The sequence below is a fragment of the Pollicipes pollicipes genome, unplaced genomic scaffold (genome assembly GCF_011947565.3).
Source record: "Pollicipes pollicipes isolate AB1234 unplaced genomic scaffold, Ppol_2.1 Scaffold_2555;HRSCAF=2994_pilon_pilon_pilon, whole genome shotgun sequence".
NCBI classification, from domain to species: domain Eukaryota; kingdom Metazoa; phylum Arthropoda; class Thecostraca; order Pollicipedomorpha; family Pollicipedidae; genus Pollicipes; species Pollicipes pollicipes.
This window is the reverse complement of record NW_023596136.1, coordinates 46,863,563-47,006,115: the sequence shown is the minus strand read 5'-3', so window position 1 is coordinate 47,006,115 and position 142,553 is coordinate 46,863,563. Positions and strand designations below refer to the sequence as shown.

The 142,553-nt window shown below is 54.8% G+C and overlaps 5 protein-coding genes across 8 annotated transcripts in view; 3 read left to right on the top strand and 2 right to left on the bottom strand.

Moving 5' to 3' along the window:
- LOC119113107 (serine/threonine-protein phosphatase 2A regulatory subunit B'' subunit gamma) overlaps window positions 1-4,100 on the top strand; it is a 7,486-nt gene extending 3,386 nt beyond the window's left edge. The window contains exons 5-9 of the mRNA XM_037237443.1: window positions 1-118; window positions 835-971; window positions 1,392-1,605; window positions 2,105-2,232; window positions 3,333-4,100. The exon at window positions 1-118 is cut by the window's left edge and continues 71 nt beyond it. Coding sequence (XP_037093338.1) covers window positions 1-118; window positions 835-971; window positions 1,392-1,605; window positions 2,105-2,232; window positions 3,333-3,456 — 721 coding nt within the window. The 3' untranslated portion in view covers window positions 3,457-4,100. The remainder of the gene's footprint in view (window positions 119-834; window positions 972-1,391; window positions 1,606-2,104; window positions 2,233-3,332) is intronic.
- A 1,121-nt stretch (window positions 4,101-5,221) lies between these two features.
- On the top strand, window positions 5,222-19,339 carry LOC119108892 (zinc finger protein 501). Of its 4 annotated transcripts, none has more exons than XM_037232437.1 (3): window positions 5,222-5,280; window positions 9,809-9,910; window positions 18,086-19,339. In XM_037232437.1, the coding sequence occupies exons 2-3, from the start codon at window positions 9,817-9,819 to the stop codon at window positions 19,138-19,140; spliced, it is 1,149 nt and encodes a 382-aa protein (XP_037088332.1). In that variant the 5' UTR covers window positions 5,222-5,280; window positions 9,809-9,816; the 3' UTR covers window positions 19,141-19,339. The 4 variants fall into 4 exon arrangements, with proteins under 4 accessions (XP_037088332.1, XP_037088348.1, XP_037088355.1 ...); XM_037232453.1 differs by having other exon boundaries at window positions 5,226-5,300; XM_037232460.1 differs by lacking the exon at window positions 5,222-5,280 and adding an exon at window positions 5,307-5,361.
- Window positions 19,340-45,040: 25,701 nt separating this feature from the next.
- On the bottom strand, window positions 45,041-63,019 carry LOC119102153 (molybdenum cofactor biosynthesis protein 1). The gene is made up of 11 exons (XM_037225506.1): window positions 62,947-63,019; window positions 60,851-60,990; window positions 59,360-59,483; window positions 59,001-59,168; window positions 58,233-58,459; window positions 57,573-57,797; window positions 54,644-54,789; window positions 51,129-51,214; window positions 50,339-50,386; window positions 46,724-47,247; window positions 45,041-46,690 (listed from the first exon to the last, which is right to left on the bottom strand). Exons 2-11 carry the CDS (start codon window positions 60,980-60,982, stop codon window positions 46,220-46,222), a joined length of 2,151 nt encoding a protein of 716 aa, XP_037081401.1. The 5' UTR covers window positions 60,983-60,990; window positions 62,947-63,019; the 3' UTR covers window positions 45,041-46,219.
- An 11,815-nt stretch (window positions 63,020-74,834) lies between these two features.
- LOC119102748 (E3 ubiquitin-protein ligase CBL-B-B-like) lies at window positions 74,835-87,674 on the top strand. The gene is made up of 7 exons (XM_037226209.1): window positions 74,835-75,582; window positions 77,657-77,803; window positions 83,419-83,550; window positions 83,929-84,066; window positions 84,534-84,612; window positions 85,297-85,437; window positions 86,889-87,674. The coding sequence occupies exons 1-7, from the start codon at window positions 74,966-74,968 to the stop codon at window positions 87,078-87,080; spliced, it is 1,446 nt and encodes a 481-aa protein (XP_037082104.1). The 5' UTR covers window positions 74,835-74,965; the 3' UTR covers window positions 87,081-87,674.
- Window positions 87,675-89,481: 1,807 nt separating this feature from the next.
- Window positions 89,482-130,178, bottom strand: LOC119102738 (vang-like protein 2-B). The gene is made up of 5 exons (XM_037226199.1): window positions 130,136-130,178; window positions 110,904-111,061; window positions 107,922-108,831; window positions 99,472-99,637; window positions 89,482-90,387 (listed from the first exon to the last, which is right to left on the bottom strand). The coding sequence occupies exons 2-5, from the start codon at window positions 111,038-111,040 to the stop codon at window positions 89,960-89,962; spliced, it is 1,641 nt and encodes a 546-aa protein (XP_037082094.1). The 5' UTR covers window positions 111,041-111,061; window positions 130,136-130,178; the 3' UTR covers window positions 89,482-89,959.
- Between the last annotated feature and the right edge of the window lie 12,375 nt (window positions 130,179-142,553).

Genomic DNA, 142,553 nt, shown 5'->3' with positions numbered 1-142,553 from the left:
CAACTTCTACGTCTGCACGGCGGTCAGGAAGTTCTTCTTTTTTCTCGACCCGCTGCGCACGGGGAAGATTAAGATCCAGGATGTGTTGGCGTGCAGCTTTCTCGACGAGCTCCTTGAGGTACAGCCGCCAGGCCAGCTTAGGCCGCTTCAAAGGCTTGTTTTGCTGTGGCTTGTCAGCTGCTGGCGTCACTTGTCGGCCCAGCAACGGAATATGCGTTTTGATGTTTACGGCACAAATTCTGGAACCTTCGGGAAACAGTGGCGCTGAAAGTTACATAGTTTGGTCGCAGTCGCTCAAAATAGGTCGTGCAACATTCCCAAGAGTCTGCTACCTCTTGGGCATCTAGATCCTAACCCACCGTGCGATGTATCGACATCTCATCCTGCTCATGCTCTGTCATGTTTTGCAGCCGTCTACGTCGGTGCAGTTTGTGTGTGACCCTTTTAATGTTGCGATGTGCGTGCTGGTGATTGGCTTCTTCCCACGCGCCTGCTACGAGCTCGTCCCGGCTGCGCGCTCACGGCCGCCGGTCCGCCTGTCAACCCGCCTGTTCACCGTGTGTCGCCGACCAGCTGTTCACCCATGTGTTGCTGGCCGGGCGTTCACCCGTGTGGCGCTGACCAGCTGTTTCACTCGCGTGTCGCGACCGGCTGTTCACCCCGTTTGTTGCTGGCCGGCTGTTCACCTGCGTGTCGCTGGCCGGCTGTTCGCCCCGTGTGTTGCTGGCCGGCCGTTCACCCGTGTTGTCGCTGACCAGCTGTTCACCCGTGTTGCTGGCCGGCCGTTCACCTGTGTGTCGCTGACCAGCTGTTCACCCGCGTGTCGCTGACCAGTTGCGTGACGAGGAGCTCAGCAAGGAGGCGCAGGAGTCCAACTGGTTCTCGGCGCCGTCAGCGCTGCGCGTGTACGGCCAGTACCTGAACCTCGACCGCGACCATAACGGCATGCTCAGCAAGGCTGAGCTGGCCCGGTGAGCTCTTGGACTGGTGTCAGCAGCATGCCCAGCAGGGCGTGCTGCTGGCATGACATCGCAGCGAGTGTACATATGCTATGCGTCGCTGTATGCGTGAGAATACAATGGTTCCTTTGTGACAATTTTTTGTAAAAGAGGATGCGTTTTTCACTGGATATGTGTGTAAATTGTATGATAAATTGTATGCTGTGTTGGCCACTCCATTTCGTGCTGTAAGTTCATCCCAACAAACAAACCCATACCGATTCGTGTTTTCATGAGCCTAATTTCATAAACGCTAAGCGCCCGAAATTGTGTGTGTCTTGGACTGTCCCGAGCGTGGGTTAAAAACTACGCCAGTGTGTGTGAGACATCGCCTCCAAAGATGCCCTCCCACATGTAACACCGTGACCACCAACACCGCCTCCCCGGCGGCAGGTACGGCACCGGCACGCTGACGTCGGTGTTCATCGACCAGGTGTTCCAAGTGTGTCTGACCTACGACGGCGAGATGGACTACAAGACGTACCTGGACTTCGTCCTGGCACTGGAGAACCGCCGCGAGCCGCAGGCGCTGCAGTACCTCTTCCGCATCCTGGACGTGCAGCAGAGCGCCTCACTCAACATATTCGCCCTCAACTACTTCTTCAGGGTGCGGCGCCAGCCCGACGCGGCCCGTTCCCCCGGGAAAGGGCTGTACGGCTGGGGGCGTGTGTGTTGTGGCGCGGTGCAACAAAATGGCTCATCGCGTGCGTGTTTGTGTGTTTTTGGTGTCCATGGCGTATTATTTTCTTACTTTGTTCTCTTCTCCTTTTGTGTTTTTATGCAGGGATGAATTTTGCTTTGTGTGATGAGTTTCAGCAAAGTTCGTGACCCTACACGTGGCCTTTACAGTATCAGAGCATTGTGTTTTTGTCATCACGTCTTAACGAATCAGCTAAAATGTGTCAAAAAATAAAATTAAAGCATGTGTCTTGTCCGCCAGACCCCTACGTCTTTTGAAAAGGACACGCATCACACAGCACCTGTCAATGGGTGTGAAGGTAACTGTCTTCAACTCGGTGTCATGCACTCGGTTTTAAACGTTTAAACCGTGTAAAGCTCGCCCTGCAGCCCCTTGCTCCACCTACTATGCGTGGCTGTGTGTGCAGGCCATCCAGGAGCAGCTGAAGGCGCACGGCCAGGAGCCAGTGCCGTTCGAGGACATCAAGGACGAGGTGTTCGACATGGTGAAGCCGGCCGACCCGCTCAAGATCACCCTGCAGGACCTGATCAACTGGTGAGCCGCTGGCCGCGGACCGCGCGCCGCGTCGCTGGTCGGGGCGGCCGAGTGTCGGGGCGGCGCGGCGCTGGGCGTGCGGCGGATTCGCATGCGAGCGGCTGTTCGGGACACGCGCGTCGGCGCTCGCGGACGGTTGGTGACGCTGGCGCGCTCATCTCAGGAGTCGGCAAGGCGTGGCGGTACGTGAGTGCTGGGGGGCTCTGTGTCACTGTGTTGCGATAGGGCGTGGTGACATAAACGCATCAAACAAGCTACCTTTAAGTGTGGATGTGCCTGGAATTTAAGGACATTAGCCCTGCTATGTGATGTAATATCCGATCGTGAACTTGCAGGTCAGCGGCATAATTTGGTGTCGACAGCGTGCCGCACTGCTCTTTATGCAATATTCTAAGTTGTATTTTAATAGTTGCCATTTGCATAAAGTATAAGTTGACAGCAGAATCAGTCGCGATTGTGCTGTCACGCTCATGAACAAGATTTGTCTGTGATTAACGTGAGAAATGCAACATTTTGCATCGTGAAAAAAATATTTTGTGTACGGGTCGAAACGAGGCCTCTGGACGCCGACGACCAGATGTTGCAGCGGCACGAAAACAGCACGGAAAGACTGAGAGAACGGGCCGCCATACTGGCGAAATGATGGGCCGTTATGTGCAGCCGAGTGCGCGCGCTCGAGCGCACGGTTCCCTTTTTTACCGATCGAGCTTATGGGTTGGTGTCAGGTCCCGACATGAAGCTCTTGTGTACGGACTTCCAAAGGCGCGTGGTCTTATCCGCTGAAGTCGTGTTGTGGACAGCAGGGCCATACTGATAGCGTTTGTGGTCATCACGCTCGTCCGATGCCGCACGAGACGTTTTATTGTATCCTCATGGGCCTGCTGCTCCACATTGAGGGTGGCGAATGCGCAACAAATTTCTGGGCGGGTCGGTCGCATTTTCGGCAAGCTGAGCTTGATTTGTGTCGGTTCAAGGCTGCGGTAAGCGTTATTCGCCACGCCTCGCGTGTGAACCTCAGCGCAGCCTTCGCGTGAGCTTGCCACCTTTCCAACGTCCATGTTTCGGCGTCCGTCCAGTGCTGATGTGGGCGGTCGTTTCAGCGGCCAGGGAGACACCGTGGTCAGCATCCTCATCGACCTCAACGGCTTCTGGACCCACGAGAACCGCGAGGTGCTGGTCGCGGAGGGTGAAGACCCGACCGCAGCGCTGCTCGCCGACAAGTGACCGCGCAGCGAAGCTGCAGTACGGCGATGACCGATAGATGGCTGTGCTTTGTCGTAGGCGGTTGAAGAGGGCTGGGATTCACGTCTAATGATGTTAAATTTCAAACCTGGCGCTGTTTTGTTGCTCTTCCAGACTCTCGAGGACGTCACCGTATCGCATGGTCATATGCGCGCATAACTTGAACTTGGTTACGTTATTAGTTGATGGCGTGTGGGTTTGACTGCGTACCTGTGCCGCCGGCTAGCGATTGCCTCCCTGACATCCATTATTCATGCCTTGTGGCCTCTGAGAAGTTGTGAGATACAAGATCTTCCATGTGATAGCTCTCCGCTCCGTCCGTCGTAAGGTTTTCATTGCGTGCCGAACATGTGTACCACTTTGTGGTGTCATTTGTCTGTTATGTCTACCATTGGTGAGAATTATACTGGCTAAGCGCAGGCATATCACATGATCTCAGATTTGATGCGGTTGTCGCTTGTAAACTATGTGGTATCGGATCTATACATCACTGCATCGCCAAGTTGAGAAAGGAAAGTAACCGTTGGCACTGATGTTGGGCAGGCATAGGGCGAGTCCTCTGCAGGCATTAGTGGGGCGCCTGTGTACATTTGTCAGAGTGTTGTCTGGCGTTCAGATTTGTTAAATGCAGGTCAAGTAGCAGCTGTTGAGGCGTTTGTCCAGAACAGGCACAGGCACTACTATTTCATTTGGTACATACTAAGAGGCATGTGTATACTAAGAGGCATGTCCATTCGTCGGCGAGACGGAACTCGTCAGTACTGCCATCCGATAGCCCTTCTATGAACCTGCCACTGGGCGCCTTCCAAGTAAGGCTGTCCACCGTTGGTTTTCGCTCACCTTCGCTGTATGAGAGAAATGGGGCGAGGTGATTAATCGGGATCTAACCGCGGACACAAGCCTCCTGGCTGCCGCTGGACGCTCGCACGGTGGGCGCCTGGTGGGAGGGGGGCCCGGGCGCCTCCCCGGGCCAAATGACATTGCTAGGAGCGCAACACGCTGGCATGACAGGACCGTACTTTGGTCTGTGACGGGCAAGACGCATGTATATTTTGGACATCCAATGATGGACCATGTCGGGGTAGGCCAGCGTCGGCGCACAGGGCTGAAGACCTCGGAGCACGAGGAAGGTTCAGACCCCATCCACGAAGACAGCACCCGTGTCTCCAGTCCTGGTAGAAGACGATGTCCGCATGGCCGCTGTCGGGGCCATGTGGACGCACGCCTGTGCGACTGCAGTACGGGTGGCATCAGGTCTGCCGTCGATGGCACGTGAACTGCGGGACAACGGCGCAGGGGGCTGAGCATTGGCGTTGGCTAGAAACAAATGAACCAGAAAGGATAGCACACCCCCTCTCACAGCATCGAATGACTTCTATTCACCCCCCGCGAATTGTTGGTCACCGGGCTCGGCTAGCCAATTTTGAGTCGGTCGCCCCCCTACATGGATTGCATTCCCGAGCGGTCCATAAAGGATTAAAAAGGCACGGTTATTTCATTTCTTTACACGTTATTGATGATTTGTTTTGTCTGCGCCGTGCGCTTTGTCTCTGTTTATTTCAGCTCAGATTGGAGAGAGTCAAGTGTTTTTGGACGATTTGCCGATATGTCCTCCCCTGGACTTGTTGCTGGAACCATCCTTGGCCTCTGTCACCGTCCCGCCCCCCTAGCGGCGTCTTCGGCGCCAATTGGAGGTGTCCTTGAAACTGGCGCAGCGGCCCGTGTACGCCAGCCACGGCCCGGGTTGCGCGGGTCGTGATGAATAGTCCGCACGGGTCGAGGCGCGGAGTTCTTGGATTGGGAAAGGTCAGCGATCCCCTTATCAGGTTTGCTGTGATCATCGCGGCTGCGGCTCAGTCTCGTGTCGTCACGTGGCGTAGCTATTAGGTGGGGAGTGAGTCACCTGGTTGAGCGTCTATAGTTGAGTAGTCTGAATAATCGAGCTCTGAGCCCGGTGATTAGATATTTATCCTGCGCATGATATTGATGCTGTTAGTCTGATGTGTTGCTTGCTGGTGTGTAACAGTATGGTTTCAGTTAGCTATCTAGGCTGTTAAGTTATATATGCATGAGTAAAGTAACTGAATTTTCTAAGGGCCATGGCCCTGCATTGCTGCATTTTCCCCCTCACAAGCATGTATGCATGCATGCATGCACGTGCGCACGCACGCACATGCACACATGCACACAACACACACACACACACCTATAATAATGCTAGAGATAGGGGACAGATGGTCCAAGAGAAATACTGGGGTTGCTCTTGTCATGGATGGTGTTGCATTGCCGCCCCCCCCCCCCCTCCCTCCAATAACCTATGAAGTTTCACCCTTGGATGCATAACCTCTCCATCATGCTGATTTTGCTCCAGCTGTATGCTGTCATGAAAGTTAATTGGCAATGCTATGATTTTTCACTGTAATATCAACAGATAATGCTCAGTGCTATGAAAAGGCATCACTGTTTAAACAAACATATGGATTATCTTGTGATACACAGAGATATGGTCTTGCATGTCAGACATGTAACTTTGACTAATAACAATTTATATTGTTATGGGTTAGTAATTTGCCTGCATAGGCTTGGTAGTCTCATGGCATTCGTTGAGTATGCTTCTTTCGACCAGTACTGATTCAAAATTCAGACTTTTCTGAAAGATAAAAAAGCTCTTTAAAAAATTACTTGTGTATGCTCAGCTCAAGTCAACACTGACAGGCACTGGTAGTGCAGTGGTTAAGGTCTGCATCTGGGAAGCTGAAATGACAAGGTGTGGTTCACCGTGAGGATCGGTTCATTGCATTTGGATGTTATTCCTGCGGGTGTGGCAGGCAGGTGGAGCTCTTGCATGTAGTCTGAATGGCCAGGTACATGGTAAAGCCCTGTTTATGACATCAAAAACAAGTTTACATGGAATTTGTTGTGCCTCAAAAATAAGGCCTAGAATTTGATTTTTTAAAAGTCTGAAATCAGTACTTCATTCAAAAGCATTGCTCCAAATTTCTACTCTAATGACACTGCTCATCCTGTTTATGTACTGCCAGCATTTTTTATGTCCATCCCAGTTGACAGTTGAGTTCCCAGCAACTGGCCTGCATCTTAGTATGCCTTGTTTTGGAATGATGCTTTTGTCACTGGATGTGATGTAAACTGTAAGATGAATGCTTTGCAAGATGATGTTATGCAACATTAGCTGTTTGATGCATTGGGCATGCTGAGTGGTGGGTGAAATAAACATATGACTGTCCAACTGGCTGTCAAAAGTGCTAAGCCACATCACAGACTCAGCAAACATGACCACATGGGTTTGGTCATCTGAGTGATGACATCACCAAAATGTGAATCAGATGGTTATGATGTTGCTGAGGGTCAGGGACAGCACTGAGCATGGGACACAGAGTATGATGCACAGGGCATAGAGGGGACTGGGCATAGAGAGGACCCAGAGGCGGATTACATTACATGGAGCGCAGGGCTCGGAGCACGGTGCTCGGAGCATGGGATGCAGAATACTGGGCATAGGGCACAAGATGCAATGTGGAGTGGGCTGGAATGAACTGCAGTGGACCATAGAGCGCTGAAATCACTGGGGTTTCAGAGATCAACAGAATTACTTGGAATGGCTTGAGTGTCGCGTTCACGGAACCCTGCTGAGCCTGCCTGAACCAAACGGGGAACGGATATGGCCGGAGAGCACCGAACAGGTGACCGGAGAGGATCAGACAGGTGACCTGAGAAGACTGGGCAGATGACTTGAGAGAAACGGACAGATGACCAGGGAGGACTGATCAGGTGACTGGAGAGGACCGGTCAGATGACCGGACAGATGACCAGAGGGCACCGGACAGATGACCGGAGAGGACCGGTCAGGTGACTGGAGAGGACCGGTCAGATCGCCGGACAGATGACCAGGGGGCACCGGACAGATGACCGGAGAGGACCGGACAGGTGACCGGAGAGGACCGGTCAGGTGACTGGAGAGGACCGGTCAGATGACCGGAGAGAACCGGACAGATGACTGTTGATGACTGGGCAGGTGACCGAGGAGGACCGGTCAGATGATCGGAGGGCCCCGGACAGGTGACAGGAGAGTACCGAACAGATGACCGGAGAGGGCCGGACAGGTAACCAGAGAGGACTGGACAGATGACTGGAGAGGACCGGACAGGTGATCAGACAGGTGACCTGAGAGAACCGGACAGGTGCCCGGAGAGGGCTGGACTGGTGACTGGAGGTGATCGGAGAGGACCGGACAGATGACCAGAGAGCAGCTGCTGACCAGGGGGCAGCTGACCAGGGGGCACCAGACAGATGACCGGAGAGGACTGGGCAGTTGACTGGAGAGGACTGGACGGGTGACCGGACAGGTGATCAGAGAGGACCGGAGAGTACCGGACAGGTGACCAGAGAGCACCGGACATTGACCATAGGGCACGGGACATGTGACCAGAGGACACCGGACAGGTGACTAGAGAGCACCGGACAGGTGACCAGAAGCGGCTACAGCAGCCACGTAAGTGTCAGCACCAGAATGAACCTACCTGACTGAAATGTTTTCAGCTGGACTGGACCAGGCCGAAACATCGCTGCTGGTCCTGTACGGGTCGTAGGGGACTGTGGTCATAGAAACGACCACGGAGACAGTAGGATTCAGGGGTGTATTGTCCTATGCAGATGGGTAGCTTTAACCTCCCCTCTTCCCACCGACTTCGGCCCCATCCCCCTACCAACTTGCACTACAGCCCCCCTCCCCCCCCCCCTCCTAATTCTTAGAGGGAAGTGGACCAAATCCAAGGAAAACTTTTCTGGCGTGTTTTGGAGGGAAGTTGAGTAATTGATCACTGGTCAGCTCCCCCTCCCCCCCCCCCTCCTCCAATTCATTTTGAGAAACTGCACCCCCAAGAGGCTTAGAAATGACTGGAAAAGACCAGACGAGTTTCAAGACGGTGGAGCACTTCACAACTCACGGAAGCTGACCGGACCAAGCTGGAAATGACTTGACGGGTACACACCGGGGGACTGGACCAGGGCTTAGGCCTTGATCCGAGCTGTAGCCAGTTTCATGAAGAGAAGTTACTACTTACTGCGAGCTGGCAGAAGTAATTTTGGCGTTAATCCCTACTTCCTACGCCGGTTTCATGGGCCTGGCATCACTTCTCCGAAATAAAAAGTAAAATCCCAAGGCTGAAGTAATTTCCATAGCCATGCAAGCGGTTATGTTCATGGCAACGATGTTTTCGGTTTGGACCTGAGAGATCGAGATGCCTGTAATGCATCCAGAAATACTGATAAGGTTACGTGAAGTGTGGTCATTTATAGATTAGCGTGGTGATGGATTTGGGCTTTGACTATTAATTCCTGCACCAAGTGCGATCAATTTTTTATTCGCTGAAATACAGACATCTTATATTTATCGGTATTGTTCCGCTACTCGCAGAAGTAAACAGTGCTGTTCGGTTCGTGTGTTCATACCCTGGTTCCTAGGGAAGCTGTACTATGTGTGAAGGCAATATGTACGACAACGAAAGGTCCTTGAAATAGCTGACTTTATCCTTACCCAAGGTTGTGCATTTTGTGAACTTAAGTCATGTCTGTCCGTGCCATAGCAAAAAATAAAACAAAATCTCGTGAAATCCGCGACTTGTGAGAAAGAGGTTGGTTTTCATAACGGTCTGCCAGCTTGATCCACCACCGTTCTTCTGTTTGTGACGCCCACAAAGCTGCTATACGAACCGCAGTTGCATTGATTTTCTCACATATGCGTACTCGTCCGCCCCTGACATCTTGAGATCGCTTCATAGTTCAACAATCTCCCACTGCAGGTTGATTCTCGATCTGAATAGCGTGTTCCTCCGCTCCCGTATGGCCATGCTCCGGCTCCTCTATGATCACCATTGATTATTTTACGACGGGCCGGAGCATCTTTTTATTTAACTTTAGTTTCGAAGTAAATGTCTACCCCATGGTCAAACCATTTGCGTGTATGGAACCCGATGGATGCCTGGTGAAGTACAGAATAACTCCTTACTCTAGATCTCCCCATAGATGTATAATTTTACGAGCGTTGAAGTAAACAGTCACTATTTACTCCATGCAACCGGATTCGAGGTAAAAGGTTGTCGAGTTACTCCCTACACCACATGTACACGCCATTGTGTCTATGAAACTGGCTAGTGGGCTTGATCGTGCTCGGTTAAACTAGACGGAGCTGGACAGGAAAGGACCGACAATGAACAGCAAATCAAGAGCAGAGTTCACGTGTATCAGACCGATATCCCACTGGGTAAAAATGTAATGTTATATTGTTGTTTACAGCCGTTTTCACCGTTCATTTCAGGCGCGGCCATGTGTGACCAAACATCTTCTATCTTAAAGCGAGAGCCCAACATCCAACACGAAGACCTTCCGGACCGTGTGACGTCATCACTGGGAGATATCAGTAAGTACAGCCAGAGCTGCAACAGATGAGGAATTTTAACGTTTGAGCCTTACCGGAGACCTTAGTGTGGAGTGCTTCAGCTGGTTGGGGAGGGGGCTATTGGCTGTACCGCATTAAGGAATTGCGGCTGGAGGATGTAATCTTCGTCAGCGGACTTTTTAAACTAGTGGATCCCTGGAAGTTTACAAAAATAGGTTGCGGGCAAAAGTACGGATGGCATTTGTTCGTAGCCCCAAAGTACGTATGCCTAATGTTTGTCAGGTTTAAGTACGTAGAGTTCGTAATGGCAAAGGTTCGTACCGGCGAACGAACTTATAGATCAGATCCCATGATGAAATGTTCGTCAGGAGAACATTTGTAGTGAAAATGTTCGTACGTTCAAAAGTTCGTACGTTCAAAAGTTCGTACGTAAAAAGGTCTACAAGCGGGCACCCCACTCGTTCTCACGTCGTGTTACATCCGACGCGTACGATTTGATCAGTGATACCAGTTTTTCGAAATCCTTCTGAAAAGCTTAGAATTTCGATTTAAAGCAGCCGACCCTGCGAGAGAAATGTCATTAGACTCCCTGCTCACCACTACGAAAGTAGTACATTTCATTTGCGTTACTTTGCCAACGTATGTGTTCTCTAATATTTGCCACACCCTTGTGTTTTAAAACGTTGCGTAATGAATGCTGCGAAAGCGTGAAACATTGTTTAAACAAAAATGTATTCGACTATGAAGTTTTTATCCAGGGAACTCAACGAAACATTGTGCTATGACTGATTTCTCTTCTATAGCGTTTGCCACAGTGGCTCTTTTCGAGGCGCACTTTGGCTTTTGGAATGCGAGTATCACATGGTCCATGTGAGGCACTGGTGCAAATTTCAGCCAACGAACTTCTCAGCGACAGGCCCTTGCGCGCTGAGCATTCACAAACGTTCCTGTATTCGCGCCAGTAGAGGTGTGCACGGTAGTTGCCACGACTGCGGTGTTCGTGACGGCAGGAAAGAAGCGTGATTCTGTTACATAGTTTTGGCAGCGTAATTCGAACTCGAAAATTATTAAAGGTTATATCCTTATTGTGCATAGACTGTGCTGCAGTGACCCTACGCAACGTTATTATTACACGTAGCTAGTCGTGAGGTTTCACTAGAGTATGTTTTTGAAATATACCTCCAGGGTGGGACGCTTCCTTCAAGCAATTGTTTGCACCCAAATATTTGAGCGCTGATGTAAGTTAGGGAGAGTACTTGTTGCACAGAAGAACGCAAGCTGAGGTTCGTGCTTCAACAGCTGATGTAAGCACATAGGTTTTGTACAACAATTTCCTCAATGATGAAGTGCGTTTGACGACAGTAAAACGTACTTCTCTGCCTAACTCCGTGTGGAGATGTGTGCTGAACATTGGCATGTAGATATTCGTCTCGGTGTCAGGTGCTGGGCTGGTAGCCACTATGGGGCCATTACACTCTCGACTGGGGAGAGGAGGGAGGTGGGGATGACGATGAACGGCGACGGTTTCAAAGGTCAGGTCAAGTACTATGGCTCACCAAACTCTTCATGACATGAACTTTACACTCTGAGACGACCTGGAAATGAGTTCGAATCAGTTGGGAGTATGCAAGACGACACTGAGATGGAGAGGGCTGGAGGTTTAAACAGCAATATAAGACAGGTCTACCGCGGATCACCCGCCGAGTTTGTTACGCTCCCCCACTATCCCTCACCCTGACGACGCCTCTGTCGACTCTTCGCCTGACGCCCCCTGAGCGCGCCACTGGCGCCAGCTGACGAACGCGGCGTGTCAGCTCGCTTGTGGAATGCGGCGGGTAGAGGCGCCTAAGACACCTGGTATGCGACTGCCGATGTAACGTAAATCGGAGACCAAAGGGACTGACGCACCAGCTAGACCTGCTTTGATACACCCCCTTTGATAAGAACCCTGTTTGCACCCGAGCCATCTGAGGTAGCCCGGAGCAGCGGTTGGTGGGGCGTGCCCACATGAGAATGAATGAGCCCGGGCTTTTCATCAGTTCATCACATCGCTCCGGTTGGTGCGGTCTGGAAGGAGGTTTCTGTCGGACAGTAAAGGGATTCTCCGGCTGCTTCTAAGCAGGCCCCTCATGGCTTGCGAACACCGACCCGCTTTCCCCGAGGGCGCTACCAGCATGTGAAGAATACCACCCGTGACTGTAAAGGCAATTTGGCAGTAAAGCCCCAGTCAGAAATACCAAGGTCGGTACAGCGCTGGTGTTAACACGAAACTAACGAAAAGAGAAACAAGTTCGCAATGGTGGAACGGATCACCCCAACGAAACGTGGTCAGGCTGTACTGTGTACTAAAACTCGTGTCAGCTCGATGTTTTTTTTTTGTTGTTGTTGTTTTTTTGTATTAGAGCTCTTTCGACCAGAAATGAGCATTTCAGGGCTATGGGATGAAGGAGAATGGCTAACGATAGGGTAGACTCGCATGCGCCTGGGGGGGGGGGGGCTAACCGCCGGGCTTTAACTCGCGCATGAGCGCTGGGTACCCGGTTGGGGTCCCCCTTCCCACGGGGCTCTCGGCCCACTCGTGGCTGTTGCATGCAGCCCGCCCCGGACAAGCGGGGTGTCGCGAGGATGCAGGATGAAGCGAGGTAGAGGATAAGAGGTACGGATGCTCGATGGTTTTGTGCAGGTATACAACCTGGCGAGATTCATAGGTTGAATGTTTTTGCTCTCTCATCAATCACAGAGAAATATACCTACCACCAGCGAATACCAGCCAGTAGGTAATTAACCATAAATTGATCCATCATAAACGTAGCAACTAAAACTAACAAACACGAGCAGTGTCAACAGAATACGATATCATGTCCAGCACTTAGCTTGACCAAATGGCGCCATCCAGCAGCAACGAGCTGGCCTCGGTGCGCACATCGCACCGGTACAGAAGCTCACTAGCTCGCTAGATTGCGTACCTCGCGCCGCGACTGGAGCTCACTGGCTCTTTAGTTTGCACACCTCACACCGCTACTGGACCTTACTAGCTCGCTAGATGTGCGTACCTCGCACCGCTACAGGGGCTTGCCAGCTCGCTAAATGTGCGCACCTCGCACCGCTATTGGAGCTCACTAGCTCGCTATATTACGTACCTCGCATCGCTACAGGAGCTCACTAGCTCGCTAGATGTGCGCGCCTCGCACCGCTATTGGAGCTCACTAGCTCGCTATATTACGTACCTCGCACCATTACAGGAGCTCACCAGCTCTCTAGGTGTGCGCACCTCGCACTGCTTCGGGAGCTCACCAGCTTGCCAGAGTGGAGCCACGGCAAACCCGTCGTCTGTCTATCATTTATGGCGTGATCCCATAAATAGTGACTGATGGACACTCAGCGGGCATTCGACTGGCGTGCGCTTAAGGCAAAAGCCTGCGTGATGGGAAGAGCTAGCACGTACGCGGTCCGAAGCCGAATGGTCAGGATCTTCGTGGACGCCTGCGACACGACACTAAGTCGTCTTATGCGTCACAGATCGAGCAAAACGAGGGTGCCGGTAGTGTAGTGGTTACCGCGTCTGCGTTAACCGCTGCGCGTCTGGGAAACAGAGGTACGGGTTCGATTCCCCGGGGTGCCCGCATTTCCTGGCAGGGTGAGAGGCAGGCGATGTCATATGGCCTCAACAGTTGCTTGCGTCGTTAGGCCCCGATGACACACAGCGAGCAAAGCTATGAATTTTGTGAATGTCATCAGCTGTTACGTAGATGATGTCAAAGGGAAAGGTAATGAAATTAGACACCCTGGGCAACTGACACAGCAGCTTGGGTCAATCCTTTGGTTGAAGACCATTGTATTTGAACGAACAGATAACTCCAAAAAAGCAGAATCATCGCCAAAAAAAACACCTAAATTGGAAGCAGATAGTGGTCACCATAAGCGGGGTTGCGCGCCCATGTGCATTCCGTGGCCGTATCCGTTTAGGCTGCTGCATCTTATATTCCATGTTGGTTCCGGGAGTGCGGCCATGTTCGCTCTCCCGTCGGTTATGGTTCCCATGGCAACCCTGCGGCTCGGACAGTTTCGAGCGGGCTGCAGCCGGTGCTTCCGCTTTCACCCTGCAGTGGATTCACGTCCTCATCGGTGTTCCAGTTGCTAAGATCCGGCATAAATCCTTGAAAACGCCCGAGAACAAGTCGACCCGTGGTTTTGGCATGACAGCTCGTGACCGTGGGAACACATCGATTCCCGATTCCGTGCATTCGATCGTCCGTGTTGTTCCCCGTCACAAACGGCCAGTTCCGTGTCGCTGGCGATGGGTCGCTCACTGCTTGACCCGGTTTCTCTTCATGTTCTTTAGGTCTTCCGCAGTTATGCAATTTTGCGTTGTTCGTGTTGAGCCAGTGGGGTAGTGGAGTCGTGGTAATATTATATTTTTCCAGAAGATGCCCCTGATCAGAGACCTTACATGTAGATGACGAGCAATCTATGCTGCATAATCTTTAAAGAACGCAACTTCCTGCGGTTGAAAACTGCATGAGCCTGCGACCAGGGGTTGTTAAGATATGTAACGCTTAGAAAGCCCCCCCCCCCTCCCCCCCAGCCGAGCATGGTCCGGGCGCTCAAGTTTAAGCTTTACCGTAGTTCGAGGACGATTCGCTGTGCCTGCGGTCTCGCTGGTAAGCAGGTTATTCAACTTGGTTCTCTTCCAGACACCGAGCTGGAGACATCCGATCTGCAGCAACAGCAGACGGATTCCGCACAAGATCTCCGTGGGCTAGACATGGGTACTAACTTGAGTGAATTGGTACGCTCTTGAGCCTGTGTTGCCGGTAGTTTGTGTCTGTCTTCCACCGGGAGGATTTGCTGAGGGTTAGCCTGTCTTCCCTTTCTCCTGGTTTGCTCACTGGCGTATCGAAGATAATTTTTTTTTTTTTTTCAATTCAACAATTCAAATTCGGTAGGGTATTGGGACAACGATATCGTCCGTAGTTGAAAGAAGAAATGAATTATTGTATGATCACGGTAGAATCGGGTTCGACGAAAATCATCAGCTACGTAATCGTAGGCCGCTCGTTGAAACCGTCTGAAGAGGTCTGCAATTGGCCGTAAGCGAAGATGATGTCCCACTTAGCATCCGGTAAAATCCACGGTAGCTTCATGGAGTGAATTTCGAATGAACTATGTGCAGAGGTCTAAGTCAAACAAAACAGATCAATGCAATACAAATCAATAAAATACAAATGAAATCAGTTCAAATCAAACAAAGCAAATCAGTCAAACTTTTCCGTCAAATACGGTGGAACTTCATTTCATCCAAAGGTTGCCGGCAAAGTTCGGATTTTTAGGCGTCGAATTTGGTGCATACAATGGCGTTAGTGGGAAAATCCTCATCTCTCTAGGTGTACCTTCAAAGTGAAATTGAAGACCAAATGACGGCAGACTCATTTCCGCCTAAATGTATCCACCTATATCGGATTGTTAGCATCGAAACTTTATCCAGCACATAAACTATCGTCCGTCAAATGTCCTTGCCTCTTAACTTAAAGTCATTCTTAGTTGTCACTATGACGAGGAAATGCCGGGAACTCTATCAAACCCGAAAGTTAACCCGGTTGAATGCGGGAGCTACAAGTGCTAGATTCTTATTTAGCGTCATATATACAGCCGTGAAGCGGTCCTTACCACCCAAGTTTCAGGCACCCGTCATTTGACCTTAATTTTACCTTCAAGGTTAATTTTCGGAAGTCAGGACCTTTTTTATGCGAGAATCGTTTCAAATTTTATGAGCATGTATATTCCAAAATAATGTGCTCGATTGTCTAATGCTCCGCGACCGTGGGTGACTCAAACTTTGAAGAGACACTTGAAGCCTGATGACTCAGCGCATAGCGCGTTTAGTACGTAAGCGTCGTTTGAATTAGGATCGGCAAACACATTTATGGGCACTACATGACTGCTGCATTCGACGAAGCGATAAAACCTCAAATGCCACTATTTTTTTCGAAATTACCATTCAATGGACCGAAGAAGGTGAAAGGTGAAGTTAAAGAAGGGCAAGAGTGATATGAACTTCTCATTTCTCTTATACTTTTATCTGTAGAATTGACTTTGAGAGGTCGTAACTCATCGACGAACGTTAGTAGATGCGCAAGATCCTGACGCCTAGGAATCCGAAATATTCTGAAGACCCCTCGGTATTGCTTAGTCTACTTGTTTTTGCCTTGAACTCTAGCTTTCATGTCGCATGATGTTGAAAAGTAAAGATCAGATTCCTGTCATGCCGTAATGGACCATTTCATGCGTTTTCGTCCAAATCGGATTTCGGCACTAAATGACTTTGTAAATAGACTGGTAATTTCATGGACATAGGGCATGCGGCAAACGTGACTGAGCCCTCCAGCTTCCTGAAAATTTAGCGTTGGTCCTACCGCCATTGACTTGAAAAGAACCAAGAATGGCTACTACCCCTTAACATAGAGACCTTCCGTTGCTCACGCGGTGTTTTGTATTTGAGATCAGTTTCAGAAAATGGCGTTGGCCGCTTCCTAACTGGTGCGCCGATGGGCGCACAACTGTGGAATCTGCTTGCAAGGTGCAGCCGCTAAGTTGACCAGCACAGTGCACTTGACATTTGGCTACGCAGCACGTCGTTATTTCCACTTATTGCTAAGATCTGACATCCGTATTTATTACGCGCTCGGGCAAGGGTCAATTTGCCCCCCCCCCCCCCCTCGGAAGGTCCTTCCAGGATGATTTCCGACCGACGCGGCGTAGCCGCACCGAACTGCATGGATGTAGATCATTTAATGACGGATCTTCTGGTCTGCAAGATCTGACGTGCATTGTATGGTTGATCACCTATAACGGGTCATAGGTGTCATATCACCTCTTATGTCATATTATAGGTCACAGGTCATAGGTCATATTACTCAGGTCATGGCTTTTAGCGAGTGCAAATGAGAAATCATTCAGAAATTTGCAGCGATGGAGTGTTAGACGAAGCCAAACATCTCTTAGACATACTCTTAGACGATGAGTCGATTTAATTTAGGAATTCGACTTAATTCATAGACCTTGGGTCAGCTATGAAGGTAAGGCGGAGGTCAAAACCGAGTTGTTTATTGACTGGAGAACTTGCTTCTTGGGTTCATATTTGATGCTTATTTCGAGTGTGTTGGTCACACGGACGTCAACAGATATATTGGTTGGACGGATTGAAGGTTAGGTTTCCTTGACCCAAAATGACCCTGATCCACCTTCTGTTTTTAGAACATACCACCTAACGAAATCCTTCATGCCTATCTCAATTCAGCAGTCAAGTGAATCTCACAGGTTTCTGGTCACCGTGACCTTCTAAACATCAAATAAGGGCACTGGCCGGACAGGAACGCCGATGAGTTTTTGCTTAGAACAGGTACTTGGGTGAAAGCGGCTGCATGATGATGTCTAGAATCAATGGACACCGATTTGGAGTTTGACTTTGCTCGACCTTATTTGACCCGGATGTCATGACCAAGAGATTTTAAAGTTTGGTAAAAGATGGTTTAAATTTGTCATAATTTTTGGTTTTTATGTCTTTAATTTTAAAATTACCAGTCCCCCACAGCCAGGCGCGTCGTATTCAACCGGTCGGCCGCGCGCGTGTGCGGCCATCTGTCGGATCGGGGGCTCTGTGGGTTGTGCTCGAGAGCGTGCGACCGTCACACACTGGCCCATGTCTTTGCCACCGTCATTGCTCGTTCTCTCGGCCATGAGAATCTCTTTGTATCGGGACTAGGCTTCGACCCGGCCTCTCCCCCCCCCCCCCCCCATTTGCACGCAATGTGGAAATTTTGTATTTACCTTGTGATCTGAACGGGGAGGTGAATGTGGTGATGTTGCATTGTTGCAGGAAAGCCCTCCTGATCGCTGTGTGTGCACATGGCTGACAATTTACGCAGCGTCATATGATCAGAATTCCAATTTTTCTGTTTATAAATGCATGAACCAGTAATCTGGCTGCAAAGAGAAGTGTGACGTATGGGCTGGGCCGGACCGGGCTGCTCAAGCTAAAATGTTCCCGTGTATGTCTTACGTTCTCGGCCTGTGGTCTCATTCATAATCCTGCGATACTCATTTTGCTCTCGGTGGTTATGTGGTTGTCAGGTTTTTGTGCGAAAATGTTGAACAATTTCTTTTAGACATGTGTCTTAAGAACTTCCATGTTCACAGGGCTGTTGGAACAGGACTCGGTGAAACAGCAGGGCGCAAGTATCAGGACTCGAGATATCATTGGGAAAAACGGAAAATATAAAGGCTCACTCTTTTCGAGACGAATCGGAAAGTGCATGAATAATTCGTTTGGACCGGGGAGTCAAATGGTTAGCGACCTGATGGACGCTGACAAAGAACAAACAGAACCTGTCACTAGCACTGCATCTGCCGGAAAAAAGACCGCATGTTCTACTGGTCGTGAAGACGAGAACCTGATTCTAGCACCAAAATCCCGCAGGAGGCGCTACCACTGTGAAGTTTGTGGAAAATCATTCATGAGTGACGCTTCTTTGAAGGTTCATAAGAAAGCCCACGCCGACGGCGTCACAGAGGGTCAGCGATGTGAATTCTGTGGGAAAAACATCCGTTCAAATATACCAGCGGTACTGCGGGTACATTACCGAACTCACAGCGGCGAGAAGCCGTACAGCTGCGGGACGTGCGGAAGGTCGTTCGCGCAGAAATGTGATCTGAGTGCCCACCACCGTATTCACACTGGTGAGAAGCCCTATCGGTGCGGGTTGTGTGGCGCAGCTTTCACGCAGCAAAGCTCACTCACTAGACACAACCGTATTCATACGGGTGATAAACCGTACCACTGTGATGTCTGTGGGAAGTCGTTCACCCGGAAATCGTCGCTGGTTGTTCACTCTTGTCTTGACACGAAAGAGAAAACCCACCGGTGCGACAGCTGCGGGGAGTGGTTTTCTCATCTGCGCGCTTTCAGGCACCACACACGCACCAAGCACGGTGAGGGACCGTATTCGTGCGGCGTCTGTGGAAAACAGTTCACTCTTAAAGACAGCCTCATAGTGCACGGACGTCTTCACACAGGAGAACGAGCGCATTGCTGCGACATCTGTGGGAAACGGTTCACAGTAAAGGGGGAGCTCACGAGACACTACCGGAGGCACACGGGCGAAAAGCCATATGGGTGTAAGGTGTGCGGTAAATCTTTCACGCAGAACACCATCCTCGTCAGGCACAGACGAACTCATGCTGAGCGTGAATAATGCGTACGAGTAGGACCCGTCGACCTTGGCCAAGGATTTTACATTCCTTGCGGTCTAAATCAATCAGTTTGATATATGTTAGGTATTAATCATCAACTTTTTTGCGATATTCCTTTTGTGCACTGCAGTGATTCCAAAACACGGGACAATTGCTTGGATGCTGCAAGTGTTTGCACGCTTGCTTCGTTCGCTCTCTTAAACGTAGAGCATTTGATTTATCTGTATTGCAGGTGGATGCCGATAGGTATATGTCATGCTGCGAGATATGTAGTCCTTTTCGCCCTCGGAAGAGACCGTCGAAAGCTGTCACGTTTGGGCTGTACATCTTGCAATGCTTAGGCCATGACGACCCTGTGTCGCGCTTTATTTGCCTTCTGTTCTAGGGCCTTGAGTTGCCTTTTGTGCGACTTCGTGCGTGGGATGTCGCAGGCATTCGAGCATTTCGGGTGACGAAGCTGAATTCTTCTGTGGGTCTCTGAGATGAAGGCTGGAAGTGGCTGCCGTACGTCCGGAACGTTTCATGCCATTTACTGGGATCATGTGATGCGGAAGTAAAGTATTATCAGTGCAGCACCAAGTTTATATCACGTCACTATCCAGCTGTAGTGTACTGTTTTTTTATGTTTTTCTTTTTGTCGAATGCAACTATTTGTTAGAGCAGCGTTCGTGGCAAAATATTGCCTGTTTCCAGACTGCAAAGAATGGAATGTTACAACATTACTCTGCTAAACTGAAGTTAATGTCGCATGCGTTTTTGCTTACGATCTCAAAGGAGACTTATGATCAGAATTCAGGAAATGCGACGAAAGCTTGAGAGAGAGACGATAGAGAGAGAGAGAGAGAGAGAGAGATGAAGAGGAGAGAGCGAGAGGAGAGAGATGACGAAGAGAGAGGGAGACAGGAGAGCGAGAGAGAGAGGGAGAGGGAGAGGAGAGGGAGAGGGGAGTGAGAGGGAGATGGGAGAGGGAGAGGGAGAGGGAGAGGGTGAGAGGAGAGGGAGAGGGAGAGGGAGAGGAGAGCGGAGAGGGAGGGAGGGCGAGGGAGAGGGAGAGGGAGAGGGAGAGGGAGAGGGAGAGGGAGAGGGGAGAGGGAGAGGGAGAGGGAGAGGGAGAGGAGAGGGAGAGGGAGAGAGAGAGGATATATATATTATATATATATATATATATATGTATATATATTTCTAACCCTCGTGAATTTGAAAAAAATTACTTGTTTAGTACATGCATTACCAAAGAAATGATGAATCACGCGCTCTGTTCGTGTCTCCCAGTTCGATTCGGTGTGTGCATCGCATTCTAGCGCGTACACACCAGAAATATCTTATCTCCCTGGCGCTTTTCCGTTCCTGGTCAACAAAATTATAAGGTAGAATCAATCGGGCTTGCCGCCGGAACTCTGTATAATACCACGCACCGGGCTCAAACAAAATAAGCGGTCTTCTTTGTACTTTGTTGGCAGTCAGTCAAAAAGGCCAGATAGGGCTCGCGATCTCTTTCCTACATCCTCCGTTCAACATTAAGAACTGTGAGCAAAGGACGTGCCGCGCCTCTGGGCATCCACTACAGACCGCTTGGATCAACAGAAACAGCAAAAAGACAGCATCTACGAAGACACTATTCACCCCCTCTCTGCACCAGGCAGGCGGGTGGGTATTTGGGGCGTGCGAAGCCCGCCTCGGGCATACTTTTATCAAATATGTGGTGTGCGAGTTAGAATGCAAGTTGTGGGGGAGGTGTGCCGGGGAACAGGACGTCCTGTGGGGTTATCACGGCTCGACGAATGTCTGCAGTGCAAAGGCAGCAAGTTGTCTGTCACACGTATCAGTGATTGCGCAGGTTGTGATTTGTTACGGCTTGTATTGTATGTTTTGCGCCTGATGGAGCGGACTGCTGGCCTCATGGATTGAGATTATTGGTCGCGACGGTGAAAGCTGTACCCCTCCGCCCAATGGGAGATGGTCGGCGCCGGCACCTGTATATTGTGGCCGCTCATGGTGTGTACCTTGCCGTCCGTGTGCATGTAGAGTGGAAATCAAATAAAATATTGCGCTGGAGCACCAGATAGGTGCGTCCCTGACGGGGCAGGACTCCGGTGGGTATAGGGTGGTAGGTATAGTGTGTGGCCACCTGTTGATGAAAGGTGCACCGGTGTATGGGGTAATGTTTGCGATGTTTTGGATGGCATGGCAGGTCACGACACTGTTTTCTATATGTTGGTCACTGAGGCAATATTCCGGGTAAGCGAAGAGGAAGAGATTGATTAAGTAGCGGGGTTTGTGCGATCTAGTCGCATCTGTATTGCTCTTTCGCCTTTCTGTTGGGAGGAAAGCAAGTGAATTTTGAACACGGATAGGGTGCGGGGTGCGTAGTTGAATGATAATGTGATGACCATGACGTACTTGTGCTTCTTTTGTTTTCAAGCTGATGAGGGCAAGTGGCCGAATATATTTTGTACGTTTTCGTCGCTTTCCGTGGATCTCGCGCACAAGGAAACGTCTCAATTTCAACGGCGTTATATGATGGTGTTCATATTGGCTCTCGGCGTTACCTTCACGTTGAGAACACGTTTTCGTCTGCTCTGCTTGATGTGAACGCAGCGGCTTTCATTACCCTGAACGTAGCGGTTGCGTGCGTACTACGAAGGAACGTTGCGAAAAACAACACGTGAATCATCAGTATGTAAACCGTGTAAACCTATCAGAAGAAGAAGAGTTATGTCAATAACATGAATTCGTTCTTCTGATTCTGACAGTTATCAACCTTCAATGTGCCAGGAAGTGCTGTTAAAGCAACGATATCAAGCTGACTGGTGGTATCGTCGATACCCCACGTTCAAGCATTGCTTGCATAGCTCGAATTGTCGAATATTGACGACTTAACTATTTTTTTCTCTACAATATAGGGGAAAGCGGGGTAAGACGGACACCTTAACGGCTTTTTGAATATGGCAAGTTCATAAGTCTGTCCAGAAAGTCTTTAGCAGGTGGATACTGAAGGCTGATCAATTCTCTATCTCTTATAAAAGCGCTGGCTTGATACCTCTTCATGTTAAAGTGTGATCCTCCTAAATATCAGGCAATGTTTTTTCCTCATTTTGCCCCTGGCTTGGGGCAAAACGAAGCAGTATTCGGAGCAAAGCGGACAAGTGATGAGATTGAATAAGCGAAATAAATATTTTCAAAGTTATCACTTTTTTAATGAGAACGCATCAATAAATGCATTGATCGGTGAGTAGGTATTTATCTGGACATCCAATAGCTATATTGCTTAAGTTTGGGCTCTCATATTTTGTTTGAACCATCCCACTCCATACTCCTTTCCTCAATATGATCCCACGAATAAAAGTTATAATGGCCAGCAAATATGTATTACAGCTTAGTATGAAGCGACAGCCACTTGCCGCATGGCTTAGACACAGAATTAGAGGACCACAGCGTGATGGTTTGACAATGAGACGAAAACAATGAAGTCTCAAACACACAAGTCATCGAGCAAAGTTCGCTCAGGAACACTCACTCGTTCTTCTCATCAATCCACTTCTTAGCCACTGTGAACGCAAAACACGAAAAGAGCACAGCCTGGTGGACCCGTCAGCAGGTATGACCAATGGCAAAACTAGACAAGACATCAGCCTGCCTAGTCATCCTGGCACAGTTCGCACACGAACACGCACTCATCCTCTTCATCAATCCCTGCACAGGGCATCGTGCGCCCATTTATCGCAGAGAGCACATCTCGACCAAGACTCGCTCGATTTGGACATGGAGAAGAGAGATCCACAGTACAGACAAGCTACATCTTCTTCGTCCGAGGACTCCCCAAAGGTAAGCTTTCGCGGCGTACGCTTCTTTTGTTTGCGTTGCGCTTTCTGAGTTTGCTACACTCTTCCTTTTTCGTCCCTTACACTGACTTCTGCCGTCATTTTTATTTCCTCCCTGTCTACCTTCTTTTCCTTCGATTCTTTTCTCGAGTTCCTCCTTGTATGGTGTGCCAGTCAAGGACTCACGTTTTACCGTTTCTTTCGTCCTTTACCTCTCGCCTCCCTTGAGCGCACTTTTGGCACAAGGAGGATTTCGCGGAGGGACACATAGAAGCTTGCGGGTGTATTGTTCGACCTTGGGAAGCATGGCTCGGTCCAGCTGAGCATGACACTTCCAGAACGTCATCTTCGTCATCACTAGAGCTTGAGAAATCTGGCAGTGCCCCAGCGGTGAGCAACCTCGCCGGAGTTTCGGCATTAGTCGAGCTTCCCTGCCTCGATATTCCAAGCCTGCGTTGCGTCTCCTGGCGACAGTTTCCGAGGACTCCCGAACGTTCGTGCTCACCGAGACATCATCGTCAGAGGGCCCAGGCATGGGCAGAGGAGCTGCTGCTGAGTTGAGACCCACTGGTGCGTCTGCGGTGCCGGCCAGCGAGATGTTCGTTGTTTCTGCCGCTGCGTAGTCTTCTTCGCCAAACACATGGCGGTTTGTGGGAAAGATCCCCGTGACTTCGGAGCACTTCAACGCCGTCTTCACACTTGCCGCCTGCACGTAGGCTGACCCGATCAGCTCCCCCATCTCATACAGTGTGGTGACTTTACCAGGGTTGTTTCGGAGCCACGTTCTCTGACCTTGGAAGAAGAAGGTGCTGACGGGAAGCATGAACGTCCGGTCCAGTGGTTGAAGGCGGTGTAAGGTGTGCGGAGGAATGGTGAGCATCACCACACCTGCTTCCCTGCACAGCAGGATGGCTGCGAGGCTCTTGGTGTGGCTGGCATGTCCATCCAGTATGAGAAGGACTGGATCCTGTTTCGAGGGCTTCGCGTGCTGTATGAAATGGTCAAGCCATTTCACGAACAGCTCCTTCTGCATCCGACCAGACTCATGGTACAGCACCAGGCTACCTGGGGGAAGACCCTTCTCCAGCTGCTGGTTGGCCCTCTTTCTTGGGAATATCGCGCCTAGAGGTATGTAGCTCCCCGCAGCGTTAATACACATCACCCCGGTAACCAGCGTGCCTCGTTCCGCAGATGTCAGTTGGCCGACCTGCTTGCACCCTTTCCTCGCCAGCACCTTCTCTTGTTTTGTTGCGGCCGTGTCGAATCCCGTTTCATCCATGTTGTAGATGCGTGTGGGACCGAGCTGGGCAGAATCCAGCTGCGACTCAAGGTTGTCGAAGAACGCGTTGACACTGACTGAGTTGGACGCCGCGGCGCGAGCAACGCTTGTGGCCTGTTGTGTCCTTAGTGAGACCGTGCGGTTCCTCTTGCGGAAGCATCGCATCCACGCCTCCCCTGCCATCTTCGTCACCGTGTTGAATGGGTGAGTGATTTTGTTTCTGTCTGCGAACTCATATGCGAGCTTCTTGAGGTCAGTCAGCGTTATTCCGAACATCCGGTTTTGGAGCTCCATTATGTGCTGTACCAAATCTCGCTCCTGAGCTTCCGTGAAAACAGGTTCGTGTCGACCCAGGACCTTCTCTGTGGCCTCTGTTATTGACATTGCCCGTGCTTTTTTCAGCCGTCTGTCGAGAGTCGACTTCGGGACCAGAAAGCGACCTGCCGCTTCTTTGGTGGACACTTTTCCCACCTGGACTGTTTTGATGGCCTTCGCCATCGTATCCTGCTTCCAGGATTGCTGATCGGCTTTTCTCTTCGGTCATTTGCCCCTTAAGCCCCTCCCCCCTTCCCATCCCTCCCTGGACCCGCCAGTGTACCTATATTCCTTTTTATAAACTAGGAAAACGTTTACCTGCTATGAAAAATTAAGTACAATTATCAAAGCAAAACACCTAACTGCATGCTTATAACTAGTTGGTTATAGGGCATTTCATTCCTTGTGTTAAATTAGTTACGTTTAATATTAAGGGCGATATGATAAAACACCTTCTATGTAATACTATACAATAAGTCAGTCCTGATGTTTAAGGAACAAGAAACCGTTGAACTATTTAATAATTTAAAAACAAAACATTAAATCGTATATGTTTAAAGGGAATGTAAGGCTTTTTCCCACTTTATTGGAGCTGGCAGCGTTTCTGGGCACAACATGATAAATAAACATGAAAACTTAATACAATTTGCTGGGTCTTGCCCACAAGCAGAGAAAAGAAAACTTAAATTTATTTTTTTACGCCAGTTCTGTCAGACAGAATACCTGTGCGTTAGTACTTACGCCAGTGCCTGTGCATGCAGAGAAATACACCATTTAAATGTACGGAAAAGTACGAATTACACTGTGAGTTGTATGCGATAATGACCAAAAGCGATAATGACCAAAAATGTATTAACTTTTCACCTTTTTCACAGCCTAAGCTACTTTTTAGGATACTTTTTTCATAACGGGTCGGCCGAAAGTCGTTGCTTGTTTGCTGACTAACAAGTAAGTTATAGAGGCTATCAAAGAGATCGGCAAATGTGTGATACTGAATCGTCATCAAAGGTAGGTACTTACAGTTCTTATGTTCACAATTAAGCTTTGTTAAACAACATAATTACAATAAATTAGGCCTAAAAGGAACGATAAATATAGAGCTATCACATGCGCGCCTTCAATAACTTATAAACGACAAATAGCAAGGCCGCACATTTGCAGTTTGACGCAGTAGTTCGACCACTATTTAATCATAGGACTGAAACAGGATCGATTCACTTGTTTCGGGCTTTACTCATGTGCCTGCTACTGCCATTGAAACATTGTGTTCATGGCTTGTTTAAGCCAAACTTTCCTTGCGACAGTCATATTTCAGGTGGGGCAAAACGGGAGCTTTTGTATCCTATTTTCCCCCCGAGAGCCCATTTTGCCCCAACCATTCTGCCCATGGACGCCAAGAACACAACATGATTCGACACGCAACGAAAACTGGCCCGAAAAATTCACAATTGCTCACAAGGAATCTGCATGCATACACCACCAAAGTGCAGCAACTTTGAATTCACGATTCATTATACTCGTAGAATAAACAACGTTCAAATCACCATAAAAATAATAACAAAAAATGGAAAGCCAAAACTCACGTCCTCCTCCAACGATGGCCGCCGACAGAAAGGCCCAGTGCACGTCATTTCCGTCCCCTGTCAGAGAAGCTTTAGCTTAAACCATTGATTTCCGATGACGCCACCTCTAACAGCCGAAATCGCGGGGTGCCCGTTTTACCAGGGTGCCTCATTTTGCCCCACTTGCCCCTAACCCATTGGAATCATCTTCAGGACAATAGTAGCGCTTGTTGTTAGAAAGTCCTGACCTTTCCAGGTCAAATGACGGGGAACTTAGCCTCCCCTACGTATCTTTATCCCTTCCTGGCTCCTTATCGTAGTCCTAGTTCCTTTCCTAGTTCCTTACCCCAGGTCTGACCAGAGTCCCTTATCGTTCTGCACACTCCCTAATGTTCGTATTATGTCATGCATGTCAGCCGCATAACAGTTACTTAAATGCGCAATCGATGTGTCTGAAAGTACAAATACAAATGCAAGTGACCAAAAGCCCGATCTCTTTGCTCGCTGGATTCGTAGAACAGGTCTTCGGTACATGAGCGGTAGCAATGCTTGCTGAGGGTCCATCAGAAAATGTAAGTCATGCTACTTATGTCGCAGAATGCTGTGTGGTTGATGTATAAATAATTAGGTAGAACACTTTTGAAATGACACTCTAAGAGATCATACTTTTCAGGTTGAATGTCGCCTTGAGCGTGAGAAAGCCCACTACCCGGATGTAGACCAATGTCGAACCTTTGCAGAAAGCACTAAACCGCTTTTGTTTTGGTGTCAACCCAGAAGAGTGCCTTTGAACTGGAGGTACTGAGAGAACATTTCATAGTCAATATTCTTTTTTCCACCGTTTAATGCAGACGTCCTGTTCCATCAAAATCTTAAGTTTTGGAGGAAGTACCAACGCTGTGAATGATATGTATTTAGTGCAAGAACATATTTAGTTTGTCGTTTATACGTGACGAAAATCTAGGTACTCCACTCAGTGAGGCTGTTCTAAGATGGCCCTCGGCCATGTCTTTAATACAGTGCACACGAAATGGTACCTCGGCTAGAGCTTATTGGTGGCGGTCAAGGTGCGAGTGAGAGCTGATTGGTGGCGGTCAGGGTGCGAGTGAGAGCTGATTGGTGGCGGTCAGGGTGCGAGTGAGAGCTGATTGGTGGCGGTCAGGGTGCGATTGAGAGCTGATTGGAGGCGGTCAGGGTACGAGCGGGCTCTGAGCGCACATTGGAATGACCAATCTGTGCCTGCGTTAACCCCAATAAGTTTTTGGTAGTTGGAACTTCTCGCATTGTTTGACTACTTGTCGATGCATCTGCCTGCCTTTTGAAAAAGTTGGTCTCGTTATTGATCTTGCTATTGTTAGACTATTGTTAGACTCTATTGTTAGACTCGACCAAGCAGCAGCAAACCGACCTCTCGGTCCCAAGTCCTGGGCCCCGCTTTGCTCATCCGGTGATCGACCCTCCCCCCCCCTCATCCCCCACCTCAACTCTATTTGTATTCTCTCAACGTTTGTACGCTATGTAAATGTTATTGGAAGAGCTCAAAGTGTAAACGCACTGTGGCTTCGGTGCTCACAACTGCACCTGACGGCCGACTGTGCGTGCCACGCTGGAGGACTAGTGCGATCTTCTACGCAATCATTCATCTAGGGCTGGCATATGTTGTTGAAGCATCCTTTAGAGTATTGGATCGCAGTTCCCAGAGGAAGTCAGATGAAAGAGCGCTGCGGCGAGAAGCAAGTCGTTAAGAGGCCTGCCAACCCATCGGTCTCGTATCTTTTAAGGGGTGGCCGTCTTGACAACCAAGATAAAGACGTACCTGCAGGCGCATGGTACATTGCCAGCTTGCTCTCAGAAATGGCCTCGTGGAAATGGATGTTGGGAGAGCGTCAAGGAGTTGTTTTTGGGATGCAGCTCATGCGGGCTGGGCATGCATCATAGTTCACGTCATTTGCGCCGGGGACTCCGCCTCGTCCGTTCGCACCAAGCTCCACTTGAAAGCAAGCACACCGCGGTGTATATCTATTGAGCTGCTGTAATGGCGTCGCTTGGCACTGGCTCACGATCCCTAGAATGGCACAACAAGAACAAGACCGAGAACACGCACGACAGCAACAGGTATAGAAATAGTCAGGATTCTCTGGACAGGAGCTGACATGAGCACATGGTCGAGAACGACACAGGATAGGTACATACAGGGGTGTAGTTTCGTTTATAAGTTGGTGGCGGGCTGAGCAGTGGAAATGATGAGACTCATCTTCAAAACAGCCAACAAAGCGGTTTATCTCTTCATCTCACCCATTGCTTTTCAAAGTTTGGGGGAGACGGGGGGCTGGAGCCCCCAACTGAACAGGAAACTACACCCCTGGGTACATAAATGGCCCTGGGCTGACGTGGAGGGCATTGGCCCGATCCCGCGACAGCCGCGAACAGTTGCCCACGCGATGACACTCCGGCCTTCCTCGACGGGTCCGTACCCATCGGCAGCCGATAGAGGACGAGGTGACCCATCGACTCCTCGCGGACTCCCGAGCCACACTCCGCTCTAAACGCCCCACCTCCGACAGCGCGCCCGTACAGCGCCTCCCTGGTGCAGCGCAGTCCTTACGATGCCCTCGGTGCCCCGTGCGACGCCCTTGGTCGGCGGGCTCCCTCATCGACTGTGCTCGACGCGGCTGCCGCCCGAGCAGGGCCCGGCCCGGCGTCACTTCTCCGCGCCCGCGTGGGCGCCGAACACGTACGCCTGAGAGCTGGACGGACGAGTGTTGGCGCGCCGCTGCTGCCGGCATCTCGTCGTCGAAGCTGTAAGTACGCCGGCGCGTTCTCCCGCACGGAGGCAGAAGCCCTGTAACGGACGTGACCGCAGGAAGGAGCGTGAGGACTCTCGGCGGGCTGCTGCGGGGAGTCACAGGCGACACACATGCGCTGGGGATTGGGGGTAGTTTTGCGAGACGTTCTCCCGCACGGAGGCGGCCCCTGTAACGGATCTTGGAGCGGGGGGAGGGGGAAGGGCGTGAGCTCTCGGCAGCTGCGGGCTGGAGTCGCAGGCGACACAGCGCTGGGGAGGGGTAGGTGAGTTTGCCGAGACGTTCTTCCCGCACGGGGTTGGGCCTGTAACGGGACTTGACGCGGGGGAGGGGAAGGGCGGAGTGACTGCTTCCTGAGCGGCTGCGGCTGGAAGTCGCAGGTCGACCACAGCGTGCTGGGGATGGGGGGTAGTTTTGCGAGGCACCTTTGCTACTGCCCGGGCGCGGCTTCGCAGCATGGGCTGTCAGAGATGTGCGGTCGTACCTCCGTGCGTATGTCATGAGCTCCCGCGGGAGCGACCCTAGAATGGATGATGACTAGAAGCACTATTTCTGGTGCAGCGTATTGTCCGCCGGCACCAACTCTGTTGCAAACGCTACGTTTAGGGGTGACCTGAGACGCAGTTGCCAGGTGTGCCGCAATAGTGGAGTCGGGTCTGTTGTGTCCAGCACAACTCTCCCACGGCATGCGGGTATTTATGAAAACTGCGTGAAAGTGTCTGACTGCGTGAAAAAAACTAGTGTCTCCGCCAGCACTAGCACCGGGGACGCTTACCAGCCCAATACCGCCAGCATTGGAGGGCGCTCTTGCAGACTGCCGACCCGATGCTAGGTTGTGCGGCGTGGCAAAAGTCTGTGGCGGAGTGTTGAAAGTGCATTTTTGCATGTTCTAAAGCGACCGAGCCGCGGCCTAGTTTTGGCGCGAATCGACCGGTTGACTGCTGTGTATTGTGTGCAGGTGCATCAACAAATGATGATCCGGGCAGCCAACTGAAGTTCCGTGTTCGTAGGTCAGGTGCGCGCCTTGGGTGTCGCGTGCGTGGCGTAGCCACAGGCTGCTGGTTGTTCCACTCCGAAAGTACCGAAGTACGTTCGCACGTTCGTACGAAGTACGCACGTTCAATGCACATCACACTTACACTACGGCTTCAACGCAGGTGCGTGCCTGCGTGTCGACGCACCTTTTGTTCAACATCGTTCCGTAGAGCCGCACTCCGAATAAAGTTTCTCGTATTGTTGCCACCATGGCTCGAAGACCCGGCAGTTTGCGACTCCTTCAGTCATTCTACCGCTCGCGACGGCTCGGCATGCGACCTCAGCACACGTCCACGAAACGAGCGCAGCCAATTCCCTGGCCATGTGTAATTCATGTTGCCAAGGCCCGCCACGCTTCGGCCGCAGTACACAGTCCGGCCCGGGTCGCTCGATAGGTTCTGTGACCTCTGACCTGCTGACTATCGATAGAGCCGGGTCTGCTGCGGCCAGGGTCGCGCGTGGTGCTTCTGTGGGTCGCTGATCAGGTGATCAGGATTGGGGGCTGCTCTCGGCCGCGCGCTGTGCATCAGGAGGGGGGGGGGGGGGGGGCGCGTTTTGTCGTGGGCCAGTTTTCCGCGAATGTACCTTCTGGCTCTTGGTATGAACGACTGGCAAATGTGTGTTTAACAGACGAAATCTAGCACATACTGTCATCAGGATGGTGTTACTGCTTAGTTCCGGAAAGAGACTGGTTAGTTGCGGTCTTGTAGCGTTAAAGCGCCCCTGATGCGCAAGTGATTGAAAAGCTCCGCAGCCATAAATAGGTACAGAGCTCCCACTTGACACAACGTTTGGTTTCTGCGGAAGACCTTAGTTCTAGGACGTCGTGTATAGTTAAGTGTCTAATCTCATGTCGTTTTACGGAAATAGCCGAGGCAATGAACGGTCTTTGTCCTCCAACTCCGCAGGGGGCCGGCGTGACCGGCTGGCGGCCACAGAGGGCTTGGCGTAACCGACTGGTGGCCACAGAGGGCCTGACGGGACCGGCTGTGTGAGCAGCTCAATGAGGTTTCAACACACCAAATAATCAAAAAACAACGCAAGCAAGTACTCCCCATCGGTTCCAGGGTGGCAGGTGATTCTCCTCCAGAACACGTAGCGCGAAAGAGTTGAGTAAACCCGCGCGTCACCACCAGGGGCGGATCCAGAGCGTGGGGGGGGGGGGGCACGTGGCCATGGTCCGCTCCACTTGGGTCCCAGAGGGGCCCATAGCCCGACGAACAAATGTTTTTTTTTTACACAGAACGCAACAAAATTGGATGTCTTTGTGCTTTCAGGCCACCAATAACAGCCGCAAGCGAAAGGAAAGAGCCCACGAAGAGACAAAATGTATTCCTCACTGATTAAGAGGGTGGTCATAGGGAACCTTTAAGGATCGTTACGTTGTCCAGAGGTCCTACGCTGTTCTCCGGGCCCTATACGTCTACTTGCAAGGTCAATCCGATCGCAAAAGAGTCATCTACTTTGCACATGCTTTCTTTGCATTTGCTTGGAATACCCTGAGCTCTTACTGGGGCTCTTCCTGCTGGTGTGTCGGGCCGCTCTTGTCAACCAGGGGCCTTCGACGGACTCTTTTTATTCGCCCGAAAGGCTCTATATGCTATTACCGGCTCTATATGCTATATCTATATCTATATGCCCCATATGTTACCTTGTCGGGGTATTCTCGGTTGTTCAGGGGTCTTTCGCGTTGGTCTCGGTTAACCACCGACACATCGACGATGTGCTTATGAGCCTTGTACATTGGTCTAGGTCCCTTCCAATCCTCTGTCACCTGCATAGGGCCCTACGCTCTTGTCGAGGGCCCATCTGTTAACCTGCTTGGGCACACTCGGTCACTCGGGTCCTCCAAAGCGGGTCTTGGGTGCTTCCAATTTGAGTGGAGGTCTCTACGCACTTGTTGGGGGGCCTCAGCTGCTAGCTGGTCGGGTACATTGTTTTTTCGGGGCCCCTCCATATCGGATTTCGTCATTTGAATGTCGGACCCTGCACTCCTATCGGGGCTCATTTGAAGGCCTGTTTGGGTACACTCGATCGTCCGGGGGCCCTCAACATTGGGTCTTAGGTACTTCCTGTTTGAATGAAAGGCCTTATGCTCTTGTCGGTGGGGGGCTATCCGTAAGCCTGCTCTGGCCCACTCATTAGTTCGGGAGCCTTCTACACCGTGTCGTGGGTATTTCTTATTTGAAAGGAGGGCCCTATGCTATTGTCGGGGGCTCCATCTATTAATGAATTAGGGCACACTCGATTGTTCGGGGGCCCTCTACATTGTGTCTTGGGTACCTCCTGTTTGAATGGAGGGCCCCGCACATCTGTCGAGGGTCCCATCTGTTCATCTCCTCCGGCACACTGTATTGTTCGGGGACCCTGCACATTGTGTCCTGGTGTTTGAATGTAGGGCCCTACGCTCCTGTCGGGGCCACTTGATAGCCTGCTCGGGTACATCTGATCTTTCGGGAGCCTTCCACACCGGGTCTTGGGCACTTCTTATTTGAATGGAGGCCTCTGCGCTCTTATCGTGACCCTTTCTGATAACCTGCTCGATCGTGCTCGATCGTTCAGGGTCAATCTAATTTGGGTCTTGTGTACTTCCTGTTTGAATGCAAGGCCTTGCACTCATGTCGGGGCCCTATATGTTTACCTGCTCGGGCACACTCGATCATTCCGGGGCCCTCCATGCTGCGTCTTAGGCCCTTCAGTTTAAATGGATGATCCTATGTTCTTGTCGGGGGCTATCTGTTAAGCTCCTCGGACCAGTGGCGAACCCAGAGGGGGGGGGGGGGAGCATGCATCCATGTCACCTTTGTTCCCCAAGGAGACCCATAGGCTCCAAATGACCGACCGAATAGACTCAGTTTCTAACAAGGCACAACAAAGTTGGACGCCTTTGGGCCCCTAAACGACTAAGAACAGTCGCAAGCGAACGTAAAGAACTCGTAAGCAACGTTAATTCTTCGCTGATTGAGATGGGAGTTATTGGGGGACATTTTGAGGCCCCATATGCTGCCCTGAGACGTTACGGTTTTGCCGCGGTCCCAAAGGTCTACTCTCCGTGTCAATCTGATCGTTAAGGAGCCTTCCACGGTACCCTTGATTTTGTTGGATTTTTCTCGTAGAGCCCTGCGCTGTTGTTGGGGCGTTATCTGCTGGCATGCCTGGGCACCCTTGATCGAACAGGGGCCCTCCACGGATCTTTCCCACTCACCCGAAAGGCTCTATATGTGTTTGCTGGGGCTCCATATGCCGGGGCACACTCAGTTGTCCAGGGCCCTTCATATCAATCTCGGGTTTTTTTTCCACTTGCTCGGAGGGCCTTGCGCTGTTGCTGGAGCCCATATATGGTAAGGCACCGAAGCCACTCGATGCTCAGGGGCGCTCTACATTGATCTAGGGGTCTTGCCCTTTGATCTGGTTTGCGGAGGACCCTTCACTCCTATCGGGACTCTTTCTGTTAAGCTGCCCGGGCACTCTTGATCGCGCAGGGGTATTACTTCACGCCCACTGATCTTTGTTAATTCTCCTTTACTCAGAGCGGCTCTGCGTTCTGGCCGGGGCCCTATATGTCCAGCCTTCCGGAGGACTCCCGATCATTCAGGGACCCACCACGTTGGCTTTGGGTTCCGTTCGCTTGCTCTGAGGATCGCTCACGTGTTAACGGAAGCCTCTTCGTTGGCCTGCCGCGGCACCCATGATCGCTCCAGGTTCCGTCCCTATTGGCTTTGGTGCCTTAGTCTTAGAGCAGCAGTCGGTTATGCGCGGATGAATTTGTACGTGCAATTGTCGAACATAATTTTACGTGCCGCCGACGTTGTATGGGTCATTTCCGTTGGTTATCGAATTTGTGGTACCTGTTTTACTTGTGCCTCACGTTCTCAATGGATTTTAGATGCTAGGATATTTTACACCACTTCACAACAAAGCAGAAACTCTGCATTAGTCATCACCCATCGGCTGATCACATCGACCAGCCGACGAGTTGTAAGTGAGCCAGGAATCAAGTTCGTGTTTGATTTTAATGTTTTTAGCAGCTAATTTCAGTATATATGCCATATTTTTCCTGAAAGACCATCTCAAATTTGATATATTTTGTAATAACTGAAGAATAATCAAATTTGATACACACACACACACGTATATATATATATATATATATATATATATATATATATATATATATATATAACAGGATTAACCCTGATCTGGAGAAAGTGAATAAGCTCCACGTGTGTCCACAGGGCACGCCTAGTTTTCTACGGCTGCGCACAGCAAGATATGCTTCCGTATGCAAATGGCATACTAAGAATCTAAAAATGTGATGGCCGGAACGCAAGGATTTTTTTAGAGGCCCAAATTCTAGGGGCCTACAATGATGCGTGCCCCACCCCTTGGCCAAATCTTGGATCCGCCCCTGCCACTACTCTTGCAAAAGATTATTTTACGTAGTTCAAATAGGTTGCAAGATGCCTGCACGGATAAGATGACGATGAACCATAGGTCCCACTCTGAGATTCCCAAACCTCTGGAACTAACATAATAAAATTAGGCAAGAATAAAACGCTGGCTTGCTGTTGTTAATGTCTGGCTAGTCCGTTCGTCAGTCACTTAAAACTTCATCCGACTCTGCGGCCATTTCCGAACAAATCTCCCAAAGTTACACTGGCAACTGCAACTAACAGGAAATGAATGGGCTGGTCATAGATGGTTATATACATTATATATATATATATATATATATATATATATATATATATATAGTCACATGGACATAGCGTCGTAACGCGGAAGGTCCGTCGTCGCCCGCCCCGTGCTCCCCCTGTTCAAAGTGGAGCACAGCCGAAGCCTGCGAACCGCCGTCCGTCCGGCCGCTGTCCCCCACTCACGTGGAGCGCTGCCGTCTGAACTGGCGCTGCCTCTCCACCTGCTGCGCCGTCAGGTGGGTGCCGTGGAACGAGCCCAGCGACTTCAGGAAGCTCAGGCAGGCGCCCATGTTCGCCTCTCAGCGCATGGGACGCTCGGCAGTGACGGCACCCTGGAACAGGCCGGCCCGTTCAGACGCGTGCCGCTGCGAGCGACGCGGCACGATGCACGATGCGGCACGATGCGCCGTGCGGGAGGCGGCTGATGTCTGTTCGGCAGCTCACCGTAGGAGTGCTTCCCAAACTTCCGTGGTTCATTTTCCATGGTCGAATCAAGATTCCTCGTGATATGAAACATCAAAGATTATTCACATTTATCCTTATCAGTTCACTGTCCATATCACTTACAGCCATGCGTGTTCTCAGCTCTGACCGCGACCAAGATCGCATAGGCGGCTGATAGGTCCAGGGAGTGTTATGGCTCAAGGATTGTACTCGAATAAGTCAAGTCACAGTTCAGTTGAGCTCTGGGTATCTCATCTGCGCCAGAAAACTCCTTGTCAGAGGAAATACTGTACCTGTTTTCGGCTGCTGCAGCAGAAAGCTTCGGTTCTGCATGTCATGCATAGCAGTACAAAATCGCCTTCCAAGAAATCACCTTTCAGTTCGACGTCTACCTGTTTGCGCCGTCTGGCTAGCCATCGTCTTTGGCTCAGACATGATTTGATTGCTTCGCAACTGCAACCCCGATATCATCAGATTCCCCGTCCCAGCTGTTTGTGTTCGGCATCAGCGTAAATAGTGCGTGAACGGATTTATCCAGCTCAGCACCGTTGCTCGTCTAGTCGTCAGTCTGGTTGTAAACTTGCACGAGTTAAGCACACGCTGTATGTACATCTGAAATATCACGTTCTCGTGTCTAGATGAGACAGTCATTGGCACACATCAATCACGGACCACATCTAACTTATTTCATTCCCGAACGACAAATCTAACTCACTCTTCTATTTCCCATGCGAACCACGGCGACGACCTGACGAGCTTGAATTTATTACAGCAGTTAAGAAGTCTGAGTGTGCACCCGTGACGTGGTTGGGTCGTTGCGGAGCTACCTGAGAAGGTGAGCACGCCCCGGGCATCCAAATGTATGAAATTATATCGAGTGGCTAATGGGCCAAGCAGCTCAATTCTCCTTCATCTTTGTGTAAGCTGTGGCAGCAAGGTGCAGACAGGCAACTAAGAATGAGGCTGCTGCTCCCACTGTACATAATGCTGGCGTAGTAATTCGGAGGGAATTCTCGTGTGTTTGAACATAAAATTTGCTGTCACGGATGGACGCTGTGAAGCTTCACAAGGCCCCTGAGTCCCTATACTTCCTGTCGAGTCCTCGCGAGTTTGGCTGTTGTGATTCTCTGGCAGTTAAATGGTCTTCGTCCCGACTTGCCGCTGCGAGAGGCTAGCGGCCGTAGCCTCTTTCATGAGACGGAACCGCAGTCTCGGCGTGTAAACCTCGCCAGACGGGCGTCCCTGTCACTTTCGTCACATGAGGGTCTCATCGGACCCCTTGCTGTCGCGAAAACTCAACATACTAGATCCAAGTGGAAAGTGGTATCGTATACCTCGCGTACTGCGGGAGGTGAGTCTCATTACACAAACAACAACGGGTCTCATTAATGTATATAAACAAGAAAAGATGGAGCTGCCGCTCTCCGGCATTGTGGGTTGGATGATTTTATTATGACAATAATCAACTTCAATATGCCAGGAGGTAATGGTTAGACGTTGTCAGAGGAAGCTCACCGTGCTATGTTGACAATTTACCTGACGTTTCTAGCTGTGTGTAAGGGCACGAGTGAAACCAGTAAGCAAACAATTTCGTTTCAAGCCAAAGAACGCTCGGAATGTTCGTGAGATTCTTGAAATGTTCTTGGTGCCCGACGTTTGGGGCAAGTAAGCTCATGCTCGGTCTGACTTATTGTAATCTTTTGGCTTAGTGGCCTGTATTTCGTGCAGCCCTTGGCGTGGTGCATCATTTATCAGAACTACACGTGATACGACAGAAAAGCAATTTCCAAAGTATTTGATGCTCTGAAATATGCATCGATTAAAACGCATCAGTGAGTACGGCTGTGTCGTCAGATCAGGTTATTCAGGTTTAACTGTTAGCGCATAGGCCAGTATCCCGTTCTGTATCCGTGTTCCTATCCGTATCCTCCCGAACTGACCACGACACCACGGAACAAACGGGCCGGGTAGCACTCCGTTCACTCCGTTTCACTCCCTCCGCCCCGCTGCTTCGCTTGACCTAACTCTGCTTCATTCTCACGCCCAGTCTCATCTGCCCCGCCCCCACGCTTCCGGCCATAACCGGCGCAAGTTGTCCGCTATTCAGGGGCGCTATGCGCGCTCCAATGTCATCAGCAGGCCGCTCGGGTCAGGCGGTAGGTCCCTGACGAGGCTCGTGGGAGACCGGCGGCGTCTCGCACGGCTCCGGCCACTGATTGGCTCTCGCCCAGGACGTCACACGTGACCGGTCCCGGTTCCCGCTGGACCGGCCAGGCGGCGCCATTAAACGTGGGTTAACTTTGAGCCCGCGGCATGCATCATGCATCGCTATGACATGTCCGTGAGTCTGCGGAATAGTAAGCGTAAGGTCAAGAGCACTACCCGCTACGTGACAGATCTAAGAACGCTCTGTTTTAAAATGCTAAGGAACACCGGAACACTAGGGAGCACGTCACATAACGTGAGAGTTTGCAGACGTCTCCCTCATATGCTGCATAAGGAGCTCCGGGACGGCTCAAAAGTTATCCGGAAGTTCAATAAGGACGTGCACGAGCCGCGCGCCTGGCCGGATGGCATGTAGAGCAGCGGCCAGACGGTAGGCCTCCCGGGAGAGGTGCGGATCCCATTGCAGACAGGGAAAAGACACGGGAAAATTCGGGTTCGGCAAAAAGAGGTCAGAATGCTTCCAATGAGACCGATTAATAGCTTTAGTGTCAGCGAGCTACGGAAGCTAGGTGTACGTCATGAGTTCCCAATATGTTGTGACTTTGAAGGTAGGTGTTATGAATTCACCGTACACAACCAGGATTTGCAGGGGGAGGGGTGGGGACAGCCAGGATTTGTGACTGGAGAGGACCAAGATTCTTAAGACCGATTCCCAGCTCCATTCACAGTATCTACGCACCGTGCGAACAGACTGCGTTGATGCCACAAACGTTAAAAAGCACAGCATCTAGCGCATCAATGTGCGCCTGTTAGTTTTCCCTGGCACCGACAACTGTCTCAGCTGCGTACCGTGCATATCCACTCGGTTATTCCTCAACCCTGCCGCTAAATACCACTCCTTGTGCGCGATGTACCGCTGTCCACGGTAGCCAATAAGATGCCAGCCAGAAGCAATCCCCCTGATCCCCAAATTGCGAGTGTATATCGTGGCGAAGAACTCCGCTCGCCCCTGATTGGGGGTGGGGGATGGGTGGGTGGCGGGATGAAGCCCGATGATACGCACGATATATGACATACACAACATGCAATATACTGATATTGAAACAGGGCAACCAGCGCAAATAATTTTCAGAGCGCCTTAAAGTAAATAGCATGACCGGACTGCTGTCAACATTCCTCCGTTCGTTAATATTTCATCGGCAGGTGCTCGTTTTATCGATCCACATTCTGCATCGCATCAGTGAATATATCTCACAATGCTGCCTTCTTCAAACTTCAAACACTTGTCTGTCATGCTCACTCTTCAAAAGCAGATTCAGTATACCATGCCGTCTGTCAGATACAAACCCACCGGAAGTCATATTCAACTTTTGAATAAAGTGAGCTCGATTTTTGTTTCATCAGCGTTCATCAGCGTTCAGTGTTTTGTTTCATCAGCGTTCATCAGCGTTCAGTGTTTTGTTTCATCAGCGAGTGGGAGTGCATGGCAAAAAGGAGGGCACAAAACTGTTCCATTCACGTCTTTGTGCAGTTATTGTCAATGACTACCCCCAAATATGACTTTCAAGTCAGGGAAGAACAGTGCCAATGAGAAAAGCCTGTAAGCTCAAATGCTAGAGCTCCAACAGGACGCATTTGATTGGAGGAACGATTTGTCGGCTGGTTTTGGGGAAAATAATGCCAGAAAACTACTTCGGCAGGTCTGTTGCCGTGAACATGAAAAACATTCTGGGAGAAAATGGCCTTTGCAGCTGATGCGCCTCCCCCCCCAAAAAATCAATGAAATCCATGAGCTGAACATGACCGCACGAGAGCCGGACCACACAACGGTGTTTTCCCAGCAAAAATTGCTCCTGACCTGAAACATCACGCACTGATCTAACTTGGTAAAATTTAGTAGCGCCAGAGCCATGCCAAGCCAACCCACGCTGGTAGTTTCCAGGTTTTGGTTTTTCAGCTTAGCTGGACGCCAAATCCCAAACCACACAAACATCGGCTCCTGCGAGGCCCGGCCCGGGCATCAGGTCCCGGCCACTCACCGGGCAGCAGCGGGCAGGTCGGCTCCGCCAGCCGCGGCTCCTGCGAGGCCCGGCCCGGGCACCAGGTCCCGGCCACTCACCGGGCAGCAGCGGGCGGTGCGGCTTCGCCAGCCGCGGCTCCTCTCGTCCCGGACGAGGTGCTGACGGACCTGGGCCGGCGGCGACCGACGCAGCACGAGCCGCCGCCTCTGCCCGGCCGGACCTCGCCGCGTGCGTCGCATCGATTACGACGAACTCACCTGGCGCCAGTGACGGCGGCGCGCGCCCCCGACCGCGCCGCCGCAAGGGGCAGTTGCGCTGCTGTGACTCCCCGGGGACGGCCGAGGTGGACGCGGGGAGGCACGCGGATGCGAGGAACAGTGCCGAGAGTGTCACCGGAATAGGCCGACCTTGGGGAGGGAGGGGGTCGACGGAAAGAGTTGGGTATGGCGGTGGCGGTGGTTTCGTTGGAAGTTTGACATGGAGTGAGTCGGAGGCGAGCGAAGCATGTTGACGGAAATCACGGATTGGGCGGTTTGAAAGTTTTGTGGTAATCCTACGCGCATTCGCAAGTTTATATAGTGATGACATAAGCAAACGCTTTATTATGTTTTACGCCATAAGTGCATGCTCCTAATTAGCTGCACGATGGTCAAAGGCGAGCTAAAGATATTCCTTTCGACCGTTTACTTTCAATAAATTTATTTGAGCCTTACCAAAGCAGCTCTCGTGTTTTATTTTTCCAAGGAACGAACAGCAGACTGTGGTTAAAAAGTAAATATTCAGTGCAACAAGTCGGAAAACGCTGAAGCATTACCAGACATATGCCTTGTTTCTTCTATAAACCGTGCACCGAAACATCGCTATAATGAAAGCACAAACAGGCGGCAGATGCCTCCGATTGGGCCCATGTAAACTGAATACCTTATCGGAACAGTTGCTGCGTCAAAACAACAATTCTAGCAAAAAGAAAGATGCTGAACGCGAGGTGACACCGTTCCATTTTGTAGACATTTCCCTGAAAGACATTGTGTGACAGCCCCGACACCTGCAACGTGAGCAATAGGTTATGATTTCGAACTTTATGTGTTTTTCCAATGTCCAAGACAGCGTCGGTTGGCATCAGATGAAATGATCGAGTGAAGGACATCAAATGTGTATGCAAAAGTGCATGAAATGCAACAGAGGAAACATTGATTACATATGTCATCTTGTTTAACAAACAAGAAGAATATATTTTACAGGATCCAGATCCAACAAGGGCCTGCGTGAATAACCGGCGAATAACCGAAAAGGACCTACATGCACTGCATAGCCCAAGTTTTTGTTTTGTGCTGCTAATGTCACCATAACAAACAAGCTAAACTGGTGTCGTTTGCAAAACTCGGTCACATCCATGAACCAACAAGTGAGGTTAACCCATCAACGTCCATCGCTTGGAGGAGAAAGGATCGAAATGGCGCCCCGCTCTTGAAGACTGAATAAATAAACTGTACGCGGCAGCTCCGCCTATGCTCTGCCGCGTCCTATTAGTTTCCACTTATTTAGACTTTCAGCGCCGCCATGTAACTCTCTCCAATCAGGGAACAAAAAACGCTGTTTTTATTTCCCTCTCACCCCATACGGCCAGTGTTAATGCCAAAACACAAGGCGGTATGCGGCATAAAACGCGAGTGGCTGGCCGAAAATATCGCACATGAATTACGAGGGCAACGCAACTTGTTACGCGCCGACAGAACGTGCATTTTTAGTGAACGGCTGAAAAACATTAAGCATTACTTAAGATCTGTGGGCACGCTCAAGGACGCGGGAGCCGGGGGCGGAGGGGGAAGAGTGAGCAGCTCGCCCCCCCCCCCCCCCCCCCACTACCTTGAGAGATGGTGGCGGCGTCCCCCAACTTGGACGGCATGTGGAGGGCTTATTCTGGTATGCTAAGGTCCATTTCGGGCTGTAAAATGATTATGTAAGCCTATAAAAGTACATTCTAATCTGGCGAGGGCTCAAGTGTCCATTCTGACCAAAAGAGGACAATTCTGAGCCTGCGGAGGGCCCATTCTAATCCGAAAAAGGTCCTAATGGACTCCCTTGCTCAACTGGGAGTTTCTGGTGCTCATTTCAATTTTTTCTTGATAATAGAAACCGCATTATTATCTTCCGTAGACTTCTTAAGGGCTGATATAGCTAACTGACCTAAAATGGCCCAGGTCCATGTCTTTTTTAGGAATATGCTGTCTAGCGTAATTTTTGACACTTATTCACGTGCAAAACTCAAAGCGGTCTTTTATGAGTTTAGTCACCATGACCTGCGAAAGGCCAACCAAGATCATTGACATTGAATAAACATCAATGACCTTTTGCTTACAACAGGTACTCAGGCTCTGGGGGTACTTTGGATGCCAATCTGGAGTTGGACCTTGTTTGACCTTATTTGACCCAAAGGTCATGACCTGGGAACTCCAAATTTTGACACAAGTGAGTTCACATACAGGCTAACGCACCCTATAAGCTTATTATTTCTAGCTTTCTTAGTTGCGGAGATCTGAGGGGGTCAAATTGACCCCACCACCCGAGCGAAGGGTATTCAACCGGCCACCCGGGCGCATGTTAATGAGTGTGTTTTTCAAAGGGAGCGTCCCACGTTTGAAACACGTTTCGAAAGCAGCCCAGAATCAAATCAAATCAAACTGAAAATCAACCAGAAATCAAGCTGGAACTGTTCTAAACAAAGCTATGCAAATAATTCAGTCTGCACCAAAGCTGTTATCCTGGTGGTCGTTACTGGCAATATTTCGAACTAGAGATGCTTGAGCACGAAAAGCCACGTCACTCAGGCGATCTCCTAGCGTAGCGTCGCTTGCCGCTCTGGAGGCGGTAGCAGCCGGCACCGAAGAGACTCCAGCCGGGCAGGCAGGGCCTGACCTCGGGCCACCGCCGCCGCCTGCGGCTGACCTGACCAGGACATGGGCATTGCGGTCGCGCACGCGTCGGGAGAGGGCCCGCACGCATCGCCGGCCGCGCCGCAGCTGGCGTGGGCTCACGATTCGCGAGTGGCGAAACAGCCGGCCGGAGACGGGGCCGCCGACACGGACACCGGCAGAGGGCAGAAAGATCCGACCCGCTGGCGAGAGCGTCGCGGTCGGCCAGCGTCGACGCCGCGCGAAGAGCCGGCCGCGCGTGGTGCGACTGTACGGCTGTTGGCTGTTCCGGAAGTGTTGGCCCCGATGTTGCCGCGTAATGATCTGTTCTACCAGGCGTCAGCGCGTCAAGCGAAGGCTGCCGCTGGTAGCCTTAAGGCGGTCTGTGCTGCGTAGGTGACCGACGCTATAGCTGGGGGCTGGCAGCTGGTGGGCGTCCGCAGCGACGATGTGGCGGTGTATGGAACATCAAAACGGCCATTTGCCTTCTGTGAGCGTCATTTTTACGAGGTTAGGTATCTCAAGTCATTGCAAATTAGTTTGGAAATAAGGATCACGGACAATGAGCGAGCTATATAAATGGCTCGATTTCAACACGGTTCCTACGATACACCAACATAGTTGACTAAACAGCGCCTGTCATGTTTGGGAATCCAAATCTCTTGAGAGCTTCTCAACATCACTCAGACTCAGAGACGGATTTAGGATTTTGTTTAGGAAGGGGCCACGCTTAAATGTGGCGCCCTCAGGAACTTGGTGCGTCCATCTTGCGAAAAGGTCACGATTTCCGGCACTCCATTTTTAGATTTTGAATTTGTTTTATCGGGGAACTATATTTCTCTAGGCATCGTGGAGGACAGGCGTAGTTCATGTACATATCGCGCGTTTTTTTCTAGAGACTGATGAATGTTGCCATTCTATGCTAGGAACTTTGGAGAAGATGCAGCAATGCGAGTTAGAGTTGGCTCCCAAATGCTATCGAAGACAACCAAGGCAACGCGACTCGAACGGCGAGGCATCGTTGCCTTACGTACGACAAAACTAGCAGAAAGCTGTGTTTTGCAGGTCGCTGACCTGACAGCGTATGGTTAAAAGCGAAGCAGCAGCGTATGCATGAACTATAAACCGTAAGGGTGACATCGCTTGACGCGAATGTTGAAAGATATTTGGTGGTAGCAGAAAGCGGCGAACCCAGTGAAGTTCGTGGACCTTTGAGGAGCGACGCTATCTGGTAGCAAAACATATGGCCAGCTCCCTAGAACATAAAAATGCTTTCCATCGTCGACATGGTAATAAACAGTTTGTGCTGCGGGTTTTGAGCTACATGAAGGAGTGCATACATTAGCAAAGTTTGAGCTGATAAATGTGGCTCCAAGGACGCCTAAGTAACATCGGTTTCATATATTAAACGGGGGGGAATGTTTCATACACTGCATCACATAAAATGCATTTTTACTGTTATTGTCCTCGAATTTCGCTGATCTCCAAAAGATGACGAAATGATCTGTCACTGACTACGTGTCTACGCGGATTAACTACACAGATGTCCTTCCGCTGCCCACTCAGTTGTAAATCATAGCTATCATACCTTTTTCGTGATGCCAAAGCGGAACGAGTCACGTGTTTGCGTATACACGTATTCAGCTACAATGAACATATCAACGTCGAATTTGCTTGTCTCGCTTTTCAGTCTTGTCCTTATTGGTCGTACTGGTTCCATTACGGACACATTCAACTATTTTGTTGTCGCCTTACACAAATACCTGCTCCACGGCGATGGATCTCATTGTAGGCAGGCGTGGTGTAATGTAAGATGCACGTTTTTGTAGATTTCTGTCGAAAGCTATTGACGGTGCTAAAATGAAAACGAAATTGCGGACTAAGAATGAACGACCTCCTCATTGGCTCCGCCGACTTGGATCGGCCTCCGATATTTTGTCATGGGGATGCACAGACACTACACCCAGGGGCCTGTATTTTGTACCTCAGATGTTCCAGACCTTAGACAGTGGGCACACTTTGTTCAGCCGTGCTCGAGCATCAAGAACACGCTCCACTTTACTCCGCGCAGCTGTCTGGGTTGCACTTGCTTCTCTATATCACTGCATCAATAAGTTTTTGCGTCACGATTTTGTGATGCATGTTTACCAGCATCTCCTGGCATACCAAATGTCGTCTCCGGTATTTGCGTGGCAAGTGTCATTAGTACCCAACAAGCGGAAGTAGCAGTCCCTACGTCATCGCGTCCCTAGAGCTATGTGGTGGATCCCAACGCTGCGCAAAATTCCGTGTTAGTTATGAGCGAGCTTCTGGCACGTGGCGTGTCGAAACTGTCGCTCATCCCCATGCCCGGGAGAACGGACCAATTAGCGAACGCCAGGCAGACTTAGCTGGGCTAATGAGTGAGTCCGTCCAGCATGACAACATAACGGAGCAAACGCTGCCCGCTCACAGGCGCTCTAGACACGGCGCGGCACGGCGCGCGGGCAGATGGGGACGCGCAGCCCCGCAGCGAGACCCCGGGAATTCGGACCGCGGCGTACAGCTGCAGCCTTCCCACGATCGTCCCCGCGGCGAAGGCGCACGGGGCAGCGAGTGAAGAGGCTGGCCCGGCAGCGGGAGGGCACACGTCACCTGACCACGCTCGCCTGCCGCATCTTGTACTCGCGCCTTACACGAGGTAACTGCAAGTAAGCGTATGTGAAACCATGGTCTCAAGCTAGGTCTATCTGCTTCATCGAGGACTCTTCAGAAGAAATGAAACGAACTAAGTGGGTGCTTCGGTAAAGCCGAACGCCGCATCTTATCGCTACATTTTGTTCCTGTCGCTTATCGACTAGACAATGTTTCCAGTTGATTCGGATTGTATTTGAGACGGGATGCATACTGCATCTTGAGTACCACAGCGTCAACCAGTGCTAAGAATAACGCCGATTTACAATAGCCCTGGAAGATCGCGGCCGTAAAATACCGCATTCGCTTCGACAAAACCACAACACAGGCCAGGTACACGTCGTAAGGCAGGCTTGAGTGGCAGAGCACGGTGCCTCATCACAGACGGAAAGCGAACAAGCTAAGCTGCCGATTATGCTAACCGTACGTGCGCCATTCCATCAGTCAGCCACGGGCCGCCTTGTAATGGCAACCGTACATACAAGACAGAGTAATTTGTGTCAATGATAAAAGTGCCCTACGCGACTAGACTAATACCAAACACCGTTATCCCCGGCTGGCCTCTCGCCCCCCGAACGTTCCAGCGAACGTCGACAAGCATCAGTGACGCTTTGCAACGCCCAACAGCGAACTCGTCGATCATGTAGCCATTATCTGGTACCATCGGCGCGTATGCTGCCAGGGTACCAATACCTGATTAGTTACCCGACCTTTACTTGGCATCTGCCATAGGTCAAGTACGAACAAATGACAGGACGGGTTCATTATGAGGTAACTAGAATTAGTCTAGTGATAACGGAAGCATCCCACAACCAAACACAATTATATAACGCTCGATCGCAGCAGGATGCGTCAGCTCATCATGTGCCCAGCACATGAATGTGGCTACTCTTAACAATTATATTGTAATTCGGCGGTCATGCGATATCTATCCACATTGGATGCCCGGCTATTGTCGCAGAACGCCGACCCGTAATTTTTTTGCAACTTTAAGCCTCCTGTCCAACACAGCGACATCCGTCACAGCCAGACTGTCACAGATCCGAGACAATTCGGGCGAATCTCACCGACTTCAATCTCGCCCCCAACGGACGGAACCATTGCACTCGAGCATCCAAGGCGTCGACGATTGGGCACACAGCTGATCACCCGTTATTACCCCCGCATCCCAGTGCTCCGACACCCTCCATATCGCGCATCGCCCCTCTACCTCCGTCCACGTCCGCCTCCCTCGACCTCCCTGAGCACTCTCTGCACTGCACTCTCTGCGCGACGGCACCCACTCGCCACCTCCCGCCTGGCCGCGTGCAGCACGCCCCTCCCGCAGCCGGACCCCAGCCGGACCCCTGCCCTCAGCGCCGATCTCGCCGGTAGTCGCCGCTCTGCCCGCCCGACTTCGCCTCCAGCCGTACATCACTGATCTCGATCTCCTTGCTGACCGCCTTGCACATGTCGTACACGGTGAGCGCGGCGACGGTGACGGCCGTCAGCGCCTCCATCTCGGCGCCGGTTTGGCCGGTGCAGCGCACTTCGGCGCGTACGAGCACCGCCTCGTGAGCCGCGTCCAGCGTGAGCGTCACGGCCACACGGCCCAGCGGCAGAGGGTGGCACAGCGGCACCAGCTCGGCCGTCCGCTTGGCCGCCTGGATGCCGGCCAGCTGCGCCACCACCAGCACGTCGCCCTTGGCCAGCCCGTTGGCGCGCACCAGCGCGAACGCCTCGGCACCGAGCAGGACGCGGCCGGAGGCGGCGGCGCGACGCTGCGTGAACGGCTTGCCGGCCACGTCCACCATGACGGCGCGGCCGGCGGCATCCGTGTGGGTGAGGCGCCGCGGCTCGCCGCCGTCGCAGCGGGCTTGGCCGCGGCTCAGCAGCTCGCCCACGTCCGAGGGCAGCGGGTCGCCCGGGGCCGGGCGCGGAAGCTCGCCGTCCGCGCTAGGCTCCGCGGCGGCCAGCAGCGGCTGCGAGCTGGGAGGGTGCGGGGCGTCGGGACGGGAGGCGGCTGGCCCGGACGACCCCCGCGAGGGGAAGACGGGCAGGTCGGAGGAGTCGGCCGGTCCCACATGGGGCCGGTCAGCCGACCGATCGACACCTGCGACAGGAGTGGTGCCGTAGTAGCTAGCGTATTGGTCCCAGTAATCTCGGCGGAAGGCGCCGCCGCTGCCCCCTCCGATCGGCGGCGACTTCCGCGAGGATCGCTCGGCGCCGTCACCGCCTCGCTCCTCGTCCGGCGACGCCACCGGAGGCCGCTTGGTGGCGTCGTCGCCCAGCTGGCGGACGGCGAGAAGCCGGGCGCCGCCGTTCGTCGGAAAGCGGAGGAGGGGACGAGGGACGCTGGAGCCGCGGCGTCCGAGGCGGTGGCGACCGGTGCCGGTGGGACCTGCCGACCACGCCCAGACGTCAGCGGACACAGCCGACACAGTTCCAACACCAAACAACACCCGCCGTCGCTGCCGACTGCTCAGACACGCGTGCGTCCTCACATGCATGGCTTAGACGTGGGTGGGCTTGGCAGTGGCGGACGCGTTTCGCTCGCCACGTTCGAGCCGACATCTGCGCTAGCAGCGTGGCACACTGGAGCGCGAGCCTGTTTGGCTGGCCAGTGCGGCCGCACGCCGCGCGCGTACAGTCCCATACACTCGCATTTGGGCGGCCTAATCAAGTTAGGCCGGAGCTCCGGCGGGAGCGTGGGCAGACACGAGAATGCTCCCGGGGCGAGATTGCGTCCGGATGCGCCGAAAAAAAAACAAAGGAAGAGGCGACGGGGGAATGCAGGCGGCAAACACGACGTGATTCGGGTAGTGCGGTGCCAATGCCCGGCTAGTGCGTCAGCCGGGGCCCTCCCCCCCCCCCCCCCCCCACCCCAACCCAACCCCACCCAAAAAACAGCAATAGCCAGGGGGCGTCTGAGGCAGAGCCCTCACATTCAAAAGGCTGAGGGAAGCGTGGTAGTACCAATAAAAACGGCGCTTACTAAATATGAACATAAACATATAGCAGGCCAGCTGATCATGGGCGCCCTATGCATAGTAAGCAACCACGGACGGGCGATATAGTCAGAGTTGAGTTCAGAAACGTAACGAAAAGACACAGGTAGCAAACAGACAGGAGCCAGGCCAGGAAACACCTCGGTCGAAGGCGAGACGGACACACGTCTAGACTAGACACAAACACTCTACACTTCTGGTTTTCGGCGTTATATGTTTTTACCTGATTCCGTTCACCATTCCCAGCCTATAAGCTCAACGGATATCTGAGTGCGTGGAAAAAAGATTCTGGCAGAAAACCACCACCCGCGCCACCGAAGGTAACGTGTTTTTGGTGCTTGTGTAGGTATGGATGGGCACGGTGTTGGATATGGAGAGGACCGTGGCGTCTCCTGTAATGACATAATCGCGACATTTGCATAAAAAAGTCCGTGATGACCATGGGACGCGGCACGCACATGGTCATTAATGCAACTTTAATCGACTGGGCGGACGGCTCGGTGTGCTAATTACAGTGGAATGCCCTTAACTGAGGAATCACAGTCGTTTGCCTGTTGCTAGACACCAGACGTCACATAGCAAAAAAAAATACTGTACTGTTTGACAGATTCTGTGGTAGTTGTGAACCCAGGCTGTCGGCTATCTAGACTTAGCGCGACGTATGCGCTGTATGCGTATGCCACTGGCCAGAGAATGTGCACTGCGTTCTACGCATAACCACGTGGACATCGTCTAGGTTTATGAAAGCTTCCACAGATAAGGGGTCATCCATGAATTATGTGACATATTTTTGGCGACTTTAATGTTATGTTCATTACCATATTTTGGGCAACTATTTTAAAAAGACAACCATGATTTGCATTCACACTTGTGCGCAAACTTACGAAGTGCCCCTCACCCTTGTTACACTTCGTTTACGCTCCATCAAAACCACATCTCTCCACATGTAACGTAATATATGGACGGCTCCGAACTAGATATTGCGCCATTCTTGACACACTGTCAACCCGCACTGGCGGTAGGAGGAAGGATGTGTATCTGATTCCATGACAATTTTGGGAACAGCTGAAACACGGCTCACGTTATCGTCCGACCATTTTCCAGTGTCTTCTCTTACCTTGCTTTCACGTTCCTCTAAATTTGTAAACCTAGGTCATGCAAGGTTACAATCTATGACAGCCTTAATTTCAGCACGTCGAACTGAAACGTGGATGGACTTGAGATACTCCGGCAATGCGCTGCGATGTGGTCTTCATGCGGTCTTCATATATTGCTCATCAGACGATGTTACTCCTGTTCCCTCCAGTAACATGTGGCTGGCGTGGGTCACTGACCCAACTTGACCGTTAACTACAGCCCCTGGGAAGGTCTACTTTTGCATGGTGTGTCAGCTTTACTGACGTGTTTTCCAAACCATCGTTTCTCCACGCGCGGGTTACACTTTGGCCTCAAGGTAAAAAGGTCACTAAGCTTACTTGATCTGAAGGCCCGCATTTTGAAACACTGTGCACCATTGTCGGTATCTGACGGTCCTATTTTCCCTTCTGGTTCATAATTCCGCTTACTGAGTGGTTACGATAAACCAGGCGTACCATATTAGGATAGTGCCCCTTTGCCCTTGCATGACCTTGAGATCTGGCCCACATATTTTTGTGTTCCTGTTTCGTTAACTGTTAGCCCGATGCATTCCTTCAATCAGCACTACATTCTTTCCGGACATTGTATTTTAACCTCAGAAAAGCCAACATAGGCCACTGACCAAGGTGAAACCGATATGCAAGCTTTGCTCAAATCTTCTCCGACACCATCCACGGGTGCCGCCAAGAAAAAGAAACAACTGGTTGGCAGGGACACTTCTGACGTAAAGAACAGCAGATTGCCTCTCTGACCCATGTTGGCCTATTCCAAAGATTCTTGGCTGACACGAATCAAGTACATGTAGTCCTGATAATATAAAAACCGACTGAACAACACAATTTAATTTTTCCTTAGCAACTTGGCCATGACCCCAGACACCACGACGGTCGTGAGCCTCCTTGGGTATCGAGCCACGTTCCGTTTGTCGCTCTAGCCTTTTCTAACCCTAGCATAGATGTAGGTACCTGCTACCCACTATCTATCTAGCTACAACCTACTTACTACCTACATACCTACGACCTACCTACCACTTACCTGCCAGCTACCTACCCCTTCCCTCGACAAAGTTGGCGGGGACCGTCCTCAGCCCGAGGGCTCAACATCAACACACGCAACGAACCCATTTTCCGGAACATGGCAGGCCTTCACCTGTCGAGACAAACAACACAACACAGCCCCCAGTTGGGCAATGAACGTGCATGCAGCTGGATGCGGTGCTGATACAGGGGCCGGAGTTTGACTACCACTCTGCGTGCCAACGAAGCGCAGCGGACAGAGCTCTGGACAGAGTGAAGCCGAGCACAGCTACTCACGAAATGGCCGCCACGCACAAGCGCATTCACCCACCAATGAGGATCATCGGCCGGTTCTTCATGTGGGCCAGATCCAGCATGCCTGCAAACCACGCTCAGCTGACTGGGGCCGCGAGAGAGGTCGCCGGCGGACACCGGGTTGGCACGCAGTGAGGTCAAGACAAGAGCAGTCGTAGAAGAGGTGAATATGGCGAAGAGACGGCATCGTGAAGGGCGTTCGTGAGGGACGCGTGTTGCAAGCCAGCATCCAGCTGATGGGACTGAGTTAGAATGAGGGGCGCTTGCGGGTCCACAGACCATGTCACGTGCGAGGCCCCCGCAAACCTAGAATACGAGCGCCACAATCTGAAGAAAGAGTGCACGGAAAAATAGCTTGCACGCCGAAACCATCTCATCCACGACGGTAATACTCTCATGGAAAAGAACACCACACCTAAAGCATTAGCTTAGTAACTGGGGAGTGAAAACATTAGAAAAAATTAAAATGTGTCGGAGCAAATAAGTCACTAAAACTAGTAAATCACTCATGAAATCGTGCATTTCCTCTGCCGGCTCTCCGTGCCGACGCCCACCGCTGTGCTGCCATATCCCTGGACATCTCTATTGGCTGTCAACGCCGCCGCTGCCGCTGCCACCGCCAGATCGGCGCAGCACTCCCGCTGACAGGCGAGGCAGCCAACAAACACCCACCGATTACACAACAGAGAGTGCACTCGCGACCGGCACTTCAAGGCCCACCGACAAGTTTATTCAGTTGACCAGGTAAAAGGGCCCGTCAGGGTCGATGTCCTTGCAAACGACTGTTTGGCCGCAGCCGCCATTACCTGCGTGCTGTTTCTTTTTCCGCCCGACGGAAGCTCCGATGAGACGCATCAGCTCTTCTTCCGACATTCCGCCACGCAAAGCGTCTCTGTAACCATGGGAAACACAATCAGATTTCCGCTGACATCCCGCCGCTCCAAGGGTTCCTATCGCCATGACAACAAAACATCAGCTCCTCCTCTGACGTCCCACCGTGCACAGCATCCCAATAACCCAATTAACAAGGGGGGGGGGGGGGGCAAAACGGCCGACCAAACCTGCTGACAGACCCATGCTTTGAGCCTATGGCACCGATCAGCATGAAAGTAAGGGTTTGGTGTCGGTTTAGTGCCGGCATGGTAAGAGTTTGGTGCTGATCATTCCTGTATGCTCGGAGCATGGGGCTGTCTGCAAACTAATTTCAGGTGGTTTCGACCGTTTTTGGTGACCTTTGACCCAACCCAAGGCCATCACGTTCCGGAGAGGTTAGGTTATCGACTATGGGAAATCGATTGGTAAAGGTTTGGTGTTGATCTTTCTCGTAGGCTCAGAGCATGGGGTTATCTCTTAACTAATTTCAGGTGGCTTTGGCCGCTTTTGGTGACCTTTGGCCTCACTTGAGGTCACCGTGTTCTGAAAAGAATTGAATATTGACTATGGTACATCGATTGGTTTCATGCTTATCAGCCCCATAGGCTCGGAGCGTGGGGTTGTCTGCAAACCCTTTTTTCGGTTTGCTGTATTTCTGGTGACCTTTGACTTGACCCAATGTCACCACGTTCTGGAAATGATGGGTTATCGGCTAAGCGGCATCGAATGGTGAAGGCTTCATGTCGATAGGTGCCATAGGCTCTGGGCATGGGGCTGTTAACATCGGTTTGGTCGGCCGCTTAGTCCCCCCCCCCCCCCCCCCCAGTTAACAAACGTCAGACACTCCTCTGGCATCATGCCAAACGTGGCGTCCCTCTAAAATCTGTAACCATGGCAACATCCAATAACGTTGGGCCCGCCAGAACGCACGGGAAGCAGCTTTCGCGGCAAAGCCTTCAGAGACGTCACCACCGTCGTGTTCTCATCAGCACTTAAACCGCGGGGCAGCACCGGGAAATGGCCAAATCTAGGCATCCGGCAGTGAGGGCTGCGCTATTCTTGGCGAGCGGGTGGAAATGACCGGTTAAAGGTCAGCTGGACCGGCGCGTGGGGCCGCGCTCCGGTCCCAACCTCGTCTCTAAAGGTGGATGTTATGCATTACCCGAACTACCACCGGGAATTACTACACAGGCGTCTAATGCAGACATACCATGTGACTTCCAAAAGATTACGTAGTTTTGCGTAGCAAAATATTAAGTGGGCATGGAAGCTGCATATTTTTGTGTGAAACCAAAAACTATTTCGTGTGTGAAGCATTTTTGAATGAACTGGAATCTCTGACACCCCCCCCCCCCCCCCGCCCCCCCCCCCCCCTCCCAACGATACTTTAACATTCGAGCGATTTCAGGGGATGGAATTGCCCTTTATATTCCTAAAACATCTTACCTCGCTACACAGAACTAACTGCACCTACACGGCTTCGTGAAAAGATTTCGTGAACAGAGTAGATAATATAAATGACGTGATAAATTGCATATCAACTATCAAAGATAAAACACTACAGCACCAACTGAACGCTGTGGCGGCAGGAGGTCAACACTCAGTCGTGTGGGTCACCAATAGGTGGCGCCAACGAGGGCTGTTGTGTGTGTGGCATTGTGCGTCGGGTGAGAACTGTGTGCGTCCCCATAGCTTCGCTGCTCTGTCAATGTTAGGTAATGCTATTAGTGATATGCCTACCACAGAACGGTTGACAGTTTAACCAGTGTTTGGCCGCTATTGGCACAATGACTACCGGAACTAGGCGGATGTTTGCTACTGTCAAGTGTGGTAGTCGAACCGAGCCATACCGTTAATATCACATCCGTCCCTCTTATTCTCTATCTTGCTTCATCCTATATCCTCCCACACCTCGATTGTCCGGGGCAGGTTGCATACGTCAGCCGCGAGTGGGCCGAGAGCCCCGCGGGAAGCGGAACCCCGACCGGGTACCCAGCGCGCATGTGCGGGTTAAAGCCCGCCGGTTGGCCCCCCAGGCGCAAGCGACTCTGCTCCACCGTTAACCATTTTCCTCCATACCATGGCCCTGAAATGATCATCTCTGGTCGAAAGGGCTCTAATCCAAAAAACCAACTATCGTTAATATTTTTGTGCAATCTGACAGCGCAGTGTTCTTTGCTCTTCGACATCCGTCCCTCTCCGGACGCGCTTCCCTGGACGCGCATGCCGGCACCCAAGTTTCAAACCGGACCAGCACGACCAACGCAGCAGTGCCAGTCCCGGCCACTCGGCCGCAACCAGCCGGTTGACAGCCCGAGTCCTGAGGTGCGGGTGATTACGCTTGTGTCGTACCGCACGGGCGCTCGGGTTGTTAACTGAAGAGAACAAAGGGCAACCACTGACACATTATCTCTTTCGCCGCCGAATACAGTGACGTGCGCGGCAACGCTACAAAAAAGAAATCACCAACACAGGCATCTGATATCACCTATCATATCATATATCAGTGCGACGCCACATCACCACGAAAGCCACCTGTGGAATGCGTCAAATCAGCACACTGAAATGACCCAACAGGGTACGGAGCGGCAAGCCTACCCACCGCCATACTTCCTGCACATACCCACACTGATAGAGCCCTTACGACCCTCAGACGCCCTGCGTTACCCGGTCGCGACGCGATTTGATTCCCAAGCACGACGGAGGATCGCGCCGCTGGTCTGAAAACATCCGCCGAGCTTTACCCAGAAGCTCTCTTCACAGCGCTACGCTCGTCCAATGCACGTCGCCGACACCTGACCCTGCATCTGATATGGCCGGCACAAGGACCGTCGCAGGCGTCACCAGAGCGAACGCAGCGCGCTCATCCCAGATCAATACACTGACAGAGCTGGCAACCCGGCGACCTCAACAACAGAGAGGGCTTCGGCAGAACTGAGCCTGGTCGCCCCGCGTGATATTGGGAACGGTGGGTGTTCTGGCGGGGAGGAGTTCATCCAGTCAACACGCTGCGAGCGCTATTGGAAGGCATCCCGGCCCAATGAGGACCATGCACATGACCATAATTTTTATCAGCGGGTGGGGAGTCACCTTTTCTTTGGACTTATGCGCATCTGGACCCAGTTTAAGCAAAATTGTCCGGCATCTTCCGTAAACATCTTAGCTGGTCAGGGGGGGGGGGACGAGCTCCCCCCTAGCTACGTTCCTGGCCAGAAGGGCCAAGCCATGAGAGGTACACATCACTTTATACAATGCATCACCCGGCTTGACAAACACAATAACCACAGACCGTCATGCCTATGAATGACAAGATGTAGCAGTATCACGGATCGGATCTAATCACCAGCGTCGGGCACGACCGATCGCCGATGTGTGATGTGAATATCCAAACCGCCTGGCACGTGAAAGCCTGCGAGCCTCCCCCTCGCAGTGTCAGCAAATCACTAACCTGAGCGAGACCTCCGCGTTGCCGAAGAGGCAGACCTTGAGGTTGCCGTCGGCCGTCAGCCGGAGTCGGTTGCAGCTGCCGCAGAAGTGCTCCGACATGGACGTGATGAAGCCCACCTGCCCCGCCCAGCCCGGCACCTGGTACGCCTGTGAGACAGAGGTCAGGTCAGGTCAGGGACACAGCGCATGGCCGCACACACACATGGGGCCCCTCGGATGGTGCAGGACGCTGGGCAGGTCGCACACTGAGCTGTCACGCTAGGCAGGCCGGACACTGAGGTGTCATGCTGGGCAGGCCGGACACTGAGCTGTCACGCTGGGCAGGCCGGACACTAAGCTGTCATGCTGGGCAGGCCGGACACTAAGCTGTCATGCTGGGCAGGCCGGACGCTCAGCTGTCACGCTAAGCAGGCCAGACACTAAGCTGCCACGCTGGGCAGGACGGATACTAAGCTGTCATGCTGGGCAGGACGGATACTAAGCTGTCATGCTGGGCAGGCCAGACACTGAGCTGTCACGCTGGGCAGGCCGGACGCTCAGCTGTCACGCTAAGCAGGCCAGACACTAAGCTGCCACGCTGGGCAGGACGGATACTAAGCTGTCATGCTGGGCAGGACGGATACTAAGCTGTCATGCTGGGCAGGCCAGACACTGAGCTGTCACGCTGGGCAGGACGGACACTGAGCTGTCACGCTGGGCAGGACGGACACTGAGCTGTCACGCCATGGCCGATGTGTAAGACGATTGCGAGTGGTCTACGGCGGGAGGTCTTCACCTGGCTGAACGCGACAGGACAAGGCAAGGCAAGACAAGACAAGACAAGACAAGACAAGTCAAGACAAGACAAGACAAGACAAGACAAGACAAGACAAGTCAAGTCAAGACAAGGCAAGACAAGACAAGACAAGACAAGACAAGACAAGACAAGACAAGACAAGACAAGACGAGACGACACGAGACAAGACTAGATGAGGCAAGACGAGACATGACACTTTGCATGTAACAAGACCGGCATTGCATCATGGTACCTACAAACAATGCAAGATACAAGACGCAGTTTGAGAAATAGCAAAACTGACACTTTAAGCCAACTTTAAGCCACCTTGCCACCGGTTTTTACAAGACCGCACTGCGCGGAGCACATCGCGCACGTCGGATCCCCTACAAAACGCCTGTGCTTAATGTCTGGTAGAGCCGGGAGCAACTCAGGAATCAACAAGACTTTTCACCGAGTCAATGACGAATATATTTCCTTGAACGTCTGTGCATATCAAGCTGGATGAGGTTGAGGCATGTTTGCTGGCACCATCAATTAGCTGACTCCACTGGAAATAGAGTATCAATAGTGCACTCTTTCAGCATTTAAAAGGCCTCAATGTGTCGTTAATATAAAAAAACATACGTGCCACATATTCGCAGCATACTATGTCAAAAATTAGCGTTGTATGTAGCCAATTTAACAGTTAATTACCAGCTTATTACCACTTAAAACGCCGAGAGTTGGCGGTGGCAGTGATGGAGGTGTCTGCTGAACTAAGCATCTTTATAAGCCCGCTTTTTAGCCCTTTCTCATGGTATCTCTGCATATTGACCCCAAAGGTTACGATGCTACTTGTTTCCCCATACTCGGTTATGGCGCTTTTGTTGAGTTATTCTATTACACGTCTTACTTCCGTAATAACCAGCAACGATGTCCGACTTCTTATCTTAGGTAGCGCAAAACATGATCCGTGACTGAAACTTGTGCAGCTTGCTCAACATGATTAAGAGCCGATTGACGTCCATTCTATTTGGAAATCGTGTTCACAGACGCAAGATTTGAACGGCTCGGCGGTAATATTCTTACTGGGCTTGAACGCCGCATGGCTTATAGGGTGGTAGGGTTAGAATGACGTTGCTATGACGTCATGCTTGCCTACATGGCCTTGAAATAATCTGCACGAAATGATGTGCACATCTTCGCCGGCGTATAACTCAGAAGATGAAGGTTGTAGTTACGGCTTAAGAAGGGCGGTGCTGTGAACCGCACCAAATAATCTTTGAAATGACATTTCAGTTCAAGTCCCATACAAACACGGAACACTCCCCTCAAGTAGGATATGAATATTGTGTCATGCCTCGAATGGGTCAAGGTAACTTGCGCTGGCCTGGCCCGACCAACGGCAGGAACTGTTAGTCTGAGTCCGAATCGATTCCGCGCAAAGCAGAATCCATCAAAAGTCCATAAACTTTAAGTCAGTCAACAGCCTACTCGACCCTCACATCAGACGCCAAACTTTGGCCGGCTTGGTTAGCGACTCGCGGAATCTCGAATGTTTTTTCTTCAGTGGCGCCCTCTCACCACAGCGAGTTCTGAATGGTGCCGCGACTCTCTCCAGTCTCCTGGTCTTAAAGTACCTAGCTGTGGTAGTCCCCTACAATCCCGACTCCGCAGGGTTGTCCCGCTGGCCCCCTCCCCCCGCCCCTCTGGACAAAACGTCCCACCGGCGCCGCCCTATCACATCAACAAACCCTTTCCTCTTCCCCTCTCGCCTGTTTGGCGATAACAGGCCACGCTGCCCTGGATGCTGTGACACACCACTCACTCTGCATTACACTGCCATCGCCCGCCGTCGTCTGATTGGAACTTGAGTGCGGTTCTTAGGGCGGAACGCCAACATATTAAATTGTCTACCGTTTTAAACAGTGAGCCTCCAGTTGTAGAAACTTCAAAGTTTTTCAGTTTCTTTCCGCAGAATGTTTTGCAGAGACGTTTCTAACATGACCATGCCTGACTCCCAACACCTTTCGTTGTGAGTCTGTCCAACCTTTTCAAGAACGTCTTTAATCCGCCCCTGTGCCTCATAGTACAGAAGTTATGGAAGCTGCCTGACCATTTGCAGTAGATGTGCCCCCCCCCCCACCCCCCCATCACTACAGACGCCACCCACCTTGGACGTGTCGTTGGCGCGGTCGGAGATGCGGCGCAGCTCGGGCCAGCGCTGCTGCAGCCGCTCCAGCATCTCAGCGTACGGCACCATCTTGCGGTCGTTCCAGCGGTTGCCGTCGAACGGCATGTACTCGATAAAGCGCACGTCCAGCCGGAACGTCTCCGTCAGCGCCACGAAGTCCTCCAGCTCCTCGTCGTTGACGCCGCGCATAACGACGCAGTTCAGCTGCGACACAGTCGGCAGGTCAGGCGCGAGGAGTCAGGTCCCAGGGGGTCAGAGGTCACGGGACGGGGGCTACGGTTTAAAGGGCGGCTGTGTTTCACTACAGGTGATGCTTGGAGGTTGCAATAGTTTGGAGGACAAAGAGCTCATTGGAGCTAGCTTAACGAGTTGGCGTACAAACAAACCGGTGTCTCCCATCACGCCACAAGCCACTAACAAGTGCTCCCTGCTGTGCTACAAATCCTTACCACGTTTTTTTCACTGAGGACGCCGAACAACACAGGCTAGAAGAAATAACCAGCATCACAAGTACCCTCACACCTAAGCACGAGCACGGACACCCACTCCACCATTACAGCACGCAGGCAGTGCCCACAGCACGCCGTCGGTGGGCCCGCTTGACAGGTCCTGCTCTGGCCTTCCGTCGCCTTCACACACCTTGACCGGGTCGTACCCCGCTGCCAATGCCGTCTGAATGCTCTGCCAAACGCGATGGAAGCCGCGCCGACGTGTGATCAGCTCGAACTTGGCCGGCACCAGGGTGTCCAGGCTGATGTTGATTGCGTCAAGACCGGCTGCCTGCAGCGCCGCCAGGCGGCGGTGCAGCACAACAGCGTTGGTCGTCATGGCGACCCACTGGATGCCGGGAATGGCTTTGAGGCCAGCTGGAATGTTTTGTGAATCTATTATTCATGGCGGCCGTGAGTCAACGCAAGACCTCAGGATGCGGGAAACGCTATCCACTGCGTCATGAATGAATGTCCACCTTGTCACCTGCATGCATAATAACATCCTGGCACATGTGCTACACCTCCCGTCACATTCTAGCGTTGTCTTTCAATGGAACGCAATAAGTTTTGTCAGGAACGCAATAAGTTTTGTCAATGTGTGAACACCACTGGCTGTCATAACGTTCTGCAAGTCGCTACATCACACCCATACTGGTGCAGCAGAATGGGGAGCCATTCGGTTGGATTGTACCGGACCATGAACACTTCATCCGCGGATGAAGCCTTTCCACCACCATTCCCCTGCGACCAGAGCCCGCGCCAGGCACGCCCCCTCTGACCAGAGACGTCAGCACAGGCGGTGACCATCCTGGCTGGTGTCTGCCCATCCCCCGACCAGACAACCTGACCATCACACCACTGATGTCAGCTGCCCTGTACACCCTGACAGCCTCGTCCGCCTCCGCTGGCGCCTCACCGATGACGTCTGCGAGGTCAGCGCGCACCAGAGGCTCGCCGCCCGTCAGCCGGACCTTGGTGACGCCGGCGGCGGCGAACAGGCCGGCCAGCCGCACGACCTCCTCAGCAGTGAGCAGGTGCGACTTGGGCGTCAGCGGCACGCCCTCCTCGGGCATGCAATACTGGCCTGCGCGCATGCGCACGCACGGCGTCACCGTCATGGGTGGTGGCGAGTGGCCGACAGTAGAAACTGATGTTGCTTGTGGAAAATCATTTTCGTGGTTTGGCAAGTGCAGGCAGCACGTACTTGGCCGCCAAAAAGTGCAATATTAGTATCATGGCCAAGGCAACCCCTCAGGGTGTGTGCAGATGACTCACATCTCAGGTTGCAGCGCTCTGAGAGCGAGATACGCAGGTAGTCATGGAACCGGCCAAAGCTGTCCGTCAAGAACTTGCTCAACGGTGCCAATTCTTGTGCCCGCAGGGCTTCCAGTCTGGCATGCTGGAATGGTGAAAGTCAGATGGTTATGAAGTGGTGGCTCAGGACAAATGCTTTCTGCCCTGCTTGGGGTTACCTTGGTGCAAAGGACATGAAGGGCTGTAATGCTAATGACCACAACTGAACCTGGTGTGGATAGCTCACTGCTTCCTCAGTGTTGTTATTAACTCCTCACAGACCAAGAAAAAAACACCTGAATGTGCCGATCAGCGGGAAGTGATAAAGTTTTCATGCTGCTCACACCAGCTATTTAACTTCAATTTAATGTGCCCAGGTGGTCAGTTAGACACCTTTTGCTCAGGTGGGGGTAAGTTTGACCTGCTGAGATCTCAAGAAATAAGAGAGCTAGAACCATGAAGTTGATAGGGTGTGTTGGCCTGTACATGAACTCACTTAGATCGGTTTGAGATTCCTAGGTCATGACCTTCAGGTAAAATAAGGTCCAACAGTGTGAAACTCCAATTTAGTCTCTGGAGTGTCCCCAGAACCTAGATACCTGTCCTAAGCAAAAGGTCATATGCTCATTTAAGGTCAATGACCTTGTTTGACATTTCAAATGTCATCATGACCAAAATCATAACAGACTGCTTTGAGCTTTGCATTTGAATAGGCGACAAAGATTACACTATGCAGTGTATTACTAAAAATGAAATGTTGGCTGTGTCATTTTGGGCTAGTGATCTATTCTGACCTTTAAAAAACCCATGGAAGGTGTATAATGCAGCTCCTGTTATCACAAATTTGAAATGAGCACCAAACACTACCCTATTCATCAGACCACAGATCAATGAAGCTGGTTATTTTGGACTCTTATTATTATATTGGACTCTATTGGACTCCATTGGACTCCATTATTATATTGGCCATATATTGGACTGTATATTATTAAGCTGGTTATTTTGGATTTTGACTAGTTTTCTCTCCTTCCCTACCACAAAGGAATGAACAAAAATAGGAATTAGCTCCAAGGCATAAAACCACTGGTTCAAGATCTGGCAATGACCAAACATTAGATGATTAGATGTACCATTGAACAAATTACACCTGATACAACCTGAAAGCTGTAATTTTTAAGTTGTTAAGTCATAATACATGCATACTGAAATTTCACATCATAACATGCTTAATGGATGCACCAAACACCATTTTCAGACTTATTATTAAGTAACTTATTTGATGAAACACACCATAAATGCATGCATAACAAATTATGCATGACAATAATAAAACACCATAATTTTCATTCAAGTATAGCATTATATTTAGGCAAAGTAAACAGCAATACAGCTAATGTACTGAAACAACACGCATCCCAAACATGCCAAAACCAATTGCAGTCTAAACGTAAACCATAAGCTGCCTCAACTTACCTTTTTAGGTTCTTTGATCCTGGATGCATCACCTGCCATGCCCCTCATGCCTAGTGGAACATGAGCTGAGGGGGCCTGATTCAGGCATGATCTCACAAAGAGCTTATGACTTGACAAAATTTGCACCCTCATATTAAACTCTGTAAGCAATCAGTAGTATAAACCTTTAATACACACATAAAACACCTCAATTGTTTTTCTAAGGCATTGGGGGCTTAACACATGTACAGTATACAATGGCTTGGCAGGTGCAAGAATATTAAGTTCTTGCATACAACTGCTCATTCATAAATGGGCTGGGCATGGTTATGCAACCCTCACTCTGATGAGGCTTTGTGCATATTCAGAACTGATGGGGAGGGGTAGGCACCTGCTACACTGCCCTGTACATCATGTGTGCAATCCTATGTGTATCATATTAATCATCATATTTGTGCCATCCAATGCACAAAAGCAGTCATATCATGATGCAGTACATCTAACAGCATGTTCACTGAGTTGTTTGCATTTGATACATGTCTCCCTCCACTGTTCTTCATTATCATTTCCAGGCCATCCAATGGTTCAAGGGGACACTAGGCAGCAACATTTCTTCAGCCAAAATTTGGGCAAATTTGAGCAATTTAAGACAGCTGAATCAATTGTGCATTAGTCTGTCTGACCACCATGCACATCACTGCTTCTGGTTCACTGCAAATGTCACTAAAAATTATAATGGTCGTTAATCACTTGATGTCAACCTATATTACCTACAATGTCATGCCATGATTTATGGTAAGATAACCTTACCAACACAATGCACGATACACTCTCATTTCATGTGAGGCGTCCATAATTCACAACACTTGCCTCCAGCGCTCGTCCCCTTCACTTGTCACCAAGGACACCCATCGACCATATAGGTGCCAAAGCGGTTTTATGCCCAAGGTTACCTCCTTTCTGATGTGCAGTGCTGCTGTTGCTAGCCAGGCGTGCTGGGGAGTGAGTACCAGCATTCAACGAGTTGCTTGGCAAGGTATGAAATTTTTCGGCATTGTAAACAAATGTCATCAGTCCATGTCGGTCTGATACATCTCTGGTGCCCAATCCGCCTCATGATCACAATTTTCTGTGCCCATTGGGGGGATTATCGCAGCACCTAACGTGTGTAACCCCTAATGTATCACCACACCTAATGTTCAAAACACCTAATGTATCACAAGGCCTAATGTTCATAACCTCTAATATATCACAACCCCTAATCTATCATAGCCACTAACATTTGTAACTCCTAATAAATCATAAGGCCTAATGTTCAAAAACCCTAATATATCATATGTCACTACACCTAATATGTCACTACACCTAATGTATCATTGGGCTTGGGGAACCAAAGCAAACCACCTAGTGTTTCACAACTCCTAATGTATTGCAACTCCTAATATATCACAGCACCTAATGTATCAGAACACTTAGTGTATCCCCCTGCAACCCATCGTCCCATTGGTGTTGAGGATTCATGGATTCTTGTTACCTTGGCCGGGTACATTTTTATGGTTGTTGATGCTGCTTGATGCGCAGTAATGTTGTGACCGCACGCAGTAACGGCGCCGGTGTCGCGGGTGCTGTGTGTGTGCTGCGCTTGGGAGCTCACCATCGTAATTATAAAAATTTGAAGGTAAGAGCATGAATCTACCTGTTTTGTGATTATTTACAATATGTCCTGCCTTAACCACGATGAATGGTGTACAATGATTTTTTCTAACAGTAGGTAGGAAAGTACACCCTGACCCTCGCCTAGGCTTTTGTAACCTAGGTGTACTTATTGGAAACAAGTGTGAAGTTCCCTATTCAGTTGGCTAGGATGCCAACCCCTCCCCAACTTTGAGAAAAAGGAACTTTATTAAAATCAGGGAGAACATGGTTTGCTCCATTTCAGGGGGATGAAAGATTTCTTTGCTCACCCTATCCACTAAATTATGTACAACATTACACCGCCTGACGTCAGGCTGCTGGGTAATCGGGGCTCGGATGCCAACGCACCAGGGGCGGAGGAATTGTTTCACCCTCACATAGCAATCCAGTCGCATAAGGTTAGCATCACTACATCTACTCACCGACGTCGAGTCTAATACAATGCTTTTCACAGTGTATAATTCTAAACTAAATTTATATATTGCCTTTATCTACACCACAAACCAACCACTCCACCCCCGCTCCTCGCGCGGCCTCACGTTAGATGACTTGGCCCCAAGGCTCCTGGCCCTTCCAAACAAGGTCGTTAGGCTACATAAATGGCGCGCACGCAAGGGCAGTCCTCAATGACAGAGCCGCTGTAGGTTATTTATCGGCTTTGTTATTGCTGCTTAGGACCGTAGTGATTTTGTAAAAAATATTGGTTAGCAAAATCCGGCTGAAACAAAAGTTAAATCTCAAAAAAGTGAATGATAATATAAATACACCAGCAGAAGTTCTGCTCAACGGAGAACAAGAAGCCTTGCTTTAGCTTCATACTCAGATCATGATTCTGTGAGGGCGCTCCGTAGGTCGATGGAAAAAAATTCATACTTTTGTTTGATGACCCTTTTATGCATGTTCGTCACGTATTCAGCTCGGATTTCTTGATGGAAAATACGCCCTCTCTCCGATGCTAACGCCTCCCCAAGAGCCAGAGACTCGCGGAGCGTAGACCTATCTTTTATATGTCAATGTCGCGGAGCCTTAGTTTTCCACGTGCCCGATTGAGTGTTTGGGATGATGTTTAACGTCACCATTACATGTGATAAGTTCCATACAATATACATTTTTTATAGTTTCCAATAAAATTTCAACATGCAATCAAAAAAAGAACGAAAATAACTCATTCATTAATTCACCTTTTTAGAGGTACATGTAACGTTACGTCACATACTTTCGCATTAATTTGTCTTGTGTTACAATGATTTCTACGCATAATCCAGAAACGTTGAATCGTGCCGTGTGCGAGATATTCTCCGCGCTTCTCTCCGGTACGTCGAGAGACGATATTGTTTTGGGCGCGGGATTGGCCAGGTCGCCCGGTGTGTGGGCGCGTTGGTGTCGTTGGACTGTAGGTGAGTTAAACATGTGCTGGTGAGCAGCAACAGACCTGGACACTGAATGCATTGCAAGGAAAGCTTATGTGTGTTATAGTAGAGAGATTCGGCTGTAACCCGCAGGCAGTATCCCTCGTTCAGTCGTGACGTGAGCGTGGCGCGCGCTCTTTAAATTCTAACACCCGGGAAGCAAATTCATGCGACCGAAACCCGGGGAAAAATCAGGTCTCCGGAGCACACCACCTCAACGTTTTCAGCTGATCCCTTAACCGATTTTTGAAACTGACATGCTCAGCGTCTTACACGGCCAGGGCTCGCCCGCCTCGTGTAATACGGGAAGTCAAGGCCATGCAATAAGGTATGATCATCCGGGGATTCTCCCGGCACATTCCCTTCGCTATTACAGTGACGTCACAAAGTTGCGGCCGGGCATCACCGCTCCGCGTGCATTATCTTCGCATTTGCTACACCGGTGCACGCACTAACCAGTGCGTCTGGTGACCGCCACAGGGCGCTTCAAGAGGTTCTATGAGGAAATATGAAAGGGAGATTTTGTTGCCATGATGGGTGTATAACAGCGAACATAGGCCTGGGAACCGGGAGACTGTGCGCCATGACACTTCCACTTGCTGAGGATGCCAAATATTGAGTCTACGGCGATGTATTTAAGTTGGCCAGCCTACAACTGCTTAAATGCAGGCTGGCGAGCCTGCCCAAGGGGGAAGTGACCGGCACCAGGATCATCATCCGAACTGTCGCGCTGAACCTCAACATTATACATCATGACGCGCCGGGCTGCACTGGTGTGTGATGGAGGCTGTTTGGGACGACTGAAGAAGTGTGCCGCATAGTAGAACATAAGACATTGTGGACATTGCACATTGCACGTTGCATCAACTATGACACGAATCCTCCGAAGGTCGTCGAGCGTGGCGTTAATCAAGAAAATATCCGTCACGTCATGCGGCCAGTTCACCGAACACACGTAAGACTCATAATTCACCGTATTGTTCTAAAACGATTCTTGCGCCCAGCATACACTTAATTGTGCACATTTTGCGAGGACACAAAGCAAACAGGGAGGGGGGGGGGTCAGAGAACACAAGTATATGTTTTTCAGCTTAAATCTAGAGTTGTGCGGCATGATGACCAGTCTGAAACAACCCAAACGTTCATCTGCGAAGGAACCGTCTATGCCTCAGACAGACTGGCATGGAAGACAAAGAAGGCATGAGGATGCTCACTTAAGGTCACTTACGTATACTCACATAAGCACAACGACGTTCACTTAACGCTGTCCACCGATGTTAACGCGCACCGGTTTGGCTGCGCGCCTGGCAGCAGCCCGCTCAGCCCCAGCCTGATTAAGCCATCCGAGGCGCAGATGGATGTCCGTCGTCACCAGCCTCCGAGCGATCCGCTTGTCCAGCGCGGAGCTTTCTCAGCAGGAGCTTCGTGAGGCGGTCGACGATACCAATGACTCTGTCCATGCCTCGGCCCATCACTGGCTGGAACACGATCTCGAAGGCCTCGACAACGCTCGTCCAGGCCGGTAACGGTGCCATCAGACCACCTTGGCTAATCGCGTGTATCCAGCTGTCTGGCACACGGCTGGGTGGTGCTTCTCGGGTCGACAGCCCCTACTTGGATCAAGATGCTTGCACTTGGGCGCCACGAAGCCGGCAACGATGGTCAGCGCCCTGTGCTCGGTGTTGACCTCGTCCATCCCGTCGCCGTCGTGGGGGCCATTTTTGGTCCTCTCGCCATGGAGCTTGTCTTCGCCCGACTCGTTGACCACGTCGTCCTCGCCGAATTCGTTCAGGACGGGCACTGGACGCCTCGCGGCTGTTTGCTGGTAGGTGGCCTCCACGTCATCCGCGTGCCCTGCCATGTCCACCACAGCTTGATCTTAGATCTGCGACACAACAAAGCAGTCATTTCCATGTACCTGACAGGCGCACTTGTTAAACCCATGCGCACCAATCAAACCCTTTTACAAGTCACCTGTATTGTTTTTCATTGCGACAGCAAAACGTGTTGGACACGGGCATGCCCTTTCTTTCGTTGTCGCATGTTTTTTTGTTAAACACAGACACATTTTTGTGGTTCAGCGTGACATAATCCGAGCGGGTAAGAGGGACGGTCAATGGCCGGCGGGCACTGCACTGCGTGCACCATTCTGATATCTACCGTTCCTGGCCGTAACCACGGATTTGTCTGGATGGCCCCGTTTCATGGTCCCGCTTCAGTGCATCGGCTGCCCCAAGGGGGGGGGGGGGCGCGTCGTCACCACTGTTTTCCGACGCAAAAATCACGAGAACGGCGCGGCCCCCCGAGCCCCCCCCCCCCCCCCCCCACTCCATTCGTCCCTGCTCGTGAGGTTGAAGATCTATGGTATAGGCACAGCAGCAGTTTTTTTTACCACGATATTACTGTATGTAATCCCGAACTTTGGTGACCAGGCAAAAAGCTTTGTTTGAAATCTCAGACACCAGCATGGACAGTGGCACGAAGAGTCCAAAAGTGGTTCATTAGTAGCAATACTCGCACATAGGTGGGCGAACATGTACGTCACGTAGCTGAAAGAACTGTTTAATGCACCAGGGCAGACCAATATTGAAAGCTCTTGATGCGCTAGGTACTGTGCCTATTAGCGATTGTGGGGTTTGTTAGTTCACAGTGCATATATGTGTTGTCAATGGGGCTGGGACTCGCTCGTGCAAACTTGCCCTCCCCCCGTCGCAAACTCTGCCTACGCTCCTGACACTCACCCCCTTCGCCCGTGTAGCATAGATGGCTGTGCCACTTGTGTGGTAATCAGGCCCTACTTTGTAAACAAGATTATGGTTGGAAAGCCTCGTTTGAATCTCGTATTGTAGTCTACAAATTGCACAGAGCGGTATAGATTGTGTATGCATTTGACTTCGAATGGGGTTGAAAGATTTCTGCATAAGACAGGTCGTAATTTTCCTTTTAAGCACACGCATACCCACCTCGGCGTGTCTGCGATGTCCAGTTGCATAGAAGGAACTGCACTCAGTCGAAGACATGGTTTGACATTGGGTGTGGGACTGGTCTTTACCAGATGGCCAGGATCAGTCATGATCTTGAAAATGATCAGATCAGATTACCGCACTCTCCACATGTACCCAGTCATGTACCAAAATATCTGTTACAAAGTTACAAATTTTCATGGATTCTTTCAAAAACACTTTCACGCAACTAACAAATTGTGGCATCATTGCCACTGAGTGCAGCATTGCTCCGCATTGTACATTCAGCCAGTTTTTCTTTTTCTTAAAAATGATCCCGAGGATTTGGAATTGCCTCAGCGTGGTGTTCAGACAAAAAGTCGACTCGCTATCAGGGGCCTTCTTATATTTTCGGAGGTGGGGGGGGGGGGGGGGGTTGAGCCCTGACGCTGACTTGAGCCCCCTACGCTGCTCTGAGCCCCTCAGCGCATACGAACCAAGAGGGAATACTGGGCCAAATAAATGCAGAACACTCATCTTAACTTTTTTATATTCTGGATATTAGGTGCCTAGTCACCGCACTATTATAATAGCGTGGTGCTTACATGGTACTAATTAGTATCACATGTTAATTCTGCACCAGCATAAAACACCAACACACAGGGTACTATAGTATCCTGTATGTATTTAAGTCGTGAGCCATTAGGCGCCTCTGTGCTCTTGTAAGCCTGTGCGCGAGAGCTTGCGTGGTCATCGTAATATGCAATGAAACGTAGCGGGGGCGTCCCCACGAGATCAGCGGTCGCCCGGCAGCGCCCCTCGGCGTATGTAAGCTGGCACATACTGCGTGTCAGCAGACGAGGTCAGACCACGACCAGGGACGCGGCTCTGTCCTGCATGCGACAGCGCGGTCGAGTCCGACCATCGTGTGGCCGAATAGAGGTAACCGTCTGTACTGCGGCTTTCGATAGACGGTGAGGAGAAGAGCGCTGAATCACAAGCTGAAGCTACACAGCATTCAGTGGTCCCCCCGGCCCGCAGGGCCGGGCACTCCAATGCCAGCAAGAGAGCCCCGTGCGCTGGTCAGTGGCTCCCTGAGTCCGTAAGGATCTGTAGGCTGGTCAGACATCACCAGTAGCGCACAGTCGGCTCTGTGGCGGCATGAGCCGGAAGGTTCATTTCGCAGGCAGGAGCGAAGCGGAGGCCAGCGATTTATATTGTTCGGGGCCGCAGCGTTTGTCAGCGCCTAACACTGTGCTGGCAAGGGGCCCCGAGTCGCCTAGAGGCAGTGTTCGAGGAGGCCCGGAGAGCCTAGAGGGCTCACCAAGTCCGACGATCAAGGACCCGATTGGAGGGTCTAACGGCACAAAGGGCTTGTCGGAGTCTTATTCAGGGGCCCTGGCCTGCGGGGACGGGGGTCAAACAGCAGTTAGAGGGCCCTTTGCGCCGATCGGGGAACCACGGGGTCGATGTGGGCTCTTATGTCGGCCAGACACTACCAGTGCCGCACAGTCGGCTCCGTGTCGGTACGGGCCTAAAGGCCTACTTCCCAATGAGCTACAAAGCCGGGGCCAGTGATTTACACTGGTCGGGACCCCTGCATCTGACAGGGACCAGCAGCACCTAACAGAGGGTCCTGTGCTTGCAAGGGGCCGGAGCCGACCGGGAGAAATGTTCGATGATGCCCGAAGAGGCGTCCGGACGGCCCACCCGAACCGACGATCAAAGGGCCCGTCTGGAGGACTTAAGGCCCCAGTGGACTGGTTGTAGTTCACCCTGGGACAGTGCAGGCGTCTGAGTCGGCCAGAGACCACGAACACAGAATAGTCGGTTCCATGTCTGTATGAGCCCTTGAGACCTATTTTTGAAGCAGGAATGAGGCCGGGCCCGAGATTTGCAATGTTCGTGGTCCCTGCCACAATGAGGGGTTCTTGTGTGTGTGTGTGGGTGTGGGTGTGGGTGTGGGTGTGGGTGTGGGTGTGGGTGTGGGTGTGTGTGTGTGTGGGTGGGTGCGTGCGTGCGTGCGCGCGTGCGTGCGTGCGCGTGTGTATGTGTGTGTGTGTGTACCGTTCAGTGGCTCACAGGGCTTAACAGGCTATTCTGTGCCGACATGGGGGCTAGAGTCGGTCAGGGGAACATTGGCTAAACAGGGACGGGGACGGAACCCCAAATGACAGAGGGGTCTCTTGTGTTGGTCGGGGCCCTCTGACAATGAAAGGAAACATGAGAACTTATGGTGAGTGTTCATAATGAGGCAATGGAGGGGTCCTGTGGTAGTCAGGGCCCCCAGTACCGAACGGTGGGCCCTCCATTCCGATGCCAGCATGGCCCGTTAAGCCGAACTGGAGCCTATGTGCCGATTATTTGACCACCCGCGGCGATCAGGGATGTCGTTGCGCCAACGAGGGCTCTTATGTCGATCCGGATTCAACTGCAGTTGGAATCGGCCAGATGATTCCGACCGTGTCGCCAGAATGACAGCCGGACGACACGCCGCATTGGGACGGAATGACCCCTCAATCCTGACCGGGTTAAGAGGCCATTCAGTCCAGTGATGTTGTACTCAAGTGGGCCCTTTCCCGGAAATAAATACGGGTCTCCTTAGTGTTGCCAAAAGTTTGTCGAAATGAATATAAAAAATGCACAAGGCCATGCCATGCCATGTTTGCCTGAGAACGTTAATTGTTTTGCATGGCCGACTAGTGAAACGAGTTACATCAAAAGGTTTCAGCTGGCGTGCCCGCAATCTCGGTAGCCAGGACAGTGATGGCCTGGATTGCAGTTTCCGTAAAACCGAATATCGTTGGCCACTGGAAGTGATACCAAGCGGCGAACGCCGTGCGCGCGAGAAAGGCGGCCGTGAAAGAATGGTCCAAGACACACGGGACGCTCACTGGGAGACAAATAAAGGGATCCCCCCGTAACGCCCGCAGAATCCCACCCTCCTTGGTCCGTCCCCAAGAACCTACCCCACAGAGGCCACGGTGCGGGGTGCGTCGAGAAACTGTTCATCACATCCCACATCGCGCTGGCCCTGGGATGGGACGTCCGCTCCCTCGCGCATGCGCAGCACTCGACTGCGGCACCTAGGACACCTGGTACGGTTGTTCCCGCCACCTTGCGGCCGGCCGCGTCTCCAGTGCCGGCGCAGCCGACAGCCGGCGACGGCCGCCTGGCGGTAGATCTCCGAACCAACCACCTCGAGGTGTCGGGTGCAACCTGGCTCACGTCATACACGAGACGACGCCCGCGCTCGTTCCCGCTGTGCGCGCAATGCCGACTGCAAGCGGTAAGAAAGTTCCGCACCGCGACGGGTGAAGCACTTGACATAATATCCCCGCGCTCGAACGGCGGGCAAAAATTCCCTTCCTTGAAGAAGTAAAAGGGACTGCTGTAAATGCTGAGCTTCAACACGGACACATATAGCTATAAATCACGCGACACAGCATCAATCACGAGACATATTTTGCATTCATTTCCGCGTCGGCCAGTACAGGCATGCACTGCGTCGCTGATTTCATCGTCAGTTCAACGCGCAGCGACACTATTCAGCAATCCAACGTAAGATGTATCCTGAGCGATTCATCATGGGATCCAGCCGACCGCGCAACTCTCCTCCCCACGACTCCACGCTCACAGATACCCAGTGCACCGGACACGCGAACCAGGGGGTTCTCACCACGTGCTAGATGAGCGCAGGCTTCGGCTCATCCGAGGCGTGTCCCCGTCCCCGACTGCAATTTGTGGCGACTCTCCCGTGCTGCAGCCTCGGTTTTTGCTCTTTGTTCTCCCCACCACAGCCAGGGTCGTCGCGTATGGGCCGAAATCGAACGGCGGCACCGTAATCGCGCGCGCACAACACCGCGGCGCGGCGGTAGGTTTGGGCGCCTCTCGACTGGACCTCGGCCCGGTGTGGAGCGTGGGATCCGGCTGGCGCCGCCATCTCAGCCTTGTTCCCCCACGCTCTCCACCAAACCATTCAGTCGCCTTAAAATAATGTATTCCACTAGATTTTTTCGACGTGCATGTTCTGTAACGTTTTCAACACACTAATGTGTCACACCGACCCTGTCGGAGTATGGGCACGTTTAAACGGTACATATAATGCACGTTCAGGCAGTGCGGTAATAGTCAGAGTCGGTTCTCGGGGGAGATTGACACGGATGCGGACACATGGGCACGTTCAGGCAGTGCAGTAATAGTCAGAGTCGGTTGTCGGGGGAGATTGACACGGATGCGGACACATGGGCACGTTCAGGCAGTGCAGCAATAGTGAGAGTCGGTTGTCGGGGGGAGGTTGACACGGATGCGGACACATGGGCACGTTCAGGCAGTGCAGTAATAGTCAGAGTCGGTTGTCGGGGGAGATTGACACGGATGCGGACACATGGGCACGTTCAGGCAGTGCAGCAATAGTGAGAGTCGGCTGTCGGGGGGAGGTTGACACGGATGCGGACACATGGGCACGTTCAAGCAGTGCAGCAATAGTGAGAGTCGGCTGTCGGGGGGAGGTTGACACGGATGCGGACACATGGGCACGTTCAGGCAGTGCAGTAATAGTCAGAGTCGGTTGTCGGGGGAGATTGACACGGATGCGGACACATGGGCACGTTCAGGCAGTACAGTAATAGTGAGAGTCGGCTGTCGGGAGGAGGTTGACACGGATGCGGTGAGTATTGGCCTGGCGCGCCGACAGCCGGGCGCCTGACGCCGACACTTCGCCAAAATATCAGCTCGGCGCATGAATCGCCGACCCTCCGGTGTTCCCATAAGACCCGGCACCTTTTTTCTCTCTTTAGATAATTAAGAACACGAGTTCTGTAGGTCTTTTTGAGGTCACGCGCTCGCACATGAACTCTGATATTTTGTATGCCGTGCACTCCTTTCGTGCTTACATCGTATCACGGTAATGAACATATATATAATGCACGAATCCGTCGCTCATGTGTGTTGTTATATGACGTATTGATCGCTGCCTGGTATTTCTCTATACGTTTTAATGAACAGTCTGCAGGAAGCTAGCAGATCATAAATAATGTGCGACCGGCATTTTGCGCCATGAGACAGGATGTGTCGTGGTCAGATCCATACTTCTGAGGTCGATATCTCTATCTCGCATGGCTCACATACCGCGTACAGCTTGAGGCGACTGTGAGTTTTCTATGAGCGTAATGAAAGAATTGTTGTCGCCACGGACTAAATGCGCTAAAGATCTCGCGTTATGACTCCTCGCGGGGAGTGATGGGGAAAGTCCTACGCGGTACGTAGGCAGTTTTCTAGCCGTGGGTTGAAAGGTCCCACTCCCCACAGAAATTAGGCAGTTGGTTCTCGGTCGATCTCTCCGCGACTCACAGATAAGGTGGGACGCATCTTTTTGCACGTTGCTGGCCGCTAGTGAGGGTAGTGGCGGCACGTGTAAGGTGCCATTGATGGATTTGCGACTCGCAGAACGTGAGACTTTTCCCCCCTTGCGATTCTCAGAAGGTGGAAGTTGGAAAAGGGCGGTAGGCTGTCGAAAAAACTGATTGTTTTTTTCCGTTGGTGGATTGACATGCGGTCACAGAAGGAAGTTTGCTAAAATGATCAAGAGTAACTGACCCTTAGCAGCGGCAGTGAATTCGGTTACTGAGGCTGCCGTTGTTAAAATCATTACAGTGACACCGGAAGGCGAGGTCCGCACATATGAGCCGATGAGGTATTCCAGGTTGTCGATGTGTGATTCCGGCAACAAATTATGAGCCGACGAGGGATTCCGGCGTGCCGACGAGGGATTCCGGCATTATTCAGTAACAATAGAGGGTGGACGCTGCATGGTGACGCCGCAGTGAGCCTTGCACCAGGCGGCTACTAATCATGAGGACTAAATTCTGAGGCATACGTGGCGTGTGGCTGTATGGTTCCGCTCATGATTGGGGTGATCTGATCATTGCACGTAACCTGCAGACTGTGTGTAGCGACCATTTTATAGGCGTCTCTGTAATGTGGCCGGTGACAATCATGCGTAAGACGGCGTGAATGCATGAAGCTGGTTGCGAAACCCCAGGAAAGTGACGTTTGCTGCCCATGTTAGGACGAAAGCACCTGTTTCGTAAAAGCCCATGTAATGTCGGTGCGCCAATGCTTTCGCCACCATTTGCAGCCGCCCCTGTTAGCCAGGTTTATTATAGGGAAGTGCCTCGATAATAATTACCTGTCGATAATGCAGTGGGCCAATTAGCCAACAGTCTTTCTTAGCAATGGCATGCATAGTCAATCTAATCAAATATAATGCATCACACAGCGTCATGTGCGTGCATGTAACCTGAAAAACCATACATGAACTTCATCTAAATCATTGAGTCAGTCCAGGCGTTTTGCTTTTAAGCAGCCTGGGCTTTGGAAATCTCGTGATTGCTGTTTGGTGTCGTTGAGAAAGCCGTCGGGTGAGCATGATAATATTGCTGGAAATAATGAGAAGCAAGTACTCCTAGTAACGCGAGCGTCAAAAATTAAGTTGAAGGAAACAGGGATATAACTGCAATACCCGGGTAACAATCCTGTGACTTGAACGAAATGTCATGTTATGGTTTTGATTTCTTCCTATTTGCTTTTAGCATAGTGGCTCTTTTCAAAGTAAACTTTGGCTTTGGGAATCGGGGTATCAGATGATTTGTATCACGCGCTGGTTTAAACTTCATTTCTTCAACGTCTCGACAAACAGCCAATCACAAGCGTTCTTGTATTCGCACTAGGAGAGATGCGCATGGCCGTTGTCATGACGACATTGGGTAGGACTGCAGGGAGGAAGTGTACTGCTGTTGCAAATTGTTGACAGCGTAGGTTAGACTCGAAAATAATTTAAATTTCTTTCCTTATTTTGTCCTAAGGCACTCCCCAGTGCCGTTATTGGCATAACTAGTGCTGACGTTTCACTAGAGAATGCTTTTGAAACATGTATCAAAAGTGGGGTACTCCCTTTAAAAGATGCACCTCCACTGGTGTGAATGACGCCAGTACAAATAAACGTTCGTGATTGGCACAGCGGGTGGAAAGGCCGGTTACCATGAACCGATTTGGTTGGAGTTTAAACCCGCGCGTCGCTATAGATCATATTATCCTCCGTTTTCCAAAGCCAGCGTGCGCTTCGCAAAGAGCCACTTTGGTAAAGGCCGCAGGTGTAAATCAAAGCTATAGTATAACGCCTCGTTGAATTCGCAGCATAATGGCCTGGTGTTTGGATATAATTCCCTAAAAAGAGTGTTTCGAGCTTTCGTAGCATTTGCTACACAAACGTGTTGACATATTCATGTGTTGCAAACATTACAAAACACACCGCTTGGAAAAACAGTGCAAATGAAATACACAGCTCTCATCGTGATGGGTGCATAGAATCCAACGCATGATCGCTCCTGCAGGGGCGGCTACTTTAAATAGAAATTCTGAGATTTTCAGAGGCATTTCGAAAGAAACTGGCATCAGCAGTCAAATCGAACACGTCTGATCCAACATCGTGTGAAAAGTACAGATAAGGTAGCATACTCCCCGTAGCTGGGGGGCCGACGTTGCGAGGCCCATGAAAAATGCAACGCCAAACGTCAGGGTTTCTCATTTATTTTTCAGTGATTGATTCTGAAGACATGGTGACATGCAAACGGCGTGCATAACACATGTTTGGTCCCATGCTACCACTCGAGGGATCAAAACAGGACTCCGCGCCTGAAAAGGTTCTACACATCCCAAAACAAGGCCTCTATAGCGGCGAAGCGGGGCCCATTTGCGCGCCTGTCGCCTGAGCGAATTTTGTGGTGTTTGTTTTAAGCGTGGCCTACTTGTAATTGGTGGTCGCTGCCCCGTGGAGGATTTTGATGACGTCATTGAAATAGACTGCTGCGCTTGATTTTGTTTACATGTGCAGTCCTGTCGTGAAGGCCGTGGAGGTGGCGCGGGGCCCGGGGGTGGTGGTCCGTCCCAGCTGACGTGTTTGAGTGCATATTTGGGAATTAGCTTTTATCCTAATAATTGTGAGTCCCATTGAGACGTCTTTTCTGACCAAGCAGCAAGCACCATTGGGCTGTGTCTTGATAAGTCGGTTGGAGGAAGAAAGTCATTGCATGCGACGAAAGTGGCTCAGAATCGGCCGGGGAACCTTATGCCAGAACCGAAACAAGGATATTAGTGGGTCCTTCAAAATTGGCAACGGTATGGCATTAACACGCCCTGTGACTAAGTCATCTCTGATGAGCAAGATCCACGGGGCCATCGCTGACAAAATGGGATCTCCTAGACTCATCATCGAAAGGCGAACAATTGAAAAAACCTACAAGCTGATGGACAGGGTAGTGAAGCTTTGCCAGCATCCAAAGATGAACCTGAAGAACTCTCCACCATTTTTGCTAGATATTTTACCTGACACCTACACTCATCTGAAGGAAATATGCAATCACCATGAAGATTTGGAAGTGCTGAACAACAATGAATACTTCCGAGTGTTCATAGAAAACCTGATGAAGAAATGCAGGCAGGCAGAGAAATACTTTCGTGATGGAAAGGAACAGATGTATGATGAAAATTCTGTTTATAGGCGGAATCTAACAAAACTGTCTCTTGTGTTTTCTCACATGTTGTCAGAGCTACGTGCAATATTCCCTGAACATATGTTCATGGGGGACCAATTCAGGGTCACCAAGAGTGATGCAGCAGATTTCTGGAGGACGTATTTTGGAGAAAGGTATGAATCATGTTGTTGTAGTCCTGGGACATTAAGTTTTACACTGCTCAATATTTGTGGTACATTACAGGATGCTAGTGCAGTGTTCTGCACATAATTAATTGACTAGGTGCTTCATAGCAAGCATGTTCTTATTGGATATCTCAGGGAACTTACTGTCATATAATAAGGGCAGCTGAATTTTCTGTGGGATGATTAGGTGGCCTCTGAATTGATTGCTTCTTGCTAGTAATTTTTGTTTTCTTTGTTACTGCTTGCAGTTGTGATTATTGGCTGTGCATATCTAATAGTGCCTGTCATTCCTTTGATATTGTGTTTGTATGTTGTGGATACAACCATGCCTTGCCTTACCTTATCTTACCTCAAAATCATCAGAATTTGTAGGGTCATGTGGCCTGTGGGTCCACTCCCATAGAGCTCTTGTTCATGAATAATGCTGACTGATTATGGCTTGTCATGCATTAGATCAGCCCAGTAAGCATGTAGCCTAGCATTAACTGTGTGGCTATGGATGCAGAGACTTTCTCCAGTGGTAGCACATTCCAATCATTCACTCCTAGGTAGCTTAATAGGTGTCAGCATGTAAAGGTCCTGGGTCGGGGCTTACAGAGCTCCCACTGGTGGCTTCCTGTAATTGTGAAGACATACTCAGCAAGAAACTTTTCAGTGTGAGCTGCAGCATACTGCTATGCAGCATTTGGAACACAGCAACCCTGGCACCCTATCTGCATCTGTAGACCAGTGAAAGCAACCTCAGAAGCTGGAGCCTCCCCAGTATATCCTGTTTATCACTTCCTAAACAGTTAAGTCAGGTAGCTCAAGACTATCCTCTTCCCAGCAGCTTCTGGTCTCATTTTCTGAATGACCTCCAAGCAATATAACCATTCTCCAGGAATGGTCTGAACAATGTTCTAAGAGAGAATTGGGAGGATGAACCTGTCATTGTCAGTTGAAATCTGCCTCAGAACTGCCAGCATCCTGTGAATCTTTTGAGATGGGCTGTTACCATTTATATGCAAAGTTTCAGTCTTCTTTTCATGTTAATTCCAAGGTCCTTCTCCAGGACATCTCTTCAATTATCACCTTATTCAGGACAAATGGCTGCTGGGCATGGTGAGATATCATGTTCATGACTTTACACATGGAGTCAGTTGCACATGTCTGTGTCTGCTGCAATCTTGACACCCAAAGCCATGATATCCATAATCCATGTATAAGATATCAACTCAACCATGTACACCTAGACAGAGGCTGAGTAAGTATGATGTTCCTTCCAAAATGTTGTATGTTAATGTTGCTGACATTCTGCCACTAAAGCAAAATAGTTCAGAACATCTTAATGATATTAATTTCTACGATGGCTCTATGTACCAGACCTTTGAAAGTCATGAAGAGTTTGTGTTAAATAGTGTTATGGACATCAGAAGATCATATTTTTGTGGGCTGACATCTAGTCATTCAGTTAAATATGTTTTCTGCAACTACAAAATAAAAGTATTATAGCCATCTTTCAGCACAATGCTTAGGTCCTGAGGCATTTTCATGCAGTATGAAATAAAGTCAGCCTTTTGAACAGCATATCTCAGCTTTTTCAGCAGCATGCTAATGAAGCGAAGATAGATGATGGGCAATGTATTTTTTATATTTGCTTGTTCAATGTAGCAACTGTCTCCATTGAGCAAATTGATGTGCAAAATTAACCATGCATCATAACATATCCTATGGCATGTTCAACATTCATAGTAAGCATTCCTAGTAATTTGCTAGCTTATTTCTTATGCTTACAAACATCATTATATTGTGCTTTGTGTAGTAGTTATCAAGTACTATGTAGAACTTGAGAATTTCAACAAGATCTGTCCTGTGCTTAGACATCAGGGAAGGCACCACAAGGGCATATTTTAGATCAGGTATGATTTATGAAGGCATCTGCTATAAGATAAGTTTAGCTTTAAGCACTAAGCAATGCAGATTAGCACATTCACATTGTTTGCAGTTTGGGCTGTGCAACAGGCTGTGTACTCTTAAAGCCTGGGTAGACTGTTGGTGTATATTCATTATATCCATTTTCCAGAACACTTGTGCCCTGGAAGGTGTTCAAAGAGAGGCTGGATGAGGTGCACCCCATCAACCCAGGCCTGGAGACGATGGCGCTCAAGACAACCATCGACCTCACCTGCAATGACTACATATCCAACTTCGAGTTTGACGTGTTCACCAGGTGGGTGTCGGTACTCAAAACAAGAGCTCAGCTCCTCATGCTTGGGAGTTCCTGTGTAAAAATGTCAATTATTCCACCGATTGTTAAGGGCCGAATTTTCACGGAACTAGCGCCGGACTGGGTTTTAGCGGCTCGCTTATGGGATTCAAGGTAGGTATTACTGGCTCAACGTAATGACTCGCGGCTGTTTGTTGGGTTGTATGAGTACCTTTCAGGCCGCAAATATTCTGGAAAATGGATGTTATGAAATTGTACTAAAAGTCAGTCTAGTCTCAGGAATAGAGAGAAGGTTGCAATTTAAACTGAAGCAGTGCAGAATTGCTGATCTGCATCGACTGGTGCTCACATCTTAACTTATTTTTCTTCATAAGGAGCAAAATATCTACTAACAGTTGTGCGCAGGCTTTCATAAACCATGTCTGGCGTCAAACACAGCCTTTCGTAATGTCCAGCCATAGGACAGATTTCGTTAGAATTCTCAAGTCGCTGTGGGATTTTACCGGGTGGGTTTTCCGGATTCGTCGGCGCTTTCGAACGGATAGATTGGCAACTGATATGTGATGTTTTCGTGGTGGTTGCGGAGGTGCTTTGGCCTATCTCACTTAATCTCCGAGAGCGCCAGCGCTCGCTTTGTGCACTTTCATGGCACACTGCGCCTGTTTTTGTCGGCGTGCTGAAGCGGCGGCTGGATTGCAGTGCACCTGGCAGGAAGCTGCCGGATCGATGCAGATCAGCTTCGGACGCCGTGCTTGATTTTGGCATCTTTGATCTGTCGGCGCCCGGTGTTTTCTGAATGGGAATTATGGGACTTTTGTGGTGCCTTCGAAGATAATCCAGAGCATTTTGCATTGCCGCTTGCCGGGGAGCGGGCTTGCCTGCAGAGATGGGGAGAGCGCGGCGTCATGGCTGTCGGCAGCTTTGAGCCGTGCAGGGATTATGGGGTCTGACCGATCAGCGTGGCCTTGTGCGGGCGGCGCCGGACATAACAGCTTATTCCCCCCCCCCCCCTCTGCTGGCTGTACTGCGGATCGCTGACACAGCTCTGGTTGTTGGTAATATTGTCGCAAACTGCGGCTCACCGAGTCAGGCACGACGTATTTGGGTGAAAAGCTAAACTGCGGGACGTGAGCAGACCATCGTCCTTGTTGGAGAATGTTTTTCCATCCCGTCGGCATTGTCCTGCCGGTTGCAGCATGCTGTGGACCCTTTATTTTTAATGGCTGAATATGGCTTGATATGCCTCGCGTCCTTTGTCTGCCATACGCACTATGGCCTAGCGATACATCAGTATTTTCCCGCGGTGCAATATCTTATGTAACCATAAGTTGAAAGTTCTTATCTTGAGTTAGCCACCTCCCATATACCGGGCGATGCTGGTCAGATAACCACCTCCCATATACCGGGCGATGCTGGTCAGATAACCACCTCCCATGTACCAGGCGATGCTGGTTAAACGGTGTTGTGGTGCTCAATGTTGGTAATATTGATGCTCCTCAATGTAATCGTTATTTAGCACTGCGACGTCGTTTAGCCAGTACCTCCTGGCATATTAAAGGCCGTTTACTCAAGATAGGAACTTTCAACTGACCATGCCAAAAAACCAGGGGCTAAATGCCTTTCTTTGTTGCGTCATATTTTACCACGTCACATTTCCGTTGCCATTGTCGTTTGTGTCTTGTCCATCGTGCTGGCGCTTTCCGGTGCGACTGTCGCTGGTAAGAATGACGTCATGTTCAGTCGGAATGCGATTGGACCGCCTTTCTGCCGTCCGTCGGAGCCCGGTGTCTCCCTTCGCACGAACGTGTGCTCCTGTGACGCCGTGGTCACAGTCGGCGAACCGAGATATGTGTCAGTGACGAGGCGATAGCTTTGTCCGAGGGATGCTTGTGGCGCCTGCCCGAGCACTAATCTGCCAATCGCAGTGAGCTGTTGACGTGCTCAGAGTTGCGGAATCTGGCGCAACATGCCGCAACACGAATGCTGCACGGCGAGGCTCGGCTCGGTGGGGCGGCCTGACGAGCATTTTCGCAGACACTGGCCATGTACGTGTGTGCTGCAGTCGATTACCGAAACTCAGGAGGCACCCGTGCATTAGCCGAGGGGGGAGGCGGTTTTGGGCATGCGGGACGCTGCATCTTGCAGGAACGACGAGAAACTCTGGCTGATCATGTGATGACCTGGCGCGAGTCCTGACATGCCTGCTTGTGCCTGAATCAATCCTTCATAAGTGCTGCAATGCTCACACACGAATGAAGAAGTTGCGTTTGCCATGAAAGAATCACGAGCTAGAATCCCAGTATCATTCATGATATCTGTGAATTGTATAATGGTACCGGTCAGATGGCTCGCGACGCGTTTGATCCGCCCGTGCTGATTGCGCACGCCGCCGTGGTTAGGTCGTCGCCGGTACACATCGGTGACGCAGTCGGCTCAGGGGTCAGGTGAGGAGGGTGCGCCGTTGCACGTTAGCACGTGCTCCGGGTCCCGTCCTGTTGCGCCGCCAGCCGCGGAAACAGAGCGAGAATGTGCCGCTCGGCTGCCCTCGTCCGGGGATTGCCGAGCGGCGGGCCGGCCGGCCGCTTGAGTCATGCCGCGCGCCGCTGACCGGCACGGACAAGGCGAGCCGGGCGAGGCATTGCTGAGGCGTCGAAGCAGGAACGCTGTGGACGGACAGGTCGTGATGCCGACTGGCGGAACTGCACAGCGGACCCTTGTGACGGATCGGTGTGTCTGCCGTGAGATGCGTCGCTCTGAGCCCCCTCCGCTGGGTGCAGTCCGTGGCCGCAGCGGAGCCGGCAGCCCAGGCGCGCCGCGTCACGGCCGGGCCGCGTGCTGCCGGCCGGGAGCAGCCGGGCCGGCCCACGGGAGCGGCGGCGGCGGCGAGCGGTCGGCCGGCGGCTGGCGCGCCGCTCCCACGGCCGGCCGGCGCGCCGCGTCGCCGGGGTCACCGGGTCGGCCGGCCGGCCCCGGCTGCAGGTGACGCGCCCGGGCGGGCGGCCGGGGGACGGCCGTGTGCCGCGCTGAGCCCGGCCACCGGCGCGGCCCGGCCGGCTGCTGCTGCCGCGGCCGGACGGCAGGGTAAGGTCGCGTTCCGCATCGTTCGCCGCCCCGGCCGCGCCGTCGGCGCTGCCCGTATGCCGGGGGTCTCGGGGCCGCCGATGGCTCAGGCTGGCGTGTGGCGAACTGTCAGGCAGGCGGCGACTTTTACCGAGCTACACGTGCTACCGCTCCGTTTCTTACGATTGTAATGGGCGACATGGTAATTTCATGGCGCCTCTGACGTGTTTTGTCATCGAAAAAGGACTGTTAAGTATGTGGTAGCACACGAGGGTGCAGAATTGTACGAACCTACCGTCCCGGGAAGACCGCGATGGCGTGCAGAGTGGAAACAGCTAGCTAGAACGCCGGCTCGGCTCCGTTGTTACATCGCACCATATAGATCCGGGTCATTGAGCTTCTGCGAACCGCTAAAAAATGCGCTTCACGTTCAAGTGCGCTGGATTGTGATGGGAACATGACGGTGATTGCTACTTACGTCGTTTGAATCGGATTGCCCGGGTTAATTGCCTTCTCATGTCGAGCGCCTGAAGTTTATGATGGCATTATCAGTTCATTTGCGGCGTGATGCTGGCTTAAACGGCCGGCATGTGGCGCGGTTCACGCCCGCGGTGCTCGACGGACCGGCCATTTTGGCGGCGCGCTCTGCGTTGGACTCGGACGTAGCTGGTAGTTCCACCCGTGACCCCGGCAGCCGGCGCCGTCGGCCGGGTCCCTGGAGGATGAGGTCTGTGGAGCACCTCACCGGCCCGCCCGTGGCGCAGCGAGAGCCTGTCTGCATCCTGGCAGCTGATGTGCTCGCTGAGAACTGACGAACTTGCGCAGAAACGTCAGTCATCTATGCGACGGGAGCGAGACTTCCTGTGCCCAGTCCACCCGGTTTTCATGGGGATGTGCTTATACCCGCCCACACTCCCTTCTTTACCATTCCTAACCAGTTGCAGAGTTGACACTCAGAGGTATGATTTTTGCCTTGATAATTGCAAAGGTATTATGCATGGAGCTAATTGTCACTAAAAAAACGTCGTCAATAGCGTTATGAGGTATTTCTTGAAGTGTCTAGTTATATGTCGTAATCGCCCTAACCATACGTTTATCCGTACCTGTAATTTTCTCAAAATCTGGCCCCAACCCAGTGTACTACCTTTTCCACATGGATGCCCGAGGTTTTGCCGATCCCGTGAAGTCTCCTGCTCCTCAGGGCACGCGGGCGGCCGCGGTAGTCACTGACGCTGCAGTCGCGCCGGCGAATGTCGTCCGTTTACCAGTGACGTCAGCGATGACATCTGGCGACAGGCTGTAAACAATTGAGCGACCGATCTCAGGTGTCCTGGGTAGACACATGCCCCCTCCCCCCCCCCCCCCTCCTTCGTGTCTGCCCCAGGCTGGCGGCTCAGATATCAAGCACAAAGGGTCCCGGAAGGTCGTGGCGCATCTCAGTGATCCCCGGTCTGGGCAGGGAGTCGAGTGGCCCAATAGGCTGTCGCCTGTTAAGCGAAGCTCCTGTGGTTTTCTTACGTCGTTGTTGGCCTGGTTGTTGGTTGGTGTGTCCAGCAATTGGCATGCGTGACAAAGATGCACAATTTTGTAGCTGGTCGGGCAAAAACATGGTTTGAATGTATTTAACACGACGGTGTTTGGACAGATAGCTGCATAGGTCGTAACATTGTGCAAGCAATTTGCTGTAGCGTTTTTTATTGTTATTTCTACGGGCAACTCCTCGGGCGAATTTAGTCTGTATAAACATGCTATCCCGCGGTGAGCGTAAGATGCAGTAGTAACACGCACATCGACTTTGTGACAGCATTTATGTTCTGCTTTGCTTTATTGGAGATAAGCCGTGGTATGCGATTACCTTTCAATGCCTATTTCACATGGATAACGATCAACAAGAATATTGCGGCGCCGTCATGCTATGGCACGACCTATGCAATATGTCTTTCGGCTCGCTCGCTATGAGTTCAGAGACGCATTATTTGCAGTGATGCGTGTTATCACTCTAAGGACAGGCGCCTGGGGCACACAGTGGGCGAGCGAGACACTGGATAACACAGAGGCCGCTCGGTCGACGGAACCCGTCCATGCTCTGATTGCCAGGATGCTGAGTCTTGTGCCCCGCCGGTAAAGCCAGTCGCGCAGCGCTCTGACAGATCTCACGCCACGCCGACCGATCGTCTTCTCATGAAAATGCTCGCTGTTTCAGATGTGGCCATTGGAAATGGAAATAGGTCTCTAAAACGAATTCAGTGTTGTGATTGCTTGGGGTGGCATGTCATCAGCGGTGTGTGCCATTTAACTTTGCGCAGGACGCTTCTGTATGCAAAGTACCTTAAAGGTCTTCCATTTGGCCTCCGCTGAGTACTCTCCGCTGCAGCTGCCAGTAAGGCCGTCGTGGAGACGGGCTACGAGCTCTGCATGGAATAACAGCGCCTAGTCTCAACGCGGCTCAGACCTACCTCCCCGTCGCTCAGGTCCGCCTTGACCACCTGGCCCACCCGTCCCCCTCCCCAGTGTGCCGTGTGCGCTCACGTGTCTGACGCCTCCTCCCTGCGCCTCAGGCTGTTCCAGCCGTGGACGACCCTGCTGAAGAACTGGCAGATCCTAGCTGTCACGCACCCCGGCTACGTGGCCTTCCTCACATACGACGAGGTCAAGGCGCGCCTGCTCAACTACAGCGACAAAGCCGGCAGGTGGGCCCCGTGCCGGCCGCGTTGTGCTAGCTCCTTCTCCTGTGGCAGTGGAGAATGCGTCCGACTTGCATTGCTGTGGTCGTGAGTCGATACGCTGCCCGTCGCGCCGCTCGGTGTGGTACGATCGGTGACATGGCACGGTCCGCTGAAGCTGTGCGCCCCTGAGTCGGCCCCGAGGCAGCGGCCGTGGGCTGGCGCTGTCTCCAGCAGGCCGGCCGGGTTCTCCGTCGGGCCGAGTTGCCTGGCGGTTCCGCTGGCACGACGACGCGTTGACGGGAACCTCTCCGCGGCTGAGCGGTCGCCGCGGCCCGGCGCGCCGGCCGATGGGCACCGCTGAGTGCCGTTCACGTGCTGACGCCGCGTGCCGCGTGTTGCCAGCTACGTGTTCCGGCTGAGCTGCACGCGGCTGGGCCAGTGGGCCATCGGCTACGTGACGAGCGACGGCAGCATTCTGCAGACGATCCCGCAGAACAAGAGCCTCTGCCAGGCGCTGCTCGACGGCTACCGGGAACGCTTGTAAGCGTCCCTCACGGCGGACGGCTGTGGCGCAGCTCCGACTGGGGGGCCCGCCCGGCCGGCCGGCTGGCGACGCTGGTGGCCGGCGTCACGACTCACGTAACCGGGCGCGTGACCTCGGCGTGACCTGGCCGCCGGGGGACGGGAGGGGGAGGGTAATGCCGCGGCTGTAGCAGAGTGAATACAGCGATTGGGCGGTGTTCGGTGCGCACCGACATAATACGGCGTCGCCCTGTTAGTTGATAACTGTCAGTTATTCATATGGTGGCTTTCACTGCCGGTCGTATTGATCGGACATCACGGATAACTGTACGCCACAGAAGCCCCGCAGCTTTGTTGCGAGTGTCCGCTCGCCGTCCCAGCGTCGCTGCGTGCTGTCCGCAGCTGTGGGCTCGCATCAGTAGCGTATCTTCTTCGGTGTAAGACTTCCACAACGCAGGCGGTAAAGCTGCTGACGCCGTTTTCAGCTACCTGTACCCGGACGGCAAGGACGACAACCCGGACCTGTCGTGGGCCGTCCAGGCGACCCCCGAGGACCACATCAGGGTGCGTGCGGGCGAGGGGCGGCACACACCCGCGCGAGAGGCGTGGCTGCGCGAGTCGGCGCCCGGCTCTCCGCGACGAGTCGAGGGGAGCTGTCCATCAAGCTGTGGTTGCAGGCGTCACCTACAGCGAGTCGTTCTGACTACCCGTGGCGTTTTGTTAATTTTGGCCTCGCCACTGGACATTTAACATTTCTTTGTGATAGGGAGGGATCTCTGACGTTGGTGAAAGGTCTCCTATCTTAGCGTTTAACCTTATGTGCACTGGAATAGACTTTTCTATCCGCTCGGCAACCTGCTGGCGGTTCAGTTGCAGTAGTGTAACTGCGCTTGTCGTCCATGATTCCATCACAAAGTGAGTCGTGCTCGACGCCAGACGAACGCGATAGAACGCAAAGCATTTTGCCATGCTGCAATACGCGATAAAACGAAAAACATTTTACCGTGTCGCAACGTCAAAACGTCGTTATGGTCCTTATCTGCAATGCGGGTCAAAACACTGCAGGTCACTGTGTCTGCTCGAATGGCCACGATCTCCATCCTGACTGGACCACCGACTTATTTCCCGGACGGGACAGGGGTGTGCGGCGTGTAGTACCGGCTGTCTCCGCCATGCGGCGCCGCTGTCGCCCGTCCGTCTCGCGGGCCGTGAGAGGGCGCCTGTGTCAAGGCCCGTTCTATCCGCCAGGTAACGCTGGAGCAGTACGAGCTGTACTGCGACATGGGCAGCACGTTCCAGCTGTGCAAGATCTGCGCCGAGAACGACAAGGACATCAAGATCGAGCCATGTGGTCACCTGCTCTGCACGCCCTGCCTCAGCTCCTGGCAGGTCAGAGGCACCCCTCCGTCCCTCCTGTTGCCTCTGACCTGGCGGGTCAGAGGCACTCCTCCCTCCCTACCTCCGCTGTCTCTGTCAGGGGTCAGTCGGTGACACCGGCTCTGTCTGCGCCATCCGTGTGGGAAGGTCGAGTCGGAGGGGTCGAGATAGAGCGCTTCTGCAGCGGCCCGAGGCTGGCACGGCCTGGTCGGTGCCGTCGCCAGGTCAGGTCACCGCGGGAGCGACACGGCCTGGTCGGTGCCGTCGCCAGGTCAGGTCACCGCGGGAGCGACACGGCCTGGTCGGTGCCGGCGCCAGGTCAGGTCACACCGGGAACGACACGGCCTGGTCGGTGCCGGCGCCAGGTCAGATTACCCCGGGAGCGGCACGGCCTGGTCGGTGCCGGCGCCAGGTCAGGTCACCCCGGGAGCGACACGGCCTGGTCGGTGCCGGCGCCAGGTCAGGTCACCCCGGGAACGACACGGCCTGGTCGATGCCGGCGCCAGGTCAGGTCACCCCGGGAGCGACACGGCCTGGTCGATGCCGTCGCCAGGTCAGGTCACCCCGGGAACGACACGGCCTGGTCGGTGCCGGCGCCAGGTCAGGTCACCCCGGGAGCGACACGGCCTGGTCGGTGTCGGCGCCAGGTCAGGTCACCTCGTCCTCGCTGCGCTGGTGCCCGTTGAGACGAGCCTGGCGGCCTACACCGGCCATCGAGATCTGGCCAGGTCTAGTCATCTGGTCAGGTTTGGTCACCTGGTCAGGTCAGGTCGTCTGGTCAGGTTAGGTGAGGTCAGGCTGGGGGGTCTGCTCATCTGAACCAGCGATGGACTGACCGGATTGCAGTGTGGACGGCAGCAGAGTGGGGCGATCTCCTCAGAACAGAGACGTGTAGTCGGATCCCCGTCTGGGCCCCGCCGGATGAAGGGGCAGCTGACGGCTTTTTCCTCCGCCTTTCCTTGCCTTTCCTGAGTTACGTTTCACCGTGCTGACTCTGGAAAGGTCGGCGTTTTCCCAGCTACCCGGGGCTGCTTCCTATGGTGTTTTGGCGTCCAGACTAATGTGCAGCTTTTATCCTGGACCACAGTTTCATGGCTTAGCTGAAGTTCATTGGGCCCAGACATGCGATTGGAGCCAAAGGTGGTTCCAGGACCCGATAGGTGCCATGTCTGTGATATCCTTGGGTTTCAGTTGATGAGGATCCAGGCATATGTCTAATCGCGACTGTGTTCCAGAAGCTCTTGCGCCACATGTTGCTGTAGTGTTTATTTTGTTTAGGAGGAGGCAAAATCCATGCTCTAAACCCATGTGATGCAAATTCTTTATGAGAGCCGAGCTTCTTGTCTTGTGAAGACGTTTTCCAAGTTAGCCGGGCACCCCAATCATGTGCGGTTCACGATGATGAAGGTATGTTACCACAGGTTTTGTGTGACGGTACTCTCTAACTGCGACTCCCTCTGCAGGATTCGGAGGGCCAGGGCTGTCCGTTCTGTCGAGCCGAAATCAAGGGCACGGAACAGATCGTGGTGGACGCGTTCGACGCCAGCCGGGCACGCGCGCGAGTCCGCCGTCTGCGTCACGATTGTCTGCCGCCGCCCCCGCCGCTGCCGCCGCCGCCGCCCGCCGCAAACGGCCGGACGGACCCGCTCACGTGACGCCGCCACCTGTCGGCCGTGTCCATAAACCAAAGTTGCCGTCCGGCCGCCGCATGCCGACTGGCGCGATGGTCGACCGTCTGTCTGTCTAGCCTTTTTACATACGCTTAGTACTTATGATGCGTGCGTGGACTCGGAAGTGAATGAGGCCTCGCAGCGATGGACTGTGGGCCAGCATCTGGAGGGAACGTGATGTCTTTGTGCCGGTGGCGTTGTCGGGTTGTGTAAACCACGTTTGCTCGTCACCGATTTTTCCGTGAGGAATGTTCTTCAGGGTCGTGTCGATGTCTTTTGTCGATGTCGATGTCACTCGCTAGCCCTGAATTTGACAGTGTGGATGGTTGGTTATTGCTAGCCCTTGATTCAGCAGATTGTGACTGTTGATTATTTCACACTGTCTGGTACATTCTGTGTATTTGTCATCATCAAACTGTGTTTGCACCTAGGAAACCAAATAGCACACACCACGTCTTCCCAGTGTTCTCCCTTTTTGTGGGCATGGGACCGGATTCGCTTTGCTATCATGGTGCGATTAGCTTCATCTAGCTAAGGATTAATGAATCCTTCCGTACAAACCTGGCGCTATGTCATGTCCACTGTTCTCGACATCTGGTTTGCGCATGTGTGTGTGTGACAGGGACCCTGGGCTTGGAGATGGGCGTGCTCTCCAAACTTCGCGTATCCCTCCGGGGCCAGTGCTGCTCACAGTGATTCAGACCGTTGGGGTTCGGATCCAGCCAGGTCCAGTCTGCTCCTGACCTCGTCGGACGTCTGTCGTCGTCCCGCAGCCGCCGGCCACGCGGCGGACCTTGTCCCGCCTTCGCTCTCGTCTTTCGGCGCCACGCGTGCCCCGCACCAAGCGCGCGCCGGTCTGCGACAGCCGCCGTCTTTTGTTTCGGAGCCCCGTCGGGGCGCTGTTCCCTGCGCCTGCGCCGGATAGGTCGCCGCCGGGGTGGGCGCTGGCTGCCGCGTGCCGAGGCTTGCGCCGCTCCGGCGGCGCCGCCGGCGCCGACTCGGGCCGAACCATCGCCCAGACAGCGGCGAGCGCTGCCGCCGGAGCGTCTGCATCCCATGCCGCCGCTCGCCGTCGACTGTCCCGCGCCCCCGACCCCTTCCGCCGTCCTTGCAGATCAGGTCTCCCGCCGCTGTGTCGACCCCCGCTCCTGCGGCGGCCCGTGCGCGGCGACCGGGCCCGGAGGCGCCGCCGGTGCCGGCTGCGAGGCCCGGCGGCGGCGGGATACGTGGCATGGTGGGAGTCGGCGCCACGCGCGGCGTGGTGTCTGTTGTGGCGCCAAGTGTTCCCCGGTGTGCCTTCCGGATGGTGGGATGACTCGTCCTGGTCTCTAGAGGAAACTACGCGTGGAATACACTGTTGCAAGTTACGGCGTGGTGCGGGATCTGTTGCAGCGGTCGGACGTTCGGGTGCTCAGCGTGAGAGGGATACCCTGCTGCACGAATGAAGTCATCCGTTATATTTGTACAAATAGACATAAATATACAAATATTGTTGTACAGAAACGCGCGATGTCTTCTACACGAGGCAGCGAACAAATTACGGGTCCTAGGCGGGCGAAAACAAAGGCTCGATTGACCTATTAAAACATGGTCACACACCCAGCCTAGCGTTCGACGCACACTCAGTCTACGCGCGCGCCTCGATGAGCATCGTGATTCGAGGTCTCTCAAAGTTCCCTCACGCGGATTCCCTCTGTTCACGCTCACGACTCCCAACCGGATGCTCCGCTCGTCCTCCTCCCCCCCCCCCCCCCCAATTTATCTGCCGCCCATACAGCAGTGTCGTCCATGCTTTTCAGGTTTGACTCGCAACGGGCTTTTCATTCAGAACCTCCAATTTGGCTCCGGTTCGTTCCGCGGTATTGTGCCTCCCCGTGCCCCAATGCCGCGGTCGGACAGGCCCTTCACCTCCTAATTTAGCCCCCGCTGATCGGGCGATCCGACGACTGGTGATCGCCTCATTTTCAATTTGGCCCCCACCTCTTCCAGCAGCTGGTGACGTAGTCCAGGTCTTGTCCTCTGTGACGAACCGAGATGATGCGAGGATGCTATTGAAACGGCCGGCTTGGGTGGCATGCAACTGCCAGACAGCCTTCCGTGACTGCGGCGGCTCTGAAGCACGGCTGAACCCCAGCTTATTGGCATGCAGTGTATGAGCGCGGTGGGTATGTGTGTGTGGGGGGGAGGGGGGGGGCACGTCCCCGCTTCCGATCCTCCGCTGCCCACCTGCCCCGAGACAGCACATCGCTTACGTAACAAAGAAGTCCAACCGAGCCGACTCAGCCGCTGCTCGGGGCGGCCAACGGCGGCAGCTGGCCACCACCCCCGGATCAAGCACCGTGGAGGCGATCCGCGGGGGGGGGGGCGATCCGCGGGGGGGGGGGGGGCGATCCGCGGGGGGGGGGGCGATCTGTCGCCTCCAGAGGGCCGCCTGGCGCCGGAAGTCTGGCAGTGGTGGCGCCCGATATCTTGCAGAGATCAGGGAAGGTGTGCTGGCCCGATTGCATCGTGCAACGCTGACTTTCTGCGACACACCACCGTCGGTACTGTTCGCTGCAGATATCCTCGACTTGACCGATGAGACAGCATACGGGCAAACCCGGCGGACAAAGACGCCTCCGAATGATATGTGGTGGCAGACTGCGATGAGACTTGCGCCATGTTCAACGCGCTCGCGGCGATCGGCGGAGAGACAAGCGCACACAACAGACGTGCCACCTTGCGTCACGCTTCCAGTCGCGTCCGAACATCTCTCGCACATACGACGGAAACAAACTGCACACCCAGCAGGCATCACATAAATAGATGAGCACGTGACTGCGCCACAACACATAAAGCCCCGCCGTCCCTCCTCCCCCACTTCACTACACCGAAGTCTCGCTGCTCAGGCGCAGCACGAACTTGTTGCTCTTGGGGTCTATGATCTCCTCGGTGATGTTGAAGTGCGGCAGCTTGACCACCGAACACAGGAGCGACACGTCGTGCTGGCGCAGCTGGAAGAGCACGCCTTCGGCGGCGGGCCGCGAGAGCAGCGTGTCGCACACCAGCGCCCAGCTCTGCACCGCCCGCGCCTCGCGCTCGCTCTGCAGCACCGGCGCCGGCGACAAGTAGCGCTCGAGGAAGGCGCGCGGCGACATGTCGTGCGCCAGGCACTGCGCCAGGTGCGCCAGGATCGCCTCCATGGTGTGGCGCGGCTGCTGGCGCGTGACGCGCAGGTACTTCTGCAGCGGCCGCGCCATCGTCGGGAAGATGGCCTGCGCCGCCTCGTGAGAGTCCATCGGGATGGCTGGACCTGCGGGCGGCGGCGGACGGTCAGAAGGGCGGGATGGCTGGACCTGCGGGCGGCGGCGGACGGTCAGAAGGGCGGGATGGCTGGACCTGCGGGCGGCGGCGGACGGTCAGAAGGGCAGGATGGCTGGACCTGCGGGCGGCGGCGGACGGTCAGAAGGGCAGGATGGCTGGACCTGCGGGCGGCGGCGGACGGTCAGAAGGGCGGGATGGCTGGACCTGCGGGCGGCGGCGGACGGTCAGAAGGGCGGGATGGCTGGACCTGCGGGCGGCGGCGGACGGTCAGAAGGGCGGGATGGCTGGGACCTGCGGGCGGCGGCGGACGGTCAGAAGGGCGGGATGGCTGGACCTGCGGGCGGCGGCGGACGGTCAGAAGGGCGGGATGGCTGGACCTGCGGGCGGCGGCGGACGGTCAGAAGGGCGGGATGGCTGGACCTGCGGCGGCGGCGGACGGTCAGAAGGGCGGGATGGCTGGACCTGCGGGCGGCGGCGGACGGTCAGAAGGGCGGGATGGCTGGACCTGCGGGCGGCGGCGGACGGTCAGAAGGGCGGGATGGCTGGACCTGCGGGCGGCGGCGGACGGTCAGAAGGGCGGGATGGCTGGACCTGCGGGCGGCGGCGGACGGTCAGAAGGGCAGGATGGCTGGACCTGCGGGGCGGCGGCGGACGGTCAGAAGGGCGGGATGGCTGGACCTGCGGGCGGCGGCGGACGGTCAGAAGGGCGGGATGGCTGGACCTGCGGGCGGCGGCGGACGGTCAGAAGGGCGGGATGGCTGGACCTGCGGGCGGCGGCGGACGGTCAGAAGGGCAGGATGGCTGGACCTGCGGGCGGCGGCGGACGGTCAGAAGGGCGGGATGGCTGGACCTGCGGGCGGCGGCGGGACGGTCAGAAGGGCGGGATGGCTGGACCTGCGGGCGGCGGCGGACGGTCAGAAGGGCGGGATGGCTGGACCTGCGGGCGGCGGCGGACGGTCAGAAGGGCAGGGATGGCTGGACCTGCGGGCGGGCGGCGGACGGTCAGAAGGGCGGGATGGCTGGACCTGCGGGCGGCGGCGGACGGTCAGAAGGGCGGGATGGCTGGACCTGCGGGGCGGCGGCGGACGGTCAGAAGGGCGGGATGGCTGGACCTGCGGGCGGCGGCGGACGGTCAGAAGGGCAGGATGGCTGGACCTGCGGGCGGCGGCGGACGGTCAGAAGGGCGGGATGGCTGGACCTGCGGGCGGCGGCGGACGGTCAGAAGGGCGGGATGGCTGGACCTGCGGGCGGCGGCGGACGGTCAGAAGGGCGGGATGGCTGGACCTGCGGGCGGCGGCGGACGGTCAGAAGGGCAGGATGGCTGGACCTGCGGGCGGCGGCGGACGGTCAGAAGGGCGGGATGGCTGGACCTGCGGGCGGCGGCGGACGGTCAGAAGGGCGGGATGGCTGGACCTGCGGGCGGCGGCGGACGGTCAGAAGGGCGGGATGGCTGGACCTGCCGGGCGGCGGCGGACGGTCAGAAGGGCAGGATGGCTGGACCTGCGGGCGGCGGCGGACGGTCAGAAGGGCGGGATGGCTGGACCTGCGGGCGGCGGCGGACGGTCAGAAGGGCGGGATGGGGACCTGCGGGCGGCGGCGGACGGTCAGAAGGGCGGGATGGCTGACCTGCGGGCGGCGGCGGACGGTCAGAAGGGCGGGATGGCTGGACCTGCGGGCGGCGGCGGACGGTCAGAAGGGCGGGATGGCTGGACCTGCGGGCGGCGGCGGACGGTCAGAAGGGCGGGATGGCTGGACCTGCGGGCGGCGGCGGACGGTCAGAAGGGCGGGATGGCTGGACCTGCGGGCGGCGGCGGACGGTCAGAAGGGCGGGATGGCTGGACCTGCGGGCGGCGGCGGACGGTCAGAAGGGCGGGATGGCTGGACCTGCGGGCGGCGGCGGACGGTCAGAAGGGCGGGATGGCTGGACCTGCGGGCGGCGGACGGTCAGAAGGGCAGGATGGCTGGACCTGCGGGCGGCGGACGGTCAGAAGGGCGGGATGGCTGGACCTGCGGGCGGCGGACGGTCAGAAGGGCGGGATGGCTGGACCTGCGGGCGGCGGACGGTCAGAAGGGCGGGATGGCTGGACCTGCGGGCGGCGGCGGACGGTCAGAAGGGCGGGATGGCTGGACCTGCGGGCGGCGGCGGACGGTCAGAAGGGCGGGATGGCTGGACCTGCGGGCGGCGGCGGACGGTCAGAAGGGCGGGTGGCGGACGGTCAGAGAGGCGGGCGGCGGACGGTCAGAGGGGCGGGCGGCGGACGGTCAGAGGGGCGGGCGGCGGACGGTCAGAGGGGCGGGAGGCGGACGGTCGGAGGGGCGGGCGGCGGACGGTCAGAGGGGCGGACGGCGGACGGTCAGAGGGGCGGGCGGCGGGCGGAGGGGCGGTTGGCGGACGGTCAGCGGGGCGGGCGGAGGACGGAGCCACGAAACCTGCTCACCATCAGCTGTAAATAGTCATGGGGCCTGCTTACCATCAGCCGGACAGAGTCATGGGGCGTGCGCACCATCAGCCGGACAGAGTCATGGGGCGTGCGCACCATCAGCCGGACAGAGTCATGGGGCGTGCGCACCATCAGCCGGACAGAGTCATGGGACCTGCTCACCATGAGCCGGACAGAGTCATCGGGCCTGCGCACCATAGTCGGAAAAAGTGGCTTAAGCGGATCATACCAACACCGACAGAGTCACAATCAAATGATGATAGACCCCCGGCAGCTGCAGATCGAAGTGGACCGGGAAAGAAGACGAAGGTTCCGCGGCTCTCAGTGGCCTGGGGAAAGAAGACGAAGGTTCCGTGGCTCTCGGTGGCCCGGGGAAAGAAGACGAAGGTTCCGCGGCTCTCAGTGGTCCGGGGAAAGAAGACGAAAGTTCCACGAGTCTCAGTGGCCCGGGGAAAGGAGACGAAGATTCCGCGGCTCTCAGCGGCCCAGGGAAAGAAGACGACGGTTCCGCGGCTCTCAGCGGTCGCAGCCAGATCGCGCCGAGCACTCGCGGTGACATCACACGGAATCAGGCGGATGGACTCCGGAGGGAGCGTAAAACAGCTCGCGCTCGCTCTAAAAATCCACCAAAAAAAATGCCCGCAGCGACCTGGACAAAACCACATAAAAGCCTGACAACCGGCAGTGACCACAATGATCCATGACCACAAACGCGACACATGGTTATGCAGCCAGGTAGAATCACCTGACCGTCTCAATTAGCCTTCAAATGCCGTTATGTTGTGGTAAAAACGTAAAGAAGTGCAAGCATCAAAAATGAAATGAAGGGCACCTGCAAATCCTGACCGCGAATACGTACTAAAGCACGACAAAATGGTGTTGTGGGAATGCATGTTCTATTGTCTCGAGTTCCATATTTTTCCGGCATGTCAGATTTCAAGAAAAACAGTTTTTTGGCACCGGTGGCATGATCCATTAGAAAAACAAAAACCGATGTAAGACAACAGTTTACCTGAAACCCCACGAACGCCCTCTCAGGCACACGGATTCGTTCAGCAGTCGCGGAACTGATAGGATCATAAGTGGCCTGCATTACCACCAGGTATGAACGCGCCTTCTTTTGCACCCCTGACACGCGATGGCGATACAGCCGACCGTATCCTAGTCCACGAAACAGAGACCCTGTTACATATCGAACCTTAGAGACACGGCTGTTACGAGAGCTGATTCCACGAACGGTGCCAGGACATTGGCGAGTACGCATGGATACCTGACTGACACCACCTGACGTGTATTCGACCACGCCCGCCCCCACAGAGTCGGGACCGACGTATTCGTGGAGGCGAGGTGTTATTGACGCCACACGTGTCAAAGCTAGGCAGAAGACCGAGACGCCGCCGCCGGGAGAGGCCGGCGACCCACAGGTCAAGCTTTCGGTCATCGCTGCCACTAACCACTGTTATTCTGCAGCTCCCTGGAGCGCTGAGGGTAGACCTGGTCCGACGCTGCAGACCAGCAGACGAGGTTTGCGTTTAATCAACGCTCCCGTTAGGCCCGTCGCCATGAATCCCGCATGATACGGGCTCCACTCAGGCGAAGCACAGCTACTTTATGCATACAGATCCGCAACGAAACAGCCTGCCTTTTCTGGGCCTACCAGTTTGGCCGAATGGTCTTTTAATGACCGGTTTATCACCAGCTGAACAATTTACGCAAACCATTTCGCAGCAGCGAAGCCGCGTGAGTGAAGAACAGCGCCGTGATTCTGATATCAAAGTCGCCGCGACGCTCCCACAGCTATTGTGGGGAATATCTTGACGCTGCGATACCGCTGCAGCGTAACCATTCCTGCGCAGCTTTAACTCAGTATCTCCGCGAGCTATGAAGAGCTCGCAAAACACGCATCACACGTGATTCGAAGTTATGGAAGCTTCGCGGGTACAGCAATAGCCCCAGGCTATGTGGCGATGTAATCTTGCAGTGGTCCGTCCTGGGCGAAGCTTACTGGGTCAGGTGCACGTTCACCAACGGGGTATTTACCCGCAGTCATACACCGCCAGCTATTTAAAGGCTGGCACCCTGGCATCAGCTTTCCTCATTACCGGAGTTAGCTGGAAGGAAAAAGCAGTAGCCTTGGCCCTCTGTCTTCCTGCTGATCCAAACAAGACGTGCCCGACCGAGCCTTCAGTTTTTCCCCTGCGCGTAAGACAAACAGCGTCTGCAGACGAGGGTCGTTGGTGGACTGTTTAGACATTCGCGTGAAAAGGTGTCCCGTTCTGGAGATGGAGCCCAGCGCTATGAGTCCCATTTGCTGCTCGTCCGTTAGAGAGGAGTGTCTGCCTTCCATGTGGCCGGACCGAGCTCATATTTCAGCGAACATTGTGTTTATTTCCGGTCGGCTTCCGGTAGTTTTTGGTAGGACTAAGTCTCGCACACAGACTCGAGTTATAATTGAATGTCTTATGCACGCTTGGACGGCAAGGTTTGACTGTGCGCAGTAAGGCGCAGGTCGGGGACTGTCGCCCAAGAGAGCCTTGATCGGTCAAGACCGAGACGCAGAGATCCCCTGTCGCTTCCCTGACAGGGATTCCCTGACTGGCGCGTCTCGACCAACCAAAACACGCGGCCAAACTGAAAAACAAGCCACATCGCAATATCTTCTGGAATGGTTACCTTCACAACGTTAGCCCCGGCAGCTCTCCAGTGGAACGACCGCACAACATTTGCATGTCCGACGAATGAGGAAAATATCAGCGTTCTACGCGAACAAAGAATAACTGACCTCAACAACATCATTCACTGGTATCTCCAGTGTCCAGAGGCAGAGCACCTCTATTCAAACAACATATCATGCCTGAGTCACTTTGATTAGCCTGGGATGCAAGATTGAATGATGCCGCCACAGCTGAACGGCGACTTGCAGCATCTAACAACCACCCAAGATGCGATCAAAGTGGGTTGACCAAACTGAACTCTAGTGGCGTAGCACGTACGTTTAAACAGACACCATTGATAAATCCTGGAGGCTAAAACATCTACCAATATTGTAACATTACCAAGATCCGACAACTATTCAGGATACAATGGGAGTAGATTGACCACATTGAACTCCAGTGGTGAGGCATTAATTGCTAAATGCACACTTCTGCTGAGTCTTAAAATACCCACAAACACTGTCACATGACCATCATCCCAAGATCACGAACAATCCTGCACCAATCTTTCAGACAGCCGTCTTTTCCAACTCGAGGTTCCGCCCCGACCGCAACACTTGACCTATCCCTGACCCCGTCCCAGACCTCTGCGTGACACGTCTGGCACCACCCCGGACCTAAGGTCGGCCAGTGACCTCAGGTCACCGGCCGGCCGGAGCTTGTTAAGCCTCGCAGCCGGCCCTCCCGGGCGGGCTGACTCAGAGTCTCGCCGGCCGCGTAATTGGCCGCCTCTCTGCAGGTCGCGGTTGCAGGCCACGCTGCCCGCCGCTCGCCGCCGCTCCGCTGGCGGGCGGGCCGCGCGTGACTCTGTCGGAGACCGTACCGGCCCGGGTGGCCCCCGGCGCGGCGTCTGAACTCGAGCAGCGCCCGCGATCGCCTCCGGCTGACGGACGCGGAGCCATGGGCGCACGTCCGGAGGCGGTGAGCGCGTGGGCCCGTACGCGGTCCGGTCCCGTAGGCGGAGCCGACAAAACCAGACCGTCGCCTCGATTCGCGCCAGCCAGCGTGGAGATTAACCACTGATGCTCGTGCGCGGCCGATGAATCACTTCTGATACTCGCACGCTTGTTAATCGCGTATTAGAGATAGTCTGCTGCACTTTGCAGATACAACTGATCGCTTTGCTGCGCTGGGCCAAGGCCGCGGATCGTGACCACATTCCTCCCGGGCGAGGTTCCAATGCCCTGGATCTGAGCCCCGCAGAGCGCCGAGAAAATGAACCGTACCGTCACCTAATCGGCGCCACGCCCGCAGTGCAGGGCACGAACAATCAGCCGGGGCGGCACAAAGCAGCACCGCGCACGCTGCCAGAGAGTGTACCCCTGGGCGCGCCCGATGCCCGCGCAGCAGGGATTCCAGTGCTCGAGCTAATCCTATTCACCACTGAAACGACCGCCGAGCGCGCAGCACTCAAAGCTCAGCCAGTCACATGCCCACATCTTTGCAAGGTGAGCACAATGGACCGCATGTTCTACCCGTGCGCGCGCTTGTGTCGAGCGCGTACTTCCTCGCGCGATGACGGAGCCGCCGTTTTAATCGCCACGCTCAGTGACGGCAGCTTCACAGGCGTGGAATATCAGAACGGGCTCGCGCATTAGCATCGTGCACGACGGCAGACCGGTGCGCGCGCGACAGCACCCCCTTTGTTGGACGGTTTGTAAAGCAGCCGCTGACAGAGGCCGGGGTGGCCGCCCGAGCCGAGGAGGTGAGCGACGGAGGCCCGCCCGGTGGATGGCCGAGCAGGTAGGATGAGGTGAGGCGACTGGGATTGATCTCACCACCTTGGTCACCCAAAGTCTCTCTAGATACTCGTGGATTTGTCGGGCCCCAGAACTAAACATCTCCATGGTATTGCTACGCATGTCCAAGGGGGTCATAGCCCCATAGCGCCCCTGGGTCTGCCCTGTTATGCTCAAACGCATCAGCAAATATATCGAGACTTCAGGAAATGACCGGTGAAGGGACGAGTGCTAACAGGTCCAGCATAAATAATAACCGAACCTCTGGAAGACATGCATTCTTTACGTATTTAGGTAGCTGTGTGCAATGTATGCAATGAGATGACAGCAAAGGTTTATTAAAACAGCTTTTATTATTTTCTTTTGAACAGCAAAGTGTAGCAAACTATTCCACTACATCGGTTTAATCAAAACGGGGGCAGAATATTACCGTCGTATCCGGACATAACGCAGTCCAACTTTATGTCATCGTATACTAGCTTAATTCAGCACAATATGCCATTGCGTCTGTTTGCGGTGACAGCAGAAAGCTAGTAATGTGCATGTCCCCTTATGGATATCAAAAACATTTTTTGATTGTCATATTCCATTTGGTGTGTCTTATTGGCGGCGTTTGCATCAAGAAAAACCATAACTGACGACCATTTCTCTTCATTAACGCAGTTTTTGTCAAGTTTCCAGCCGCGACGGCCGAAACTGCATCGTTCCGTGAACAGGAAACAGCTATATAGTTTGAAAGCCGATCCATCACGTGCACATTTACTTTGCAGAACCCACGATACAATCTGGCGGTTTTTTCCTTCTTTGTCGCGCGGCATCTCCGAGCATGCAGCGATGAGCAGTTGTCGTTGACAGACCTCCCACGTCGCTGAGGCGCCGGCCTCACCTCGTATGGCGGCGACTGTCGCGACCTGGGCTGCCAACGCCGCTCAGTGGAAAGCGGGAACAGCTCGGCATGCTTTTCTGATGGGGAATATCTCGTTCTACGCTTTGACACACTAATGTTATCATTTTACGCGTCTTCCCGATGCTAATCAAAATTTTACCCACTTCCGCGATGTGGGATCAAAGACGGTATTTGGCAGTGTCTCGCGAGGGTGAAGTTCATCGCGTGCCGTGCCGACGGGCGGTAAGGTCAGCCCTCCGCTGGCACGGCCGGCTCACAAGGCGGCACGCCCGTGGCTGGACACCTTGCTGATGTCGGCAGCCACCATTGGGTCTGTCATCGGAGCCGTACGGCGCACTCAGCTGCGAAGGCTGTGTGGCGTCCCCGCCTCTCGCCTTGGCAGGAAGGGTGGGCACCGCTGGGAATCGAACCCCGCACCTCTGGGCCGTCATCTCCCAGCTGCAACCTGAAGCCTCTCTCATCCGACTGCCCAGTGCAGCGAAGTGACAACAACAGCCGACGCTGTTGTAGTTCCAGGGCGCATGCTTGCCGACAGCGGGCGTACCGCGCGCCAAATTGGGGATCGCAAACGGCTGTAACATGCCCGCCTGCAGGCGTGCTCGCAAAGACCTGAGTCGTAAGCCGCGGACGATTTTTCCGGCCAGGTCCAATCTGGCGTCGGAGGGGAGTCATGACTGAGGGCAAACTAGCGTAGCTAACTCGCGTTTTTTGGTGTCTTATTGTGGCAACAGCATGTGCCAACTGCCCACCCCTACGCAAAGCTGGCCAGGGAGCCAAGCTAGCAAATGAGTCAGCCGTGTGGGATGACTGCATCGAACAAAGCTAACGTCCAGCTCAGTTTCCTTCGGCCCTTGTCCCCGGGCTCCTCACTCTAGATACATTCAGCTGATACAGCTTTCGGCACTTAATACCCTGCAATAAAAACATGTCCTTTGACTCACGGAACAATGGACCCGGAGTTGACATCGGTAGCAAAACAGGAGCCGGGACTTATAAAACCTCTGGCTTGAAAATACCGACGAAAAAATTAACTTCTACCAGCGCAGCATATGGAATAATCACAGGGTAAAAGCGAGCAGCCACACAAGTGCCGCGCTAACTCCTCTCGCCATCTCTCCCCCCCCCCCCCCCCAAATGTCCATGACACCCTCTATCAGCATACCTAAACACACCCACGTCACTTTTCAGGCACACTCTCCCCGCGGCCCGTCCGTTTGCTCCTTTCTGCCGAAAGTCATCGCCGCCCCCGCGGCTGAGCCCACCGTGACGTACCCTGCTGCTCCTTGAGCCGGCGGATGTGGGTGAAGGCCTCCTCGGCGGCCGTCACCAGACGGGAGCGGCGCTTCTTCACCCGCCGCTCGTACTCGTGCTCCTCGTAGAAGCGTTCGTTATGAGAGGCGTCCTTACGCCGGTTGGCCGGGATGATCCGCGACGGCGACTGCAACAGGGTCAGGTCAGGTCAGGTCAGGTCAGGTCACAGAACGTTGCAGCACGCCACCAGAGATCAGATCGCCGTGGTATGATTCACAGCATCGTGAGAGGCGGGTCATGGTGTCGCGCACCACGTCGCGGCACAAGTAACGGAAGCGTGCACTGACCAGTGCACAAAAACCAGGATCAAAACCAATCGGGTCAGGTCACGACAGTATGCGTCACCCTGGATGAGGTCAGGGTCACACATGGTGGCCTGTACTAGTTCATGTCATACGCCCTAATGGACTCAGACCAGAGTTAAACTCACCAGGCTGAACTGGGCCATATAAGCTAGAGGAATTCAAATACGTAAGGCCAGGTTGGGTAAAACTAGAGCGTAAGTCGCGCGTGGCTCTGAAATCGCGACCCAGGAGCTCCCATGTCGCGCAGCACAACATACATCCATCAACAACAGTTTGTGAAACCCCCACGAATCATGTGCTTATTTCTGTACTAGCCGACTCACAGAAACATTTTGATTATTCTAGCCTTTGAAAATTATCCCGAGGCGGTTCAGCCTAAGACAGTGTCCGTTTATATTGAGATATAGCATTTAATTCTGAGGTGGCTGTTGGCACATGACCACGTCATTGCCACATCGCATTTAATGCATAAATCATATGTGTTTAGAAGTAATTGCTGCCGTGTCGGGCGGTGATGTTGGCATCACCCCCAACAAATCCTTCATTAACCTAAAGCATATGCAGCCAACTCGGCAGGGGTGTACGCACATGGTAGCCCCAAGGGGCGCGTACCCCCACCCCTTCAAAAATTTGCATCATGTATTAAGTGTGCGTGACTAAATGTCCAGTTAAAAATTTCAACAGGACACATAGAAATAACCGGATCGAGAAGTGATATTGTTTTACGACACGTAAGAGCTTTCGCACGCGTACGACGTTCTAATGTGGTTTTCAGTGCGCATTTTTTAGTTGTGCACCCCATTGTGAAACCCTGCGTACACCTCTGCAACTCAGTAATGCACTTTGACCCCAACGGAGCGTTTCAGAGAGCATAATGGCAATTACAATTACTACGCACGTACGCACAAGCATGATTTGTGTGAGCAATCAGGTAGGCGCGTACACATCGGCTAAAAGACCTTTGTAATGGCCACGTTTGTCATGCGGCCGGCGGTTTTTATCAGGCAATGAACCGCGCGTCGAGCCGGCCGGCCAGCTTCGATACATCAGTTACGTCGGAGGTATAATTCTTCAGAGGGCAAGGAAGCGTTGGCTGGGAAGATGTAAATCATGCAGCATGCGCAACACTTTCACTGATGTTTGCGTGCTAGATCCCGCCATGATTAAAAGAGAAATCCAGTAATGGCCACAGCAAAGATAAACGTCGTGAAGTTGAATTAAATGGCCGGTCATTAATCTCAACATGCGTCCAATGCTCTGCATTTACGAAGTCACGTGACGATGCGATGATATATGTGAGCATCGGTCTAAAGTAGCAACATTTCGCAGCAGGTGAGGGGAACATTATTTTCATTTAGGACCTCGTGGTTGGCACGGGCGGCCTGGCTACGCTGAAAGTTTGGGAACACCTACAATCAAGACCAAAGCCCAGGTAATTCATCATGAAAGGTCGTTAATCATCAAATGGTTGCTAGTGCATGACCAAAATACATTCATGTAAATCACCTTGCACACTGATAGGCCAAACGTTACATGATGTGCATTGCACAGTAAATCCTCCCTGTAAAATTCGCCCCTACGCCGCGAGGTGGGGTACAGTCGACCGCCAAAGGGCGGGGGGGGGGGGGGGTACGACCGCGAGGTGGGTTACAGCCGGCCGTCAAGAGTACAGTTTAGGAGGTCAGGACGGGATGGCCGAGTGCGAGCTAAAGTCAGTACCTGCCAACCCTCCAGGTACTTGTTCCATATCCTGGGGTCAGCGGTAGCCTAGCTGCGTGTGCTATCCACCACTGGGATCGGCGGGTCTCGACCCCAAAAACTGTTGGGCAGATCGAGAAAGTTGTGTACTTTGGCAACATCAAATGACACACAAACGGGACGTGGGTCCCATAACAATGAAGATGTGGTTACGTTGCTGCTGATATGTACCTACAAGCACCTACGATCGACACGTGACTACCACCGCTGAGGAAGCCGCCCGCTGAGATATATTGAGGCACTCACTGTGTGGTGGGCTCACGACACGACAAGACAAGAGTAATAAGCTCTGTTAGGCAGCCACCAGTGCTAACCGTTCGGCACGAGTCTCTGACAAATCTGGCCACATTCTGTCGTCCCTCGTCACCACGTTCACCTCCTCCCTGGCTCCGGCTCGGCTCGGCCCAGCTCGGCCCGGCTCGGCCCGGCTCGGCCCGGCTCGGCCCGGCTCGGCTCGGCCCGGCTCGGCTCGGCTCGGCTCGGCTCGGCTCGGCTCGGCTCGGCTCGGCTCGGCTCGGCTCGGCTCGGCTCGGCTCGGCTCGGCTCGGCTCGGCTCGGCTCGGCTCGGCTCGGCTCGGCTCGGCTCGGCTCGGCTCGGCCCGGCTCGGCTCGGATCGGTTCGGCTCGGCTCGGCTCGGCTCGGCTCGGCTCGGCTCGGCTCGGCTCGGCTCGGCTCGGCTCGGCTCGGCTCGGCTCGGCTCGGCTCGGCTCGGCCCGGCTCGGCTCGGATCGGTTCGGCTCGGCTCGGCTCGGCTCGGCTCGGCTCGGCTCGGCTCGGCTCGGCTCGGCTCGGCTCGGCTCGGCTCGGCTCGGCTCGGCCCGGCTCGGCTCGGATCGGTTCGGCTCGGCCCGGCTCGGCTCGGCTCGGCTCGGCTCGGCTCGGCTCGGCTCGGCTCGGCTCGGCTCCACCGCCGGCAGTTGGTCAGTGGACTGGCGGTGGTCGGCACGCCTGCCCCGCTTTCCAGGAGCGCCGTAACGCCTGGGCCGCGGGCGGCGCCTCGGCCGGCCCGGGTCGTTCCAGACCGGTTACGACGCCACTAGACGCGGCCGCAACGAGGCGCTATGCCGGATCGGACGTCCCGGGGCGGCCCTGGGAGATGCACGTCTGGAGCTGGGGAGCGGATGACTGGGCCACGGCTGGACCCTGTCTCCACCACACCCGTGGACGACCGGCTGGACCCTGTCTCCACCACACCCGTGGACGACCGGCTGGACCCTGTCTCCACCACACCCGTGGACGACCGGGTGGACCCTGTCTCCACCACACCTGTGGACGACCGGCTGGACCCTGTCTCCGCCACACCCGTGGACGACCGGCTGGACCCTGTCTCCACCACACCCGTGGACGACCGGGTGGACCCCGTCTCCACCACACCCGTGGACGACCGGGTGGACCCTGTCTCCACCACACCCGTGGACGACCGGGTGGACCCTGTCTCCACCACGCCCGCGGTGAGCGTGTCGTCCACGGGTGGGGTGGCATCGCGGCATCGCCACACCGCGTGAGATCGTGGCCGTTCAGCGCGCGGTAGCACAGTGCTAGGCTGTCGTACAAATTAAGTACGGAAACGGCGGACGTGATGATACGTCAGGTGTTAATTGATCAGTCGTCCTCCGGGGAGCTCTGTCAGAACGAAGCGCCTGATCACCAGCTTGTTCCGTTAATTCGTCTTCTAAGAACCGAGATTATCTGCACGTCTAGCCTGCTTCTCAGACATTACGACCGAATAACTCACTTATACTGAGGTGTAACGGCGCACATGGGTAATTCGGAAGCAGCAATGAATGGCATCATCATCTCTAATATTCGCATCGGTGTAGGGTCGGGTCTTCGCTTCAGAGCAGGCCGGCGAGGTGACCCTGAACTTGCGGGGTCAGACGCTGGCCACGGGCCCCGAGGTCAGACGCCCGTCGGCAGCCAATCACCGCTCGTCCCGGCGCCACGGGTCCCACCTGGTCCCATCAGTCACCACCTGGTCACCGCCCGTTCCCACCATTACCAAGGTGATTCACACATGGAAAACTGCTGCCGGCGGTGGGAAAGCGAGCTTCAGCGATTGCGCTCCTCACGGAATGATGAGCCGCCGCAGCATTGATGTCTTTGATAAGACGTGAACTCGCAAGAAATTGTCGAGCGTTTCTGTGCTCTGCTGTGAACCATGACATGCCCGATACCAGTGCTCCATCAAAACCTCATCTAAACACAAAACCCGCTTCATTCAAATCAAGATAAACAAGAAACCCGTCGCTGAGCACGACTTCATATTGGTAGGATGAACAAGCAGGCATGTGCCTATGTGATGAAATGGCAATGACCGTAACACGATCATGTCACTAAAAACTCGTCTGGGCAGCTCTTAGTCTCAAACCTGCGTTCGAGCCAATTAACAACATGTCAGACTTCGCCGTCACCAGTCGGCTGGTTGGCATTGGAATCTCGCGGTGTTGTTTTGCGAAGCAGGCATCAACAAAAAGAAAGCGCGTTTTCGATTGACGTGTACATGTCGTTGACCCCGTCACATAACCAGCTTTCCGGAACAAAAAAGGCCAGCTATGGTCATTAATGCGTATTAGAACTAACACTTAACAGCAGCTTTAGTGGCAACACCAGAATAACATGTGAGTATTCTGTTAACGTTTCTATGAGCGTTTCTATCAGCCCAAGGACCACTAGAGAACCAAACGCTGGTGCGGCCCAAAAGTATGTGTATTCACGCCGCGGAAGCTAGCAGGGCACGTGAGCCGCGAGGAACGTACTGTCAATCCGTAGTGCAGCACGCGGTAGCTTTAGACATCCGCCCACCGACGCAAGAGTAAATACACATGGTGAAGCCTCCACCATCTGCGTCAGGAATCAGAGAGCACCCAGTCTGTCTCGTAGCTCCAGAAGACTCGTTTTTGTCGCTGATGTACTATGTGGGCGTCTTCCGACCGGCGACTGACGATCCTCTTACGGGTGCGGCCAGGAAGTATGACAGGGGTAGGAGCTAGAAGTCATTTAGGATCGAGTCCCAGCTTCATCACAGTGATTACGCACTGTGGACGGACCATGAACACCACGAGTGCTAAAAGGCACAGCGCGTGATGTGCAGGACGTAACGTAGCAAAAGGTGCAATACTTAACAGTACTCAATATACCAAAGGGTTATCAAAGTTGGTAAGCCCTGACGTCGAAGATAATTGCCTCAGCTCCGAACTGTGCACATGTTCTTGTCTATTCCCCGACCATGACCACAGATAACCGTTGTTAGGTGCGAAATGGCACTGCCCATGTTAGTCAATGAGATGCAAAACCAAAATGGCTTTCGCAGTTTCCAGATTGTGGCAGTAGATTCACTAGTAAATAGGTGAAAAACGCGCCGTGTCCTGTCGGAGGCGGGACAAAAGCCGCGTGAGGTCCCCACCCCCTTCTTGGCTGCTTCCCTGAATCCCCCCGATCACGAAAGCTGGGAATGGCTCTTCGCACCCCCTGTCAGATCGGCACGGTGACTCACGCCCTAGCCGACTACCCATGAGTTACTGCGAGTACAGCCCTGATCCCCCGCCTCAGCATCCAACGCTGACACAGCGACTGGAACAGCCGGTGTAATGATCAGCTGGCTCCGGCGAGTCCCGCGCAAAGGCGAACTTTTCCTGAGCAACGAGGAAAGTACTTCCATCTTCAACAAAGCCGCCCGGCCAAAGTCGGCCGCTCACCCAACCGTGACGAAACAGCTCTCAACAGATGGCGCGCACGGCCGCCGGGCGGCTCCCGAGCGGCCAGTCAAAGCTCGCCGCCTGATTGACAGCAAGGCGGCGGCGCCGGCCGGCCGGCCAGTTTTTACCGCCCGACCGTGGGCCCTGTGCACGGAGCGCGCGTGCAGGCACGCCCGCGCCGACCGGTGATGCGTCGCCCGCGTTCCTGTCCTTAATTACGGACAAAAACGCAGCCGTCCGAGCGCCAACACGGCCAGGCCCGGTCCAGCCACTCAATTACAGACCAGTACGGCGCCGGCCGGCTGCCGGCCATCGGAGCCGGCCGGTCACGTGACCGCTGGGCGCGGCCGGCCGTGGCGTCACGTGACCGGTCGGCGTGGGAAGTCGTGACGCGCCAGTTACGCCAGGTGGCGCCGGACTCCTGCGGCGGCCGGCTCGTTACCGGCCCTCGCGAGATCGGCGGTCCCCGGACGCTCTCGAGTGGTCATCAGCGGCAGTTTTTAGTCGGTTCTACGCTGTTTCCGGAGCGGCACGCCCAGCGTCCAGACCGCCCAGACAATGAGACGGCTCGCTGCGGTAAATGGGAAGCAGCATCTGTGAGGTCCAAGCACAAGTTACTAACCGCTCATTAAAAATGATATATTTCAGGAGTTCGTTACCGCGTTCACGCCCACGTCTCCACCCCTTCCACCATCGATACTCCTGACAGACAAAGCGAAGCGCCACCAGTCGCGCGGCCTTAGAGCACCCGGCTCATCGCATTTTCTCATTTCGCGGAAAAGCGGTCATAAAACCCAACTACCCTCTCCCTCTCCCCGGTCCCGCGAGAGGAGCGGCGCGCAGGGGAAGCTGACCGATCCCTGCGTGTCAGCCCGGCTTTGTCTCGCTCGGGGCCATCAGCGCGTGCCACCGCCTCCCGCGAGAGGGCGACGGGCGCCGATAAAGTCCCGTCACGTCTCTCGTTGGCGGACGGGGTCGGGACGGCGCCACCAGACCGGCAACTGGACGGCCGGACGGCGCGCCGCCAGACCAGGCCAGGGTCTGCCAGGCGTGACCGGCGGTGACCGGCCGCGCCGTGCCGACAGACCATGCACGGACAAGACAGTGTGACAGCGTTCACACCACCCTTCATTGAAACAGCCCTGACGTCAACACGCCTACAGCGAAGGGTTTCCGTCCCGCCGCTTCCCACGCCAGCTTTCCTCTGCGTTTTCCACCCGAGCGCCTCTCCACCGCCAGCCAGCCGGCCGGCCGGTCCGATCGTGGGCGCGGCGCCGCGCCAGCCGGCCGGGGTGAAGCGTCGCTTTATTGCGGGGAGGTCGTCGGGTCGCGGCCCGCGCCGCCGCTGCTCGGAGCTGATTTAGTGTGTTCGCGTCACGCTGGGGACACTGGGGGTTCGCACGGTGGAGCCGCGTGCGCGGGGCCCTGATGGACGAGCAGCGGCGGGCGCGGGCCCGCCGCCCGGCGCGACACAGGAGCCGCGCCGGCCTCGCCCTGGCGGCTCTGGTTACGCGGCCGCGCGATGACTATCCCCTCTCTCACGGACCATTAATCAATGCGGCTATCGGAGCGCGTATCGCGCCGGATTGGGACGGCGCTAACCGGCGCCATCTCAACAAACTGGTTTTTATGAACGGGAGCCGAGCGAAAGCGGTGGATGGCATTCAGCGGGCCGATTCAACTTGCTCCTCGCGATGCCACTTATGCAGCCTGCTTTCTACGAATCGGTCGAGACATCTCTTAATGGATTAGGGCGCACGCGGGGTTCTTCTCCAATAGTTGCACCGTATCACTTAATCTCATACAGAGCCAAACAAGTGTATTGAAAAAGGAACTCCTGCTAGCGTTCGCAGAGGAGGCTTTGACATGGAGTCGTTGCCTGCTGCGCGAGGGCCCGGCCATGTAAGCACACCACTAGTGCAGTTCCAGCCCAGCGAGAAAAATGTTGGCGACATAATGTCCCATGACATGTAGCGCCATGACACCGCGATAGCGTCTCCCTCTGGCGGCAATGTACAGAGCATGGAGTCACGGTATTTGTTACCAGATCTGCATCTTGAGAACAGAGAAAGTCCACCTTCGCAGCCCTTTTAGGTGCAACGGCGCGCTGCGTCGGGGTCAAAGACGTGCATGGCGATTGCCAGAGGCCCTCTCTCCACTGGCGGTGACCACAAAGTGAGAACATACGACTCTGGCAAGTGGTGTTTGTTTTTCTGTTAAGTTCGTACGACTTTGTGCTGCATTTTTACGCGTTCATAGCGATGGGACCATGCACACTTCAATTTTCTTTTCAAAGCTGTGACACCTTTGACGCCACCTTTAACGCCACGGCTTCCGCGAAACCGCCAGTAGGATGAACCAATCGATTGAAGAAGGGTTCGGGGTTCACTCAAGCCGCAGGAAACTTTAAATTTTCACTGGCTTAGCTTGCCACAACTGACGACGACGTCCAGCATTTTAGATGCTACCCATGCTATCAAATTGCTTAACGAACCGATCGTCAGGGCAGTTATTCCAAAAATAGCGCTGTCTCTCGAGCGCAGCCCGCCGCCATCGCCGGCGCCAGCACGGACGCCGACCGGCCTCCGACCCACCCGCAGTGCCGAGCCCGCCGCCATCGCCGGCGCGGACGCCGACCGGCCTCTGACCCACCTGCAGCGCTGAGCCCGCCGTCGAGCCGTCGACGTCGTAGTACTTGTAGCTGGTGACGCTGGGTTTGCGGGACGCCTTGGTCGGCAGCCGCTCCAGGTAGGGGTTGTACACGGGGAAGTCGGTGTAGTACCGCTCCAGGATGTGCACCGCCGCGCGCTGGATGCTCAGCCGGCCGAGCGGGTAGAGGCGCGACTGGCCGTCGGGGCTGCGCACCACGCGCACGGCGTACTGGGGCTGCGCGTGCCGCAGTTCCAGCAGCAGCACCGCCAGGTAGTGGATCCACAGCAGCGCGTCCACCAGGCTGCCCGCGAACACCACGATCGTGTAGTAGCGGATCTCGGCGCGCTCCTCCAGAACGCGCACGAAGAAGAAGAGCCAGTAGCTGAACGTGAAGACGAACACGAGCACGAGCACGACGGCGCGGAAGGTGAAGATGCGGGGCATGGTGGCCCGCGGCGGCCGCAGGAACAGCGCCCACGTGCCGCCCAGCAGGATCACCAGCTTGAAGGCGAAGGAGATGAGCGTGCCGTCACACTCGGCGCCGCATTGCAGCTGCGCCTGCTTCAGCCCCAGCAGGCTCGTCTTGGGGATGATGACCATGGCGACGGGCGAGAGGAAGGCGAAGAGGCTGATGACACCGGCCAGCGTGGTGCCCAGGTAGCGCTGGCACTGGAAGCTGAGCGTGTGCTCCGGGTCGCGGTAGAAGCGGCCGAAGTCGTCGAGCGAGGTGGACACGTCGGACGTGTTGCCGGTGACGGCGGTGGTGTTGTCGGCCCAGTTGTCCTGCGGCAGGATCTGGACCTCGATCACGTCCTGCCCGGCGGGCGTGTGCGCCGCCTCCGACGAGAACATGTTGACCACGGTGGAGACGGGCGTGCCGGGGGCCTCGAACGACTCCTCCAGGCGGCTGCTGCGGACGGAGACGAGGCACGTCAGAGCGGGTCGACGCCGACACCCAGGGCGCCGTCATTGGCGGCTGCACTGGGTGCCGGTGCAATCGGCTCGCGCACTCCGGGGACAGCCGGTGGGTCGTCGACTAAGGCACTCCGGGTGCCAGCGGAGACCGACTCGGGCACTCCGGGATTAATCAAGCGACCAGCGTGGGCACGCAGAGTGACAGCCGCATCGATGAACATGTATGGCGGTCGGAGTCCCATTGGAAGAACGGCTGTGACCCTCACTGGTCTTCGAAGGATCGAATCAAGGAACCACATGACAAACTGATGCCCTACATCAGCTCAAAGATGGCTACGCGGGATCCCCGAATCTCAGTGAGACAAGAAACAGGACGTGTGGCTCTGAAATGCTGGGAACTGGCCTAAGAGAGACTCATTTAGATGTGCGATGCAGGAGACACACTTTGTTTCGCATTTAGCGCCGTAGAGCACGGCCTCCCTCGAGAAATCTGCACAGTCATCTGCAAAGATAACTGAGCGGAAGTCAAAAGGCAGCCCAAGGGACGGTCCGATTGCAGTACTGATTACGTAATAGACCGGTAATGAGGGTGCTAATGGAGACGACCATGTCGCCGCTTTGGCTGCGGTGAAAGGAGGCGTCGTCGGAACATTATGGCCGTCGCTTTTCGTAATGATCGTGAAGATTTAGCTTAAAACCGCTTGCGTGCAGCAGCAAACCAATTTGGGAACAAAGTTCAGGGGGGAATGGAACAAATGAGTACATGGAACAGTAATAATGATTCCGCATCGTTTCCGTGTCAAACATGCTATTTATAGCCAGCGTAGCTTTTAGCCGGATAACACATGATATTTGGCCGCAAAGTTGTCGACTTGCAATGACGGGCTGTCCATGTTAAGTGCGATGACAAATGTGAAACAGATTATCGGCAACAATCGCAGAGGCAAGTAATCAAACAGCATTAGCGCAGGCCGTGCGGCCGGCTTAATTTGACGAGAAACAAAGTTATGGGAACCCGGCGTGAAAACGAGTTGAGTGTGCTGCAGCCCTGTCGTGTCTAGCTTACCATAATCCCACTGCAAGGGAAACATCCGCCGATTCGACTATGCCGGAATCTGAGCGCTATCTACTACGTGCCAAAGCCAGCCACGACCACCTGGAGATTCCGCAGCCAGCTCTATGAGACGTCGTCATCCCCGGGCCGGAGTTGCCCTAACCTGTCACCGCGAGCGCTGAGCTACTGAAAAACTGGTGGGGAGCTCCTCACGGCGTCTGGCGATCAGTTCCGGCTGAAGCGCGACAGTGACGTCACGCCGTCGCCTGGCGCTCTGGCACGGAGCCCCAAATGACATCCGCCTCACTGCCTTGGTCGGGACGCGACGGGAGACGGATGCGGCGGCGCATTCGTGCGGGGACTCGTTGGTGTGCGCAGAATGGCTACGGCGTGGATAGCACTCAGTGACGAGCATTTAGATGAATGGAATAGCATCTGTTGCGACATTTACTGCAGCTTAATTTGTATGTTTTAAATAGAGCCGCCCGGCGCTTCTTCTTCAAGATGCCGCAATTTGATTGAAGAATTTTGCCACCATCAAGATAGACAAGTACTATAGGTCAACGTCAGTTCTTCTGAAAGGATATATTGGATAATCCTGGGTCTGAGATGTGACTTGATTGATTCAGCTTCTACAATTATCCCAAAATGACACTAATCTAATGGCTCCCGAATCGTGAATGATTCTCATCACACATTCCTACTTCGTGAATTTTTTCTTCTTGGTTTGTTTTAGCTGGTACTAGGGGGCGTAAATCAGTTAAATTTTTAACAGGTTACCGTGAGGCGACCATTCGCAACAGCTGGCACGACAGGATAACCAGCTGTTAAATATCTTCAGCAATCACCGTTTAACAGCTTGGGAGATCGCAGACACGCTGCAGAGGACTCGCCTAATCCGTCTGCCGCAACCAGCGACGCCAATTAACAAAACACCACCGGCCCAACAGCACAAGAACGAGCTCCACCTCGCCGCATCGCCCGCACTGCGCGGGGCGCGCGGGTCGACTCACTGGTTCATCTGCCTGGAGAGCGAGTGCTGCGGCAGCTTGCCGTTGGAGCGGCTCTTGGAGGCGACCGAGCGCAGCGAGCCGGCGGCGGGGTCCATCCTGGTCCACGGGCCCGACTCAGCGTGCAGGATGCCCAGCATTCAGACATCGGCCGACGGCGCCTGCGCGAACAGCAGAGAGGCGGCTGGTCAGTGGCGCCGGGAGACGACGCCGGCGGACGGGAGACCGGACCGCCACCGCGGACAGGGCGACGGACGCAAGGCTGGGCAACGGGGGGGGGGGGGGGGGGGGGGACAAGCACGGTGGTAGAGGTGGACAGCATGAATGTACGCGGTACTGGGCTGGTCTAAGAGATTTGACTGAGGGACAAACACCAGTCAGAGCCGTTGACAGTCCAGTTGCCGCGCCAGTTGCCAGACTAAGCCAGTCTCCCCGCAAAATCAAGCCAGTTACAACCTTCGCCCAGATAAGGAGTCGGTCTTCTTTTCGCACACCAGCTATTTGTAAGCATCACGGATATGAAGTCAGCACAACGAAACCACGGGTGGACGCATCACTTACATCACTGCCATATATAACATAGCGGCAGTTCAGCTGGAATTGTGTCCACAAACAAGGACATGGATGCTAAGTTTTAAACAGAATTGTGTAGTACAATGAATGTCATAATTCATCCCGGCACCTGCGAGGGCGACGATCGTGTTATTTTATTTTCGGGGCCAGTTTACTCAAAACGAGCACCTACTAACAGTACCGTTTACCGCTATCGACAATATCTCCATAAACGTTGGAAACGTCGGAAGCGCTGTCCGAAACGTCAAAGTCCACCACTGACGGGTGACTTAACAACGCTGCGATAAAAACACAGCCGCCAGCCGCATCAGACGTCATAGACGTCGACAAAGGCAGCCGGCGTTTTTACATGGCTGCAATCTCTCGATCTGAGCTGCGATGATGTCCTGATACCGCCGCGGCGCCGTGATGCAATGGAGCAGCTGACCTGGCACCGCCGGCGGCTGGCAAGGGCAGGCATCCCGCGCAGCTGATGTAACAGCGCCGGCTGACGCCTCCGACAAAGATAGAGCCCCGAGACAGGGCGGCTGCTGACTGACGGCGAGCCAGGTCAGGCTTGAGAACTGGCGCAGCGGGTGCCGGGGGGGGGGGGGGAAGGGGGAGGGGCGGGTAATAATAGCACGTCACGAGCAGAAGCTCCTCGTGCAGGTCAGCACCACGCCCGGCGGGGAACCAGCAGTGCGGCTCGCCGGGAGTCCTCCTGAGAATGCCAGCCTAAGATAGTATTGCACGTTGGCGTATTAATCTAGGCAGGTGTAACTCTGCGGATGCAGGCTCGCAAAAAAAACTGAACTCGTCACCAGCTAGCACGGTGGCCACGTTTTTCAAACAAGCCATAAGCCGGAACGCGCCGGCCGCAAAACTTCATAATCGCCGTGCTTGGTGGGCGCGTCACTGGCTCCACCCGTCAGCAGCTCGTCGCTAGGCAACGGACCCCGGCGAGTCGGCCGCGGCGTCCGCCGGGGCGGGCGTCATCCCTTCGCGTCCGACCGGGGCGGCTGCGTCATCGGCGAGGGACGGGCGCCGGCCTGCCCCGACGCCCCGCGGTGGCGCCACGTAACTGCAGACCGGCACGCGACGCTCGGCGGAGGAGGAGGAGGAGGGAGGCGCCCGCGAGCGGCCGGCCGGACGCGGACTCGAGCGCTGGGTGTGCGGCCAGGGGCAGAGGGAGGAGGGCTCCGTGTCCGGCGGCGCTTCTCAGGCGCCATTGAAGGCATGGGAGAGGTGACGGTCCAACTGTATGGCATCGTGATGCGGACATGTCACATGGCGCACACAGATGGCATCGCACCTCTAGTGCGGTTTGTTGGGCCTCTTCGCTGAAGTGGGCGTTTTTCCAAACGTCACGCCAGAAACGGACAACGACGCGTATGATTCCAAACCCAAACGTTACCTCAAACCTCACCTCCCCCCCCCCCCCCCCATCGACGACCGCCGACGCGACCTGTCGCGGCGCTGCGAACCAGTCGGCGTCGCTGCGATCGGTGCTCGACGCCGACCGCCAGTGATGGTCGGAGTCCCTTCCATTAGTGGTGGGTTCCGTCTGGCCGCCGCGTGTAGAACAATGCGTCATCCCGCGTGCAGCAACTGGTGTGAGAATGACAACCTGTCTGGCCAACGACCGAAGCACGCACGTGGTGATGAGCTATGGCTCTCCGTCGCCCCCAAAAATGCTGAAGTGGAGATGAGTGGGTATGATAGCGCGGTCAGACTGGCAGCATCAGGGCCTATCTATTTTCATCTTGAGGCACCACCTGGATTGTTTGCGTTTTTATACCGTTCGGTTTTATGAACTCGTAAAATGGCGTGTTAACAGCGCGGATTCCCTAGGATAGATAAGCAACGTATTTGCATGCTAAAGATGCTATCATCGAAACTCGGTTGGCTCGCATGAGCATGCCTTCCTAGGCTGAACTAATAAGCAAGCCAGGTCGGTATAATGAATTCGTCGGAGGGAGAGAGAGCAGGTACAACTCGGACACGCCATGTCGTAAATACGCGGTCTTCCGCCACGAAGCAGAGTCATAACCATACAAGCACGGCATCAGGTCACAAAGCACCGAACTTACGGTGTTCGGGGGGACCGGACATGAGAGGGGCGGCCCTCACGCTCCGCTTCAGCAGGCCTCCTGCGATGACGCCGTCAACGGAATGAAAGCCCGGGGAGGCACGAGGACATCCTTTCAAAAAAGGGATCTGAGGCAAGCAGCGAGCACGGCAGACGGTGGGCTGCCTTCCAATGCCTTCTTCGAGGTTATCAATGTCTTGCTCTGGTCGGCAATGTCCTGTTCTTTCTCGGACATCGAACGTAAGAACGCCACTATACAGACGAATAAATCACACGTATTCCGGCTCAATGGCATCATAGGCAGCGCAGGCGGTGGCGCAAGTCGGCTTACTTCGCGATCTTCCCAGCCGATCCCCCAGCCAGCTTTGATCTTCACTTTCTAACGGTCCTTCTCAGACGGACTTCCAGAGGAATGGTCGCCGCGCCAGCATAAGCGGGCAAACTCCACCGCGGAATCCGCGAAATCACGACCAAGCTTTGAGCACAAACGGCCCCGTCCACTGAGCCGTCTCTTGGCGTTGGGCCAGCCGAACGGGCGGACGAGATCAGCCGAGCGTACTCCGACTCCAATGACCTCATACGCCACGGTCGCCGCGGCGCCGGCCGGCTCAGTCCGCGATCCCGAGCCGGCCGCGGGACGCGCCTGCCATTCAGGAGATGCCGCGGCCAACGCTAATGGCTGCCGCCGAGCGCTGGAACTATGCGGCCGTCGCGGCCGGCGGCCGGTTCTCACAGCCGCATTACGGCGGTAACAAACGACGCTGTTTGTCGGCGCTGGCGGCGCGCCGGCGTCGGCGGCTACCGCGGCTGCGCCGACGCCCGGTGGCTGCGCGACTGATCGATGATGAATAAATCCACCTCGCCCCGGCCGCGTAATCGTCGCGAGAGCCGCACGCTCGCCGGGGCGGCCGCCGCCGCAGCGCCAGCACCGCCGCAGCGCCAGCACCCGGCCCGGGCGCGCTCCTCACGCTCCTGACCGCGCGGCGTCGAACGCCAGACATTCCCGCGTCGGCTCAGTCAGCGGCCGCGTCGCGCGCGCATGGTTGACACCGCTCCAATCCGGCGCAATCTGATCCAGATCTCGGCGGCTCCATTTGGCGGATAAACCGCGGCGGCCCCGATCTGGCGCAGATGTGAGCCCGCCGCCGCATTTCCATCGCCGCCGCGCGTCCGGCATAAAGCCACGGCCACCGCGCCGCCGGCGCCGCGCCGCGGGGCGGCCGACGCTGCGTCCGGTGTCAGCTGCGTCTCACGGCGCGGTGCGGCCGCCGCGCGGCGTCCCGCGGCGCCGCCCGTCGACGGCGGCGGGAGGCGCACGCGGGACGACCTCCCGACACCGGCGGCTTTGTGCGGCCGCGGCCGGTCACCGATCAGGCTGGCAGGTGTAATTTGACGCCCAGCGCGGCTCCGCGGCGCCGCTGGGTGGCCGCCGCTGCGGAGACGTGACCGGCGCCGGCTGGTCATTACCCGTCGACAGAAGCCCGACAATTAGCGCCGCCGCCGGTCCGATTTGTGCGCGCCGGAGACAATTGATGGCGCGGCTATTTTTTGCCGTCGATGGAGACGTCAGCGGCGACCGCAGTTCGGCGAGCGGCGACGGCGCGGGTCGGGTCAGACCGCAGCCGCCGCTCTCCAGGCGGCTCCCACGGCCCGGCCGACGACGCGGGTCGCCGCGGCGGAACGGCCGGGAGCACATCCTCCCCGGTCGGCACCGGAACCATAGGCGTCGCTCACCGTGGCTCGGAACAAAGCGATGCGGTCGCCCGGGCTCCGCCCCTGACCCCGGCCGCCGCGATGGCACTGACGCGGAGACCGTGCCTAATGCGGCAGAAAGATGGACCGCGCAGACGGTAGCAGCCTGGAACGCCTCCGCTTTTCTGCCCTCCGGACGTGTCCCAGAGCCAAGTCAGCCGGTGGCACACGCCCGAGGCACTCGCCCTCTACCTTCGACCCAGACCGAACGGTACCGCGGCGCTCAGCGGGGCCGCCGGCGTCCGCGGACGCACCGCGACGCCATCAAATAAGGAGCGCAGGATTAAACTGAGATTGCCTTTCAATTTGGGACGTCGAAATGGGATGGGGTCCGACGACTTTAATCAGTTCCATGTCGTGCCGATGATGGATCGCTGTGGAGGTGTACTTCCCCGGCTTTGCACCCGCCATCGAAGCTACCAGGGTCAGAGGATGTGGCAGAATCTGGTGGCGTTCATCCAGCATACAAAAGGATATGCATCTTTGTATCATCACTCTGCAGCTGACTGTTTTGCACAAGCGCCTCGTCGCTAAGCGATTCTAAATGGTCATATAATTGCTCTACCAATAACGAAGCCTGCTAAGACGTTATTTATATGCAACCCAAGAAGGCTTGGAAAATATAGTTACGTGTAGAACGAAAATGAAATTGCTTCAAACCCCCCTTCACAGTTCAAGGGACTATACTCCGAGCGCGCCCGGCTCCGATTCCGTTACATCATTCGGACGCACCTGATCCAGCATGAGCTGCAGCAGCCTCTTCCGCATTCAGCGCTCGCTTCTCATAAAGCTCGCGGCGCACGCTGGGAGTTTAAGCGCTTCGCCAACAGCTAACGGGCGTTTAGTCGCTAATATGTCTCTCCCTCGACATTTGTGATCCTCGCTCTCGGCGCAAGACCGGCACACAAAGCCGAGAGCGTGTGCCGTCGGCACCGGCGTCATTTGCACGACGAGCAAATGGGACCCGACTGCACCGCGGCCGTGCCCCCCGCCGGCTTTACGGCCCGCCGGCAACCTCCCGCGAGCGGCCGGCCCGGCGTTTGCACGTCCCCCGCGTCCGCCCGCGGCGGCGGCGGCGGCGGCGGCGGCGGCGATCGTTTGTGTCGGCCGGCAGGACGCGCGCCGCCCGGCCGCCGCCCCATTACCAAGCCATCAGTCGCTCTGCGGATCGTCACAGTCGGCTCTGCGGGTGACACCGTGCGACCCACGCTGGCCAGGTCGGCGCGGGTCGGCCGGGGTCCTGAGAGCGCGTGACGGCGTGCGTGACGAGACAAACGCGTCACAAAAGAAGCGCGGCCATCGGCAATTAGGACGGGCGGCGGCCGCTCGTTTTCGGCTCATTAGGAGCGTGCTGTATGATTGAATTGCGAGCGACGCGAGAAAAAGCTGGTGTCGTGCCGCGCGCTATCATCCCGCGGCGTAAATGGCGCTTTCTCGGTCACACGAGGGCGGCTCGCGCGGCGGCCGGGTCCCGACCCGAGCGGAAAACACAAAACGTCTCAGGGCACAGATCGGACGGATCGGAAGACCACGAGGACCTTACAGCCCAGCTACAGGACAACGAGAATGCGAGAGCCCTTTAAATGTCGCATTCCACACGCCACACCCACGGAATGTGCCAGACACATACTGCCCAGCGGCATGCTACCATGACGGGGTCGCCGAGGCTAGAGCCGTGGGACCGAGTCAGGGAACTTGTGTAAGAGTCCGAGTCTGACTGCTGGCGTTTTGAGTCCTCGTCTGAGGTCCACGTCCGCCCGTTGCGCGCGTGATCCGGAGTCCTCGGCGGTGTCCTTCGACCCCGAATTCGAGTTCGACCTCGCTCGTTGTCACGGTACATGAGTCAGAGTCTGAGTCAGAGTTTGAGAAAATTAGCTCTCAGTCCACGTATGTGTTTCAGAGCACTGAGCTCGGGTACATTGATTCGTTTTGAAAGGAATAAGCCAAAAAGATACTTAAAATCACATATTATATCAAGGGCAGCGATTTATATCTTATATTTATATTATATTTATATTTATGTTTATATTATATTATAATATATCGTATTTATATTTATATTATATTCGGATCAAATGGCGATGCTTTGCAGTTTGCAAATCTATTCCAGACCGACCTACCGGAACCTAGTCTGACCTAGCCTTACTGGCATGTTGTCAAGTCAGCAGTGGAATGGTACCACTGGATGGACTGATGACATTCAGGACCACCCAAGCCGTCTCCTAAACAGGGACATCGCACCTCGCACGGCTTGAACACGGACCCAGGCCCACGTCCGGCTGAGGAAAGGTTGACTCAGAAGCTGACATAGCACCGTGTGGAATGGCTCGTGACTCGACCGGCGTCACGCCGCGTCCTCACTTTTTACAGAGACGAAGACGTGGCCTGCGTCGGCAGTGAGCTCTGAAGCTAGGTACGGACAGCGCCCGGTGAATACTTCGGCATTTGACGCGGAGAGTTCAACGAGCTTCCAGAGCCAGGCGTTTCCCCTGCATGTTGTTCCTGCTTAGGCGAACAGTAAAAATGATCTATCTCATCTGCTTACTCGATGGCGAGACTTTTCTCTCAGCGCCTACATTTCGGCCGCGGCCACCTCGCCGGTGAAAGTAGGACAACAGAACTTCCCTCGTACAGCCGCCAGAACCAACACCCGCCTAAACACCACACAATTCACAGCAAACACTGCCCACAAGCACCCAACGCCGGTGGTCCCCTGGGAAGCGACTGCACTGGTCCGATAGCAACGGCATTTCTCCGCTCCGATGCCTAACTTGTCAATGCGTGCTTCTGGCCGGACGGGCAAAAGATAACACCGCCTTCTTGCGTCAACAGACGGCGCAACCAACAGGCACAATAAGTAAACAAACGTCCTAAGCGTCGACCTCTGATGCAACAGCCAGCGGCTCGGTGCCGGCCGCGCCCGCTGCCCACCAGCCGTGTAGCTCCGGGCTGCTGCAGCGTGCCCACCTCATGCGCCCCCATTTTTACTCCGGAACACTTTCCCTGTCCAGCAACAGCGCGACGCCGATTCGCCGGCGCGATAGTCTGCTCTCCTTTGTACAAGTGCCGATAACAGAACTGGTTGCGCGCTGCGGGCCCAGAAGTGGCGCGCCGAGAGTGCGGCCGGCGCGGCGCACCGGCGGCAGGGGCGGCGCGAGAGGGCAGAGGCGCCGGCCTCGCCTCACCGCACCGCCTCCGGCCACGGATGCCCGTGTGAAAACCGGCAGCAGCGGCCCCAACGACCTGGGAACATTACTGAATAACCATTTACCGTCCTTTAGCCGGCCCGGCGTCTGACTAGTGGTCCTGTAAACAGTGTGTTATCACTTACCGGGTAGGCAGGGTGCAAATTTGTCTTAACGGACAGCTAGAAGACAAAGACGATGCCGAATACGCAAATATCACTGTAATTTATTCATGAGCGGCCATGGCCGCTGGCCATTCTCTGCGATCAGATGCACGGACGTCGGTGTTTGTTTCTTCCGCGTAACCTAACGCTGACCTCTGCGTTGGAGTCACTGGCGCGCTAGGACTGGCAGTCTAGGCTGTTCCGGCGTGTTCGGAGACTTCAACTCCACCACTTATCCTAACTTGGTGGCATTTATTTGTTGAGCGCCTTAAATGTGTCCACGTGAGTGAACGCGAAAGCTGACACCCGTCCTCATCGTTGCAAAGCAATGCCACCATGAAACTCACGTGGTCGCTTCGTGGCTTCCACCTACGTGTTTCGCTCCGCAATGACAGGGCAGCCGGCCACAGGAGTCACGCGTCACGGCGCGGGACATCACGTGCTCGTTTCGCGGTCTCTCCGTCGCCTTTCGTTTCACACCGTCTGTCCAGTCGATCCCGGACGCCGCCGCTCCACGCTTCGGCTGCCGCGGGTGCCGGCGGCGCCCGGCGCGCCAGAGCGACAAAACTCGGGCCGCCACCGTTCAGTGCGCACCCTCGCAGCGCGCGGCGCCTGATCGTGTCCGGGCCGGGTCAGACCGCACCGGCGGCGGCCACGAGACCGGACGCAGCCGCCGCCGGCCCGTGAGAACGTCGCCGCCGGTGGGAACCGAGGAAGCACGCTCATCGCGTGACAGCAGCGGGACGACAGACGCGCGCCGCGGCCGGAGAGCAAACAACGACCGTCGCCGGGTGGCCGCCGCGCCGGCCCCGGGTCACGTGTCCCCTCAACCCGCGCCGGCCCCGGGTCACGTGTCCCCTCACCCCGCGCCGGCCGCGGGTCACGTACCCCCTCACCCCGCGCCGGCCCCGGGTCACGTGTCTCCTCACCCAGCGCCGGCCCTGGGTCACGTATCCCCTCACATCGCGCCGCCCTCGGGTCACGTGTCCCCTCACCCCGCGCCGGCCGCGGGTCACGTACCCCCTCACCCCGCGCCGGCTCCGGGTCACGTGTCTCCTCACCCAGCGCCGGCCCTGGGTCACGTATCCCCTCACATCGCGTCGGCCCCGGGTCACGTGTCCCCCCACCCCGCGCCGCCGCTCGCCGCGCGAGAGACGTCTCCATCGCGCCGCCGCCGCCGCCGCCATGCTCCCGGAGGCCTTGAATTACCTGTTTTCTGCACGGCGCGGTGCGAATTACCCGCACTTGGGCGGCGGGTCGGGCCCGGCTGATGACAGGGTGACGCCGGTGCCAACTGCCGTCGCCGGCGAGGGAAGCCAAGACGGCGTCGGCGCCGCGCCGACCGCCGCCGCGCCCACCCCGCTGACGTATGGCTCTGTTTTCGCCGCGCTCAGCCTCACGAGTCGGGATCGAGGCCCCAAGGTGGCAGCGTGGCGAAGATAACGAGATCTAATGGAGATCGTAGATGGCGCTATTGGTTTTTCCATTCGCCCGGTGAGCTGGTCGTATATAACATGGAATGGGGGACGTCATTGCATATGCAACGTATAATCTATCGCGCTGCCAGAAACTGGACTAAAAACGCCTCGCCCCTCTTTCAATGATTCCTCGAGCTTCCTTGAGGTAGGGCCGCCATCTCTTGTAAGAAATAGTGTATGAAATTCAGAACATGGCCTGACTAGATCCATCCGGGGCATATTCACTCGAGTGGTTGGAAGCAAAAGCCGGGTACGACTTCCTCTTTTCTCTTAGCACAATGTTGATATATGTGGCACAGCATCACCATGCTTCCCGCACACCATATATATATATATATATATATATATATATATATATATATATATATATAGACAGATAGATAGACAGATGTGTGTGTGTGTGTGTTTATATGTACGTATATATACATATATTGCAAGGCCCATAACAGACGTGCAGCCAATGTCCAGCCATCCCTGCGCAATGGTGGTTCGGCGAGTGTCGTCTAGCCTCGAGTTGGGCATCTGGGATCAATTCCGGCAGCAGGAAACTTTCCGACAAGTAGTCCAGCAACGTCATTGTTCTGCCACCTTTCTGATATATCATGATGGCAAACCAACGCACGCCGTGCAAATCAGTCCACTCAGTCAGCAACTGAAGGTTTCTGACGGTCAGTGACAGATTATAGAGCAGGCAAGGTTTTACGGACTTAATTTGCCGCGTCGCTATAATCCCGTTGTCCGACGCCAGGTACTTGGATCTACAGCGTATTGCAGTGGCGCTTGCGCCTGACGAGCAGTGCCGAGATTTCCGCGCACGGCCCCTGGGCCTCGAACAGTTGTCTCATCTGGTGGCCTATGAAACCGTACTATCTCTGAAGGCTTAGCAGATAAAACTCAAATCAGACAAAGCGATCCGCTACGCTACCAGATATTGCCGCAGTCAGGCTCGGGATAAGCCCCGGACTAATCACATTACCACACCATACGGAGGTAAGTAACCATGACGGAACAGTGTTTCCGTCTTAGCGCGGTTTACGGGGCCGCCGCCGCCGCCGCCGACCACCGTCCGTCCAAAACCCGGCCGCCATCTGAAATTTCACACATGACCGACTGCGCCATCGCGCCGGCGAATTAAATCATTCAGAACTGGACGTAATCGCCGGTGTAGCGGCCGGACAAATTGCCGCAGGTCAGGCTGCCCGATAAATCACGGCCGGCCGCGTGGCCGCGCACCCCCGACAAAGCCGGGCCCAGCCCGCTCGCCGGTCGCCTCATTTGCGAGCAGCCGCCGCGGCGGGCGGCGGCCGCCCCCTCAAACGGGTGTTTATCGCCCGGGCGGCCGCGCTCCGGCGGCAAAAACACGCCGAGACGCGGCCGACGCGGTCCGCACACCGACCGGGCGCTGCCCGGGCGCGCGGGCGGCGGCGGCCGGCGTCCGGCGGCGGCCGGCGCACGACCGGGGTCGATGACATCTCGCTCCGGGAGCCGCGGTGTTTTTCGCCGTTCGTCCGCCCGTGGGTACGCCTGTCGCAACGATCGCTCCCGGGGGAGCCTGTTGAAACCCTTTATTCTCGTCTTTGACGGTTCACTCAGGCTTGGGCGTGCTAGTACCTGGTGTGTGCGCCTTGGGTGAGCTCCTGCTCGGGTGCGTAAGCACTCCCGCTCAGCGATCAGCGGCGGGGAAGGATTACGGCTCTCTCCGCCCACGGAACTCTGAACCACGCGCCGGTAAGCCTCCCACAGACACAACTCAATGAACCGCGCACAACTCCCCACTCGACGCCTCTCTTCAGCCTCGCCGGCCGCCCCGCAATCTTGCCTTCGATCTGAGTGCGCCGACGCGCGCGCTGGCCCGGTTCCGATCTGACGGCGGTCTGCCGTGACTCGTGCGCCGGAGGAGGTCCGGCGGTCACGGCCGCGTCACTCGCCGCGCCTATCTGCGCCGCTATCGCCGCGCCGACCATTCATCCGCGCGCCGTGGCAAATAGGATAATTGCGCCTGCGATTTTAAATATTCACACATTACGGTGCCGGCGGTAAAAATGCAAGTCAGCCGTCGGTGACGGGCAGAAGCGCGGGCGGGATGCTGCGGGGCGGTCGGCTCTCCGCGCGCCGCTCCGACAGGCAATCTCGCCGCACGGCGGCCGCGCCAGCCCGATTTGTCGCCCACCGGTGCGTGGCCGAGGGCCCCCGCTAAGAGGCTGGAGGTCACTGCCGGCACGGACGACGTGACGCAGCAGCGGCGGGCGGTCACCGCGCCCGGTGAGCGCAGCACCGCCCTCGGCCGGCCGAGATGCCGAAGCAGCCAGTCACTCTCCGCCGGCGACGGCACGGCCGGGTCCTTTTCAGACAGCTTCCATCGCAGCCAGTCATTCCTCTGAGGGTCCGAGGACGGCGGGACCCGAGTCTGATCGTGTTTCCAGCACAGCCTGTCAGCTCATGCCAGGAGTGGACAACATCCCCCCCCCTCATCTTGGTCCCGGCACAGTAAGCCGGTTTGTGATGGGCCGGGTAGGGCAGGACTGTCCTCTGGCACTGCAACGGAATCCACGTCGCATTTTCCCTCCGCCAGGGGAGAGCAAGGGCACCGTTCTTGCTCGAACCTCAATCGCAGTCGGAGACCCAGTCCCGGCCGATGTGCGTCGGCCACGGCGGACGTCGCCAGACCGGTCCGCGCTGCGAGAGTGGTCCAGGCCGCAGCCGAGCTTCCGACCGATCCTGAGCTGATGGGGCGCGGGGGGGGGGGGGACACGCCACCGCCGTCCGCTGGCCACTGAAGCGCGGCGCGGGCATTGACCTCTAACTGACCTGGCCAGCCGGCGCGTGCTGCAACTCACGTGCAGTTCGCCGGGCCGGCCGGCCACTCAGGAACAGCCAAACGAACATGGCCGCCAGTTTATGGCGGCCGTAAAGTGGCCAGAAACGGCGCATGATCCTCAGGGGAGGGGGCGGGCCGGCCCGGCCAGCCGCCGCCCGCTCGGCTGGTAAGGCACAGCCCCTCCCTTGGGCGGGGCCGCCGCCAAACCAGAGGCACCGTCGAGGTCTGGTGAGGGGAGCTGTCTGAGGCGGATGCATTCACCGGCGGCAGGCGGTGAGCAGAGAGGCACGGCCGGTCCGGAGGCCAGCGGCGGACCGGCGGGAGAACGGAGCGCGGGCGTTCAGCGTCTGCTGCTGGACACCTTGTGAATACGCTCTCCTGAGACGCGGCGAACAGCCCACAGGCCAACATGGGCCCACACCCAAATAAGGAAAATGCCCTCCCCACGATTCTAAAAACGATTTCTAAGTTAGGAGGACAAAACTCGTGTAAACAAAACTAGGATCCCGTCGATGGAGCTAGGCCGGCCAGTTTGTCCATAGTTGTTAGCCCAGTCCCCAGCCGAGAAATCCGAGTCCCCAGTCGGGACCGGGAGGCCGCAGCCGAGACCGAGAGGCCGCGGCCGGGACCGGGAGACCGCGACCGGACCGGGAGACCGCGACCGAACCGGGAGACCACAGCCAGCACCGGGAGGCCGCGGCCGGGACCGGGGGAACGCGACCGAGGCGGCGAGCTCGCGCGGCTCTCGGTCCAGCGGCGGTGACGTATCGCCGGGTGCGGCCTGCAGGATCACGCCTCGCACCAGTAATTAAGATTCCCGGCTCGCTTTAAATGGCCGATTTGTCGGGCGTCGAGAGACGCGCCCCATCATTACGGCTGCTCCATATAAAATAAAACAACCCCGCCTCTCTACTCCCCGCTCTATCTTCCTACCCGTTTGCTTCCTCCTCTATCTTTTCCGCACTCGCTTACGGCCCTCTTTGTGCGTTGCTGACGATCCATGGGGCGTAAAATGGTATGGCTCTATTTCTCTCGTCATCTTTCGCTTTTGCTTTCTTGCACCCGTATCATGAACTCATCACTTAACAACCGGTGCTGCCTTACACGCCATCGTACAAGCTGCATTGTCTGGCACAGACACGCGTCGGTAAGTGAAGTACAATGCTGTGAAAGGGACATCTTGCCAGATCGCTGCACCGTGCAGCCGCCGAACAAGGCTGGCGATGCCATGCCAGGCCTGGCCGCGGCTCCAAACTGCCAGCGGAACAGACGAGCCCCGAGAGATTGAGCCCGTGATTAATGTGTGGTTTAAATCAACATCACAACGGGACCGCTTTCCATCACGCAACCGCCGCCGATGGGTCTAAGGCGGCCGTCGCCGACACGACCGCCTCGTACCGTCTGAAGTATCACGCGCACCTTGTAATTTGAACCGATCCTCCAAGTGGTCCTCTTTCACGCGTAATTTACGGCGTCTGTGGCGTATAGACCCCTGACAAGCGGCGGCCAACGAGGCGGGGAATGAACGCCGACAGCGGCCCAGTTGGGGCACACGACCACTTCCAGCCGATGCATGGAGCTGCACGGCGGTGCTATTGGTGCGTTTGCGATGCTGTAATAACGTCAGTGTTCCTGTCTGAGACGGGGCATTGAGCCTCCTGTCTTCGACGGGACCACTCAGCCGGACCTACTGTCCTGTCTATGATATGGATGGCCCCGGCAGAGCGCGTTAGTGCGGTACCAGCTTCTGCACTCCGCACCTCCCTGGAACCGAGCTCGCGCAGAATGACGTCATCGTGAGGAACCTTGCTCCGCAGCCTCACAGGAATCACTCATGGAACTCTGCCAGGCTGAAATGAGCCTCTGAACCCCTCCCTGGGGTGCAGCACCGGCCTCCTGCAGCTCTCCCCACAGCACTGCGGCGGCCTCCGCCGCCCTGACCGGCACGAGGCGCGAGACGCCACGCACAACAGCTGGTGCCCGTTGGTCGACTGCAGATGGCTGTGACGTCACAACGACCGGTTCTCTGCCGTCGGCTAGTAACACGCTCCCAGCCGCCACTGTCCGACTCTGAACACGCTCCCAGCTGCCACCGGCCGGCTCTGAACACGCTCCCAGCCGCCACCGGCCGGCTCTGAACACGCTCCCAGCCGCCACTGTCCGACCCTGAACACGCTCCCAGCCGCCACTAGCTCACTCACTCGACTGACCTACCCGGGAGCTCCTCAATCATTTGTCACAGCAGAGGATTGTCGCCGCGTTTGACAACTGATCTAATCAGAAGGCAGCCTACTGGAGCCACCAACCGCCTGGCGGGGGCGGAAAGCTGCCGCAACAGCGGCGAATCTGATACAGTAATCCTTTCACCCAGCGTTGAACCTGCAGAGCGACTGCAGCGAACGGTCGCAGCAGCCGTCCAGTGACGACTCGACGGTAATAGCCGACGTCATTGCGACACCTGTAGACGGCCGCAGCAACAGAGGCCACGGAAGTCTTAGCGAAGACCGACGACAACCGTGTGTGTTATCGAGCGGTAAGCCGAACACGGACCGCAGACAGCACCCCCTCCCCTCCCCCCCCCCTCCCAGCAGCCGCGACGGGCCTGTGCCGTGGGACCCGTCCCAGCGGGCCTCCCCCTAACCGACCGCCAACCGGGGTATCTGCCAATTAAATCAGCCCTTGTACCAGATACTGCGGCACGCACGCCACCGCCCTATCTGCGTATCGCATCGGCGCCTCGCTTGAGTGGAAATCGTGATGATACATGGGTGGTTGCCGATGCCGTGACATGTTCCTGGTCCGAGGTAATTGGCCGCCTGACGCACGGCCAAAGTTCTGGCCAATAACAGAGTCATTCGGCAGGCGCGAAACGGGGCCGCTTAGCCACGTATGACTGCCATTCTCGCCATTTCAGATGTCTCGGCGTCCGGGTGGCCACAGCCGAGTTATCACGCACGCGCGTTATCGTATGCGGCTCTCCCAAGGCGATGGTTCCCCCGATGCAAATACCACCGACGGCGCTGGCCACCAGCTGGCTAATTACGCGGCCCAATCAGCTGCATAATTGAGTGGGCCGACGCAGCCGATGCCGTGAACGCGGCCCGGACGTTGCAGGGGCGAGGGAGGTGCCCCGTCTCACGCACGCGGACGATTGGGCTGCTGGGGCTGCTGCTGGGGCAGCGGCGCCAGCCCAGCGGCTCCTGAGCAGTCGACGGACTCGTGCGCGCACCAGTTGGGCTCTCTCGTGGATCGCTGGTATGGTGGACGCATGTGATCGAGTCATGTAAATGACGGCGGGAAGGGTGCAGAAGAACGCCAGACCCCGCGAAGAATAGTTTGTGTTCTCGTTCTCGAGCGAAGGGCCGCGTTTATCTGGTTTTGATATATTGCAGTCAGTTGCCAGGCTGTCGTCGCGTCATCAACTTTGGGCACTGGATGCCCTTCTGGAACCGGTTAGCGGTCCACTGTCACATGATTACAGCGTTTCTGAGGTAAAATCCGGTCAAGCTGAGTGCTGACAGCGTCGAAAGAGCGGACATTTCCTATGTTTGTACCCGCGAGGCTTGGTAAATATTTAGACCTACCAAGGGAAAGAATGGTGGCATACCTCTGGAAACATTTGTTTACATACCCTCGCACAAAGCATTTACCAGCGGGCATGTTTACAGTGCCGTTAACCAAACACAGCTCCAGATCACGTGTCCGCGTGAACGGAATGTCAGCAGAGTGGCGAGGTTTGAGCTTCGGCCAGCGACCCTGTGATGCAGCCCTAATACCCTGCAAGATCGCGTGAACCGTGCATTGTTTGCATTGATCCGGCCCCAACCGCCGCCGGCTTCCGAGCTCCCCCACCTACCCCACTTCCTCCCCAAGCCTTCCGCTGCCACCAGCGCCCAGACAGCGGCCTTTACTTCACGGCCCGTGCCAAGGCGCTGAGGCCGACCAATTAGCGCGCATTGGTGTCTTCTCGTTTGCAGACGCTCTCCAAAGCACACACGTAGCCACGGGCGCCGCCTAAAATACACGCCGACGAGTGGCGCGCGGTCAGGTCCGGTGGAGCGCGCGGTGCGGTATGCTTTGAGCGCACGTGCATCATCGGGCAGCCCACTCCCGGCTGACAGCCACCACGGAGCCCGGATTGCCGGCACTGGCAGCCGCACTGACAGCCGAAAGCTCTGTCGGTGCGCGGCGGGGCCGGCGGCTTCTGCGCACGCCTGTTCTCCCCGAATGGAAAGCTGTTTAACTGCCGGGTGCGGCGATTACATCTGATTGAAGCTTTACAGTCGGCGAGCTGGGGGTCAAAGAGCGCAGAAGATTGGCGCCTGCAGCCGCCACAAAGCTTCACCCGACACGTCGGCACAAAGCGAGCGGGGTTGATAGGCCACCAGCAGCAGACTTCCTTCCGCTGCATTCAACCGACCGAGCGCAGCGCAGCATCATCCTCATGGTATATCGCCGTTGGGACAGGGCGCACTTTGCCTCAGGCGCATCCGGTTTATCTGAGTGCAAGCGATTGTCTTGTCTGCCAGACAGAAGATCTTATTCTCAGCAGGTCTCCCGTCGAGTCGCAAACAGGAGCTGGAGCATTCACGGTGCTTGGCCGCCGGGGCAGGTCGGTATTACGAAATGACATGATGACATAGTCACGCCTCCATGAATTACACAGGAATGCAAATTACCACACGCACCGACACACTTCGAGAGACCTAGCATGTGGTCCGTCACAGTCGTCTCCAGACAGATCACTTTTAATTACACGCGTCTGCAGCGCCAGCCTCCAAGCCGCCGCGTCCAATTCGGCCCGGTAATAAAGCGCTCTCGCCGCGCCGCCGTCCCACGGGAGGCCCGATAATGACGTCAGAGGTCAGCCGCTTCCGGACGGCGGCCGGCGGGGCGGCGGCCGGTTCCCAGGGTCGCGACCGCCGTCGCCCGGGCCGGAGCCGGACCGGCGGCGGGGACAGGTCAGCCGCTAAATGGACAGCGGGGCGTTCATCAGTGTCGCCGCCGCCATGTAAATGCCCGACCGGCTAATGTCGCCGTAATCGCGGCAGGTAATCACCGACGGAAGCGACCGGCCGCGCAGAACTGGCGCACGGGGAATACTAATGGTGGCGCGGCGGCGGCCGCGAGATGACAGGCGGCCGACACTGAGGTCAGGGCGCCGGCCGGACCGCGGGGCAGGTGTCACAGGGCAGGGCCTCGCGAGGCGGCGGTGTCGCGAGGACCGGAGCACGACTCTGGGAGCTGGGCTTCGTGAGCGAGGCTACCTGAGACTGGTGCTGTGGGAGACTAGGGAGGTCTCGAGAAACCTGGTGGGCCTGCCGGGAAACTCGTGACGGAGACGTAGCGATGACATGTTGCAGCAGCAGGAGCAGAGCTGGGGGAGACTGGTGTGGCTGTGGCAGGAGAAGAGCTCGGAAGACTGATGTGGCTGAGGCAGGAGAAGAGCTGGAGAGATTGATGTGGCAGTGGCAGGAGAAGAGCTGGGGAGATTGATGTGGCTGTGACAGGAGAAGAGCTCGGAAGACTGATGTGGCTGTGGCAGGGGAAGAGCTGAGGAGACTGATTTGGCAGTGGCGGGAGAAGAGCTTGGAAGACTGATGTGGCTGAGGCAGGAGATGAGCTGGAGAGACTGATGTGGCAGTGGCAGGAGAAGAGCTGGGGGATTGATGTGGCTGAGGCCGGAGAAGAGATGGGGAGATTGATGTGGCTGTGGCAGGAGAAGAGCTGGAGAGACAGATGTGGCAGTGACAGGAGAAGAGCTGGGGAGATGATGTGGCTGTGGCAGGAGAAGAACTCGGGAGACTGATGTGGCTGTGGCAGGAGAAGAGCTGGAGAGACTGATGTGGCTCTGGAAGGGGTAGAATTGGGGAAACTGATGTGGCTGTGGCAGGAGTAGAATTGGGGGAGACTGGTGTGGATGTGGCTGGAGTAGAACTGGGGAGACTGGTGTGGCTGTGGCAGGAGTAGAGCTGGGGGAGACTGGTGCGGATGTGGCAGGAGTAAAGCTGGGGAAGACTGATGTGGCTGTGGCGGGAGGAGAGCTCGGAAGACTGATGTGGCTGAGGCAGGAGAAGAGCTGGAGAGACTGATGTGGCAGTAGCAGGAGAAGAGCTGGGGAGATTGATATGGCTGTGACAGGAGAAGAGCTTGGGGAGACTGGTGTGGATGTGTCAAGAGAAGAGCTGGGGAGACTGGTGTGGATGCGGGCAGGAGTAGAGCTGGGGGAGACTGGTGTGGATGTGGGCAGGAGTGGAGCTGGGGGAGACCGGTGTGGATGTGGCTGGAATAGAACTGGGGGAGACTGGTGTGGCTGTGGCAAGAGGAGAGCTGTGGGGACTGGTGTGGATGTGGCAGGAGTAGAGCTGGGGAGACTAGTATGGATGTGGCAGGAGAAGAGCTGGTGAGACTGGTATACCTGTGACGGGAGCAGGGTTGCGGAGATATCAGTGGTCCGGATAAAGCGCAGTGAAGCGTCTGAATAATGGCCCAAGACGATCAAATACGCTGACATGTGTCTGCATTTTCAAAGATGAACTTAGCCAAAAAGTAGTTCTCAAGTCCACAGTATACCATATTCGAATCTGATTTGGGTCAACCTCTGCGCGGCTGTGAGAGTCCCGAAGTCGATACACTGGTGACGAGCCCCTGCACCGGCTCGCCGGATTACACTCCCCGCACATCGCGGTGCAGCTGCCGGCGCCGTCCACTGGCGGGACCACTGGGCTCAGCACGCCACTGGCCTCCCGAGAATGCGTCCCGAGGTTCGACAGCGCCGCCGCCACAACATCGAGCCCTACGGCGCGGATTGCCGAGGCGGGCGGACGGGGTCCGGCCCGGGTCCGCCCATGTGAGCCCGCGCCGAGGTGGGGCGGTCGTGGCTCTGCTGCTCCGGTTATGATGAATACGGGCGCCCTGCCGCCCGATCGATAGAGCCGCTTCAGCCGGGCGATTGATCGGCCGCTGGATCTGAAAGGCGCGGACCGCGGGCCCGGAGTTGGACAGCGCCGTTTCACGGCGAGCCGCACTCGTCGGATCGATCCAGAGCCGCCGCCGCCGCCGCCGGCGCGCTGCAATGTACGGACGCAGTGGCAGACGGTCGATGGCCGTGGCGCCAGCCTGCTAGCAGTGGGCGTCCGCCGAGCGGCCGGCGGCGCGCGCGGCCAGCCGGCTGCGGTCGCCGCCATCGCGTCTCACCTGGTAACGGCAGCCTCCGGACGGCGGCCGGCCACACATCGGCCGGCCGGGCGGCGCTCTCTCGCTCCCTCCGCTGACGTCACCGGCCCGCCGCGGCGCGTCCGGGGCGGACTGCCGACACCGCTCACCGCCGATCGCGTCGCACCACCCGCGCCGCGCCGCCGGACACACCACAGGCCAATGTCAACACCACCGAGAATAGCGCCGCAGCCGCACCACCTCTCCGCGCGCCGACGCTCCGGTTCTGAGGCGGCCGGCGGCGGCGTCGCACGAGCGCAGCGCCCCTGGCGGCCGGGCCGCGCAACAGGCCGTGCCCCGCGGCGCCGCACGCCGGTCCGGCGGTCGGTGGCCTTGGACCAGGAGAGGAGCGATCGGAGACACCGGCCGGACGGACTGGACGGTGGAGGGCCGCCGGCGCAGCCGCGCAGAATCGATCCCCAACGACGCCGAAACGCGCGCGAGTAAATTAAACTCGCCTCAATAAGTGTCGGGGGAGTAGATTTAGGGAGCGGAATCACCGGCTGGGTGTAATTGAGTCGGAGTCCGGGAAGGTAAACATTGATTCCCGGCGACGGCATTTGATATTGGGCCCGGCTGCGGGGATGGACCTGCGTTCGACAAATGTGAGCTTCTGAGCGCCATTCTGCTGGATGACGTCACAGTACAAGTCGTAATTTCATTGGACGTGATCGTCGGACACCAGTCGGGCCGAGAGCTGCCAAATGTGACAAGATGGAAGCCATGCGCCTGTCGTGCATGGACGCCACCCGCTCCGGACCTGCTATCATTTCTGAGTCGGCGGGTGGTTGAAGGTTATCAGAGCGATCGTCAGCTTCCAGGAGTCAAGACAGCTCCGCCATTTTTTTTTTCTTTTTGGCTTCTCTGGCAAATTCGTGGTCCTGCCATGCCGAACCGACTCTGCGACACCCGCGGCGGTTTCCGTCACAAGCGTCGTCACGCGGCCCGTACTATAACCCAGCTGCCCTGGAGTCCACGCGCTGGAGACCGCCTCAAGAGCAGGGCTGGCCCGCCCTGATTACGTCACAGACCGAGCGGGTCGCGCCGACGGCCCGACGCCGCCGTCACTGGCACCTGCGAGGCTAATCGGTCCACTTTCACTGCCCCAGAGGAAATCTGCGCACGGTACTGGAGTCGGAAGTGACACCGGTACCGCGACCCTGGGGACGACTCGTCGCCCTGTCGGACCGGCCGCCCCGTCACCGGCAGCCATTGACAGGCCCGCTAAGTCCGGGAGACCGATGAACTAAGCACACGCCACCTGGATCTCCCGATAGCCGTTACAAACCACAGGTGCGCCATGGGCGAGACGGCAGTGCATCAGTCCGCAATGTAAAAAGCGGCTGCCATGTTACGAAAAGGCCGCAGTATTTTCCTGCTATTCACACACAACTTGTTCGTCATGCGATGGTACCAGTGGCAAAGCAATGTGTACTTACATAATGATGGTCCCCAAAGACGTCCAAGGAAAATACCGATGCATCGAATCGTGCAGGATGATTGGTGTCTGTGTCATGGACCGAATGCAGACGGTGTAATGGCGTAGTGGTACCGAGGCTTCGATCTCACAAAATGTATGTACATCTCGAATCGAATGCTGTCTTTTAGCCGTCCATGACACAGACATCGGTTGTACATGCCATCGGTTTAATCGCTCGTGCAGGAACCTCTGTGCCTCTCCTCTCACATCATAAACAACGGCGAGCTCTGTGCACCTCAAATCGTGAAGATGCATTGATCATTACGTTCATCCTGCCTTGTCGCTTTTTCAAGCTGTGATTGCATCTTGCACACCTGCAAGCAATGTTCATGCCTTTGAGCCCATGCCTGGGATCTTTATTGCGTGCATCAACAATCGGCACGACCCAGAGTCACACCCACAGGAACTCGTGCAACACATGTTCTCGAGGTGTCTGTGTGACCACCGGAATATGAGTGGTTGTGGCGCCGCCTGGGCTGCCTCCCGCTCCTCGCCGAGACATTCCGCGCCAGCTATCACGTTTCAGATGACAACGCCGATGTTTGACGAGACTCATTCATTAGGCAGGCCCGGTGCGGCTGATTGGCCGGCGTGCCCCCGCCCGGGTCGGCCGCCTCGCCCGGAGGGTGGTCCTCCGTCACCGTCACCGGGGAACTCGCGGACGGCGGCGAAGGGCCGCCTGATGCAGTCCGCAGTCGGAAGCGTTTCCTGCCAAGTGGAACGGAGGTCGCACCGGGCAGCCGTCTGATTTCATGCTAGTTTTAATCACAGGAAGATATACGATATGCCGAAGGGCAAGAGCTTGCAAGGTCTAAACATTTCATAAGCCACAAATGCCTCTCTTTGTGCGGGTAAAAGATGACGTGTGCTGATGATAAGTGTGCTGATGCATATCTCCCTTTCTGTGTTTTGTCGCGTAACCCACGTGCATACACCTCCAATTACTTCCCGGTCAGCCCCCCTCTCTCTCTGGCAAAAATTAACCGTCACCATGGCATGGCAAACAGAAAAACGGGACAACGGGGAGTTTGCCGCCGTCCTAGGGCATTCACCCGCTACTGTCCATGGCCCCTAAAGCACTGCACCCGGATAGTGTCAGCCATCACCCGCAGCACCACTAACACCTAACGGAGCAAGCTTTCGACTCTTCGGATCATACAGACATCAGCCGCGTTGTCAGGTGAAATACGGGATGCACATTCCTATCGATCAGCCAGTGCATACGTCCAAGCCTCCCAGTGTATCTCCTCATGAATTAAGCAGCCAAGCCAAACATGCTTTATATAAATGCTATCGGGGCGAAGCGCGGAATGCCAAGTGTTTGACAGCTTGCCAGCTTGCAAAGCGGTGGAACAGCATTGACCCCGGACTAGAAGCCAGTAGTTGGCTGATTACCTGTCAGCAGAGGCTCTGGCACTACCTGTGTGGCAAACAGCGTCGAACGCTTATTGGCTTCTTGTCGCGTTTGGTGCTCTCATTCAAAAGCCTCATTATGTCGGAGGAATACAATAAAATTATAATAAACACTCAACTGAAATGAATATTTAGCATCATATGCATGTTTAAGCACACCATTTTTCTACTTGCTCTATGAACGTAATTTGCAGTTAGTACCAGATATAACATCGCTGGAATTAATATGTTGTTTATGGATTCACCTGCATCAAAAGTTACCTTAATCAATGCGAAGCATACACATAATAAAGATGTCATAGATCTTTATTTCGTAAGCAATGTATCCGCTGAAAATATAGCCACCATACCATAAAAGATAAGTGAGCGGAGAACAGTCTCTCAGATTTTGTCTTTCTGTGTACACAAACCGATTACGTCATCAAGCTTAAGAGCTCGAACGGTGCTTTGCGATTCAACTGTAAACAGAATGAGCCCGACGCCCAAGGTGATTTGGGGCCGAAGCTCAGCACTGAACAGCCTCTCCAGCTAATGATGATCGCATAACGCACGAATCATTAGCATGGACAATCAGTCCCTAATGATCGCTGACATGGGTTCGGAAACCGCGCGCGACTCAAGACGACGGGTCATCGCCCGTGACCCAAGTTCCGGGTCGGGAAATATCAAAGCGGTTTGATTTAGCTGTCGTCTTGAGTTCCTGAGCTTGCTGACTTCGACTGACATGTGTGATTAAAGCGCTGTTGAATAAATGAAGGTCTCGTAATGACCAGCTGGGAAGCATCTGGCGGCTAATTACGTCAGTCACACCGACACGTGATGGCCAACTGAGCCGCTTCACCGCAGCAGCCGGACCGTGAAAGAGGCACAAATAAAAAGCTGACTTGTCAACGGCTCGAACTGTACAAGATGCCCGACTAAAAAGCTGAACAGTTCGGGAACAGGTTTGATAAGTTAATCACACGTTGGTGATAGATGCTATCGGTGAAGACGGCTTGGCCAGTGTAAAATACTTGCCCAATTATATCCTTCTTTTTCTGCTTTTGTTTTTGTTATCCATTCTCATGTGACGTAAGTGCTTCCGGGAGAATGCTTCTTCGGCAATCAATTACTTGTGACACGTCAAATGCTTCAATGCACGATGAGGCTCTCGTCATTAGGCGAGTTATTTGGTAAGATAGAATTAACCTGTATAACAATGCCCACGTGAACTGCCCGCAGTAAGAACACGCGGACGGGCACCGCTCGTGAGTACTTTGCCCTCAAGCGCCGGCACTGTCCCCTGCATTAGAGCTGACGATCGATGCTGCGGTGTCGGGGGAGGGGGGGGGGCGGGGGAGGGGTTCGGGTGACTCAGCCCAGGTATCGACCGATGCCGGGCCTACCTGCTCTCAGGGGTAGCGGCCCGCCAGCGGGCTCGGCCGCCCCCCCCCCCCCCTCCCCCCACAGCCCGGGAACTATGTAGCACCCGATGGCAACAGGAAGACTGCCAGCATGCTCGTACTTATTCGCGCAACTTTACAATCTGTCGACAGCACTACGTTTCGAATCAGCAATGCTTAACTGACCTTATAGTTTTCCGGTGGACAAAACACGAGTGCCTATAGGTAATGATGTCCATCGCAATATTCGGGCCGTGGGGACAAATATGCGTATCCTGTGCTGTCAGACAAGACAAATTGGCTCACGTTTGAGGCTTCTGCGACCGATATATATATACACACACACACATATATATATATACATATATATATATATATATATATATATATATATATATATACATAATATCGTATGTGCGTGTTTGTGCGGACATCGACCGAACAGTTGGTTGTGTTGCGAATTAGCGAATTAGGGTACATGTTCCTTATGCTACAGCACACTGTTATTTGGCTATGGGACGACCGCCTCCGGGGTGTTCGGCTGACACGTCAAACATTTGTGACTGCACTTCCGCAGGATCGTCTCTCGGCTCGCGACGTTGGTGAGGAACGTTGAATATCAACCAAGATGATACAGCCAGGCGCTGCTATTCATCCGAGCTGCAAGCTGGAGACGGCCACGTGACGTCACGGTACGCACCGAAATGATGGTGCACTGCATCAGCACTGCGCATAAAACTTGGGCACTGTCACAAAAACAAAAATCTAACCTCAAGTCTATCGAAGCCATTAAGTTTAAATCCTGATCTACCACTGGCAAAACGCATCTCGAGCTGAGCTCTAGCCGTACATGCCGACTTAAGGCCTCCACACCTACTGGGAGCTGAGCTCTAGCCGTACATGCCGACTTAAGGCCTCCACACCTACTGGGAGCTGAGCTCTAGCCGTACGTGCCGACTTAAGGCCTCCACACCTACTGGGAGCTGAGCTCTAGCCGTACATGCCGACTTAAGGCCTCCACACCTACTGGGAGCCCAGTTTCTGAACGCACAGGGCGGGGGAGCCCGAGCGAGGCCTCAGCGAGCTGCCGCCGCGGCCTCTTGACCCGGCCGACGGGGTGCGGTGCTGGCGCGGGCCGGGCCCGTCGGCTGACGGAGCGGTGCCGATACCATCTGCGGGGAAGGCGGGCCCGGATGACACGCAGTTCCGGTCCAATGGCGGGCCCCGCCCACCGCCGGCTGGTGGGGTACGGGTGCGGTCACAGGCTGGGTCTGGGCGGGGCTGTCGCCGCCCATGCTGCTGATGGGGCGCGGACGGCTGTCACGCGCTGGGTTTGGGCAGCGCTGTCACCGCCGTCGGCTCCTGGCGGGACACCAGCGGCGGTCACGCGCTGGGTTTGGACAGCGCTGTCGCTGCCGTTGGCTTCAGACGGGACACCAGCAGCAGTCACGGACTGGGTTCTGGCAGCGCTGTCACCGCCGTCGGCTCCTGATAGGACACCAGTGGCGCTCACGCGCTAGGTTTTGGCAGCGCTATCACTGCCGTTAGCTTCAGACGGGACACCAGCAGCGGTCACTGACTGGCTTCGAGCTCCACATCCACCGCCAAACGAATACTGACGGGTGCGGGAGCCAGCGCAAGGCCACAGGCCAGTCCGGCATGATTGCCGCCGCCCACGTCAACCAACGAGGTATAGCCGACGGCTGTGGGTCGGCTCCGACGCCAGGGCAGCCCCCCTGACGCCAGCCCCGCCCCCCCCCCCCCCCCGCCGGCGACTGACGTGATGCTCGGAGGGACGGCTGATTAGGAAAATGGAGGCGCCGCTGGCTGTAGCTGCGCGCAGCCCGGTGACCGACAGTCATCGACGTCATCGAACGCCATCGGACGTCATCGGACGTCATCGGATGTCATCGACAAGACGGAACGAGCGGCGTCTGAACACGAAACGTCTACCGGCGGTAAAACAGCCGATCGTTAGTGTAACCACACCGAGGACGCCAGTCCCAGAGCGCGCTGAAGCAGGTGTGCACTGTTCGCTGGACGGTGACGGACCGCGGGGCCTCACGGAGTGGTCAGCTGGAGAGTTCCAGCCCATTACAGTCACGATGCGGCAGGAGATCAAGTCGCGGCTTTGCAACCGCAGAGACCGCGGACACCGTAAGACTGCCGTTATGTTCTGGCATTGAACAGTGACAGACTTGTTGAAGATCCAGGACATGACGACTAGCACCCGAAAACAAAACCACAGGATGGCAGCTACTGGTTGCAGTGAAAACCTATGATGGAAGAAGGTACTGATCCTGTCATTACCTGTCAAAACAGGGCACTTAGGACATTGCATAAAAGCCTGTACGAACGAAGTGTGTACGTGGAATCAGACTGACTTTGCTATGTTCTTAGATGATTATTTCTTTATGGAAATAACAAAGCTCAGTGATGTAAAACAAAAAACTGCATCTATTGCCATACGTATTGAATCCCTCTCTCCACGTGTTTCACTATGTGTGGCGTAGTGAGCCCTTTTCGTCATTGGGTCTACATTTTAAGATTTGAAAGGCTCATCTCGGACCGCACAGTGAATGCTGGGGTATCTCGGGCGTGAACGCCACTCGTTTTTAACGGGAGCCTGGACTTCGAGATAAGCCCAGTGGTGAGTGAACCCGAGGGCTGCAAACTCTGATACTCTCATGTCATCAGCACACTTGAGGCAGTTTGCAAAGAGAGCTCTCCTCCCCCCGATGGGGGAATGCCCGCGATGAAGAGGGGTGTGAATATCGATTTGGGACTGTCTAAATGCGAGCACGCACCCATAAACACAAGACATTGTGTTGCATACGGCCCCCAAATATAAATGACATTTGCGATATGTTACGATGGGCGCCATAATTGCAGCCACACGTAGAAAATAACTTGCACTAAAAACACACGACTCGTGCACGATGCAAACCAAACGCGCGCATCACGCCTGTAAATTGCAACTTCAGGTTAGGCGATTCCGATTTGATCTGATCGAAATACCCCGAAAGACTTCCATGCACCGATTTAACATCCACCTTTACCCGTCGCTTACCACATCAATACGCCAGTTTGAATTTCTAACATCGTGTCTACGTCATGTCGGGCGTCAGTGGCCCACACCAACGAACACGACATCCCATGTCGGCTCCCGCTCGTGCCCTTGTACGCGCCTGCCCCGCGCCGGCAGCTCGCTGCTGTCACTCGCCGCTATTTATCAGTGTCAGTCGTGCCCGATTGACACGTGATGGTAAAACAGGGCCGGCCCCATTACCGCCGATGGGCGGATAGTGGCGGCGCGGGTCTCGGATGGCCGCCCCATCCGAGGCCCGACCAGGGGTTGGAGGAGGCCAGCCTCCCTCGCAGCGGGCCTCCGTGGGCATCACGGCTGGGGAGAGCGGTAGGGCTTCGACGTCGGGAAGCTGCAGCGGCGCAGCGCCCTCGGAGGGCTCGGCGTTCATGCGAGACGAGCCTCCTCTCTTTCTGCAGTGAGACTGCTGGAGCCGGTGACGTTGTCTACGACATTGGCTGGAACGGCCTCACGGCTAGCTATGGCGGAAGCTGCTATAGCTATACGCCACTGGATATATACATATACATATGCATATATGCATATATATATATATATATATATATATATATATATGTATCAATTCTATGCACTAGCGGTTAAGCTGTATGTCTGGGCAACCAGAGGTGTCGGTTCGATTCCTCGCGATGCAAAGAGGTAGGTAACACCACATAGCCTCAGCAGATCCAAAGGCCCAGCCAATGCGTTGTAACAACTGTGTGCAACTGCAGGCCTTAATGACTGTGCGACTTACAGTGGGCCGTATGACCCCAGCGAGAAGGCGCCCCAGCTTACTCGACACTGGTATTGGGGGTCACGCAAGTCGCACGCACGCACATGCGTATGTGTGTGTATGTGTGCGTATGTGTATACGTGCGCGGGTACTTCTCATGCTTGTGTGAGAGCGCGCATGCCTAGCGCGTGCGTGCGATCGTACGCTCTTGCCTACATACGTCCGTTGGTGTGAAAGACTGCGGGTTAAAAACATCTCAGGGCGCGAGTATCCAGGCTGACGCCGGATGCACGGTCTGTTCGAGAGAGTCGCTGCAATCAACCGTGAGAAACACGGGGAACAGACGCGGTTATGCGCGTTGCAGCAAGCCCGCGTCCAAAGATGTGGAACTGCTAATTGGCTAGAGCAGTGCGCCTTGCACCTAGCCCGATCTGACCTGATTAAACGAAGCGGCCAATTAGGCGTAACGTTTTCTCACGCCTGTTCTTGGGAGGATTGGCCAGACACCGGCCACGGAAACGCGCGCAGTTCCGCCGGACTAAAACTATCGGGCGGATCATGTCGGCCGCCGCAATATAAAACCAATCTTCGCCGGCTCGCGGTGCTATTAATAGTAGATGAAGTGCGAGATAAGGACCTAGAGACGCGTCCCAAATGGCCTATCTCATCAGCATTCGTATTCCCTGTGATCTCCGCGCTGTGCTGGGGACTCGGCGCCCTCCCCTCCAGCGATCATTAGACGCACTGCCGCCGACCCGGAACATTAGGCGTGGCATATTGCCTCCGCCGGTGCCCGGGAATGGCGCCTCAAGTGAATGACGTCAGTCGGTGGCCGACACAGCGGCGTCAATCGGCGTCCGAGACAGAGGCGTCAATCGGTGTCCGACACAGCGGCGTCGATCGGTGTCCGAGACAACGGCGTCTATCGGTGTCCGAGACGGCGGCGTCGATCGGTGTCCGAGACAACGGCGTCAATCGGTGTCCGAGACGGCGGCGTCAATCGGTGTCCGACACAGCGGCGTCGATCGGTGTCCGAGACGGCGGCGTCGATCGGTGTCCGAGACAACGGCGTCAATCAGTGCCCGAGACGGCGGCGTCAATCGGTGTCCGAGACGGCGACGTTAGTCGGTGTCCGACACAGCGGCGTCAATCGGTGTCCGAGACGGCGGCGTTGCTAACGCGGGGTGCCCTGGACGCAAGGCACCGCCTCAGCGATTGCTGGCGGCAAGGCCAGAGCTATTTATTGCTTTATGGGTTTGGATTCAGGGGAATAACCACGATGGCTGTTCGTAGTTATTATGATGAAAATCGTGATGGAACGGACATTTGTCGCGTAAATGACAAGCGGAATCAACATCATCTAGTCAATATGACCTAATGCTGTTTCGGTGGTACATTCACCGGTTACGAGCGGAGCTGTAGGCCGAGTGATCTTTTGCATCAGCTTACTGCAAATTCTCAGTCTCAGCCGCCTGGTCTGAATCGCCCTGTTCAGGTCAGTCACGCTCTTGATAGGCTTATGCCTTTGTCGCCACTAATCGCATTGGTACGGCGCTTTCAGCAACAGCGGGCACAAATTGTACCGCACAATTATATAGAGGTTGTGGTGTAATATGCTCAAGGCACGTAAGCCCATGCAGTCCGGAGAGGATCAGAATGTCTGCAACATTGCGATATTACCGCTATTTAAGCTCTCAATTTGATCAGCAGGGGAAACGTAAATATTCAAATCGCGATGATTTAGACGACGGGCTGGAATTGGATTCAGATCTCGGCGGCTAGGTGCCACAGGGACGTGAGATGAACTGACGCTAACGGAATGCAGACGGTCAATCGGCCCGGCGAAAATGTGAGTCGATGCATGCGCGCGTTCACGCAGGCCGCGCAATCTCACACAGATGATATACCGGTCCTCCTTTCTGGCGTTTCCATATATTAGGATCAGCGCCCGACAACCCGAGGAGGCGGAAGCGCGAGACCAGCTACACTGTGCAAGGCGCAGGGAACATATCGTTTACAGCTGGTACGAAATCGCGGCGGTGTTTGACGCTTGTAAGACAAAGGACAACACAGGAAGACAAAAGGCGAGAGAAGTAGGCCGGAAAGCAGCCAGTGCAATGTTTTCCAAGACCGGTGTCAAATGTTCTACCCTGTGGTACAAACAAAGAGATCGGGCCATGGAAACCGCATGATGCGCATATTCCAGTTTCTAGTGAATATCCATCCAAATTATTCACCTTTCGCCACCACACACATGACTCTAAATTTACCCAACCAGTCTCAACATTCGATGGGTGAGGGCTCAATTCCATCCACCTCCTGAGGTTTTCTAGAATAATTTCCGAACGGTGTGGAGCATCTGTGAATAACGCCTTCTAGCCATGAGCAATTAAATAGACGACACGCTCATAAATATGTTCCATAAATTCACTAGCCTATAACTGCTCAAAGTCAGATCATGGCTGTCGACGAAGGCAAGTCCTAGGGAATTTTCCAAGCTGACGCGACCGAGAAAATTGAAAAAGCGATCTTTTTGTATAAGAGAATTAGACATATATCATACGCTCGCTGGTCTGTAGCTGGCCAAAGTCAGTCATGGGTGTCAAGGAAAACAATTTTCAAGCCGATGCGACAACGTAGTGGCGCTTATTTTGAATTACCTGACCACAAGGACGCCAACAGATAACTGTGATTTACTTCATTAAGGTCAGGGGAGTTAACTGACCTGCCATGACCCCAATCAACCTTTTGCCTTAAGGAGCGTACCGTCCAGGGCAGTTCCTGACGCCGGTTGTGAATTCAAGCATAAAAAAACGCAGAGAACTTTGGTCATTTTGACCACTTCGAGATCAGATAGGGTCATTGGCCTGATATGAACACGAGTGATACTTTGCTTAGAAAGGGTACGAATGTTAAAGTTTGGTGCGTAGGGAAGTCCGAAGGTACTTGGCACAGCAATCTTGAGTTTCACATCGTTTGACTTAATTTGATACGAAGACCACAACCCAGAGACCTAGAAACGTGATGCAATGGAGTTAACGCACAGCTTTACCTACCCTATGAATTTAGCCCATTTAGCTTTCTTTATTTGTGAGATCTCAGGGGTCAAATTCCCTCCCAAGTCGAGGGTATCGTATTCACCCGACCACCTGGGCGCCTGTTAAAATTGCCAGACCACGGCTAGTCCACAGCCACTGCCTGCTTAACTTATGAAATGAGGATACCCCAACACATTGATAAGTCTTATCCGTTTTGGCTCGCTTATGCTGATCCTCCATGATGACAGCAATCCTGGCTATTATCACCTCGTTCGTCCCACGCCGTTACAGACGTCTTACTGGTAAGCCGACTTCTAGCTGGTCTCACTGTTTAGCCTTGTTTTGTATCCGGAACAGCATTTCCTGCACACATAGCTCACGCTGCCAACTGGGTCCGTGTAGCCCAGTCCGAAGTATTCGTGCGGCAGACTTGATATACAACGGGAACGCTCGAAGATGCGTGCGCTTCGGTCGAAAACATGCATGCTCGTTATAGATCGTCAAACATTTACGTCTGTTTTTCTGAAGCCGTCAGCGTGCACGCACGTCATGGGCGGCGCGGACCCCAACAATGACTCAGAGTCCATCTCGAGCCACCGCTGACTCATCGGTTAGCACCAGAGGCAGCGAACTCACGCAGTACCCGCCCATCCTCTCTCCTCCGCCCCAACCGATCAGCCGAACCCCAAGCGCGCGAGCGACGGCTCAGGTGGCGCCTCGGTCGACCCTGCCCTGTCCGAGAGCCTGGCCACGTGACCCGTCCGTCGGCTGGCTCAGGCGCCGCCGCCGCCTTCGTCGGCGACGACACCCACGCGGATCCGGCGGGTTTATTGCACCAGCGGAAGCGCCTCCGATTCGGGAGAGATCTGAAGTCGGCGGCCGCCTGCACAATGGCGCTGCCCGAGCGGGTCCAGACTCCATTTGACGGGAACGACAAAGGCGGCGGTCGTAAACGCGTGGCCGGAGCGTCGGTCGGCGGGCCGGCTGCCGCGCGGGGCCGGCCCGCCCCGCGAGCGTGGGGCTGGCGGCGGCTCGAGCACAGGGCAGGTCGGGCTGGGATGTGCCGGCCCTGTCATTTGCGGGATCACGTGGCCTCGTGATGAGCTGTGGTCTCGCGGCGGCATCGCGCTGTCGTGCATCCACTGCTCTGAATAAAAGTGCGGTGATAGACTGCGGTCTTTCGTGAACAAATCGCGTGCAAAGCCCGGACCAAAACTGGACGAAAATGGCGCTATCGGACCGTCGTCGTGCTGCAGCTGACACGAATCC

Bases quoted from the DNA above. Each gene is read 5' to 3' on its own strand.
- LOC119108892 (XM_037232437.1), top strand. From the start codon at position 9,817: ATGTGTGACCAAACATCTTCTATCTTAAAGCGAGAGCCCAACATCCAA. The intron at 9,911-18,085 runs GTAAGTACAGCC...CCATGTTCACAG, and splicing joins GTCATCACTGGGAGATATCA to GGCTGTTGGAACAGGACTCG.
- LOC119102153 (XM_037225506.1), bottom strand. From the start codon at position 60,982: ATGAGGGTGCAAATTTTGTCAAGTCATAAGCTCTTTGTGAGATCATGC. The intron at 59,484-60,850 runs GTAAGTTGAGGC...TCACCATTCCAG, and splicing joins GGATCAAAGAACCTAAAAAG to CATGCCAGACTGGAAGCCCT. The intron at 58,460-59,000 runs GTGAGGCGCCAG...AAAACATTCCAG, and splicing joins TGACCTCGCAGACGTCATCG to CTGGCCTCAAAGCCATTCCC.
- LOC119102748 (XM_037226209.1), top strand. From the start codon at position 74,966: ATGCGACGAAAGTGGCTCAGAATCGGCCGGGGAACCTTATGCCAGAAC. The intron at 75,583-77,656 runs GTATGAATCATG...TCCATTTTCCAG, and splicing joins AGGACGTATTTTGGAGAAAG to AACACTTGTGCCCTGGAAGG. The intron at 77,804-83,418 runs GTGGGTGTCGGT...CCTGCGCCTCAG, and splicing joins GAGTTTGACGTGTTCACCAG to GCTGTTCCAGCCGTGGACGA.
- LOC119102738 (XM_037226199.1), bottom strand. From the start codon at position 111,040: ATGCTGGGCATCCTGCACGCTGAGTCGGGCCCGTGGACCAGGATGGAC. The intron at 108,832-110,903 runs GTGAGTCGACCC...CTCCGTCCGCAG, and splicing joins CTCTCCAGGCAGATGAACCA to CAGCCGCCTGGAGGAGTCGT. The intron at 90,388-99,471 runs GTACGTCACGGT...CGCCGCCCGCAG, and splicing joins CCGGCTCAAGGAGCAGCAGG to GTCCAGCCATCCCGATGGAC.